This window comes from Aythya fuligula, chromosome 11 (assembly GCF_009819795.1).
Source record: "Aythya fuligula isolate bAytFul2 chromosome 11, bAytFul2.pri, whole genome shotgun sequence".
Classification (NCBI taxonomy): domain Eukaryota; kingdom Metazoa; phylum Chordata; class Aves; order Anseriformes; family Anatidae; genus Aythya; species Aythya fuligula.
In genome coordinates this window covers 3,948,627-4,084,793 of record NC_045569.1, presented here as the reverse complement: position 1 = coordinate 4,084,793, position 136,167 = coordinate 3,948,627, and the positions used below count along the sequence as shown (strand labels likewise).

Below are 136,167 nucleotides of genomic sequence, written 5' to 3'. Positions count from 1 at the left end.
AAGATTAGGCAAACAAAAGTCAATCCATATTTAAAATATATAACTAGGCATAAGCGGAAAAGCAGTTAGAAGACATTAAGAAATAGTTTGAACTTTTCCAAAAAGTTGAGTATCGCTGAACTCTCATCAAGGCTTAATGTCCAAATACATGTCTTTTCCTGTTCATTCCCATTTCACTCACGTTCTGAATCTGTCTCATAGTTCAGTGCACCAAGTAACTTTTTCTTGTCATGCCTGTCTCAGTCCAGCTGACTCTGTTTAAATTCTGTTCTTGTGGCAGCACAACCCACTCTCACAGCAAAGAAAGGCGGTAAGCTACCAGACTTCTTAATGACCAGGCCAATGTTGTTTCTGGTCCTTTTAGACATCACTTGCTCATGGCACAAAGGACTTTAATACCAGCCTTTTGCAATGAAATCAAAGTTCTTTCCAAACAACGCAAATAACCTCACAAACTTCATAATCTTTTGCCCTTTATGTGTACACACAAATATGAACAAATTCCAAACCAGAATACATCACTGTATGTACAAGTAGACATGAGAATACACACAACAGATGCTAGCTGTTTTTCACTACTGGAAGCTTCTCAAACTGTACATGGTCTGAAACAGTCTGTAGGGAGACTTTCACACCACCAGCAAAGCACGGCGGCTGCAGGATTTTGTAGCGTCACACAAAGCAGACAACCAGCACCCGCAGTGCTATGACAGGCCATGCTTGGGGCAACTTGCACTGGACAGGACAGAAATTCTGCTGCTACTATAAACAATAAGTCTTCTTGTACAGTGTAACATGTCCTACTTAAATTTCCATCACAATGCGTATTTTGCCCATTTCATTCCATAGAATCTGTAGGAATTACCAATCAAAGGTCAAAGCCTCTAACAGGTGATATCTATTGTCCCAAAGATGTGTTCCCTTAAAAGTAAGGACATATTAAAGAAAACATGTGACATTGGTAAATAAATAAAAAAACAAGAGGAGGGGAGAAGGTGGGAGAAAAGACAAGAAATGATATGAATTCAATTTTTTTGAGCAGGGCAGAACAAATGTTTGACTGAAAAGCTTCAGGTCTAGCTGGGAGAAGGCCAAGACTAATTTAACCTTTGGTCAAATGGTTGGGAGTTAGCTAGTTTCCTTTTTCCTCTTACATCACTCCCAGAGATTTCGACAAAAATAATATGGTCCCGATTACATGACATTACAGGCTCTCAAAATGCACTTGGGAGGATAGTGTTGAAACCCCATGGAGACAAATTAATCCCAGCAAAGCAACAGCTGTAAAATTGCTATAAACAGGGAAAACAACTACAGTGTTTGCATCATGTACTTATATGATTTTAATAACTTATTAAGGGGATTAGACTATCAGACTTAACAGGTCTGACACCCCCGTATCATCATTAAAATATCAGCTGTCAGGCTGTGTGTAGTTGCTATGAAGAAGCTTAACCGCTCAGTGCATGCTTAAAAAAAATAATAAAGCAGCCCCAGGTATGATTTATCTTGCTTTTTCTGCTGAGCCCCCGCTCTGGCTGTAGCCCCCTCAGAAGGACGAGCTGCCCCGCTGCCCGCCCCGCTGCCCGCCCCACACAACCCTCCGGGGTTTCGGGGCTCCCGCCGGGGCTGAGGCTCCCCTGAGGCCGTGCCCACCCTGCCGGCCCCCCGAAGGGCAGCGCAGCGGCCTGCCAGCTGCCCACCCCACCGCCACGGTGCCCACCTGCACGTCCTGTGCCGCAGAGCCCCATGCCAGGTCCCCCCCACTCCCAGGCTGGCCAGGTGCTCCCCTCAGGAGCCCCGCCGCTTCTGGAACCTTCGGGGCCCTTCTGGAACCTTCGCCCCTGGCTCCGCGCCTCAGCGCTCACCTTGTGGGGGGAAAGCAGCAAAAACCAACCCCGCACACACAAAAAAACAAAACCCACACTCGTACGGAGGAGTATTTTTGGGTGCTGTGTGCTGCTGCCTTGAGAACAGGAGCTGCCTGGGTTTTAGTTTGCCTTCCTTGGTTTGCGTTTCATTTCTGCTTTCCAGCTTGGAAAAATAAAGATAGATGCTCGTGGTAACTGCAATATGGTGACGATACATTCATTTTTAAGAACTTTTTATATATAGTAAACTTAATTTTACCAGATTAAATTCAACTTGCAATGCTTTGTTTAACAGATTGTAGCTAATAACATAACCACAATTATATAACAAATAGTCTATATACACAAATATTGCTGTTAAATTGAACGTTTATAGTAACATAACTTTCAAATAAACACTTTTTCACTTAAATTCAGGTGAGACAAGATTTGACTGGATATGCTGTTACGTTCCTGTATGTTTATACCCATTTTCTGTGTATACCTAATGAAAATGCAGGGATTTCAGGTTTTAGGAGTACCTTACAGGGACCATACCTTCCTAGACTCCCTATCACTACATTGTATTTAGAAATCCTTAGTTTTGTTTTTGTTTTTGTTTTTGTTTTTGTTTTTGTTTTCTTACCGAAATTTTTACATAATGTGCAAACATGGGAACGAGGAATTCATACAACCAAGGAAAGCGTGCACATTACATTGAAAACTCAACACTACCCACAGCCTCAAAAACTGCCAGCACACGTGCCCCTGGCTGTGCAGCCCATCGGAGGCCTGCCACGGTGTGCCAGAGCCTGGTGTTTTCCCCCGACGGCTCAGGCAGGGTTCCTGTAACCCTGATTTTTCACTAGGCTCGGCTTGCTGTGCTAGCTGGGAGCTGCGGGCTGGCCGGCAGGGCCTTACCGCGTTTCACAGGGTTGGAGAGAGCCGGCTGGAGCGGGCACAGAGTTTGCAGGAGGTCAGATAAGCAATTACGTGTGTTCTGGTGGAGAGCGTAGCTGTCACTTCTTGGGAGATGCAAAGTATGTCTCAAAGACAAGGGGCTCTACTGCTATGCAAGGTATGCTTTGATGTTATTCCTCTGAATGATCTTTCAAGATCTACTGAAATGGAAAGGCATCTCTACATATGGTGGAAGAAACAATAAGACCTGTCAAGTAACAGGGCCATACTAGAGCACTTTCCTTGAAATTCAATTGTTCTGCATGTACGCAAAAGATATACAAGTCTGCTGGAAAGTAAACAGGGTTTTGCAAGGATCATGCCAAACCTAGGAAGGAAGAATGCTCTTTCTTCATGGATGCAAGAGCATCCTTATTAACTCTATAATTTCATGCATTTTCTAAAAAAAGTTTACATTCTATTTAAAGTATGTGGCCTGTGCTGGGGGGGAGGGGAGGATAAAATAATAATTAAAAAAAAAAAAGAAAAGACCTAAATGTTATAGTATTACATTCTTCTTATTGTGCTGTGAGAAATACTATGGAATATGCATCACAGACTCTATGTATGCCTTGCAGAGTTACGCCATCTTTTCAGTGCTGCATTATGAGAACTGTAATCTCAAGCAGGCACAAGGTAAATGAGACAAGCTCATTTACACATGGCTCATTGTGCAGTAATTGCAGCTCTTTGGCCTGAAATTGACCTAGTAGCCTGTTACTGTGAAGGGGAAGATCTCGGCTATCCATCAGCATCTGAGCAAAGAAGTACCGTTTGATCAGCTTTGCTCTCAGATGGCGAGTAAGAGATTGACCTGTTTTGGCACAAGGTAAGGCATGCAGGTTGGCAGCAAGGAGACTGCTAAATTAACCTGCAGCATAACAGACAATCTACATGGATATCAACCCACACTGACACTGCTCTGAAAAGTCAATATTTTCAAAAGAGACACTAGAATATGCACACTGTCCTGCCAATTAGCATGAAAAAAAAAACAAAAAAACAAAAAAACAACAAACTTGCATATTTTGGTTATTAATAACCAAAAGCCTTTGTCAAAATGTCAGCACATGGATGAATACTGAATACCGTATAGAAAGGCCAGGGTGTGGCTGAGAGCTCAAGTCACAAAAAATGAAGTAAGGTTTCCATGGAAAGTAGCAGCTTCCAGCTGCCATGTATTCATCTCCACGTGGAGTTGCCGTGCCATCCATCAGCTGGCGCATCTGGAAATCAGCAGGAGCTGGAAGCACTGCCTCAATAAAAGAAAGGTGTAGCAGTGAGCTCTGATCTACTTGCATGCTTCACCTCTAACTTTGGAAGGGAATACCCAGTTTGTCACTTGACACCAAAATGGAGTACTGGCCACTCATAATATGCTTCTGATCCCGACAGTGTAACACATTGCTAAGCCAGATCCTCAGCCTGACAGAGTAATTTTGGTTAAGTTGCTTGTTAAAATATTGGGACCAGGCTTTTTGAGTAATTGCTTGAAGAAACTTGTAGGGCTCTTTACAGGATAGCCTGGTAAGGGGAAACAAACCAACACAATCAATGTAGATGAGCATTGAGATTGAGTTTGTGGCACTGTTCTATGTTTGCCTTACTAATGGTTACAATAAGGAAAGAAGTTTCTTCCTAGAACTAACGAGGCAGGGTCTGCTGGGTGGAGGAATGAGGAGATAGGACAGGTTGCTCTCCTGAATGTCTGCAGTAAGAGCCCCAAGTTATGATGCTGTTTTTAATAGAAAATTCTAAAAATTGAAATCAACAGTTTATTAAAGTCCAGATGCAGCCTCACTGCATAGAAATGCACACGATGCATGCGTACATGCACATTATTGAAAGATAGATTTTTATTTAACCTATGAATATATAGAGCTATGCTGGCAGGCAGATTTCTCAAATGTATTCCATTTCATGGTACACTTTTATGGTGGGAAGTTATTGACATCAGAAAGGAAGAATAATGGAACTGAGGTCACAGAGTTATTTACACTGGCGGGTGGATCCCAGAGCATTCCTGCATGATTCGCTTGTTTTGATGACCCTCTTTTTGGGATTCTGTCACACATTACATCTGATATTTGGATCTTGGGAAGTTGAAAGGGACAGTGAGAGATTTGTTTAATTACTGTTACCAGTGTGTTAACACAAGGTTAAAAAGCCTGTCCCTGTTTAAGCCAATGGCACAATTCCCAGTGACTTCAGGAAGTTTCCAGACTCCCTGCCCCAAAGCACTAACAAGCCACAAAGAAGAAGGAGCCCTGTAGACACCAAGCTGAGCTGGGGACCAAGGACACCCAGAAAAATCTGATGAAATTACTGAGTTGGTGGAAGAGAAGAAATAGTAGTATGCCAATTGCTTTAAAGTACAAGTGTTTTTTCTGTTTGTTTGTTTGTTTGTTTGTTTTTGTTGTTCTGTTGCTGTTGTTTTGCATTTTGCTGTTGAAAGGGAAATTTGGGAATGATTGTCTTAGAGGCTTTTGCTTAGAGCTGGGAACTGACAATGCACTGCTACATAAGGCAATAAAAGAACACAAAATGCCTCATTTAGATCATAAGCAGAAATCTCATAAACTCCTCAGCCCTGAGCTGAGCCTTTCCTCCGTTTTTAGACCATTACCGTAAAGCTGCTAACCTTTACAGATACTGTATCACAATCTGGTCAGCAGGAATTAAAAACACAATCAACTGCAATTGGAAAAAACAGACTAGTGACACATTAGCAACAGGGACGTCTAAGTATGGCTGTGAATAACATGGCTCTGATCCTAGTGCAGAAGCTAAGGGCTTCATTACATTTAATTACTTCCGGCTTTAAATCAAGGCCTGTTTCAAAATGAGGGTGGCTTCTATTAAACTAAATTACTTTCCCCTCAAGCTTGTATGGAAAAGTACAGTACCAAGGGAAGACAGCTGCTATTAAAAGCAGTATGGTAAAGGTGCTGCTGCCAATCTAGAGATGGTGTGCAACTGGGAGCAGCTCATAAATGAAGTTTTATACGGTATCTGTCTTTAAGTCTGTGCGGGAGAAACTTTTCAATTTGGCTCAGTTCCTTTCTGCCTGCTTCATTCTGCTGCTCGTTGTGCCGCTCTGAGCTGTTGTATAACAACTTTTCCTAACGCAGGATCACACACAGGAGCACACCGATCCCTTCTGCTTTGGGCTTCCCCCCTCGCAGGGTGGCTACAGGGAGTGACTGTGAGATACTCAGCAACACGGCTCTTCCCAGAAACAGAGTGTACTCTGAGATGCGGGCAGGTTCAGATGACTGTGTGTTTGAGCATAGATTTCAAACATAAACACATTAAGTGATAGAAGAAACCCTCTCCCACAGAGGTCACAACACTTACATCCTGGACCTACCCGGATGACAGGCCCAATTAGTACTGGTTAAAAAAGCAGTAAGGAGCAAAACACCAGCAACAGCCCTTGATAAAATAATCTGCTGTGGGATAAACCAGATTCCTAGAGGACAAGCTGAAATGAAAATGAGGGATGGGTTACTCAAATCAAACCAAATACGAACTGAACAAGAATTTTACCCAAATCTTCTGACAGTTTTTTTTTTAATCCCTGCTGTGTTTCTGGCTCTCACTCATACTCAGCATCTGCTCTCTATCCTTGATCACTACCCGAATATTTGTTCCATGCACTTAATTTCATTTTACAGTCTGCATGGTTCATTTGTTCATTCTTTGATTTTCCTTCACATTTTCTCAGCTTTTCATCTCTTTCTGTTTTTTTTCCTTGTCTCCTGACTTTATTGTTTCTCTCTCTCCCTTTTTTTGCCCTAGCCTCTACAGCCCTGAATTTCCCTTCCCTATTTCCCTGTTGCCTTCCTGTCACCATTTGTTTTCTATCACCCTGCTTTTTTGCTGGCTGATGTTGGAAATATTTCAGGAATTTCTAATTCACAGTGCCATGAGAACTGTTATCTTTGCATTTTCACTAGTGAAAGTGCTCTCGCACGGTGAGGACGATGACGGAGCAAGCCTGGGACACAGCAGCTTTGGATGGACTCTTCCCTGAGCCCACTTTGCCTCCAGAGTGGTACGCTCCAGTGTGGAATGTGTGAGAGGAAGCTGGGTCCGTGGGGAGCGTGCGGGCTGGGGGCAGGGAATGCGCATTGAGAAACCTCAAATTCCACAGAAACAGTACAGGAGGAACTGCAGTACAAGAGAGAAGCAGGATGAGGGACCAGCTGGATGAGGGTGGGGGGGAGAACTGGAAAAAAAAATACACCCACCAACACCACACCCTAGCTTTCAAGTTTTTCTTCCATGCAGGTGCAGATGAGCAGCAGTACCAGCCCCTGCTAATATTCACTTGCTCTGAGTTGTAATAATAAGAAAGCCTCAGATCTCAATCTATCCATTATTTCATTCCCTGAGCAGGGTTAGGGGTCACCTTTAAAATAACAACTGCAAATGAAAGGCAATTACATGGAATAAAAAATGATCAGTGACGGAAAGAGCCAGTCAATGCATGGACTGCTGGTGACACGTCATTGTAGTGTGACAATATGCCAAGCCAAAGTCACCACAGAGATAAATAAATGGATGAGTGACTGTATTCCAGTATCTAGAGATGTCTCAGGAAAGGAACATCAAAGGTTAAACCACCTACTTTGTTATTGCTTCTGCTGCTCCTGCTATTGTTATTTGTATTCTGGTATCACCAAGAGGCCTCAACCAAGATTAAGGCCGTTGTGTTAGGCACAAGATAAATATGCACAGGAAGAGAAAGTTCCTGTTTTAAAAACTTACAGCCTAATGGATAAGATGAGCAAGAAGTTAAGGAAAAACAGAGATAAAGAGACGTGAAATGGCTCAAACTGAGTCACAGAGCAGGTCAGTAAGAGAGCTCCCATCCTATAGTAGCAGCAAGCAGTTGAACAGGCAGAAACTGGGATTACGGTGTATACTATTAAGTTTATTGTTTCAAAATGTAAGAATTCCATAGGCTCTCCCATCCACAGTGACAGAACCCTTTTCTGTAGACACAGATACAATTTAGTCCGTGCTCACTGTTTGTTAGGCTGATCCTTAATGTTTCCACCACACTGTCTCACCAGGGTAGATACCCATGATATGTGTTACCATTTACAGATCATGAGTAGATGGCTATGATATTGGCGTTATGTTCTGCTAATACAGAATATCTTTCTCTTGTCTAAATCTTTTCCTTACATTCAGTTTCTGCACTGGCTTTAATTCAGCTCACATGGTCTCAAGAGCTGCCAGAACCGTTAGGTTCTTACAGAGAAGGTGGCTCCAATTGCCAGACAGGACCCAAGAGCTCCCTAAGCTCTGAGGTGATCACTGCTTCAAATTCACATTCTCCAAATATTACTACAATTAGCTAAAATGCTACCTTCAAGTATGTATAATATCTCGTCAACTCATCACAGGTCTTCCAGCCAAACCCATGCATGAAAACCTGACTTATGTCTGGAGGCCCATTTTGTTAACTACTTTCCAGTACTGATGGAGGAAAGTTACAGTGCAGCTGAAATACAAACATTAGAGTAAGTCAGTAGCTAGTAAAGGGAAGCCATGTATCTACACAATGCAATGGCCATTGTTCCAAACAACAGCAGCATAACATAACATTCAAAAACATTATTTTAATTTTTTTGCAAACATTTTACTAAAGTGCTACAACCTGTAATGGAAGATACAACAGAGATGTCCCTAAATGCTAATTGCAGACTACAGACATACCAGGATGAGGCTCATGGAGAAGTACTACCTATCACCATCTATGTTTTTCAGAACTTCAAGAACTTCAAGACCATAAAAATCTGCAGAATCACCCCAGTGCTAGTCCAGTAACCACAGCCACTCCCAGGATTTCAGGGTGGATGTATCGTGGCTGGAAATATTGCAAGAGATTCATAATGTAAGTAACCATAAGATTTGTTCATATTGGGTCAATAGGACACAGTGGACATATTGGGTCAATAGGACACACATTTGAGATGGTTATCCATAAAAGTGACTCATGTTGAAAAGTCTTTCAGTCTGACTTATTATTCTCAAAAAAAATTTTTCCCCAAAACAGTGCAGAAGACTAAAAGAATGGCTCTAATGATTATCTCTTCTTACTAAAAAGACTTCTTTCCCCAGACCACAGAGAAGTATCCCTGAGCTGACCAGCTACCAGTGCCAGTCACACATTCCTCCAAGCACCATGCAAGTTCCAGGCAAGTTTCAGATTAGGCATTAGGAAAATCTTTCTAATGTTAAAACATGATATTGGACTAGATCACCTGAAAAATTGTTGCATCTTTTTCACTGGACATCTTTAAGAACAGTTTAGGAACACCTGCTAGAAATGACTGAGGTAGAATGGATCACTCCTTTGGGCAAGGAGATAGGCAGGATGATTACTCAGCATCATGATATTTCACATTTTTCATTGTACTTGTTTGGTCACCTGGTATGTCTTATATGGAATTCCCTGCTCTGAATGGGGAAACAAGAGTAGACTTACAGTAATGGACATATTCAAATCCCACAGTTGCCAGAGGTTCAAATTAGAGAATGGGTTTGGAAGGAAAAAAAAAAAAAAGAGAGAGAGAAATTTATTAACACATCTTGAACAGTAATCTAGAGTCTTAAGAACAGAAAATCAATTCAACAGCAAAGGACAGATTGCATTTGGGGGTGTCCTCAAATCACTTCCCACACTGAGAAGTCACATCATTAATCTTCTATGCAACTGACACAGTTTTGAAATAGTAAGGCCACCTTCTTGTTAGCTCGGGTATTATTACCTTTTTCCATTTTGCCTGGTATTTTGGCTGATGACTTTTTCTGTGAAGAAGAGAGAGAAAGGGCTCTCTTCTCCCCACAAGGCTTATGGGCAAAAACAACAAAAAGAGGTTGATGGGATTTTTAAACTAATGCTCTTGATTATCTCTCATGTTAGATTCAAAACATTATCCTCCTTGTTCAACATGTCAATCTGCTTGACATCTGTAACAAAAATACAGTCAGACCAATGCATATTGCATTTCAGAAAAGTCATTTTTTGAAACATCTGTTTGGAAGTGTTAAGGTCCTGCTGAAAAACCTCACACAGATGTGGGCAGCATGCCATATTCTGAACAACAATAGAATCTCCAAACATCCTCCCAGGACATCCTTAAATAAAATTCCCAAAGAAGAACAAAATCAAAGGCTTTTAAGCAAAATTTTATTCATGGTACCATATCTGTGCTAAGTTCCTGAATCTAGCTGCATGGAAGACCAAGTCAGCTGCCCCTTCATGGCAGTGCCATGTCCTGCACAACTGCATTTAGTTCCAGAAACATGGTCCCACACTATGTTTCCTACTGCCCTGTGTCAATTAACCCCTATCACATTAGATAAATGAGAAGAAAAGGAATAAGACACCAGAAAAGTCAGAGTGATATGTTTTTCTTATTTCTTCCCCTTTTGCTGTTACTGTACCCTGCATGTGCTGAATATTTGCCAGGATTCTCCACCCAAGCTTATTGCTCTCAATTCTCTCATATTTTTAAACACTCCTCTTGGGATTCTTATCCCATTGTTTCTTTCAAATTTCATTTTCTTCTCTTTTTCACTCTCTCGCTTTCTTTACTTTCCCCCCTCTTTTCCACAGTCCCTCTTGTCCCTGCTTAAAAGAAAAAAAAAAAAAAAAAAAAAAAAAAGGAATGAAATGAACTGCATTTTAACAATCAGAATAACAGGGAAACAATGCTCTTGAGATCCCATCTGTTGCCAACACATCTCCCAAGACAGCAAATGATGGGCATTCCTGGCTAAATAAAGAGAATTTCCCACACCCATTAAAGATCTACACAGCAAAGACTGTTGCTTAAGTATTTACTTTTTATGGCATACAAGAAAACTACCTGGAATTGTAAATACCAATGACATATTGTTCACATCTCTACCAAACATGTGGTCAGTGGCCATATGGATAACTTCTGGGTGTGAAATGTCCTTTCTCTTTTTTACAGTGCTGCAATATCCTTGTGCCAGAAGCTTTTCTAAAAGTTTAATTGCATAATTCTACCTCCGGTGGGTGAAATTAAATTCTATTTACAAACAAAATCCACATCCCTTCCTACCCCAAAAATCTGTGAAAGCAAGTTGTGACTCAGTTTGTACACCTAACCCTATTAAGAACTATCTTTTGTTTTTTATTTTTAATTCGTTCAAATTTTCTCTCATTAGGATTTCACAGTTCTTGATCTGAAACAACATTTATGCACAAATTCAGAAGGAATAGCAATGATTTAGAATGTGATTGCTTCAGATTTCTAAGGTGGACTTTTCAAAAGCATCACCACTGGCATAATACTTCTCTTAAAGTCATATAGTCTACTAAGGTCTTAAGTGGGAATACTGTGAAGCTATAGCAGAGCAACTTTAAAGTGTCATTTCTCATTAACCTGATTATCAACTTCACCATTTAAAAAAAAAAAAAAAAAAAAAAAAAAAAAAAAAAAGATTTTATAAGAGATTCTGTGAGAGTTCTTAGGAATGTTTCTGCGGAATGTCTTGACATCCCTACTGTTTCAGCTTTAGGTCTGCACTCTGGAGAAATGCAATTTCCATATGGTTAAGCAAATGTTTCTCACCAGCATATCTCCAAAAACAAGTTATTTTGTATCTCCTTTTTCATTAGAGTCATATCCCAGATGGTGCTTCATAACAATAGGTGTTACTGTGAAAATACTGAGGCTTCAGAAATGTAAATCCACAAGAGAAAATCTGAGACAAAGATGGAAAGAAAATGGTGTAAATAAGTATGGCTTTATTTGCATCGGTGCTGAAAGACCTTTTAAAAGTGGATGGAAATCTTTGATTCGGGGAAATGAAATGAGGAAAATACAAATATAGAAGAGTGTAAGAGTAGATAATAGGCCTGTATCAGTAGAACAGGGGAAAAAAGGAAGAAAAAGATGTCCATGCAAATGGCTGGAATGATCCCAGCCAAAAGACAATTTTAAAATCAAGCAATGCTTTTTTTTGAAGCAACTTGTGAGTTCAGTGGGGAACCATCTGAGTTGTTTAAGGACGTGGGCGATGTGGTTATGCTCTCTTGCATGAGACAGAATCTAGACAGTGCTGCTCTGCACTGGTTAGAATTTAAAGAAGTGAAAGCGTGGAAAGCCACATAGAAACTGCATTAGGAAAGGTGAGAAGACAAAACCAACCACAGATAGCATTTTGGTTAAAGAAAATCTGAACACTGGCATATGTGTGGTGTGGTAGAGATATGATACATGATGAGAGGAGGAATTCATTCAGAGGTCAACGAGAAGGCCAAATATGTAGGTGGTAGGAGAAATCAAAACATCTGAGCAGAGATGGAAGACAGATTGATATGGAATCACACTGAGGAAGTTGCTCTGTTTTTGAGAGTTATTTAGCTGAATAAATTAACCAAAATATATTTATTGAAGGCGCTGAATAAGATTTACAGTTGAACTTGATTAGGATAAAAACAGTGTAACTAAAGCCATGACAACCTAAGGCACAATTCATAGGCAAGGGTAGTATCTTTTGTCCTAATTTATAAAATTCAAAATTAAACAGTCTTTTAAATAGAGAAGTCCTTCTTTGCATCCTATACAAATACAATATAGTCCATGATTTGGATTAAGAATAAAGATAAGATGTCTGAGAGACAGAAAACAGTGGAAAAGGCAGAGGTTCAGGCAGTATCTTAGCAGAGACCATTATCATTAGATACAGAAAAGGAAGGGAGACAGATGTCTGGATGACATACATAAAACCTTGGAAGAAGGAGGAGGAGGAGGAGGACAGCTGAAATAGTTCAGAAGGGTTCTGAAAGCAGAATATACGCATTATCATTATCTTACATATAGTAAGAATTAATATAATTGAAAATTACTGAGGATGAAAACAAAATTGGTGCTAAACTATAATGTGTCTCTCCAGCCTGAGAACAGATGTCTCTGGAAGCTCTGAATTTGATCCCTCCAACCAGAAAATGTTATTTCCAAAGAAGGTTCTCTCCCTACAGTGACACAATATCACAGATAGGTTACCGCTGATTTAATCATCTGATGGTGTGATAAACCACTTTGGAAACAGAGTCTTTCAAGAAGTAATATAAAACCTAGCTACTGAGTACATATTAATATACTGTTTTTACTAATCCATTATTCAGCAAATCCACAGTTATGTTGCACAAACTGCTTGTGTCTCTTCTATGTATTTTAGTAACTATAGCCAGAAGTAAAGGTCTGAATTTCCTCCTCTAAGTAGGAAACAGAGAAAACATGTCAGGAGGAAATGGTCACACCTGTTCAGCAATGCCTGACTGATAAAATGGTGCGAACACATTTGTAAATGAGCTAAAATGCCTGAAGGATTTCACATTGTGGTTACGTTTATGCTTCCTTGTCCGTTCTGGCAAAATAACAGTCTCTCAAGTTTCTAAAATACCACCATAAAGAGGCAGGAAGCATATGCAGCACGTACAGCTTCATACTCCTTCCCAGTTGGAATTTGTTAAATCACTCCTTTTTCCACTCGCCATTCCCTGTCACCTTCCACACAGTCATCTGTTCCTAGGTTTGCTCCTTTATCTGGCCATAGTTGTGGAATGGATTTAGATCTCTCTGTACATGCAAATACTCAGACTAATATGCAAATGAAGGAGGGTGGACATTTTTCTGTTTGTTAGATGGGGTGAGAAGGAATAGATACTATAAACAATTTTGAAGGATTATAAAGAGTGTTTGCTTCTGTTCTGCATGACAGAACTCAAGTCAGCAAGTATCAATTAGCCTTATGACTTCCACCTCTCCTCTCTCTGTGAGATAAAGAAATCCACAAGCAATTTGCTACTTGAAAAAAGAGAAGGCCACAATGTTCTCCCAGATGAGGGTTCATAGCATTACTCTTTAGCAACAGTGATTATTAATACTACCTCAATTATGCCTGATGATGATGATGTAATTAACATAAAGATCCATTATGTTTTACTGATGTTAAATGTATGTTGATTATAAATTGAACAGGATGTATTTACTTGAGCTTCGCTCTTTAGGAAGGTTGTGAAATCAGAGTCCAATCCTGCACTGAGAATAAAACCTGCACCTTTTATAATTGTAATAGTATCCAGATGTTCCTCTGTAACATGGATGCAGGTGGTGAAAGCAGTAAACTGGTATGGAGCAGATGTGCTCTTCGCACAGGTGGGACGTGCTCCCAGTGCTACAGTGAATTTTGTACTCACTGACGTAACAAAAGAAGAGTCCAGAAGATATAAAAGTGTTGTAAAAAACTGATGTAAAAAAAAAAAAAAAATCTATTTTGATGGCATGCTTTGATTGCTGGGATTTTGGAAAACCTAGCAAACAAAACAATGCAGTTCTTTTCAAAACTGAACCTATGAAAGTCAAAAGAGGCCAGGTAACTCAAAGCACGGATAAAAAGCTTAGAGCAACTGAGCATGCTCAGGCAGAGAAAGCCTGGAGGCTGTAGTTCTCCATCCTTTGTGGGATGTGTGTAATGTGCATCAGCTGCAGAGATTGTTTCTGCCTCATGCCACCACATAAATAATCACTACTACTCCATTTTGACTGTGTATTAATTACCTAACTGACACTTGAGAATTATGCTCTTCTTTACTGTCCTGTTGTGGTGGATTAGGAAAAGTGATTTGACTCACACAGCAAGCTGGGCCAACCAGCCTGATTCTTATTAAATTTTCAGACTGCTTATTAAGTAAAGTCTGTTAAGCAAGTCTTTGCTGGTGTGTAGGACCTGAAATTTTACCAAAAAAAAAAAAAGCTGAATGCTACTTGCACTTTGCTGTCATTATGTAACACTTCCAGAACACTTGTGACAGGTCAGGCCCTATCTGTGCTAGGAGTCAAACCAATGCAGTGTGATCTGTGCCCCAAAAGAACCCACTGAAGAACAGTCAGTTGGATACGGAGAGACAAGACGCACATGGAAACCAAGAGTACAATAATCACCTTGACAGCCTGTGGGTTACTCACTGGAATGCTTTCTGTAGACATATAAGCAAGGGAGAGTATTATGGTGTCAAAGGAAAGGAATGAGACAGCATTGTGGATGTTAGTAGCGTACCTGCCAAGTGTAGGAGGCAATATCAGAGTATATTCAACAGATGATGTTTTAGGGATCTAGATACTAGATGCAGAATGTGAGCTCAGGATAATGAAAGGTGAGGCTGTGAGAGACTGTGAAAGTGAAGTTTGAGATAGACAGTAGGAACTACTTGAGGGATGTCCTGGTTTGCCTGAGGATAAGAAAGGAGCTCTACAACAGCACTGCAACTGGATCTGATGCATGCAAGACTATGGTTGTTAGAAATAGGGAAGAATATACAATTCTCTTAAAATGTCATACAGTAAATTAGCATGGCATGCTAGTGCAGTGACCTTAGCTTGCAAAATTCTCCCAGTAAACTGCAACAGTGTGGTCAACAATGTGCAGATTTATGTTGGGTTAGTTTTCATTATCTCCAAGTCAGATGCTCAGGAACACCACCCAAAGTAGGTGCTTTATGGACAAATAATAAAAAGCCCAGTTCCTATGCTGGAGAGCTTGCAGTCTAGACAAAAACATCTCTGCTATTCCTAATCATATCAAGCTGAATCTAGCTGTTCACATTTGGAGCCCAGATGAGAATAAGACTTCTGAGGCGTGCCCTATGACTACTTCCCCTCTGTGAGTTGAGTAATCAAGTTATAAACCATACCATGATGGGTTTGGCAATTAAACATTCTCTAACTCATCTAAAGGGATTGCCATGGTAACAATTTCTATACCAGATCTATTGTTGGTCACATTGCTTCCACCCTTCTTTATTTAGTTGCAGTCATTATTTATCTTCTCTTTAACCATACAAGGTGATTATCCTGATAGCAGCAGCAGTAGATGTACATAGTTTGAAACTACTTCTATATATGGAAAATGTTATGGCTATGATATGTTTGGATCAAAGAGATAAAGATGACGCATACCTAAATTGTGATGTGAATTCCCTGTATCAATGAGAAGTTTTATGATAGTGTGCTGAAAATATTAACATTGAGACAACACAGTATCTGGCTGAGTGACATCCAAACAAGTACTTTGGGGGAAAATCACAGGACAGCAGTGTTCTTCCAGGCTCCAGTTGCACAATTGTTTTGACAGTGGTAGGTCATAGAATCATTAAGGTTGGGTCCTACTGCCTTGATGGCTGCAAAGGTATATATATCTACAGTGGCTGCGGTGCACTGTGGCCATATCTGAGTTAGCCTTTAATTAGTAAATATGAATAGCAATAAATGGTCTAAAGGTAGCCGCTTTAAAGCTTCTAGACTTGGGCCATACATTAAGATTCATCCCACTCATAGATGAAGGAAATTATCTGGGTCATAAGCACAGCTATAATTGACTGCTGCACATCAACCTTTCACAATAAGACCAGAAGAGATAACGATGAATACTGAGTGTGTTTGAAATAGCTGGTTGCATGAACTAGGCTAATTATAAGTTTGCATACAAAGAGCTCCACTAACAGTTTGGACCAAGGGCAAAGCATTTTCACAAAGGGAGCAAAATCCTTGCTCTATACCTCATCCAAACAACCAGTGTAAAAAAGTCTTTTTATACCTCCAAGTTTGAAAGACCACCATTTTTACCTTTTTTCAATGTACTCGCTCACCTTTGCCATAAGCACAAAGCACACTTCATGAAATCAAAGTTCTTGTGCATTGCCATAAGAAGCCAATTTATCATATTGAGAGGCCTAAACATCATAGTCTAAAGGTACTAGTCATAAAATATCTATATAGTTTCAAACTTTTCCTTCCATCAGAAGAAGTTGGTTTCACAAAAGAAAAGCCCATGCAGATGTGAACAGTTTGGGTCTTGTTGCTGGTTTTTATATATATATACATAGATATATATATTTTTTTAAAAGCCTGTTATGTACTGAGAAGGACAAATAAGGAAAACAGTTTGTAGTCCTAGAAAAGGGAGGCAATCCCAGAAGGAAAAAATAAATGGGCAAACCAGTAACTTCTCTGCTTTGAGATCTGTGGATGATGGGCAGAGCAGTGTACAGCTAAATTAATTATTATTAAGGAAGGGAGAAGAGGAAATGACTCATAGAAGGCTCCCACCTGTGCTAAGCATCAAAAAAAATCACCCTTCCAAAACAATCGGTAACTGAAGAAGGCAATGACATTTTCTGCATATATCTTTGTAGGTAGTATAGTTGATATAGTCTAGATATATGTCACACGTCACTGAAGAAAATGGATACTGAAGATTCACTTTACTGATATTTAATAGCATGCAAATTTGTGATAGGAATGAGGCAACAATGGCAACGCACTGAGTAGCAAGAATACAAGCACAGTTACTGCATCAGAAAATAAAGGATGGCCGAATCTCAATTCCATTAATCAGAGCTAACTACAACACCTGAAAAGTCACTGAAATTCAAGCCCAGAAAATCAGCTTCCAGTAGCATAAGTACCTGGGGCCTCATTTCATGAAAGGCTACAGCCAACAACCTTAGTCACATTTTGGTATTTTCACCTATAAGGCAGCCCGTGAGTGCAGAAGCACATGAAAATCGTAGGATGAAAGTTATCTGTGACTTAATAAAGATACAAAGAGTTCCAATACATGTTTGGTTTAACTGGAACAATGAAGTGCTACATTACAAAACAGGAGGCAGCTTGGTTCAAGAACACTGAGAGTCGGAGTTGGCATTAGTGAAGTAAGACAGACATTTTTCATACGACAACCATACATATGGCACAGCATATTGACTGGGTTACTATTTCCCTCATGGCTCAGTTGCAATGCAAGTTATTTACTTAAAATATTTAATGCAAATACCCTCCAAATCCTTTTTTTTTTTTTTTTTTTTTTTTTTTTTTTTAAACTAAAGCTGTATCTGAGCAGCACAGATCCATTTTTTCATTCTAAATAGGATCTCAGCAGTAAGAGCAATTCATTTCTTATTCCACTGATTTTTTGAGGCCAAGTTTCAGTTCAGTGTGAATGTGAACTTTTATAATATGAGGGAAACTGATAAACAATGATAGCGCATCTTTACCTGTGTGCTGATGCCAAAGGAAAATTACAGCATTTCTTACCCTTGCTACTGTGTTGACATTGACTGTGAGCCTAAAATAAGACATAAAAGTAGAGCACATACACACTGAGCCTGTTCTGCCTATGGAGATAGAGAAAAATCACATAAAGGATATGAATGCTGCAGGAATTTCATGAGCTTGAGTATTGCCTCATTTCACATCTGTATTCCAGAATGATTTTAGTTATGATTTTATTTTATAGCCAAAGCTTCAGGTACTGCATTCTATGGACGATGATGCCTTTGTGTCATTGCACCCATTGTAAATTTTGTTTTTATTGTTTGGGGTAAGGGACTGTTTTTAACACTTAGTTGGCTCTATGTCAACAATACCCAATGAAATCTTGGGGAAATGTAAGAAAGACACTAAGAAAAAGACTGTGGTGAAAGTGGAGAATACCTAAAGGGATGCTGTTTGGATATACACACTTCCTCCAATTGTTCCACCTCTGGCTCTTTACTGTCGCCACCTATCCCTCTTCTTATCATTTATCTTTCACATGGGCGTTTTTCACTTACAGCTGCTGTTCTTCCCATAAAAGATACATTAATAAAATGGAAATACCAAATCCCTGCTCTCTTCTGACTGATATGCATTTTGTAGAGCATAAAACTCCAGCTGTTTATGTTCTATCTTATGGGTTAGATGTGGCTGGGAGACAAGGGAGTGAGGGAGAAGCCATACTAGTTTAACATTTAGTTTTTTGTACATAGAAAAATCTAGGAAAACAATTAAAATGTTGTGTAGGGGCTAATACCCATTGTGCCATATACAGTTATTAACGAGTAAAGGTCACAGTGTCAGATAACACCCCATTACCACATTCCTCAATATTGTAAGAATGGCTAACATAAATGGCAATATTTTTCAGTATATCTTTATTTAAGCAATTTACACCAGGGATATGTTTGGTCAAAAGTGAATAATCATAAATTTTGAGGAGTCTTTAGAGCAACTTTTGAAATAAAAACCCTTTCACACAGGTAATTACTTTATACAAAACTGAAATGTAATTGAGATTTAAGCTTCTCTCAGGAGAACCCAGATACTAACATAGTCAAATCATTAATAATTAAATGCTTTCCTTATTGCAATATAGGTGGGGTTTTAAATTAAGGAAGAATTGAATAATATGGACCCTATTATGCTATTGATGTTGGTACCATTTGACACATCTATGATTTTCATAGAAGGGATTGTGATGTTACAAAGAATCTCAATGCTATTTAAACCTTACAGAGAAATGTCACTGGGCATCCAAGACAGGGCAGGGTTTTTCTTCTGTCAGGAATGCCTCTTCTGGTAGCCAATCTCACCTCACTGAAAGGCTGGACCTTTCCCTGTGGCTTTTTTCCCATAGTTCTCCCAGAGATGACCGATCTTCCCTCCAGTGGAGCACAATCTCTTTAATGCAATCTCTAATGCATGTTTTATTAAAACACCAAGCCTAGCATAGCCAACCCAACTTCTGCTTCAGAGCATTACTTCTGAACAAGTCCCAAGCTGTGTTTTTTTTTTTTTTTTTTTTTCCTTTCTAGTTTATACTTGTGAGGAAAAAGTACCAATGTCTTTGTAGTTTTAATGAGAAGTTTCTGAATTCATCCTTTTCGTATAAATTTGAAGTAAATAAAAGCCAAAGTTGGCATACCTTTTTAATGGTATTATACTTCAAAATACCATCTATTTTTCACCCATCTCATATTTTGCAACACTAAGCACCAAAAGTGGCCTTTTTTGTTCATTTGTTTGTTTTGTAGCCAAACACAGAATTTCATAAAAGATCCATTTTATTGATCTTTTCAGCTAAACAGTGCATTTACAAATCTATTTTGAAGGTAAGCCGCATTTCCAAAGCACTTTAACCTCACGTAAAATACAGCTTACAGACATGCTAAGGTGCTTCTATTAAACAACAGGCTGCTTTCTTGGAAGGGAGCTAAAAATCATTAGGCATAACTGAACTATAGCTCTAATGCACTATTGTTATCCATAGGCCTAATTCATTACTATTATGTACAAAAACAGTGTTAGAACTTTTATATGAAGAGTTTGGGAATAGTTATTAGAAACAGAAACAGTGCATCCTAGAGATTTCTGTAGAGAGTAGATTTGCTGTAGGCACAAGTGATAAAGCTATTACCAACAGCCAAGTTTCTTTCCAACTTTTCATTTCTGAGTAATTTCTGCAATGAAGACAGAAGTGTAATAGACATGAAGGAATGTGGCAATCCATTTGTTTTATTCCTATGAAATTATTGCTGATTGCAGGTTTGGAGGATGTGTGGGTGAAGTTTGCTGATTTATTTCAGTTTGGTCAGGAATGCTTTTTTAAAACACCTTTAACCTTTTTCTTCCAAACAGTTAATTTGGGTCACTACTTTTGCACTGAAGCTTTGATTGTTAGAGGAAATACTTCTGCATACTTTAGCTCTGCTGTAAGAGAGGCAATATGTTGTGGGCTGTATGCCAACAGATTTTAACCACAAACTTAGGGAAAGGAGACAGATTAGATTGTGGTGGTCTTATAATCAGAGTTTCTTAGTGTTCTTTTCTTGCTAAGAGCAAATATTCCCCACTAAAATGGTTCTATGGCATACAGATGGTGTATCCATAGTAATAGGGCAAACTAAACCCCCTTAAGCTGCATTCCTCTATTCTCTGATAAGTGTTCTATAATAATTTTATCACAAAAGAAGAACGACTTTAAAGCATCCAGCCAAATAATATACTTTAAAATTTTGAGTGGGTTCTGAACTTTTTTCATCTTTCTGCATGCAAGAATCTTGTTCAACAGAGGAAGAAGGTATTAAACAAAGGCTTAGAGGTATACAAGGATGAGGAAAAGCCTAGCTTCTATTCAAACTTTTACAAACACTGTTCCTTTTAAAAGCTGGTGGTCAAGGAAAAAAGAACAAGATCAGTTTGGTCACAGCATCTATCTGCCTGCCACAGCAGGTTTGTCTCCAGTAGCAAACTTCCTAGTTGTTTAGGCAATCTAGCTTTAACCACCTAAGATAAATAGATCAAACAGACCTAAAGCTATTCAGCAGTTTAATAAATCTCAGCGATACTTCCCTGTTACACTGGTTAAAGTCTTCCCTTTCTTAAAGTATTCCCTTTCTGTGAAAAAGTCAATGGTTGTGTGTTCTTATGCTAGGCATTCTTTTACTCCAATTCTATCCCTTACTCCTTAGCAGCTGCTGGTCCTACAGCCGGAGCAGTTGATGTGGTGACTCACCCAGTCAGCATTTGGGCTTGTCCAGATCTGAGTGTGTGTGAATGCCCTGGTCAACAAAATGTATTAGCACAGTGGGTGTTCCAGGGAACGGTGCAGGCAGGGTGAGCCATGCACCCTATAGGTGGGAACTCAGGAGTTATAAAAATACGTAGCAGACTAGCCAGATGCAAAGTTTTTGTGATACAACAGCTGGGGAGGGACATTCCTCTCCTGTGTTGTGACACTGAGACACAAATGTACTGCAAAATTTGGCTGTTTCCATATTCCGTCTTTATTTGAAACATGAACATGTAAATGAAAATGCAGTCTAGCTATATCTGACTGCTGCAGTCAAGAGCAAAAAAGTAAGTTATTTCTTAGGAAGTGCAAGAACAGACAACAAGTAGATCATGAACCCAAAAATCTGCTGATACCTCTTTAGAGACAGGGAGTGCTAGTAATTGCTGACTTCCATTTTACATACTGATGGCTAAAATTTCTAATAAGGACACTTACTGTTTCTGTGCCTTTTTTTTTTTTTTTAATGCTTTAGATTTATGGGACTTGATTTTGTAATTTTTAATTGCTTGGAGCATCTTAAATAAATGCAAGGAAGCAGCAGTAGAACAATGTAGGCTTTAATATTTAAATAATTTGTTATATGAATGAAACTTTTAATGTTTACATCCATATGTCCCAAAGCCATGTTAGTGGTGATCTGAGCCTATGCTAAAAAGCTCCTGATTAAGTCTGAAACTGGTTTGCAGTACAGCAATCCATATAGAGTGTTTCTTTCTCAGATCTCATCATCTGTTTGCTGCCTCTGCTGTGGAGAAAACTGGAATTTGTTCCTAAAGACTGAATCTCAGGAACTTGCAGAAGGAACCTCTTTCTTCAGAGGAAGAATGAGTGAAGAATGAGTAAAGAATGGGCACCCACACGAGACCGTAACTTCAGCTTCTGCTTCACATGCCCATAAGAAATGCATGTAGGACTAACTGAGAAGGCAGCTTGCTGCCAGCAGGGAGGCAGGGAGGGAAATGCAGAGCTATCAAGACAAATAACTTAAATCAGCTTCCCACCTTTAAAAAACCATCAGGTCACAATTTAAGTTTCTATGTGAAAAGTAGCCCTATAATGCTGGGACATAAAAAACGTTGGTTGGAGAGCTTTGTCCTGCAAATTAAGTCATTTTCTACCCACTTCATGAATTCAAAGATTACTTCAGGATCACTGAAGCTAAGAGCAATGGCAATTTCTTGCCCCACTTAAAGGATGTGTAGTATGAACTTCTGACAATTACCGAGCTTCTCGTTCTCCAGTAACTTCCATTCAGACACCCTCATTTGACAATACAAATACAAAGAATGCAGGTGGCGCACATGTGTATATGCAAATATATATAATGCAAATGTAATTAATTTAATAAAAAGCTGTCTCAAAACTAATGAATATAGCTGCTAATTGTTACTGTCTCCTGAAGAGGTAATGCATCATTAAGACATTTAGATCAGTTTTAAGCTGACGACACTCAGCCAAACACACTGGATCCACCAACTAAAGAGGTCCCCAGAGATCAGCTTTCTATTTGATCAGACACATTGCTTCACATCTCCATCCTGCTCTTGTTTACCTTTGTTGAAAATCACCTTTGCATAGATTCTCTTCAGGAAAGGAGTTACGATGGACAGCCATCACAGCCAGGATTCCAGTGGTATTGCTGGCCAGCTTTTGAAAAAGATAAGGAATAAATCTGAACAGCTACAGAATAGAAAGACACATTTCCATACTGACCAAATTATTTGAAACTGCAAGAGAGAACAGAGTGGTATGAGTGGACAAAAATGACAGGAGGAAGACCAAGCTGACTGTTGTAAACAGAAATCAAACCAAAAACTTTGCACAAGACACTAGAAAAGACTCTTCGTGACTCTCAGTTGTCATGAAGAAAAAAGAAAAGAAAAAAAAAAAAAAGAGAGAGAGAGAAAATCCTTTCCTCTAAGACAGAGAAAAGAGAAAGAAGACATGAAACGGTCCTTTTGTAAGAGAATGGTAAAAAGACACAGACAGCACAGAATTTAGGAAAAACAAGATTAAAAATAACTATGAAGAGCTGAAGAAGTGTTCAGGACATGACACTGAATGATTAAGCAACCAAAATAACAGGAGAAATTCAGTGATGATAAGTGCAAGGAAATGCAGAAAAGTTAAAACTAACCTTAACAACACATCGTAGTCAATAGGATCTGGATTAGCTACCACCTCTCACTAGAGAGATCTCTGTCACTGTTTCTCAAGGCCTGTTCATATCAACTCAATGTTCAGTAAGAATTAAAGCAAATGGGTTAGTAGTAGTCATCAAGAACAGAACTGAGGACAAAACAAACTATCATTATACCTCAGAAAGTAGTCATTGTGCAGCCTAAATGGACGATGTTGAGAATGTGACATCTATCTGTTAAGTAGTTACACATGTTATGGTAGAAGTGTGCATTAATTTACTGTTAGGAAGATACCAGTTTATGACGGAAAAAAAATTGATCTGAACTGATGGAAATTACTAATGTTGGCAAAAAATACATCTTTGACTGTTCTACCACTTTGTTCATTTAGGCACAAAGCCATAACCTGTGGGAAGCAGAATCCTGGCAAAGTGTTCTTTACCACTTTTACCCCAAACAAGAGCTACTGCATAAATGTAAATCTGTTAAGTCACTCAGAGTACAAAGTGACAATAGAAGACAAATAAATAAATGAATCAGCAGAATCAGCTGTATTGAGGACTAGTAGATTCTTTTTGTTGTGTTCCAAAGTAGGACAATTTCAATCTCCATTTCAGTGCAAAAATGAAGAACGTTTGTACTGGGCCATTGTTGTCTGCTCATTTTTATTGAAGACTAAACTGAACTCAAGTAGAGGTGCTTGAAAGTGTCGGTAGGGACGTACTTTTCTGCAGTCATCATGATTTTGTATCCCTTATCCCTAGACCAAACATATAACTGTATTTTCAGCTTCTTACTCTTTCCATCCCTTCTGCAGATAATTTATCTCCTAGCAAAGCTTTACTGCGGACAATTGCTGTGGACAAATGGTGCCTCCCAGACCTCCTCAGAACATCAGCCTGAGTGTATTTTGCTATCAGTGTTTAGCATATTGATTAACTTGTTTTTAGAGAAAAGCTGTGAAGGAGAAGATGCTTCTCTCTTCTGTTCCTCAGCAGGGATCTCAGCAGTTTCTCATCACCTCCAGACTACATGCTGAATAGAGGTGTGGGGCCAAGTTGTCTGCAAACAGCAACAGCTGTGCTTCTTGTAGCCAGCAACTCAAGCACATGTCATCTCAGCATTGCCCTCCAAGTACATTATTTACTTTTAGTGGGATAAACATCAGAAAGAATAACCTTATGGGAGAAGTTCTGTACAGCACAGTAGGATATCTTACGCTTTCTATTAGTTTATTGCTATTCAGCTATCCTGTAGAGTTAACACTAATAATATTCCACCTGTAAACTGTTTACCAAAAAAAAAAAAAAAAAAAAAACCACCACAAAACCTACAAGAAGAAATTATGTTCAGCTTGTCATTGTCTAGTACTTGTGTAGGTTTTCAAGAGTCCTTTTTAGAGAAATGTATAATTTTTACTCCCACCCTGTCCTAAAGGCTCTTCAGAAAGGAATGGGAAGTCCAGGATTCAGAAGATCATGCATGGACAACAATTTCAAGTTTTGTGGCCCCGCTTCCTAGTCTTCATCACATATACAGTTCTGCTCACCTGCTCTCCAAGAGATTTTGAAGGATTACACAACTGAACAGCCTAATGAAAAGGGACTTGCAGGATTTCACGTTCCTCAGCATCAAACACTTTCAGCATTTTTTAACATAAAACCTGCTAAATTATTTTTCTCTCTCTGGAAAAAAAAAAAAAAACTCTAGCCAGTCAGTCACATGAATTTTTGGAAGTTTTCTAAGCGTCATTTATTAGACATGTACTGTTTGAGGTCAAAGAGCATGTAGGTATTCACTGCTGGACTTTAAGGTTGCTCTGGAACACTTTCCATACCAACAGAACCATAATGTGTCTGCCCTGTAACAGCAAAGCATGACTGCCGTCCATGGTAACTTGCCAAGACTGTCTTTCATCAAGCTAGTCTGGCACAAAAGCAGTGAAACTATGAGAAAACAGACCATCAGTTTGATACTAGGTGAGGGCCCAAAGCATTACGCTGGTTTTCTCAGACTTAGCAGAAATTTTCCTTAAGCTTCAGTTCATGCTATCGGCTATGACAGATTGCATCTTGTTGGGGAGGACTGTTATGACAGGGGAGGACAGACCAGAAAACGGATTGCGGTAGCTGCTGCAGATCACGACACTGTGAAAGCTCTCCTGCTGGCAGGAGTATTCCTCGCAGTTTGTAGCAAAGCAGACGGTGTTTCAGAACCCAAGTCTTCAGTCCTTCCCTGACACTCTTCCCTAGATATGGCGGTGCATTTTCTAATTGGATTAAAAGAAGCAACAAAGCAAACACAAGTTGTCTCCCCTGATTCAAAGCTTGGTGTTTGTTTCATAGGAGGATGTAAAAGTAGAAGCACAATGTGTTCTCTTTAAACGCTAGAATGCAGCTGAGCAGCACTTTCTCTTAAATTCAGGTACCACGTGGACAAGGCCATGAAGTACATTATGCATATCCATATGGTCTAACACTTTCAGTTCTTCTCATGAAAGAAGTGATTTATTTTTTTTAATGTCATGGGAATGATGAAGAATAGTTGTAATCTCAGGGTTGACAACTTCTCTTCAGTGTCATGCTGCTTTTAAGTTAACATCATTAGAAGAAATGCAGGCATAGTCATGTCCTCAGCAAGCACATGAAAGAATATCACCAGAGAACCAGAAGTTCACTAACTAAACACATGGTTCAGAAGCTGACCATTTGCTTGCAAGCATATGCAACATTTGTTTAAATTCTCATGCTATTGAGATGATTAACAATTAGCTTATTTGCCCTGTTTTTCCATGTACTAATAGCTCAACCAATAAATAATCCTTTACAGATGTTAAAAAAGAAAAAATAATCCCCAAACTCATAGAAGTCTGTTGAATCCCAATAATCAGAGACTTCTTATTTGAGAGGCATCCTAATGAAACAGGACATGTTGTTTTGCATATAGCTGCTTAAAAGGCATATGCCCAGGAAGAGCCATTTCGGAAAATAGCCCACATTTTTCTTTAGCTTATTACATCTGGTGTCATAACAAAAATTCAGAAAATGGGCTCCATACCTACTGTCCAAAATGTGCTCAAGAAACATATGAAGAAACACACAAAATGTCATACAAAATCATCACATCAAACATTTAAAAAGTTAAAACCAAAGGTACCAGGCCTTTTTCTGGCAGTCTAATACTCTTTTAATCCAAGTTAACCACTGAAATGTAATTTCCTAATTTACATTCATACAAAATTATGTATTTTTGTAGTATAGAGATGAAGAATAATATGCTAGAGATTTTTCCTCATTTGCCCATAAAGCTACTATCTCTGTAATGTAGCAGAAGTTGTCTGCTACTATCCCCCTTTTAAAAGAAAAAATAAACCCATGTAAACTGCAGCTGGCACACTCAATCCAACCTGCTAGAGGCAAAATTGCAGTGTTTACCTATCCTGTCTGAATTTTGCTTGTGTATCTGCACCTGCACAAATTCTATCCATATATATACTAAATGCTCTTTATGAAACTTTTGTTTTTCTTTTGAATTCTCTGTATGATCCAACTCAGATCTATCTGTCTGCAAAGAATTCTCATGTTATTAATCAGAGGCTGTGCTATGAGAGGGTTTCACATGCGTCAGTTTGCAGAAAGCACGCTGCCTTTGGATCTGCCAGTATTCTGTGAAACTACAATAACCTCTAATCAAGAATGTCATGACAGGAAACGGCTTTCAAATCAAATTGTTGTTTTCCTTTGCAATGTACACGGCTTCTAAGTGGAATGTATGGTTTATCTTCAAGCATTTCAAATATACTGAGAAGTAACATCAGTGAAAGTCCTCCAGTACTGGAGATGTTCTGATCAAATTTTTGCTAATTATACATTTTTTGAAAAGTTGGTACCATTAAAGACATTTTGGAATAGTCGCTCAAGAACCAAAGCATAGAAAGCCCTAACAGCTTCTGGAAGACCTGATCATGAGTTATCTCAACTGATGTGAAATGGTAAGAGAACACAGAATTACTTGACACTCATTCTAGTCACTTGGAGCTTGGAAAAGTTTTAAAGTACATACATAAAGATGAGATTCAGAGCTGACTGAAAACATAAAAAATATTTGGAAAACTTCAAAATCCACTCAAAACAATTTTGATGTCAAAGCAAATCATTTTTCATGTACTTATAATCATTCATTTAAAATGGATATTAAAATTATTCTACATCTGGTTTTCATACTCTTTCTTTATTTTCTCTTGAGAAAAAAAGAGAAGAGTATGGACTATAAAATGTGGAAAATGCTTTCGTCTGTTGGTATTATTTTACTGAAGAGAAAATGTGTGCGCATAATTTATATGAGAGGGGGGGAGAGGGATGTGCACACCTGTCCCAACAGTTACATTTTATATGTACAGTTGTTTGAGGATGGAAAATTTCTTATAAAAACACTTGTACTCCATTCAACCTTTAAGATCTAGATAAACTATGAAGATAACTATTCCACATGACGAATTTACCTATTTGTCTGTAGACTGAACCTTAATCTGGTACCTACCAGCTAAAAATAAAAGTTCTACTTGGGTCTATTTGCTCCCATTGGCAGTGTATTTAGGGTTTGGTGCTTTGTGAAGGTAACAGCTTACTGTTTAATTAGCATCACATCCAGCTGCAGTCCATGTAAACAGGTACCCATATTTATCCGGTTCAGGAGGGTCAGCTTTGACAACAGACTAATTAGAGATCTACAAAATCAGATCCTTTCCACCATCTTATGCAATTTACCTTCCAAAACATGCATAGGATTTAACTGTAACTCTTGCTTTCTAAATAAAGACAAGCATAGATAACCATGAGATGTGACACCTGAGCATTGCTATGTCATTGCAAAGAGAAATTATATGTTGAATAATGCTTAGACGTAGCAAAGCCTTCATAGAAAAGCTCCTCAGAAGACTTCAAGCACTTGAACTGTCCCAGCAGCACTGCTTTGTCTGGCATAAGCTTTTTTGTTTAGGAACGACTCTGCAATACCTTTTCTCAAGTGCCACCAGCAAATAATTTTCTTAAGTTTATTTCTCCCATCAGTAAATTAGACCTGATGTTCCAAAATCTTTCTCAGACATACACAAAATAGAATGGATTCTCTCTGGCTAGATACTTGTCAGTTGAGATAATTGTGAGTAGAGAATCTCAGATCCTTCATTAAGGTCATCTGATTCAATACTAGAGGTTATAAACACAATGCATCTAAATTTTCTCTATGCTTTCTACAGAAAAAAAAAAAAAAAAAAAAAAAAAAAAGATCTGAAGGTCTGCTTTTCTTTCAAAGCAGTGACAGATTCTATCATTGGACAGGTCTGGTTGTGTTGGGAAGAAACTGCAGAACCTGGCTCATGTATTACTGTCTAAGCCATTTGTTTTGTTAACTATCTGTCAATGTTGCAAAGTGATAACCTGGCTAAGGTACATAGATTCACAGCCTTCTTGAATAAACACTATGCTTCCCCACCCTGAACTTCTAAAGACGCAGTTCAAAAGAAACAGCCAAGTTCATTTTCATATGCTGAAATGGGCAGTAATTAACAACCCTTAGTTAAACAGAAGGAGGTTTGTTCCTGACTTACCAGTTTACTTATCAATATATTTGAGCAACTAAATCATTGAACTGATGAATTCGTCCATAATGCTTAAACTGAAATTCTACACTAATGTAGAAGTTATGTCTTCAAGTGCAATGTAGTAGAAAATACATTTCACCAACCCCATCAGTATTTTCCAAAATGTTGTTCAAAAAAAAAAAAAAAAAAAGAAGAGGCTTATCTACATGCCAAATTAGATCACTATCACAGTTCTTAGTGTAGAACACAATTGATATACACAGGGATCATTTTATACAGTACTGCAGCTCAGTCACTAAATCAAAGAGCAAAGATTTCCCCTCATTACCAGGTGTTGCAAAAGGAACAGCATAATATTCTTGCATCTTCAAATTGGGGCACAAAGGTAATAAAGGTCTCCCATCATCCTACGAGTAGACCACGGGCAACTACGACAATTTCTAAATGCTTTGTTTTGTAAGCAGTCACATGTTCTCTGATGTGCTTGCCCAAGACACAACACAAATTACTCCCACAGTACATTTTTTGAGGTTTAATATCTTGGAATATTCCAGCTAGCATTGGAGATCTCACAATCCTGTCAAAGCAGATAAATTTCATGCTGCAGCAGTAACATTCCTGTTAACTATGGTGAGCAAGGCAGCACATCTGGAATGAAGTGATACCCTTTTTCATATTACATGGTAGATTTGGGAAAGATGGACAAGATTTCAAGCATCTAGATCAGGCTGTCGAGGTGATATCTGACTGCCTCACTAATCTCACTCATCTCAGGAGAGTGGCAGTGGAACTAGGTATCCCTTAGCTACAGAAAAGATAAGTCAAGAAATTTGCTGTTTTAACCAAATAAGTGTCTAATACCAATCTCCGAAGTAAGAAAGTTTTCATTTCTCAATAGAGACTATGTATTATTTAGACTCCCTATCTGTTATCTGTTGTGCTGCAGTTCTAGTATCCCATGATGTTTTACATTTGACTAACCCATCTTTGTCTCACTTCTCCATTCATTTTTTCCCATTTATTTTAAGTGCCTTGTGTGTTCTAAAGAGGCTATTTTTGCATTTCCTTGGTGTGAACAGCACTCCTTATTCAGCCCATCAAGAAGCAGAGCTCTAGACATAACATTGCTTGCTACTTTCAGAGAGGCAATGCAACTGGTAATGCAGTTTGAAGTTTCAGATTGAGAATGCTAGTTCTTCACTCAAATAGCCTTGAAAGGCCTTTTATGTCTGATCACACAGACATGGTGAACAGGATGAGAGTTCAAGGGTGCAAAAAGTCAACTTGAGCATTGCTACTCCAGTGCCAAGAGACACAGAAGTCAGCAGTCTTGTTCTGGCTGCAGCTGATCCAACTGAAGAGGTTACTGGTCCAAACTGCTTCCCAGCATATCAAAGATCATCTGCTGACATCACAGCTCCAGTAATTGCTTCCTAGTCTAGTTCAATCAAAATGCCTAGTTTAGTTTACACACTTTAAAAATGTAACTTTTGCTTTTCTCAGATAATCTAGAGAACATTTGTACATGAAATTATCATGGCAGACCTGTAGGGAGTAGAGTGGGAAAAGAAACAGAAGAGAGCCCCTGGGCAGTAACCTGTTCACCCTGCAAGGCTGCAATCAGAACAGAATGTGTGACTTTATTGTATCTTCACATTATGGTTCCCTTGACAGTACTGAGCACTGTTTCCTTTGTCCATAGAAACAATGGCATGTGTAACTCCACACACACAAAAAAGTTTTTTGCAGAAGTTACTTGACAGTATTGTATTCATTTGACAGAGTTGGGGGTGGCAATTAAATTGTGGGATCAACAGAAAAGTACAAAGAGAGTGTGCAGTGTATGTCACGAAGAACATAGATATGACAAGCCAGCAAATGGATGGTCAAGCTGTAAAAGGCACCAAAGGGCACTAGAGGGATTGTAGTGGGAATTCTCCAGAGATAATTAAATTGGCATGGAATTGACCACAGCTGCCAGTAAGAGTCTTGTGCAAGTCTGCAAAGCTGGTACGTCCCCTTGTTCTAATCAGAGCACTCACCACAAGAATGCTTTGGTCAATGCCACCAATGTCTGAGTGCCCGTACTAGAGGGGAGGTGGGGAAAGAAGGAAGAATACTTGCCATAAGTGCAGTCTCTTGTTTTTAAAGAAATGTGGGAATAAAGAAACTGCAAAGCCTGAACATGTAAGGAAAGCTGAGGAAGCATTCAGTGAGCAATTTTAATTTCTTTTCAATGTAACAGTTCAACAAGCATTGAAGATCCTGTATCATTAGTACTGCGTAAGAGATGCCATCCACCCGTCTGGACGAGAGAAAGGGGCAGTGCTGTCATTCTGCCATAGCGTTTGTTTCTGCAGCTATAGCTCGAAGATTGAGTTGACCCTAGATTAAGCCCCTGTTTGGAGTCAACTCTGTGAAGTAAAACCTTAAAGCCCAGAAGACTGCTGGCTGGGCAGTGCAAGAAAGGCCTGAAGGAGGAGTGCAGGAGAGGGGTCCTATAGCAGGATCGTCCTGGCCAGCAAAACCCCCAGCAGCTCAGAATACACGGTGCTCTGAAGGAAAGCTGATAGTCAGCCAGGCAGCCTCCAGCTGATTACAGAATCCATAAGACGACTGTTTGGAGCTCTCTCCCTCTTTTTCCTTTTTTTATTTTTTTTTTTCCTTTTTTCTTTTTCTCACAAGTCATTAGCTTTGAAAAGTAACAAAAAATTGTTGGTTTTTGTTTTGTTTTTCCTTTTAAATTAAGAACAAAACAGAACAGCATAATCAAGTCAGAAATAAATTCTGGCTTCTTCTCTGACTCTAGCCATGCAAACCCTCTGCAGGATACTGAGTTACACAATAGCCTCAACCCACAAAAAAATGACTTGCAGGCATTACATCATCCAGTCAGACCCAAAGGCAACAGCATTGTTACCCAACAACTTCAGACAGCTGATTAACCACTTTTTGTAGGGTGTCAATTACACCACACCCTGCTTGTTCATAACTGTGTTGTTGACAGCAGAACACAGCAAGAGAAAAGCATGCTACCCCCCACATACACACCACATGTATACACAGCAATGCTACTGCCAGAATGATGTGCTTAATTTGTCATGAACTCAGCTAGGAGTACTTAGAAACCTTCAATAAATAAATAAGCAAGCACAGCAACATAATGGCACATCTGGGCTTGTTGTGAGACTGTACAGTGAAATTTTAAATTTCTTCAAGTTATGTCACTTGTTTGGGGAAGCTGAGGGTTTTAGGAGGAGCAACAAAGACCTTTATGGAGGGAGCCATTCACCCTTGGCAATGCCACTCCGAGAGTCAAGACTCTTACTACAGAAGAGGGCTTTTTCTGAAAAACCTTAGGGGTTTTAGTCACTTTCCTTCATGTTCTTTTTGCACATCTTTAAGGTATTTAATGTACATTGTTACGTATATTACTGGTTCTGAGGAACTTAAAGTGATGTTTTCAGTTTGACACACAACTGATAAAGCATACTTTCCTTATAACCTCTCCTTCCTATGTGCCTTCTGGAAATTGTTTTTCATTGTTCATAAATCCAAGGCTTGTTTACACTGGAATACAGGAAAAGCTAAAGGAGAATGCTAGTGTGTAAGCCATAGTGGCTTTTTTTGGCTTTTGCTGTGAAGTGATAAATGATTCTTGGTCCCCCATGGGTTAGAGGGCACCAAACTTCAAATAACTACAACATCCGATAACAAAGTTTTTCTCCATCATTTGCAATCAAAACACCAAGAACACAGCCCTCTGGACCTCTCATCCTTCATGTTCAATTGTAAATCCTGATTAAATAGCTTGCAGGTGTCAGGATTAGAGTATATTCATTGGGAGCCTAAACATAGCACCAGCTGGGTTCCTCATTTGCCAGTTGTAGTTGCTTCTTTGTTTTGAAACTGTTGACAGTACAACTAAAAATATTCCTTTGGGTAGAGACAGAGTTAAATAACAAGCAGGATGAGTAAGAGAACAGCTGTAGATATTTTTCTGTGTTTAACATACCTGCCTTGTTGATTTATAGTAAGCCCTCCATATAATGTACATTCTGTGTAATCCAAAACATTTAACCTTTCGAGCCAGGGCTGTGATAAAGCTATCAAACACAGGAAAGGGTCTTGACAAGCCCTGTATTACCAGCCTTTTTCTCAAAGGAAAAGTGAAATATAGTTTCACCTCACTTTTAGTATACAACAACAAGCAGTATTATGCCTTATCAGTTGCTACCAACTAAACTACATGCCAGACATCAACACAAACAGCAGCGTGGAGATGGAAAAGAAAACACATAGTTTTGGCAAGTTCTCAAAATCCTACTCTAGTGAGTGGCTGCTTGGTTCAAGTGTGGCTTCCTCGTGGGGATGAGAATTTCTACTCTTCTTTTAACAACAGAACCAGAGTAAGTGCTTGAAGAACAGAGCCCATCTTCATGATTAATCCTTCACACAAAAGCAAACAGCATCTGCCAGCATGCAGGACCATCAGTCTGAATTCAAATCCCTTTTATTATGGTTTTATCAGTAAAACAGCATACTACAAGTACAAGGGTACTCCATTGCCAGTACTGTTGTCTTAAGATGTAATACCAGGGTTGCAACACATTTCTATCATTAAATCATTTCTATTGTTTTTGGTATTTTGTCCAAATCCATGCTCTCTTTGGAATTAAGTTCTGGCTACTTAAAAATCCCTAAAGTTTTCAAATAGTTATTCATTTTGACTTCCTGTCCCAAACTCTTGAGTAAAGCATTACTATGTTGTAATCCCAAAGGACACTTCATTTCTGTGGGCAGTGAACCAAGTCATACAGAATAGATGTAAGGAGAGAGACATGTACAAAAGACATTACTACTTTTTGCTATAAAAGAGTAGAGGGGGAAAATCTGAAAAATTTAATAGTCTTTTTATTACATGGCACTGAAGCAAAAAAAAAGAAAAAGAAAAAAAATCTGAGTGTTTCAGATAATACATCCAAGATAAGCTTAAACAAAATATTGACTACTTTACACATCTGTATTTATGAGGGGGGAGGATCGTGAGTAGACATGGGCCAAATGGTCCCAAAGCAATTTGCACAGTAGTGAGGCACTCACCTCACTCATGACTAATTGAACTCACTTTTCCCATCATCAGTTCTCAGGAGAAATTCAAAGCAGACTACAGGGTCTATCTGCAATACTGAGGTTTTAACAAGTTTTCTTGCAACGCTGCTAGAATCTTAAAGACAAGTTCTTCCCAGTAAATAATATAATGAGAAAACATCAGCACTTAAGAGGATTCCACAGGGTTAATGCCAGGTTTTAAAAGACTTCAAAATGGATTTTACCCAGTTCACATGTCAGGAGGCACAGCACGGAATCAATTTACAGCAGGAGCCAAAGATCACAAATTTTAGGGGAGCCTGGGGACTGATTCCCCCAATCGGTGCCGTGGGGTGCACAGATGAAAGAGCAAACTTGTTTTTTTTCTTTAATGGTGACAGCATATTCTGAAATTACGCACAGCAGGCAGGAGGAACCTGCATAGATTTCAAAAGATACTGCAGGTTTGTGTGCTGAAGCATACATTTAAGGTCCTAGTTAATGTGCTAGCCTTTCACCTCTGGAGGCCTGGGCTCAGATTTATCTAAGGTAAAAGTGAAGGAGAATTTGGGAGTTCTATCTTCTTAACCCTTATTGGCCATCAGTCCACATCACAGAAGCATAAACCAGTCATCAAATTACTTACTTTTACTATTCTGACGTAAACCTGAAGAAATTCATCTAAACACTGATATAGTTCTGCGTTTCTACTTATTTAAACTGGACTTAATGACTGAAAAGCCAAATTCTACTGTTCATATCAATAGAAACCTAGACCTTTACAGTATTCAGAGCAGCCATGCAGAGAAAGTAAATATAAAATATGAGAGAAAGTCAGACACCCACTCAGACTAGAAAACAGACTTTTTTTTCAGGTCCAGAATATTTGCTTAGAGTCTGCTTGGAAGATGCAATGTTCTTCTTTTTCCTTCTCACTCACAAACATTGTGTAAGTATATCTTCTAATAATCTGCATAAATTTGGCTTTCACTAATGCTGTTCTAGATTGAGTTCAAGATATGCCAGGCTATTTCAAACACACCAAAATAATCCTTTTCAAACACACCAAAATAATCTGTAGAGCAGTACAAATAACAACAACAAACCACTTTCAAAACAATTAAGCTAAGAGTGATAGTCTATCATCCATCCATTGAAAAGTCATTGAAACAGGAAGAGAGAGCTCAAAAGACCTATTGGATTATCCAAATCTGTCATTTACATGGCTTCTATAGGATTGTTCCTACATAATCCCATTTCCTAGTGCTTTTCTTAATCTCATTTCAGAATTTCCAGGCAACAAAGTACTCACCACTTCTACAGCACAGTTGCTCTCACTTTTAAGAATTTTCTTACCCATGCGTTCATTTCAAATTTGCTCTTTCCTAATTTTCATTCCAAACATGTTAATCAAATGCATTATGTGAAATATTTCTAGACCTAGCAACTACAAATCCAAGATTGCACTCTGTGCATTTTTATGCTAATTTTTATTATGGGTAAAATTTATGTTTCAAAGATTTACACTGCATAGGGCGTATCATGAGGGGGTGTACTTTTATCTAACGAGCCACTCCTCTTGCAGCATGCTCTGAGGATAATGATGGTATCTCTAGCCTGATGTGTAAATAGAAAGCTAGTATGCATTGCACAGAATTTTCTCTCTCACATCCTCTGGTTGTGCTTCCAATCTGTCAAATGAAGCAACCACACCTAGCCTTTAGTCTGCTGAATCTCCACTCTATGTAAAGGCCTAATGAATCTTTACTTGGGTACTTACTAGACAAAGGTACAGATCTGAGTTTAATTCCATGCTGATGCAGGTGAGGTTATGTACAAAACACACTGGTCCTTAACAAAGTCATCTCAAATCTTCACCATGTACTCTGGCAACAGTATGCTCATGATTTCCTGCTAGTAGAGACAGTATTGTGTTGTTGTAGGATAGCAATTTTTCTGTTAGTGAGCTTCCTAAGGACAGAAGTAATTTGTTGTAGGATATGACAAAAAATACATGACCTTTGTTTGTTTTTATAAAACACAAGGTCATCTTAGGCAGAAGTTTATCCTTCCATTTACCTTATTTATTTTTAGGACAAGCACAACCACCACGGTAACTCTACTTCACTGCTACATTTGTACATGAAACTGCACTTTTTTCCCCAATACATTTGGTTGTAGTTTCATTCCAAAACAAATTTAACCATCAAATTCTGTCTATTAAAAAAATACCTTATTACTTTACAGCTTTAAAATATCCATTGTCTCTAGAGTGGTAGAAAGAACTATGAATTATCATTACTTGTTAATCACTCAAAGAGCTTTGCTTAAGCTGTTTTAACAGAAGAAAAAGAAAAAAGAAAAAGTGGATTTCCTCCACATACACTACTTTTTAAGTCCCTCTGAATATTAACTTTAAACAATGAGTGCAACATAAGCTTAAAAATGCCTCAGCAACATTCTTTCCACCTTGGTAGTATAAATATTTTGTAGGAAAGCACAATAAGCACTACTTCAATTTACTCATCAGGAGTGTTCCTCTTTTCCATAATGGAGCTTTGAGTAAATTCTTTTTGCAAAGAATGTATGAAGCCCTCAGCGGGTCGAGAGAACGTCATTAGAATCACTTTTATAACCACCAACCTTGCCGTATATATTCACTAGGCTTTCCCTTCCCCCTGCTGACTCTTTCTAATTTCATTCGGTAATCATGGGTATCAAGAAGCATTGCATATACAGCTGCTTCAATATTGCTGGCCAAGAATTCTGACTTGACCATACACGTTTGAAGTTTGGCAGTTACTTGTGTCGCACGTGTTGAACAATGTTTTGTCAGTACTTCAAGTGGCATGCTGGTTTCAGAAACGGGTTTAACATGACAATATGAATAGTGATGAAAAGGGCCACTTCTGTAAGGTAAATGTCACACTTCTCACGTTATCAGAGATCATGAACACAATAATATGTCAAAGCAGAATAATTAGACAACAGAAAGGAATCAAAATTTCCCAATCACTTATGCTAACACAAGATACATTAAACGATCCCATGCAAGGAAAAAAACCTGCAAAACATATTACAATCTGACACAGTAGACAAGTCTGGTATGCACAGAAACACATGGAAAAAATACACTAGACTGCAGGACTGAACACAAAATGACAAGCTACACCTTTGCACTGGAAGAGGCAGTCATGAAAGATACATTTTGCTAAAAATCTTTCTTCCCTTGGCTCATTTCTTTTGTTTCAGAAAACTGTTAAGAAAGGAAAGAAAAAAATAACTCCCTTAAGATCATCATTTTTTTTTTCTAAAAAGGACAGGTGAGTAAAGCTGAAATGAGTCTGAGAGGTTATTCTGTAACCACAGCAAAATAGCCTGAAGCTTTTCTTCAACAAAGTTCTATGCCTCTATATGAAGAATCATATTTCCCCAAACAGCAATGTCTCCATTTTGTTCTAGTTCAATATTAGGATAGAAACTATATGAAAAAGAATTAGTACATTTTATTTTAATTGGTGTTTAAACTTTCTTTTCTTATTAACATTAATTAAGTGTATTACATATTCTTTCAGGGAAAGACAACCTGATGTGTTCATATTGAACTGTATACATACAGTATATGCAAGTATGTGGGTAAATACAGAGAAATACAAGACTGCATAAGCAGTTTGTTAAACAAATCATTTGCTGTTTTAATGTTTAGATTTCTTCATTACAATATTGTCAATGCCATGGAAAATAATTTAATGCAACTAAATATGATAGACAGTCTTATGTCCAGAATTGTCTGGACTTTGTAAATGACTTGGAACAAATCCTGATCCATCCACAGAGGCTAGAACAATGGTGTTGCAAAACACCACAAACAACCTTCAACTCAACAAATTCTTATTTTAAAGGGGACTTGCTTAGTTTCTAACAAGCATATAGATTGGCCTATTCATAGCCACCACAAGCAAAGCATAAAGATATCAACTTTAAACACCCGAGTAGGGATTTTGAGATTGCTAAACAACTTCTTGCTCCTGTTTTATCATTCATTTAAAAGATAAATTTGTGTTTTTTTGTTTTGTTTGGTTTTGTTTTTCATGGATGATACTTGACACCTCCAGCAACAGTCTTTTAGTTCTACTGCATGTGGACACTAAAGCTGCACAGACACCTAGCAATGTGTGCCCTGAATTCCATGCCTCACAACTTGCACCTCACTTTTTCATTCCCATTCTAGTATCCAAACCACAACAGAGATGTTTGTTGAAACTGAAGTATGCTGGCAGGAAAGAGCACCAATCAAAGGCTACATCAACAAAAAAATAATAATTAAAAAAAAATCAAAAGGTGGCCTGTACGCGATACTGGCTGTAACAGTTACACGATCACCGATATCTTACCCCGGCTAAAGCAAGACAACTAGGACTCAGTTGTTCATGGCAAATAGCACTCAAAAGAGGCCAAAATGATTGTTCAACAGGAATCTAAAAAGCTACCAGAAATGCCAATTTACACATTTTAAAAAGTATTTGGCATGGAGCGAATCTATAGTTTAACACTAACAAAAATGCCAACTTAAATTAAAAAGGATGATTTTTCAGCATACTGCTTTACTGAGCACATGAATTCCACAAACTTTTATTCACCAAGTAAAGCAAATTTAAGATCAAGACATACAAACTGAAACTAATTGTTGGCATGTCAGTTTCCACAGCGTTTTACCTTAAATGGGCAAATTATTCCTAACCAGTACAGGTAATTATTCTCAGAATAATTATTTTCTGAATGAGTTGCTACCATATGTTCTACAAACTCTGATTCAGTCCTCCTAAATGTTTTCTAGAACATGCTGGGACTCCTGCAAATTCTTCATAACCTTGAAAGAAAACCTCCAATACAATTTTAGATATTTAAATCAGCAAGAGCTAACTAAGAAACAATGCTTCACAGAGCTTTATGCCTGATCTACCATTAAGTATTTTCATCAAATACGATGGCTAGTTTTACTCTAAGTAATAAAAAGCACTTTCATACAGTGTAATTTAAAATGATCACATTTTTCATCAAATGTAACAACATGTTGTCAATGACATTTAAGCAACCTCATGAGTACCACAGAGGTTTAACTAAATAATGATCAGATGAAAAATTAATTGGTTAAGTCTTACCATGGATGTCCACACATTAGAGTTAAGTCTGTATTGAAATGTTGCATAAAAAACATACTTCTTTGGAGATTTGTTTTCTTCTTTTTTATTTTATTTTATTTTTTTTTAAGTGAATGTTTTTCATTTAGAGATTATATCATGAACAGATGTAGGATAACGTTAATAGTCCCTTCTGGAAACATTAATCACAAGGCTTTACTTATTATTTGGTGTCAGCATTTAAAAGTTAAAGCATTTCCAGAACTGTCACCATTGAAATATTCATTTAGTTTAAAGCTAAATTACAAAACAGTGTGTTATTGTTGTTGTTGTTTGTTTTTGCAGTCCTAGCACCTTTTTAAGGTATATGTAAGAAGGAGAATGGCAGGCAACGCACTGTTCTCATGGTGACAATGTAGACTGACCGTAGTAAGACTGTTTCTACTGTAAAAAGAGGACTGAAAACCCAACTCTACCAAGCTTTTTAAATGTTTGAGCAAATTTAGGTCTCCACAAAAGAGATTTTGGTTGCCAGCATGGTAATAACATGATGCTTTCAAAGGTGCATTCCCTGTTCCCAGCTCACTCTGCAAACATTAACCAGAACAAAAATAAGGAAAAGTTAGGGTCTTGGTACCAAAGAGACCTCAACCTGTCTTCCACATACATTCCCACATGCAGAGCATGGTGCAGGTGAAAGCAACTGTTACTACTTCGAAATTCTTGTTAACCTATGTCCAATAGCTATATTGAAAACACCTAGGAAAGTAACCAAAACAAGTCCATATACTTCTACTTGCAGGTAATAACTTTGCTGATTACTTCAGTGTCCTGGAACTCTGAAACCCTATATTGTTCTTCCAGCTAAAGATTTGCTATGTATTACCCTGGACAGGTTTAACAAAAAGCTTACACACATATTTGGATCTGCATTATTAAAAAAAAAAAAAAAAAAAAAAAAAAAAAAAGCCTGTCCTGAAGGTGTCAATGAAACATAATCAAACATAGCAGCACAATCTCAAAACCTCCAGTCACAATTGACCACGATGAAAATTATTAACTGCTTCACATGAGACTTATTTAAGGTTTTAAAGCAGGCAGATACAAGAAAGACTATTCGCTTGTTTAAACAGTGCTATATTTGTCGGTATTTAGACACTAAGAACTTTTGCTACAACATCCTCCATCACCTCTTCCCTTTTAGAATATACAGGATGAACATCAAATAAACTCTTCCTGGAGATACCTGTCTCCCTCAATTGGCTCTATAATTGAACCTGCTTCAACTAAGCACCATGTTTTTAAAGTGCTCAAGGGATGTGAAATGAATCTTAAAGACTGTTTAGCTATTTACACATCTTTAGTTCTGAAATTCCAGCCTTAATCCTCCCTTCCCTAACTCCAGTAACTGGCCCCCATGATCCTGCTCAGCACCTTTGGAGAACAACAGCAGTATGTTAAAGATGGATGTGCTTTTGTTGCTCTGTTCGGTAAAAGAGACCACATCTTCCAGGCTGTACAGAAAAATAACTTAGTCTGCTCCCTGGCAAACTGGTTCTTTATTTAGTTTCCACAGTGTAATTTTCAAAAATGTCCACGTGAAAATGCAAGCACGTGCACTAAGGATTATTTTGACACATGGTATCCATCATTTGGATTTACTAATTTTCCAAAATAAACTGTTTTGGCAGTTTCCCTGTGCATGTGAATTTTTGAGTAAAGGCAATGTGTAATGTTACAAGACACGTTCATGTGCTGACCTTTCACAAAACCAAAATTGTTAATAAAGCTGAGGTGGTGGGAAGTGCTCCATTTTCGTTTTGGCCACCAGACTAAAACACCCACATTAGAAGAGATACCAACCGTCATTAGCTCGTGGCCTAGATCTGCCACCTCACATGAGTGATTGGCCTGAGGACCCAGTGTTAATGAAAGTTACTTGAACAACAAAATGTTTATATAACCGGATCCTTTCAGAAAATTTATCTTCGTAAGACATGCACAAAGCAAGCCCATGCAAATAACGGCAACTAACTACAGTTTATTTCCAGATCTAATTCCAGAGGCTCTATGTTCCTTTAGTTTGGCACAGGTATTTTTACACAGCATACACCCAGCCAAGTTTCGTGTATTCCTTCCTATTCCCATAATCAGAGCTTAACCCCCTACTTCTATACAATATCCCCTGCTACTTCCCATTCACAGGATATTTATACATTTGGTTTATTGACACACTGAATTCTTCCTTACTTGATATCTTTTTGAATGCTTTTTATTTCCAGTTAAATAAAAAACACACCGGATATGAACATATCCAGATAACAAAACTCTAACCTTTATATATATATAATATCCGTCCAGTGACTGGTGGACTTCATGAAATTTAACCTTGGTAAAGAGACGTTTGGACTGCAAATCATGTGAAGCCTCAGCATGCTCCCCCCTACCAGTCCACAGAACAAACATAACTACAATTCCCCACTGCACTTGAGTCTCCCTTCTGGAAAGGGCTCATTCCACTGCACTCTTTTTCAAGGAAATTTGCCTAAGATCAGTTTGTGTGCATTCTACTTTGACCAAGTCATGGCTCACATTTTTACACAAAAGCTTTTACAACACTTATGTATGCTGTCTCATAAAACTGACCTCTATTTGAAAGAGAGCTCATAATAAGGTCTTTAAACAATACAATCTAACTTTTAAACACATTGCGATAAAACTAACTTTTCTTCATTTATGCTGGTTTCCTAAGGGGAGGCAGTTTGCACAATCACATGCTCTATCCTTCTTTCTGTCATTAAATTTTGAACCCACCCACTCATTTCAACTAAATGCAATGGAGACGAAACAGCTATAACACCAAGACATGCTTTGTTACAGCAAACCCTTAAGAATCCTGCCTTGTTCCTTCTTCTTCCTCCAAAGGCAGGAAGAAGCTGCAAAGAAGCAACAGCAGTTACCACCTCCAAAGCACCAGAGCACAGCAAACCTGTCTCATCAGGTCTCTGCTCCCCAGCCCAACCTTAATTTCCCATTCCCTTCTTGGATATGGCCCAAGGTCTGTCCTCCTATACCTCGAGGTAGTGAAATGCAATTTCCACTGCTGAAAAACCTTTAACTGGTAGTGGGCAATCCTGGTACCTCTCCATGAATTACGTTAGCGAGGTAGAACTTCCTGCTTTGTGTACTTTTCATTTCCACTTTTCAACAGCAGTGTTGTTCAGAACAGGCAAAACACTCAAGGGGCTGAAAACACATCTTTTTTGACCCAGTTTCTGGGCACACAGCTCTGGACAAAAAACATTGGAACTGTCAGGGATCTTCATCAATTTAAGTCCATGTTTAGAAAACACCTCTGAAAACATAAAATACTAACACTGAGCAACTTTTAACTAGGAATTGCTCCCAGAACTAACCAGAACCCTTCCACAGTACTTGCAGCATAGCCTGGATCTGCACTCTTCATCCTCTCTTATTGGCTGCTGGGGCTGCACAATGCCAACTAAAAGCACTTCTCTACGAGGGAAAAATTAATTTATCTTATTAAAAGCATGTTTTATACAAAAATAAAGAAACACTCCTTAAACAGTATACTCAGCCTTCACAGCAGAATGAAGTCCATTCTGGAAGAACAGAGAATTTCCCACCCACACAGCCCCAGAGCGTGCCTGCCAAGGACATCTGACTTTGTACCTATTGTATTACTTGACACAGTAATAGGGTTTAGTGATTTCGGTTTGCAGTTTCTGGCAGGACCCCCAAAGTAATTTTCAATTAAAAGATTAAATGCTGGTACTTGTCAAATGTGAAGACATATGATGCCGTAACAATATGAAACAGCTTCCTCACAATTAAATTAATTTCATCAGGTATTTAAGTAGGGCTTGCAAATATTATGCCTTTGGGTAACTTGACTAAATGCCTAAATGAAGTGCAATCATTTTTCTGTCATGACTGTGTCTCAAGTGGAATACAAGCTTGGCCTTCAAGTTCTTTCAACTAAATGATTCAAATACATGTAGGTTGAACAAATGTTTGAATATTTGTTTCCATTAATAGCCCTTTTTTTGTTAAATTAGCAAAAAATAACATTTTTTCCCAACAAAACCATGTCCCCCCACCCTCTGAAACATGGATATTTTTAGCTATGAATAAAAAATAGTGATGTTTTCAGATAATCACACAAAGAATCAACAGAAGCAGCAAGTTTGTTGATTTATTCAGGCAGTGCTGAATAAATTAACCTCTTCCCCCCTTCCAGGTTAACTTTCCTCTTGTCAAAATGTAAGTTAGAATTATTTCTCTTTTATAGGTCCATATAAAATTCTGGGGAAATAGATCACACCTGAGGAAAACACAATACATAATAGATAACTTCTGGGCATTGAAGGCTCCAGTCTTATACCCAGTAAACTCACGAACAACACCTCTGTAGTCTTCAAGACATATATGACTGGGCCTCCAATTATTATATCTAATTTGATAGAGGAGTGGGAATTATGACAATATATGAAAGCATATTTAGCAGGAATTTTGAAGCAGTCTGGGCCTGTGGCTAAGGCACTGGGCTGGATTCAGAAGACGAACTAAAAAGACATTTGTAAGTTTCACTGGATCTAACATTTTTGCAAGCAATTAACTTCTATATTTTTCAGTTTCCTCAGGTGTAAAGGGACAATAACAATGTTTACCCAAATTTGAAATGTATCTGGGCATCTGTCAATAGAAGGCATTTCATTTTTAATTTAATTCATTTTCAAATCTATTAAGTTATAAATATTCTCAAGTGCCACACCTATTGTTTTAAGAGGTCAATGCAAAGATGCTATGCCTGGGTCATTGTATGAATTGTTGCAGGATTAAAAAAAGCTTTGACTCAGCAAAGTCTTACAAAAGCATTCAGTGTAAGTGATGGGGTTATACTTGTATTTAAAATGAAGCATATATATGACTTGTGTGTTTAAATGCAGAAGTTCAGCTTGGCTGCAGTAAACATACTGCACACAGAAACAAAGCAAGAGTAAATCTTTATTTTCCTGTGCAGATGTAGGTGACAGCCATCCCCCACCATAGCCCTGTAACTTGTCCTCCATTCATCAGATGGTATGTTTATTTTTGCTGTATGTGATGTGACTAGCAGAACTTAGGCAATGAAAACTTTTTAATCAAGTGAAGATCTTTTGAAGAAAAAAAAAAAAGAGAGGACCTGCTCCACTTTCTAGAATGCAAGGTCAAGAGTTATATACACACATTTAGAGACTAGTTTCATTTAGTTAAGTTTATAATTAAGAAGAAGAATCATTCCTTCTTACAACCTGTGAAACCCACTGCCACACAGAGTCACCGAAATAACGTTCTGGCAGTAACAGAAACAAAACCAGGTAAGTATATAATCACTAATAACCTGACTTAAGCAGATTGTATCAGATCACACAGCCCACATGAGTAAATCAGAAAGCAGCTCATTTTATCTGATGCACAGAACTAATCTTACCTCCAGATAAACCACTGCAGAATTGTATTCTTATGCACTCCCCTACCAGCAGGGTAACAAGGTTTTCAACCAGTAGATACACGAGCAGTCCTGTCTTACAGTACCTAGCAGAAAGAGAGATTCAGAAGTCAGTCTGCTGCTATTAGGAGTTGTCACTCCTGCATCACATTATATGACCAGAGTGCAATAAAAACTAACAGTAAGTTGGAGCGAAACACACACATTACTACAGAGTAAGAGTGGTGGAAAGGTAGCGGAGATTTTTGAAGGATTAACTCAGTTCACCTTAGTTTTATCAACTTCAGCGGGGGATACTATCTTACACTTATTGCAGAACAAAGACACAAGACTGGAAACAGCCCTACCTCTGCAAAACATTCCTCTAGGGACACAACCTTCTCCAAGCCCCTTAACTCCTTCTTTCACTCCTGGGAAATGCCCTGGTGAACCATGGGACATGTGATCCTGCCTTTAAAGTACTAGCAGCATTTATTAGTGGTGGAAATGAGTTATTCCTACACTCCAAGGAATAGGAAACTGGGGAGGAAAGATACACTATATATTTGTTCCTGATTTGTTATTTATTTTCCTTGTTTTTCCTGCTTTATTTCCTTCCATTCTTTCTCCATACAAGAAGAGACAGAATATGCTGATTTCTTTCCTGCTGTCCAGGCTCAGTTAAAGAAATGCACTAAAGTTTACAGGAGGATTAAAACCAAATATGTCATGGGAGAAGGAATGGATGAAGCACAGATTAGAAGAGAAGATGATACCTGAAATTTAAAGGAGACAGGGCAGTGAAGCTGCCCAGATACCTTCACCAGTGCAAGGCACAGCTGTAGGCCAAGCACTGAACTATTTTAAATGATGAGAAGAAATGGCAGTCAGAACTTCTGACAGTCTTTTCTATTCTGCCTCTCTTAATTCCTATGTACATGCAAAACTGCTTTTTTTGTTTGTTTGTTTGTTTTGTTTTGTCTCCTTTCTTGTTTTTTAAGCAAAAGCAAAAAATCAGAACTAGTTTTCTTTCTCCTTCAGAGCCAACAGTAAGTTTGCTTTGTCCATTGGCCCCAGCCACACTGCCACAGTAGTGTGCAATATCTTTTGGGATAGTAAAGATCTTCTGGGCCTAGTAAAGTGATTTTACTCACAAAAATCCTTCAATTTTCAGGCTATTAGGAAGCAGTGATTGAACAAGTAACACAAACCTGATGAAGTACTTTACACAGTGGGCAGCATGCTTCCAGACCTCACTGCTACAGGAGGTGGCAAGGAGTGTATCAACAGGCTCAGAAAGAGCTCAGGCTAGTTCATGGACAACAGGTCCATAAATGGATATACAATGAATATTGGTGGGCTGTACACTCTAATACTCCTACTACAACTGCAGATGCTGGGAAATCTGAGAATGGATCACCAAGTGGCTAGGCTCATAGGACTCTATCTAGAGTGTCTCTTACTGCAACTGCACAGAGTTCGTCTGATCCAGTAAGACATTTTTCTTGTTATTTAGATGATCTTATGAAAACAGACACTTTTTAAACTATTCAGTAAGGAAATGTTACCTGACACATATACCAAAAGCTTCAATTCACTTGAAACAGGTCAGACTATTTGTGAATCATGTAGACAAAGAGGGATGCTAGACAAGAGGTATGTAGAAATGTCAGAATGCATTAACTTGCGTTGTATATAGATAAGGAAGGCATAAAAAAACAAACAAACAAACAAAAAACAACAATATTTCTGTGTATAATTTGGCAGATCTGATCATGTTTACCTGGAGTAATGTGCACTGGTATAAATACAACAAGTTTTTCACAATTCAGAAGTTGTCCCAACTGCCTAAGTCATACAAAGCAAAAGCTTCACACGCAAAACAATTACCATGTCAAACCAGCATGCAAAGTTTGAGACTGTGGGTTCTACAAGTCTTTAAGAGACATAACATTGAGAAAAACATCACCATCCTTCCTGTGAGTAATTAGCATAGCAAGTTCCCTGAACAAAAGCCCTTCTTTCAAGAGAAGTTCTCCCCAAGCCACAAGGAGCATAGAAATATACCATCTTAAGTTTTTCAGGATATATTACAAACACAGCTGTACAAACATTAGCATATGAAGAAAAAAGAATTTTAGCCAATTAGCACGTGAAACACCATTTAAAAGCCCCTTTGGTATCATTTTTTGTTTCAATCAGGAAAATCTAAATTTCAATTGTAACTATTCCGAGATATTTATTTTATGGTAAGCCACTTTTCAAAAGTTTGAATCTACTTTGCTTTCATTGAAAAAGATGTTTCTAAAATAAAACATCTGGCTAAAAGAAGAAGAGGAGCTTTGGCACTGCTGAGCTTTAAAAATCCTACATATAGGAAGCTATGGTAACACACACATCAAAAGGAGAAAAAGATAAGGATAAAAGCCATCATGGGCTTAATCCTGCCAGCAGGGCAATTGTTTTTCATCTGAAATATAAGTATTACAGCAGCTTTTAGAGGATTTCAAAGGTACAACTCATCTTAACCAGCAAATATAAAATGCTGATGGACATCTATATAAATTTCCACACGGCATATTTATTTTCATACACTGCCGCATTCTGTTCTTATGAACGGGCAGTATTATGAGACTCTTCTTTGAATGCTGTGTCATTCCGATTAGACCGCGAATATGTTGACAATTTTATCAACCAGATTTTGGCTGCATTTAAGTTAAGAGAGTCCTTTTAAAATGACAACAAGATTATTCTGATTCCAAGATGCCTTCCTTCCCTGGCTGCTCAGAGAGAGACGCATGTCAGGAAGGACTGTAGCAAAGGTATTTTTGAGAAGGTTGTAAATACAAATTAAACTGAGAACATGAAATATTTTCTTTGCTGAGAAGTAGAAATGCCTGGTCCATCTAAAATGCATTAAGTGGAATAAACACATTATTTGTACTGTTAACCAGTTAAAAATGAATGTTATAAAAATAAATGGTGCCAGAGTATGTGAAAATCTGGAATAAAAGTTGGCACCGCTTTCTCCTCTGTACACTTCTTTTAGCTAGTCTTCCAGAGCGGTAATGATAGATGACCCTTAATGCAGCTTTAATGCCTTCACTTTCAAAACCATAAGGATTTGTTAAACTTTGTGGCCTTCTAGAAAATGCTCTTTTCCCTACAGCATCAAGAATTGATCTACTGCCCTGAAAATATCTTACTGTATTACTGATTCTCAAGTTTAACCACCAAATCAAAACCAAAATCTCATGCAGTTCCTACGTGCTATTTTAAACACTACTACATAAATGAGAACCAAAGCAGAGTATCTTAGGATCATGCAAGAAAATATAAAGCTTCTCCACAGGACTTTACCATCAGCTTTGTCCACAGAAAAGCACACTGTACTATTCTTCTAATAAGCTGATCCAGCTCTGTGATAGAACTAGTTAGTCCTCCTTAGTCCATCCCACTATGCTTATTCCAGGACCAAGTTCTTCAGCTAGTTAGAAATCTAAACTGCAGATCAAATTTCCTCATGACCAGTCTGCACCCATTTGTTTGTGTTTAATTGCTGTCTTTTGAGCAGCACTGCTTTTCTGACATTTTCTCCCATGGATGTATTTATAAATCACATCATCTCAAATTTCATTTTGCTAGGCTAAATAAACCATTGCTGATTTAGTTTCTTGCAGATAATCTTATCATTCCCATGATCCTGATTACTCTTCTGTGGATTTGTTGCAGCTTGAGTTCCTTTTTTTCCAACAAGGACAATTGGAGTTGAATGTGGTATTCAGATGCAGCTTTATTGTGCCTTATCAGGCACAAGTGTGTCTTTGACCAAGTATTTCCAGTTGAAATAATTTCAAATCCTTACTTCCCTTTTGTTCCTGGATCATATTGCCGGCTACCAGTTGTGCTGTGATCACCCAGTATACTCAGGTTTGTCCCTTTCGCTGTTGTTTTCAAACAACAAGCTCCCAGTTTAAATGAGAAATTGTCAGTGATCACAAAGTGCCTGACCCTGCACTTCATTCCATTAACTTTCAGCCTGTTCCTATTACTCCCATCCTAGAGGTCATTTATCTCTTACGTAAGATATTCTTGCCCTTTCTGCATCAGCAATGGGTCCCAACTGTATATCCTCATCAAATTTCCTCAACATTCACTGGCTTTGTATGCCAAAGTCATTAATAACAGCATAAAACATCTCCAGTCCCCAGACTGATCATCAAGGAGCTTCATTTGTAACCCTCCTTCCTGCCCAACTTCCCTCAGCAGAACCCGCTCCCATCTCTCCGTCAGAGCCCCACGTTACTCACAGTGCCTGTACAAATCCCCTCCTCCTACAGCCCAACTAGGAATCGCTGCTGCTCTCTAGCAAATGCTTTGCTGCAGAACATCTAGAATTCACTTACCTTTTCTAGACGAGCTGTTATTATAACAAAAAATACCTGCTTAATAGGCTACAATCTAACTTTGGCAAACCCATCTCACGTGGTGTCACCTTTTTTTCCCTCCATCTTTAATTATATTTTGTCTTTAATATTTGATCTCAAGCCTTGTGAGCACATTGTATCCCCTATGGAGGAAGTACAGAGTGGCACATAGATTCAGACACTTTCTGTGAGCCTATTTCTTTTTTTCCCCTCAAGAAGCTCAGTAAATATTGGGAGAGCACAGAACAGTTTCTAATCTATCTAATCTCAGCTTTTCTGACACTGGATTGGAGGACTGAGTTTATGCCACAGAGATTCCTCCACACTTTCTAATTCTAGAGCATTTAGTTGTGATCTTCACTAGAAAGAGCTGACAGAGATATGAGAAAGCTTCTACACAATGTGAAATTAAATGATATTTTAATTTGGAAATATGGCTGAACAGGGCTTGACTAGTCATTACTTTTTCACAATAAAAGAATAAAGTATGAATATCAGGTAAAATCATGTAAAAAAAAATGTTGCTATAGGATATGAGGAAGTCAAAAGTAAAAATGTCTAATGAAAGGGACTTGATCAGTTCGTGAAAGATAAAATGTCTATCTCTTAAACACAATAATTCAGCACAAGATAGTCTTGAATTGCAAGCTTCCAAAATTTGAGGCCTTGCAAGAAACAGCCTCTGCTGCATTAAATGGATATTTGCTCTGACATTGTGGTTCTTTCTGTACAAAATGTTTGAGTGGAAAACCAAATACAATTAATTCATTTCATGATCTCCAATTATATCATTCATGTTGCTGAAGAGAACCCAGGCTCTTTCATCAATTCATAGGAAATATCCCTTAGAAATTAGTGGAACGCATTTCCTTACTCTAACCATCCACCCACACAAAATTCCAGCAGACTGTACAATCCCGTCCCATTCTGCTTCCCAGTACTTCACTCTGCTCTCTACCGAAGTGAGCTTGGTCCCTCATCCCTCTCACACAGCACAGAAAGCATTTCATCCCCTAAACTGTAACATTAATTGTGTGATAACAAAACGTGAATAACTAGGCATATGTTGAGAAAGAAGTTGATCGGTTTTACAGGACACCTTAGCACTTAGACATACGCAAGTGAAGTGTCTTATGTCCAACACAAACTTTATTTTGACAGTATACCTGTAAGAACTCTCCAGGGTGTGTTGGATCTAACTCAGCCAAAAATATGTTTCCTGCTGAAGCATAAGACAAAGTCACAGCCCCCAGAAGGAGCTTGTGGGTGGAAGAGAGATGGGGGCTGTATCATTTTTCTCCCCAAATCAAGGAACTGTTTTGGCTTCTCCTTTGCTGAGGTCATTTTGTGTCTGTGTAGATAATAATAAATAAATACACTGTAATCATTGTGGATTTATGAGGCAACTGAAGCTATTTGGACTCTTGCAGAAAGCACGGCTGGGAAAATAAGCTGGCAATTTTGTGTGAGTATCACATGCCCAACTAAAACAAGCTTAAATATGATTTCCCTTATTTATCTATACTTTCAAGTCATAAGAAAAAAAGAAAAAGAAAAGAAAGAAAGAAGACCACAACCACAGCTGGCATTAAACCCTTACTGTGTGGGCAGCTGTATAATGTGCCCACTTTGCAGGCTCCAGAAGGAGCACTCACAGGCTGGTTGCAACACTGACAAAGCAAATCCTACTGATTCTCATACACCCTTGGCAAGCAGTTCTCCTCCTGCTTATTTTTCTGTCATAAATTAATGTTCTAAATCTACACCACAAGCTACACCCTGCTGATTTTGTGTTGTGCTTATGAACACAATACAATAATTAGAGGGCTTCTCCAGACGAACCACCACAGAAATAAACCTCACATTTTGTTTTATTTTGTTTTTCCTGAAAGGAAAAGTTCTTAATGTGGCATCTTAATTTGGAGATCTATTAACTGGTGTAGCAAGCTGTCTCTACCTCTAAGATCCTAGCTATTTCCTCTAAAGAAGTTAAACTTCCTGGAGCTTTGAAGATCTTCAATAGAGAAAGGCCAAGGTTCAAAATATTAGAAATAACACCAGGATATTTCCTGGACTGCGCCTTAAAGGTCAGTTCACCCAGGCACATCACCTTGTGTGTACCATGATCTGCTGAAGGGATTTTCAAACTCTTATTAAAATAATTGTTATTTTATCTTTGGTAATGCCCTTCCTACCATAACAACAGATTACTGGAAGCTACTAATGGTGCTGTTTCAGTATTAACCTCCCACTTGGAGCTTTGGCATTTAGAAGGACATAAGGACCTGCTTTGGGGTGACTATCAATGTGCTACACAAGAAATATGTACCTCAGACCTTCTCACACCATTTTATAGCCAGTGTCTTACCAATTGGACTGCACATTCATGTCAACTGACTTACTTATATGAAAACGGTACAGTATGTTGCTTTTTCATTTAGAAGTTCTCCAGAAGACTCCAGATATCGTCCTGGCACCTAAGCCTGGCAGAGCCAAGAGCCAAGGGAACAGCAGCCATTTCAATTGTGCACGCACAGCTTCTAAGTCATCAGTGAATTTAATTTGCCCTGCTCTCAAACATACACCAGTGAAAACTTCTAGATCTTTCACAAACAGTGAAAATAAAGTTTTGACTGGGTTAGCAGAAAGAACTTAACAGATGGAATGAAAAGGATAAAAACTTTTGTAATGGTATTGGCAGCCTTATAGGACTGCATATTCAAAACTGACAAAAAGATATTCTCAAGAAAATACCATTCTTGAGGCTTCCTCAGGGAGGGTGACATGTCTCTAAGGGTATGCATAAACAAGGCCCAGAAATTCGCTTGCTTAACATGGCATTTCTCTGTTGCTAATGTTACAATCTGAGGTGTCAGTTCAGTTAGCTAGAAAGCACTTAAAATTGTCTTAGTAACAGTACTGAATATTAACCATCACAACTGCCACTGTAGGCCCCCCTGCTGAACGTGAGTGAGGATGTGGGCCGTAGTGCCTGCAGGCCAAACAAGACCAGGACCCCTTCCTCTAAGGACTGCCAAAGCCTGAGTGCACTGAGGTGGTTTAAGACAGCAGCACATGCAAAGGGAGGGAACAGCATATACAAACAAGCAGAACGAGCAACGTGAGACCACTTAAAGTCATGTTAGTTCTCCATGTACGCATTTCATTTTCATGGGTGAGATAGGATGTCATTACCAGGAGCCTAGCTAGCTGTAGGGCTAGCCTTGAATTCCCCATTCTTGCTGAAGAGACGACCCACAGCACTACAGATGCATATATGCCCACCTATGAGATGTTGCAAGGTTTAATACTCAGGACCAGTACATTGCACGTGGGTTATGCTGTGAAGTTCCAGCTTCCCTGAAGTCCACAGCAAAATTCCCATTGACTCAAGCAGAGCCAGGACTTCCTATTGGTTCCCAAGAGGGCAGCTGTGCTGAGAACTGCGAGCTGTATGCATTGCAAAGAGCGAGTATCACCAACCCTTCAGCTTGCACTCACACTTCTTGTGATCGTTTTTACATGTGGTAGTTTTAGCTTTGCATGCTATACAGATCAAGAAGCCACCACAGCACTCTGGTTTTGTTTTATTTATTTCATGCAATAACAAGGCACACTTAGTTTCTGTTTTCCAACCAAAAGTACTGCAGGGATGGAAATTAGATAAAACCTCATAATTCATCTAGTTTCCCACCACAGCACCTAGCTGTCTTTGCAATTACCCATTTGTTGCAGCTCCAATACCAAAACTTCTCCCTTCTCCAAATAAGCTTCAAACCTTATTTCTTCAGCTCCAGTTACACTTTATCAACAGAGATTAAATTGCTCTTGCCTTACTGATGGATGTATAGAATCTGAAAACAAATTTAAATTTGGACAAATTGCTGTCCCCATAAGGACAATAGTTGACCATGAAAAGACATCACAGTTATTTTGCAGTAGTGCTTCTGACAGCTACCACCATCAGACCCCTCTCTAGGCTCCCCAGTCACATAGCAAGAAGGAGGAGACAAAGATGATCTGTATAAATGCATAGAGCATGAGCTGTAGGAGATTTAGCACGTTTGGTTTGCACAGGTTCTCGTTACCCTTTCCTTTGATTTTTCCACATACGTGTTTTTGCACCCCTTGAATTTAACTTTGAGTTTCAGGTTTGAACAACAATATTAAAAGCTCCAACTGAAACTCACTTGAAACCATCAGGTTTCATTTGCAAAACCATAAGTACTACAAGTCGCTTCAAAGGTGCAAATTAAGGAATTTCAGTGAAACTTACAACAGTTTTATAACTAAATTTAGAGCAAAATCTGAAACCAGGAATGTTTTGTGTGGTTCTATAAGAAACATTTTATTCAGCAGTTCTCCTGGGCTTACTCTTGGTGTATGTAGATAAATGTGCTCTTTGCAATTGTGTAAGATGTTGCAATACTCTAATATGCCAGATTATTTTTTTTCTTTAAACCTCTGTTTAATATCTCTCCTCCTTACTGGAGCAGAACCAGCACCAAGACCTTTGGGCAATCAATTTTTATAATAACTCCCCAGAAATCTCCCCTCCTATTTTAGGAGATAAGCTGTCCCTTGCTCATGGTTATGCACCATCTGTCATTATCTACAAAGACTAAAATGCCAAGGGTGACCTTCAGTTGTCAGTTCTACCCCTCTGCACAGGGTGTTACAGGATGTCTCATTCAGCATTTGCAGTCACAGGAGAGGGAAGATTCTTTCGTTCAGAGCAGGGAATAGCCTCCGCAGCTGCAGAACACAGGAGGCCCAGGGAACTTCCTAAGGCCAGCAGCTGTGGAAGCAAATTTTGGCTAGATTGGTCCATTATTGTTGATGTACATAAGGCCTGAAAATCTGATTCAGGAAATACTGCACATGCAGAAAGACTCATGGTCTTAATTTTCATATTTAGTTATGCAACTTTGTAATAGCTAAACCTTGCTTTGAAGTTACTCTCAGTTGTTAGTATTAATAAATTGTTAGTATTAATAAAACCTTATGCCGGCCCTTCCAGTGAAATCACATTTAAAGGAAAACTCAGACCTGCCACCACCTCTCTTTCCAACTAAACCAATCTATGAGCACAGTAATCATGACTTGAAAAGGTTGCCACAAGCACAATGCTAAACTAAGTTAAACATCTCCTCTTTCGTGCTGTGTTATGCATGAACTTGGAAACACTCAGCTTTTACATTGAAGACAACAAAACCTAATGTTGTGTGTTCAGCAACACACTGTTCCAGTACTTCTGGTTCTGTCACGATGCACAGCCATGAAGACAGAATATTTCTTGTCACTCTGATGCTGAATTGCTTGAGTCTTCTTTTAAACTCTGAGCTAACTCATATTATTGGTTTGCACATTTATTTCAACGCCTGTTACATACAGGCTACTCTAATTTTCATGCACAAGTATGTTTAGCTGTGACCCTCTGATATCTCAGATATAATTTCAGAACTTTAGTAGCAATGCATGTAACCCCAGAGAGAGCTTGGATGACATTTTCCCCAACACTTTCATGCAGACAGGAGATAACGATCTTTCCATTTCCTTTCAGCTTCAGTCTGAGGTGAAGTGGCAAAGACTACACCTCCAAATCTGAAATTCTGCAAAGCACAGCAGATTCAGTATTCCCTATTCCGTACCCTGCAGAGCGAGTCAACAACTAACAAACAGACTTGCTCGACTGCTGAAAAACTGTGGCAGAAACAGATCTATTCAGCAAGAGCCAAAGGAGGAATCAGAGAGAGCGCCAAAGCCACCAGCTTTCTCCTGCTGGCTATGCAAGTAAGAAAAGAGCACAGAACAATGGAGGAGGCAGCACAACAGGATTACACTGGGGCCGTTTAGTTTAGTTCCCAAATGGATGCTAACAGATGCCTCTAAGCAAAATTCGCTCCATGCTGCTGCTGCCTCATCACCCTGGAGCCACACACCCCACGCTCAGTTTGGCACACTGCTACGCCTCGTCTTCTTCACCTACCCCGGCTGACACCCAGACATCGATGGGGCCATGGTGGGGAGCTAAGCTCCACTGGCTCCCCTATATTTTGGGCCAATCCCTAAAATTGGTAATTATTCCTTTGGCAGCACGTGCTTGTCAGAGAGCATCTCTGAACCCACTCCTGTAGGGTTATGAGGAAACTGCAGCTGAGAAAAGGATTGATATTGATTGGGTGAATCAATAAGCAGGAAAGGATCAAAATCCATTTGATAAGCATAGGAACAAAGGACAGAAAGACAGGAGAAGACACTGTGAAGGAGAGGACACCAAAAGGGACAGATAATGGGAAAAGACAGAGAATTTGGGGGGAAAAAACATGCAAAGGGAATACTGTGACACAGTGGCTCCCAACCTATGGCTTGAAGGTAACACAATGCGATGTTGCTTGTGACACAGGAAAGGGAAGTGTTCTGAGAAAGACATGGAAAGCCAAATGAGATGTTGCCAGGAGCATGATACTTGCTAAGCGCTGCTGTCCACAGGCCAGCACAGGCTGGGGAGCACAGCTCTTTGTCTCCCCTAGCTAGAAGTTATAACTACTCCACTTGATTACCCTCCAAAATGTTTGTTGTGGCTATATCTCTGATTAGAGAATTTGGCTCTGGAGTTGCCCAGCTCTTGCTCGTTACTGGATGCAGGCACACTGCAACTGAGACAGAACAGTCACAACCCATTTACCTACAGACAAGTGAATACAACACAAAATCTCTCCGGTGCTGCCTGTGGCTGACCAGGCCTCTGATCCGTAGTGCTGCTCGTTCTGGTGCTCTCACCAACGAGATGGTGACAGACAAATGAAGAGGTGCTCACTGCTGCTTTCTGTTTCTGAGTATATGATCTTAACTTCCACAAGTGAAAATCTGCTACATTTCACAAGTACCTAATCTACCACAAAAAAATTGAAGATTCCTGCTGGAGATCAGATGAAGGAAAAGACCCTTCTGTGAGAATCAGAAGATAATGAAATTTCTTCATGTTTAACCAAATAAACACTGGAATGTTTACTCTCTGGTCCTCATTTCATGCACACGATGATTTTGAAATATTTATGCTTATATTATAATGTGAAGCAAAATGATTGCTCCTTACCCACAGAAATAAACAACCATTTTTCTCCCTGACACACACACACACACACACAATTCTGTTAAGAAACTTCCTTCCACATCCTTCCTTTGTGGTTGGGAACTCCTCTGGGACTGACACAATTCCCAGTGGAGCCAACAGAACACTTGTCATTGCAGTCACAATATGACTGTGCTCCTTTCTTGTAGCAGGCAGAGAGTTAGTTAACTGAACAGAGTTGAAGATGTATTGTAGGAGACAGGAGTAAATCAAATTATATGAAAACATTCCCACGGTTTTGATTTACTTCACAGAAAGAAGCAAAATATTAGACATCTTATATTACTTTACATTCACCTGCAGGGCAAATGTGAGGTAAATGTTCAGAAAATTCTAAAAATGTAGCAATAAGCCCTTTCTACTAAGTTCTGTATGAGTTCTGCATCACTGAGATATAATATTATTCTAAGATGCTGAATAGCAGTCTCTAATCCAGTTTCAGAGGCCAATAGATTCCACCGGTTTGGATAAGCTATTCCTTTGTAAAACTGAAATAGGAAAACTAATTAAAATTGTAAACAGAAAGACTCTTAAACTGGGCAAGTTTGTAGTGTTGCTGACATCTACTGAGAGAAAGCAAAACTGCACACTTGAGCAAAGGGATGAAGGGAGATTTGGCCCTTATTTTTTATTTGCCATTCTGTTTTTCAGCTGTTTTTTATGCATGCTTGCAAATTTACTTCTAATCTTGTATCAATACTTAGTTGCTTCATTTAAGGTGAGTCAACTGAGATGCTACACGTAATGTTTAAGAGGAAATATCAGGGATATTCAGGAAATAGATGTATCCCTTACATAAATGCTGCAGACTTGTTCCAAAAGTCAGAATGTCTAGACTGATATCAGGTTCATCAGGACACATCTAGTTCATTCTCACTGCACATAAAGCCCTCAAACTGTGGCAGCTGAAGACAAAAATCTACTCGGGGCAAAATACTGGACTGGGGAAACCATACTGGACAAGTGATATCGAACATTTACATATCATTTGTTTCCTATAGGAAACTGGTAATTTAGCTAGGCTATGGCAGGAATAAAAATAGCACCACTAAGAGAATGATAATCAAAATATTGAGATAATCAAAATTCTGAGATGCATTCCAATCTGTGTATCTGGTATCATGACATCATAAAGCAGTCACATTTTTCAGGCAGTTCAGGAAAACATTTTGCAGGTATTTCATGCATTATAAAGCATATTCTTTCACCATGCTGAACAAAGAAGAATCCATAGCCATCCTTATAACCACAGAACAATAACCATTACTACAGATCTCATGTAGAGATTTCATTCTAACAAAGTTAACAGGATAGGTCTGTGTATCTCAGTTTTGGTTATAGAAAAAAATGAATTATGAAAGTGAAATTAAAAAAAAAAAAAGTAATGAAATTTAAAATTCTAATAGAGTGGGAATGAGTCAGGGTGATAATGATTATGAGTGGATTTGTGTTTTTCCACTTCTGGGCAAATTCCTCATCACTGAAGTTACACTGAATATGGAGAATTATAAATAAAAACTAGTTTGGCCAATAAATATTTGTAACATAGGGCAACATTATCAATAAACGAGCTGAATTAATTTGCTTTTTGCAATAATACAAATATTCACAGTCAAAATTAAGTATCATATTACAAGTTTTGGTTTATGATGAAGTCTTTATGAAATTTCCCTCTTACCTTGACAAGGATGGGATTTCAGTGTCTGCATGGGTTTTTCACATTTGTTTCTGCAGTTTCTGAAATGGATATAACCGTAAAGTAAGATTTATGATTTTAGAGACATGAGTCACCTAAATTCTGACAACGTAACCTATGAACCTTTTCTCCTGTCAGAAACCAGACTGAAAATCCAGAGTACTTGGATGTGCTTCCATACTGACTCCCTTTTTGTTTTCTGGTGAAATCTGGACTTTGCACGCTCTTTCAGATGGGACTTCTCACACATTATATGAGAAGCCCTGGTGCTTAGCTTAAGGCTGTGCCTTTCACTCTGTGGTCAGACATCTAAAAACAGCACAGCACATGCTCAACACTGTAACATATAGGTCTCTGAAAATCTCTTAATTAAATGCCATTTATAGACTCATATCAATACACATTAAATGGGCATTTAGGAGGGTCAAGTATCTAGCAAATCAAAATCCCCCAGCCTGGCACTTGGACAGAGTTCTAACACAGTGTTATATTTAAAAATACATGGATCAGAAATAGAGAGGAAGGAGCAGATATATTTTAACAACTGTTCCCGAACAGAAATCATTTCCTTATTCTATTATAAACCTATTTCTGATTACCTAAAAAGAATGTTGAAACATTTGGCTTTCTAGAAATAACTTGGTTCCAAAGATGAGTCTCTGAAAAGGCTCATTCTGGCTTGCACTCTTTGAAAACCAAGGCACTCAGATTAATATCAACATTTTGGCAATTCTAATAACAGAGACTGCCAAAAGTATGTTGTCTATCAAATGTACACGGAAGAAAGATGTTAGAATATTAAGAACAGATGTCACAGATATCTATGAAAATACTCACACTCCCCAAGTACTCTGCAAGGCAAGATGTACAAAAGCTCATGAAAGATGAAATTAATGCATTTTGCTCAAATGTTTCCAAATGCCTAAAATGTATGTAAACTTACTTACAAAATACATATATTTGAAGATGTTAAAAAGGAGAATTGTGACATAATTTGATAATGGCCTTGTATATTAAAATTTAGAGCATTAACAGTTCAACAATATATTAAAGACTACTTTTTATAGTTTCTTATTTAAACTGCCATGTTCTGTTCCAAAGAAAATGTGCACAGTTTTCCAGTTATTGAGTTTACATTTATTTACATTTTATTTCTTATTCTACTGACAAAAAAAGTTTATAAAAAAAGGTTCCTACTAGAAAAAACATAGTCACAACTTAACCATGACATAAAAAGCACTTATTGTCTAAAATCATAAGACCACTTAGAAAACCTAAATAGCTTGAGAGTTTATTTGAGCAGGAACAGAACATGTTTTCATCTTCTGCTCTAGCTGTTTTCATTACGGACAATTCCAAACAGTAAATTCATGGATCAGCTTCCAAACAGAAAATCATGGGGACTGGCAGATTTTTTTTCTCCATATGAAGCATTGGATTATTTTTAATTGACAGATAAGAAAAGATTTTACCTCTAGAACAGATGGTTTTGGATTTCAGGCACAAAAACATTACCTTACACAAACAAAACCAAAATTTTCACATATAACAGCTTCAGAGGATAGACTATTAAAAAGAAAACACACCCAAAAAAAAATTAAAAAAAGAATATTGTAAAGCTCACAATATAATAATGGTCAATTACAACATTGTGTTTCTCATGGGATGATATTATTTAAAGACAACAAATAAGAAACTTGAACATTGCAATTTTGAGCTAATGATTTTGATATTTATTTCCTTACTGAAATCAGCATTTCAGTAAAAAGAAGATGATGGCTCTCTAAAACTTGTTATGAACTCTCATTTACTTGAGTAAGCTGAGCCAAACAAGACTTGTCTTGATTTTAAGCTTAAACTTGTGTTCATACTAAACTAAAATAAATATTTTAAGAAAGAAAAGACCAGCTATTTGATGTTAAAATAACTGCATTGAACTTAGATGTGTGATGTTATGGATGATATACATAATTGCGATGTGATAACATAGTAACACAATCCAATCACACTGTCATAATAGGAACAATAGTAGTATTTTCTGTTCTTTAAAGATTTTAAAGCACTGCTCGTTTCCTCTTACCATTTAATGCCACTAGGATAACACCACCACAATACCAACTACAACAGTCATAATTTCTTGGCTGAGGCCGGGCCACGGTGCCTCACAGCTCGACGCAGCACGCCAAGCATCAGCCCTGCTGCTGCAGCCCCGCCAGAGGCCAGCTCTGTGCTGAGCTAGGCCCTATACCATGACTGCTCTTGTTTTAAAATCACCCCCTTACAATTAACAGATGTGAAGGCAAACTTGGCATATATGGATGGCTGAATTTTTTCCCTTTGAATAACCTGGTTATATCCAGTTTCCGCAGCAATTGTAAGAGTGTTTACATTGTTTTTTTTCATTTCCCTTTTCTAATAATACGAAGCAGACGTGGTGTGTCTGATTTACCTCAGGAGGCAGCGGGAGAGGAAGGGTGCTCCTGGCTCCTCCGTGGAATGTGCTGAGGGGAGTGGAAGGGGGTGCTGCGGTCGGGGTTATTTATTTTGTTAATATCTTCGGACCCCAAGGGCCCCATTCTCATCCTCCCTGGCTGATCTCCAGAATAAGGCTGTCAGCCAGGGAGAGTATAATATCTTCAGGCTATGGCCCATTTAAAGTTTTTCCTCAGCTCTCACTGAGCTTTTCTCTGGGCTCATGGGGGGCCATGGTGTCCTGCCCTGCCATGCAGCCACCACGGCCACAGGGCCCCACCGGGCGCCTGACGGGCCCGTGCTCCTCACGCCTCATGGCGCCAGGCCCCACAGGGCCCATCTCCTCAGCGTGCCTCACAGGGCCATGAGTCTCCCACCTGGCAGCTCCCATCTGCCTGAGCTCCCCACGGCCTGCATCACGCTGCGGCCACCGGCCTGACTTCTGTCACCCCAAGTTTTTCTGTCCCCTCACGAACCCTGTGAGAAATCCCTGGGCTGGAAATCGGGGCCTGGATTTTCCCCGTCAGGGGTGACTCGCGGGCAGTTACTCCCCTTCTGCATTTTCCTTCTTCTTAAACTCCCTAAAGAGGCCTGATATTTAACTAAGTATCTTGAAAGAATTTATATTTAATTACATGATTATGCCAGATAGCCTAGCTTAACAGGCATTATAAATCTTCAAAAACGTTTTTATGTTGGTTTTAAGCTGCTACCCAGAAATTGTGAACAGGCCAGTTGTATTCTTTGAGCAATGGAAACAGAAGCAGTATCAGGGGCCACATACACCTCTATCTTTCCAGTAAAAATACTAAACAACATTTTAAAACCCTTTTAAACAATATTCAAAATTCAAAATCTTAGGTGCTTATTCTACTGACATGAGAGTACAGCTACCTAGAACAATGTAATTCATTAGCATGGCCTCATTAACCCACCAGCTAATGAAACTATATTGCCTCCAGCGCCCTGACACACCAGCCAGCTTGCTGTGGTGCTGCCTGGTGCCATGCCGATGTCTCTAATGGCACTACACCAGGAGCACACCAGCTAATTATGAAAACAAACAGTTACAATTTTCAAGCCCTACAGCAAGTACAGCAATTTTGAGGGAATAAAAAATATAATTATATATACATATATAATATATGCATACACACACACACACACACATATATATAAAGTGTTTTCTCTCTACCTTAGGGTTTAAAATTATTATGGCAGCCTTGAACCAATGAACTATGACAAAGCCACAAAAAAAATCGTGCATGACTTAGCTCCGCAGTGGATAATCCCAGGGAGTCATCAACTCTCCAGACAGAAGCACAAATTGGGATTTTACTAAGGTCACAGCTCAATCTGACAGACAAGCCTGATTTTAAGCAGCTAGTCTGTACCACAAAGACACACTACTGGGTATGTGAAAAAAACTGCTACACTGGTTCAAACTGACCCCATAAGGTTCATATTTGTTCCAGATGCTCTGAAAAACTACCTCTGTCCTGGAGGGCTCTGTGCCATATCGAGTATAGCCTGTCCTTACGCAGCTGGCATAAAAACATAGAGGCAACATAACCAACAGTCCTCTCCGGATAAATAGGAATAAACTGTGCATCCATGTGCTATCCTGGTTGAGTTAGTACTAGCTGGTGATCCAGTATTACACGGTATTACTGATGGTGAAACCATAACTCAAGAAAACGTTTCTTGCAGTGACAGGCTGTAAAGTGGAGAGTGTCTTTCAGAAAGTGTCCTGGTTCTCTACTGGCCAGACATGGCCAGGTGGTCCTTGATCAAAGCCCATGTGTAATGTATTTAAATGTCATATGATCCAGGGCAGCCCCGTGACATATACCACTCCTACAAACATCATCTTATATTACTACCACAAACATCCATCTCACTGTCCAAGCAACAAAGTATGGATTTCATATCAAATTCCATGATAAAGTGTAATCTGACTCTCACATCTCCTCTAGTCCCAGTGGCAAAGCTATTTATTTAGACATCAATTTAGCAGGGAACGTAAGATTAATTGTAACCTAGGTTTAAGGATGAGTGTCATGCTCCCCTTCCTAACATGGCTGGAAAAGGTGTTCTAGGCTTTCATACTGATCCCTGCATCATTGCATCATAGAGCCCCCAAATACATTGGCGCTATTCTTTCTTACACACTGACATTCAAAAGAGGAAGCACACTACATTCTCTGGAGCTCTGGCCTCCTAAGCTGTTGCACAAAATTACAGATCACATAGACAGGTTTGACAGATGTGACACAGGCTGAAACACAAACTGCTGCTCCCTCCAGGCCTATGAAACTTTATCTCTCATCTCCCTGTTTTTAAAAGGTAGGAAATGTGCAGTTCGGGTGACAGTCTCCCACAGATCTTCAAATCACCAGTAAAAGAACAGTCTGATCTCTCTCCAGGACAAAACAAAATGCAGAGCCCCTTTTCTGTGGAACATGAGTGTGATAAATCATAAAACAGTCATAATGGGTGAAATCTGAAAAGCTTTGCCAATTCCCTTTATGCCAAAAGCCAAACACAATTGATAACCCTGAGCAGCTACTGGTAAGATAGAGAACAGAGCTCCTCTGAAAGTCTGGCTAATATACCTGACCTGTGTTCTGTTTTGCAGGAGGATTCTGATATCCTAATAACAATATATGCTGTTTGTGCTCTAGCTTTGGTTTGTTGGTTGTTGTTTTGTTGTGTTGTTTTTTTGTTTTTCTTTTACAAAGTGCTATTAACAAAATGCCAAATTGTAGCATTATGGTGTAATGAAATACACACTTGATTAAACTATTTTTTCATCTTTTTAAAATTATTTTCTCAGTATATAGTGTAGGCGCATGCCACAGAAGTACAAAAGTTGGCTTATAAAGCATATACTTAAAGCTTTGTTGTCTTTGGTTCTCTACAACTTTATATACCATTTAGAAAATAAAAATACCCAAGTAGAGAAATGACATAACACCAACGTAAGTGATTCTATGATTCCACATATGTTAAGTGTCTCAGCAGCCACTAAGAACAAACCCATAAACTTCACTTCCTCTCTATTGCATGGTAGTTTGAGTCAAGGGAGGGGTCAAGACACGTAGTCTGAATGCTTTTGTCTTTACACAAACAAAGCACAAAAAGAATGCATAAACACAACTTACATCTGCTACAAATAATTTGCAGTGGATTTTATTACTGTTTTCTATAAGCATTTTTCATTCTTGGGAAAAAGCAATTAATGTTGGAACACGGCACAGCTGATGAGTAAGGAGATTACCCAGACTGCCCCATCCTTTCAGCAGGATCAGAAAACAAAACTGGAGGAGGTAACCAGAACTGTCAATGTATTTCAGATTCAGCATCTGATGAGCAATTTCTATTAAATTCCATGAGAGTTAAGGCTGCCAAACCAGGCTGTCAGGTTTTAATTAGCAATAGAATAATAGATTTGAAAACAGTGGCTGCCTTGTAAGAGAAGAATATGCTGCAATTATGGCATGAAGCAGCACAGAAAACAACAGCACAACCTGATTACTCCTCTACTTGGTCCACACAGAACTGTACTCTACTATCAGTAGAACTTTGTCCAGTACATTTTAAAGTCCCACAGATGAGAGCCAGTCACCTTTCCATAGAAGATTATTGAACAGATAACTCCTCTTTTACAATAATTTTGTCTTTATAGTCACAATCCATATTTTCCTCTTAGCGACATCCATTCAGCTTTATTCCACATCTTCCTCAAATGCACCTGAGTAATAAACCTCTGAAAAATTTGTCTTCCTGGTCTGTGTTCCTGTAACAACGAGTAGATTACACTGTCTGAACTATAACACCACAAATTTCTGGCACATAGTTTCAGCAATAAGAAATGAGGTATTCTAATAAATACAAGGTTATAACTAGGGGAAATGAATTACCAAGCTACACGTAAGTGAGCAAAAGGTGAAACTGCTGAAGAGATGCTCTTATTAGGTTATCCGACTCAAAGCTGATTTATAGCTTTCACTGTGCTTCCCTATCCATCATTTTTATGGTATGTAGAAAGGGCTACAAAGCCCAAATTGCCTTTTTTTAATTAACATGGACATTTTAGATAGGCTCAGGATATCGGGATAACCAGCCTAGGTTACTTTTTTTTTTTTACAAAATATGAAAGCAGAAAATGTATTTTATTGATCTGGGAGAGCTGTAACAGCATTGAATAAATTCCCCATCAGAGTCTGTGCAATACACTTGTCAGCCTGCAGCTTCCTAATAGCTTGGCTATGATTTGCCAAGAAATGACAACAAGGTGGGAAGCAGTTCTGCTGAAAAGGCCCTGAGGGTCTTGGTAGAGAGCAAGCTGCACCAGCCAGCAGTGTGCCTGTTCAGCCTGGAGCAGGAGAAACTCTGAGGGGATCTAACAGCAGCCCTCCAGTACCTATCAAGAGGTTCTCAAATAGACAGAGATAGGCATAATCTGAAACAGGAGATGTTCATTCAAAGTGGTTATAATGAAAACTTTTCTTCCCAGAGGCCAGTCACACATGGGAACAGGTTGCTCATAAAGGTTGTGCAGTCTCCATCCTTGGAGGTTTTCAATACCAGACTGGATTAAAGCTCTCAGAAACCTCATCTGGCCTTACAGCTGACCCTGCTTGGCACAAGAGACTGGATGACAGCACCCCTGAGGTCCCTTCTAACCAGAAGCACCCTATGAACCCTAGGCCAGACTCAGGACACACTGATCTTAAGAGTAAGCATCAAAGAGACTTTCTAAATTGTACTCGCACACAATTCCACCAATTCCACCTCTGAAGAGGCTGGTGGTGTGTAGGTCAGGGTAACATAGCTGTTCCTTAAAACCTTCTTAACCTGTTGGTATAGCATAACTCAACCAGTGGCTTAACAACACTGGCAGCCACGGTACGCTAGTGCTGCTTCGAGTGACAGCCGAAGCAGGAAACTGCGGCAATGTGCTGATGTTGACAGCCTGGGCTGTGGGGAAGCATAAATTAAGCTGAAGGTGGCAATGAAGATTATTCCTAAATCACCTTCTGAAGAATCCCTCAGCTTGTCCAGGGCTGCTGGCAACAAAGATAGAGGTAATCTCAAAATTCTTATTTTTGAAAAAAATTACACGAATGTAGTCATTTTAACATAATGAGTAAATACATCTGCAACCTCAGAGGCATGATTCATTCCTTCCAAAATAAGTGATTTTGCAAGTATAGCCCACCCTAGAAGCTTTGCTGAAGAATATAGAAATTGCACAAGAACTGAGCATGCATTTACTAACTATTCCCTCACCACAGTTGTAAGGATCAGATCTGGACTGCAACCAGTGTTTCACTCAGTCCTGTAGTTTTATTGCTATCTCTTTTAAATACTTTAGTACATATAAACATTTCTTCAGTGTCTGTATGGGATACCATATTCTTAGCACTGCTGTATTATCAAAAATAAATAAAAATTAAAAAAATATATATTTAAAAGTATTTAGAATAACTTTTAAAAATTATTATTTATAATTTTCTTTTCAGCACAATTTAAGTGGTTTCCATAGCTGGAATGAATTACAGTGCACTGTCAGGATTTCCAGAAAAGGCCCTTCCACCCCAGGAAAAGTTCAGTTGCATTCTGCTTTAATGGCTTTTGGCAAGCTTGCACTATTGTTTTTGTACAAACAGAAGTAAATTTGGTATAAATAAAAAATGGAACTTTATGTGAATGAAGCAAACATCAAATTCCTTAATCTTCAAAAGAAATTCAATCCCTGAATAATTAACTATGATATATTTATAAAACTAGAATAATTGAAAACAGAATTCTAAGTTGATTCATGTAGACTGCGCTGAAATATTTATTATTGCAAGTCCAGAAGATCTGTCTGGGTTTTGTCACTGGAAATGTCTAAACTCAGTGTCCAGATGTTTATTTAAGTTGCTCCCACATAGTTCTAATGTCAATTACCAGGGGTTATCAGAGAGCATCACTGTGTATCTTCCTTGACTAATATTCTCATTTCTTCTGCATCTTTGATGTTTTCTTTCATTAAAATTCCTGGCTCACAGCCACAAAAATCTGCTGTGCAGGCAAAAAAAAAAGGTCTGCAGACATGACATATGATGATGTCCTATGTCTGTGCAAGGGTAATATTTATCATCGGCTATCATTTAAGCAGTACTATAATCAGTACAATGCCAATTTAAAGCAGCTCAGACAAATGCATGTGAAACCAAGGAATGAGAACTTTTAACTGATATGAAATAATTTGGGGTCAGTAAAGAAAAGATTATTACGTAAAATGAAGATTTTGTGAACCTGTGTTGCTTTTTTTCTTCCCCCTCCCTCTTCAGGAAAAAGCAGGGAAAAAGCCAATGACAAAGTAATTTCACACATAATTACAACTGGAATTGATGGATCTGTAGCTCTGGAAACCACAATTGCATTGAGACTTTTATAGCAACCAGGAGACAACACAGGACACGCATAACAGTGACTTAAACAGAAAGAGCCTATCACACAGTCTCTGAAGATTTCCTACATTCAAATGTAAATAGTTGACTAACAGCTCATTTATACACACACACATGTATACATATATACCTGTTGCCCAAACTGAGTTGGTTCATTTGGTTTGTAGGCAAGTTCTGGAAAATTTGTTTTAAATATTTGTAAGAAAACAAGAAAATCAATGCCAATTCAATATAAATGGAAGTAGAAACATGAAGCGCCTGGGGAAAATACTGCCTACGCCATTTGATGTTTTCATATTAGTGCCCATATATAACAGGTCCCTCTCCTGAGGTAGGAATGATATCCATTTTAAATCTAATTGATCAGTAAAAGCAGACACCTCACATTAGTGGGTAATGGTCTAAATGACTCGGAAAATAAAATCTCATTGATTATGTAATTTACTTCTCACTTGCTATGGTCAGTTTGGGAAGGATGTTTGCATCTACCAGATATTGTCCTAGCAGCTACAAGTATTCAGCCTCGCTAGGCGTCATTCTCTCTCACTGAGATCTTCTACAAGTGGTGTCATTGCTGCTATAGTTTCAGTTGCAATTCCTTGTGCATAATAATAATAAAAAAAAAAAATCCCATAGTTTCTTGCAGAATGGGATTGCATGCAAACGGCATTCCTTGGGAGGGCAGTACATACAGATCATAGCCCCAGTTCAGAGATGGATGCAGGAAATCACACACTGTTCTAATCAGAGCTGGGTATTCCCACTACTGTCTGACTAACCCCTGAATAAATTAAACATATGCATTACTGGCATTGTGTAACGACTGAACAAATATTTTGAAAACAAAAACCAAAAACCAAACAAACAGAAGAAAAACATGGACAGAATTTTTGCAACTGAAATTTCTATTCAGCAGAAGTATGCAAAAATATCTCCTATCAAGTGCTCAGCTTCAGACTCAGCAAAAGCTCAGACTGCCACTGCTTGCCACATTATATCATTGCCTTGATCTAATAAGCAACTACATTAATACCAGCTGTGTGGATAGGGGGAAGAAATATGTATATGTTCATTAGGCATTACAGCCTCACTCATCTCCCCCATGACTGCAGTGGAGATGTGGCGATTTGTGTGTGAAGCAATTATGGCCCCCAATACCAAACCTGAAACAAAAGTGGTGAGGGTGTCACCTAGTACTCTAAATTCTAAATTCCTCTAAATTTCCCTGACTAGAGATCATTCTTATACTTAATGCTAGAGGACATGTTCACTCACATTTGGATGATTAACAGTAAAATACTTAGTTCAGTGATTCTAGCAAGTTAAAAATCAATTTGCTTCCCATGTACATTTAACTGTGCTTGTTTGTGTCATCTCACATGCAGTAATTGCTTCCCAACTGTTCCTCATGTATTCCCTTGCACACAGAGATTAAACAGAACACAGAGCCAATATCCCAGTTCAACAGAGCACTTGCATAGAAATGGTCCTAGAGGAATCGAGCCTTGACTTCGGTACATGCTTTCATGCTTCACCAAACCAAGGGCCCATTTAGTAAAATCTTAATAACCAAACGATCAAAACTTTTTTTTTTTTTTAAATAAAAGATCACTTAATGCCTCCAAAGCTTTGCATACATATGGAATAACAATTACAGTATTTACAAAGGAGTCAAATGGACTTAGACACTCATATCCCATGGAAAGTCAACATGAGTGGAAGATGTTTGGACTAGAGTCAGCTAACATTTGCCCGCAACAATGTCAGCAGTGACACAGCACTGCAGAAGTGTGAGAATAAAACACAATCATTAGCTTACTGGAAAAAAACACACAGCAAAATAAATGTTGTTTTCACACAGCTGTCCGTTCTACTTCCCCTTCCCTCCCAGAACGTGGGAGTTCACAACCCGAAAACAAACACTAGGAAATGAGGAAATCTCAGTGGTGATCTCCACACATACCACCCTAAGAGCTGTGGATTTACAACAAAACATGAACCACAAACTCAGGAAAAATACAGTCCAGTTACCACCTCCCCGGAACAAGACCACACCATGCAAGACCCACTCCCTGAAAACGTTGTCCTTACAAGACACTTGGAAGAATTACACCTCCTACACTGCTCTGAAAAAGAAGCAAAGATGGCAAAGCAGAAAATGCTACCTTTTGCTACAGCTAAGTCCATAGGATGGGGAATAGCTTCTTCCAAAATAGGACTCTCATTCCCCATCCCTTATATGCCACTCATTTAGGAAAAAAAAAAAAAAAAAGAGGTCAAGAATTCATTGCAATTCGCCTGGCCCAAGGATATTCCTTACAGGCACTAACTTGCTAGGGGCAGATGATAAACCAGATGTTACTCAAATTAGGCCAAAAATGTTCCAAAGAGGGCTCCACTACAGTTCATTCTCACTGGCAAAACCCAGCATAGTACACAACTGAGATTACAATCAGCCTTCTGGATCCAGCTCTGCAATGGAGCTGCACAAAGTGAGCAGCCAGCTAGATCTCTACTTGCAGCTCAGGCTAGTCAGGTCCTCTGCGAGGCTGCTAAAGGCTGCCAGCTTGTGGTGTGTCTGCGATATAGGATTGTCTGTGAGCTTAAGTAAACACAAAAACTATTGCCCAGAGGTTGCACACCGAGTATGACCAGATTTGCCATGTCTTTCCACACAAGTTTTAATTCCTAAGTCTGTGCTGTCTGAATGTTTTTTTCCCTGACTCTTGATACAGTGTCCCTATGACAGATCGAGAAACTCTGTAACACAGAGCTCTACTTTTTGAATTCCCTCACTTTGCAGGCTCCATTTCTTCCACACAGGAATTTGCAGCTCTTTACTTTTATTTTTGGATTGTAAGACTCCTAGAAACAAAAACTACTAACAGAGAAATGCTGATCTGTCACTTATGTCTAAGTCTTAATACACAATGAAAACCTCGGCATCTTTTCTAGCCTTTAAATTAAAAAAAAATAAATAAAAAGTTAAAGTACAGCAGCATTTAGAGTTTTAATTCTTTCAAATGTTATTTCCCAAATACTTAACATAAATTTTTAGGCTGCTAAATCCTCTCGCTCACGCTATCCCTACAGCTGACAAACCAGACCCCACGTTCAGGAAACCTCAGGAAATGTCACAGCTGTGAACAGAAATTTGCCGAGAGGTACTTTCCTTCTGTGCAGTTTGGGGATCAGGTCCTCCTACCATGTTTTAGACAATGCAAAAATCAAGGGACTGCAGATGCCGCCACACTGATTGCTACCTGCCTCACACGCTATAGCTCTCAGACTTGCAACACATCATTTAAGCTCTGTCTGCCATCTTTCAGACCTGCATGACTGCCCAGCTTCAGGTCTTGCAGATCATTTCTTATGCATTTACATTCCCAAAAGTTTTCTTTCCTTGCACTGCAAATGTTTTCTAATTTCATCTCCAGTGTTTTCCTTGTTAAGCAACTGAAGCAAGAGTTCCTGACTTTCCCCAAAATTTGACTGCAAGCTTTACATGGTCAAAACAAAACATTATCCACACAAGAATTTCAAAAACACAATTTCAATTCTTTATTTTCTGCCAGATTAACAGTCCACTCCGACAAAACAGTTCACTCCAATAAAACAGAGCAAGATCCTCGATTCCCAGTGTATGCTTTGAAATGTTCTGTAACCTGAGAACAGTGAAATACACAGTAACAATACTACATGTGAGAAGAAACTTAATTCAGGATGGCTAAACCATTCAGGATTCACCCTCTTATTCTCTAACCTGTAACAAGCTCCTGGACTGCACATCCTCCTTATCATGGGACTCTTTATACCTAACTTCGCTTTTCTGCCACTCACAAAATCTTAGCACAGAGTACACATCTGCATTCAGAATCTGGGAACAACAACCTCCCATGACAGCTTCCATCATAAAGTTTAGAAAGCAAAAGCCTAGAAAACACACTGAAGAGAATGTAATTTTCATTATTATGAAACCCACATTAAGCTAGACTTCAGTAATCTAGAAAACAAATTCTTAACTGCGCAGCTTTGTGAAAATTCCTTTAGCACTGAAAAGCCAGTATGGAAAAACCACACACAACTTGAAAAGGGTGCAACAGCACAGGCAATACGACAAGGGTGATGATCTTAACAGGGACAGATACACACAGGCCTGGAAATGGTAACAACCTGTGCTTTGTGCAGCAGCAAAGGGAAAGGCAATACACCTCTGATGCCCCTTGTCCTCAGGAAGTTCAACAGACTGAAATAAAGGGAAGACCAATGACGAGACTCAACCAGACTAGTAGTAGGGAGCAGGGATGGCAACGGTGATCTGAGAGGTGACCTGCATCCACGAGAGAAGAATGCTCCACTGGCCTCCTGTGCAGCCAGAGCCACACACTGAAGAAAGAGGCTGGGGAGAGAAACACATGCAGTGGAGGGATCACATGGGTTATCAATATGGGAACTGAGGTCTGAAAGACTGAAAACGTGCCAAAAATCAGTGCTGATGAAGACAAGTGACAGTAAGAAGCCATGAGGATGAAGCAGGAGCACAAAAACAAACAAACCAACCACTCAACAGGAGAGGTACGTGGTAAGGACAAGGTCACAAGGCCTGGAAGTGGCAAACACCAGCACAGTCTGAAACCAAGATAGGAAATGAGAAAGCATGAGAAGCCTCAGTGAAAGAGCAGCTGTGGCAGAAAACACAGACATTCAGGTCTCCACAAGGTACTCAAGTGACTGAGGTATGCAGAAGGTGTCTGGTTATTTAGATGGACCCGCAGAAAGCAAGAGGAGATAACAATGGCAGGAAGATGCACGACACATGGCGTAAGTTTAATATGTTCGCATTTAGCTGGAAGTGATATGTGATACAAAAGGGAATAGGTGGTGCAGATGTAGAATATGAACTTGCTCTTAGGAATGGATGGGTCTTATGAGGAGAAGGGAAAAGCAGAGTCCAGAAGCCAAGAAACAATTAGAAAAAGAAAACAGTGAGAGGAAAGGGTATAGGAAGAGGCATCACAGATGACATAGCAGAAAAAAAAGCCACGTATTAGCTTAGCAGCAGTTCTGCCTGTCAAACTGCAGTGCCAGGGCATGGACTGTACCACAGGGACTACTTACGAGCTTATGGAGTGTTTGGAAAAGAGTAAGTGCTGCTTGTAAAGCGCTGTTGATAGCATTAACTTCTTTATGCACTCAAGAAGTAGGGATTTTCAGCCTCCTTTTCTAAATGATATTATGCAGCTTTTTGAATGCCTCCTATCTTGGTTTCCAGGGACACCACTCCTGCAGGAGTATGTTCACATCCAGGGGAAGCCTTTCACATAGAGCTGCCCCTTATGCATTGCTGCTGGAGTACCTCAGAAAACAGGTTTTGCCAGGCCAGACATGGAATCTGAGAATGTGTGTTGGTTTGTTTTTTTTTTTTTTTAAACTAAAATGAACTCATAACAGGGTTTGAATATGCTAGTCAGCAGCGTAACATCATTGCACAATACCTCTCATTTGTGTTCCTAACCTTGCAAAATTCATAATGAAAGGCAGAAAATGTTACAATAAGGAAGACTTTTGTTTTAATCTTCAAAGAACAGATAAATCTGCAAAATACACAGAACTTATTTTCTCTAAGAAAACCAGAGGGTGGATCTGTTAATTTACAGTATCAAACTATGAAAAAATAGTATTCCAAAGTTTGAAAGCACTGTACAAAAATATGGAAAAACACTGAGGCCTTTAATAAAAACATTAAAGTCTTCAGATTAACTTGATCTCTTGATGTGCTTTGCAGTAATCTCCAAAAATGAAATAGCAGAATCCCTTAAAGCCCAAACAGAATTTGAACTAGAAAAGAAAGAAATTTTGTACCTATTTACAGTACAATGGCAAAAAGTGTTATCTTAAGCTATGGGCACAGAAACAAGTTCTCATGTGATAAGAAGACAAGTGTGTGATAGTTAGGCTGCAAATTACTTAGTTAACCAGGCATGTATTGTCACCATATGGTAAAAGCAAGATCATCTTAAATAGTTTATGCCTCAATAGAGGAAGTATCTTACATTTATACAAGACATACATGCATACATTTCATACATGCAGTTTCCATCCAGCAGTTCACAGGCACCTTAGCTAACTTTATGGATATGAGTTATGATGCCCTTTGCACTCACATTTCTTCACAGAAGAAATCTTCTCTTGTAGATGATTTCATCATAGCCTGCAAAAGTGTGTTAAGGAGCTTGTTTTACTATAGTTGAAAACTATTAGGCTTTCCACAAGGCTTAACTGCCCCAAGTGCTCCTAAAAAGGTCTCCAAATAACACTTGGGGTTGCCACTTAACACTTATAAATATAAGGTTTATAAAGAACCCTTCCCACAGCTGTAATGTTAAAATTTTCAGAAATAACTGACTAGATCAATGACTCTCCATATTCACGTCTGGGTTTTAAGAAGTACTGCAGAATGATCAGCTACATGGTTCATCCTCAGACATCCCTTCTTGAATTCAGTCCTCTGCTGAAAAATAATCTTCATCTCTCACTTCTCTGTATTGCATTGCGGCCTCCCCCTCTGGTTCAAAGCTCATCATTTTTATATTCAATCTCTCTGCAAGCTTCTGTGCTGCAAGCTTGGCTTGCATTTCCTATTAAAAAAAATAAAAAAATAAAAGAATTAAGTTAGAAGTGTTTTTGTCATTTTTATCAAACAAATATACTAGAGGAGAAACTCAATGTAACAATATCAGTAACGTCACAGTAGACGTTAAAATTTCTAGTAACTGGTGAAAAATTTTTTTACATTAGTATATAATTGTGCCATTGACATCTGAAGATTGACTTTTTTTTTTTTTTTTTTTTTTTTGAGTTAAAAAGCCGAAAATCCCCTTTTGGCAGTCCTCATCTGTGATATACTTATGACAGCTTTAACAGAACAAAATCAGTCTATATAGCAGACTTGTACAGTATCCATGTAGCAATAGCTCTTCATTCAGCAACCCCAGAAAAAAAAATCCATTTTACAAATAAATTATCTCCCTTCAAGTATCAAGAAGACTATATTAGCAAGTGCTTGTAATACAATAAGTAGCAATAAACACTTTTACTGTACTGTCTAGTTTGAAACATTAGCTCAGCATCACCCAGAAAGTTAAAATCAAAATCCATTAGAAGAGAATGTAGCAAGAAATTCCCTTAACATTGAAGAACTTCAGAACTTGGATTCTTCAGGCACAGCATGAACTAAGGCAAATACAGCTATTTGCTTATTTTAAGAATACCAAACACTACTAGTCTTTCATTTCTGGAAGGACTGAAAGCAAATTAAAGGCTAGTAGGCAAGGTTTATACTTTCTAGTTAGAGGTAAAGAGACTGTAATGAAGTTAACGTAACTGCACATGAACTGTGACAATAAATTTTCATTAATGCAGGAATAGCAGTTTCAGAAGGGATAAATACATTTTTTAATCACAGCTTTAAGAAATTCAAATACAAGAAAAAGTGCTTTTCTTCAGTCTGGCAATCTCAATTTCATCACCAAATTCAACAGTATCAAAGATGTTATATATATATTTTTGTGTGCGTGTGTAGTAATTAAGTAATTACTTTTCAGACTAAATCACAAATACTTACCTCATAAGCTTCTTTTTGTTGTATCTGAATTGCTATGGATTCCTCTATGGATAATAGCTTAGCAGGGGCATGGTGAAGTGGTGGTAGCCGAGCTGCTGTGATGTCATTCAAATGTTTCTTATCTCGAAGTCGTCTTTCTTCAGCAGTGATTGGCGAGCCAACTCCCCCAGGTGACTGACTGGATGAGGAACCATGCGATGATCCACTTTGCTCTCCTGATAATCTACAAGCAATAAAACACAAAAGCTGTGACCCGTATTTGAAATACAAAGTTGAACTGCTTCAGTTCTAAAATTTATTTTCATCATGCAAGAGTAGAAAAGTTGAAAGAAAACATGGACTGTTGTGACGCCATCCACAAATAAATAACAAGATCAATCTTCTCCTTAGTAATACATGTATACACCGCCTCTACAGATAAACAATATCGCAAGTTACTCCTGAGGGTGAACAAAAAAGGTAGGCCACTGATTTGGCAAGCACCAAACAGCAATGCTTTGGGAGTCCAAGGAAATAGAAATTGTTTCTATTGCCAATACAATGTAAACTGCAGTTTCTGTAGAGATGCAAGAAAAGCAAAAGGCCCCCTGCTGTTAAAGTTTTATAAATACTAGAATCAATTCAGAACAAATTTTTGCCAATTGTTTAAGAGCTTTGTAGCTTAAGAAGATTTATGACTTTTGTTTTTACCAAATTGGTTGAATTAAATCACCGTTCAGTATTGAGGCTGTGCAGTACTTAACGCTAAAGAACCAGTATGTTAACATATAATGATGTCTCATGGCTTTAAATCCCTTGGATCACTACAAGAAAATAAACTCACCATGCTTTTTCTGCAACATTTCCAATTTTACACAAGTCAATTATTTCTTTTTTTTTTTCTTTTTCCTAATAATACTTACACATTTGTTCTGAATTTGCTTTTTTTTATGACTGGGTTCTTGGCTCTGGACTCTAGAACTTCAATATAATGCGGTGTCTTGGGGTGCAGACTTCCAAAGATATTGCCTTTATGCTTAGCCACGTTCTGCTCTTTTTCCAATACTTTTTCACTATTATCACCATCTGCAATAGTAACTTTTTGGAAGGCATCAACCAACGTATCTCTGTTGTCTGTAGCACCTGCACTCCCTGCACCATCGTCAGCATTGCTCTGAGATATCTGCCCAGCATTTCTCACGTGACTGCTTGTAGCTGGCTGGGAGACAACTTCACAAAGAAGACCTTGATCTTTTGGAACAGTCTCTATTTTATCATCATCTCCCAGAGTCCTTTGATTTCCTACAGCTGTTTTTGTGGCACCTTGCCCAACACATTCAGCCTCCTGCTCTTGGGAAGGCACCTCGGGAGCTTCTTTAACAGCAGAGTTCCTGCTCGGGGCTGAGGAACGCTCTCGGCTCTGCGTGTCCTCCTCCTGCTTTGCCTGCAGCTCCAGCCTGACAGCAGACAGCAGCTCCGCCGTCCTCGCCGCCTCCTCCTCCTGCAGGATGGCGAGCTGGAGCTTTTCGGCGAGATCGGCGATCTTCTGACCCTTATCGGGCAGCCTCTCGATGAATTTCCTACAAGAAAACGAGACGCTTATTTACGCGGAGGCGGCGGGGAGGCCCGCCCGCCCGTCCCGTCCCGTCCCGTCCCGTCCCGTCCCGGCGCCGCGCTCACCGGTCCGCCAGCAGCCGCCGCTGCCGCCTCAGCATCTCCCGCAGCTCGGCCAGGCTCCGGCCCCGCAGGCCGCCCGCCGCCGCCGCCATGCCCGCCGCTTCCGCGCCCCTCTGGGCGCCGCCATCTTGGCGGAAGCCACGGCGGGGCGGCAGGGCCAAGCTTGGGAGGAAGGCGACGGCGGGGCGAAGCGTTCCGCCCTGCCCTGCTCGGCCTGCTGGCCGAGTAACGCCTCGCGCTGCCCGCCCGCTGGGTGCCCCTCAGCAGGGTGCAGGGTGCACTCGAGGTGCAGCCTTCAGGGTTTTGTTACAATTTCTCTTTCTACGTGGTGTTTAAACGCGCTTACATATAACGCAGAGAGCGAATAGAGAAACTCAAATTATCACACAACCTTCACCTCCCCGCATCCCACCGCCTCAGCGCCACAAACACCAGGTGCCCTCCATCCACCTGCCTTAGCACCACAAACACCATGTCCCTTCCATCCCGCTGCCTTAGCACCACAAACACCATGTCCCTTCCATCCAGCTGCCTTAACACCACAAAGGCCATGTCCCCTCCATCCAGCAGCGCTGAGGTCCTTACGAACAGCAGCGCCCAGGAGGCAGAGCTGGGCCTGCTGAAGTTGGTCCCAGCTGAGGCTCCGTGGTGCGTGCCACAGCGCAGAGACGTTTCTCCAAGATGGCTAAAGCAGCTGTTTCACAAACAGGATGAGCAGAGGCCTGTCCCGCAGGGATGGAGGAGGAAGCATTTTAAAATGGCTGCCTGGCCCTTTGTTTGCTCAGCTGGAAGGTGAAGGGGAAGGCTGAGGACCAGGGGAAATGAGATTAATCAAGTAGGCAGCTACCCATGGAAAAATACCACGACTGGGGGGAGAAAAGCCAAGTTAAGTGCCTAGTTGAAGGGAACATTTTGCTGCCTGCTATGTACAACCTGAATCATTTCCCAAGAAAATCACTCAGGGAATTTTCCTTAAGAGTTCAGGGAAGAGAAAAAAAATATATATTTTTTTTTCTTTCCCCTTACCAGGAGATCACTCACAGTTGTAGAACACAAGTTCTCCGAGTTGCTGTCTCTGTAATGCCATCCTAAGTTATGCTGTCTACGTAGCATTTCTGCAGCTTGCAAGAAGGGATGCTTAATCTTTCCTTTTAGCCTCTTTCTCCTGCGCACACTGGACAAAATGGGAAGGTTGGGCATGGAAACTGCTTCTGCCCATGTGGGAGTCTAAATGGAAAAATCTTATTTGACATCTGCTCTACACTCACATGATGATGGCTCATCTCAGTTCAACTGCTGTTACTACATATGCAGAAAAGTGATGCTGGTGAGTTAGTTTATCTGCTAACCTGCATAAACACAGAAAAAGGAAACAGAAGATGAAGAGGGTAAAGTGTCCTAGTAGCATGACTGCTGGGATCATGATCGATCATTCTGTATCCTCACTTGGAACATCATTCACCAAGTCATTATTTGTCCCAGAAATTTATTTGTCCCAGTCATTGGGAAGTCATATTGCTCATCTTTAAAGTTCAAGTGTTAAGTTTTGGAATACCATAATCTCCTTCATGGATAACGCACGGTTCTAGTGGCCCAAGAGTATTCATTGTTGTGTATAATATAGATGGAAAGAAAGATATTCAAATAATAAGTAACTTGCTCTAGCATAGATTTTTTTTTTTAAGTTTAAGTTTACACCAGTTGCAAGGAACACTGCACAGCCATTTGTCTGTGCCTTTTGTATTTCTGTTTTACCAATGACAAGTACCACTCAGCTGATGTATTCTAGTCATGTGGCATTTTGAGTGAGATAGATGTGAAGTTTACCTGCCTAAATTTTTCACGTGGAAAAGTTTTTCCATCAGAAATGTCCAGGTCTGTGCAAAACTGGTATTAAAAATAAAGCTAACACTCTTGATTCTTTTCTGTTACAGGTATAATTTCCATTGTCCTCCTTTCCTTTCTTCTATTTTAATAAATGCATAAATATTACTCCTAATTCTCTTTACTAAGAAAAGGAGGAAAGACGACTTTAGAAATTAGGCTTTGAGACAGGTAACATACTTATAGTTTCTCTGGTGCTAGGTGGAAATAGTGCGGGGCAGGGGAGGTAGAATCAAACTACACAGAGTAAACCACTCCCCAGATAATGGAAATGATTCATCTTCAGTCCAAATATTGGTACTATTTTTTCTATTTCACTTTTTTTTTTTTTTTAAATGAATTTTTAAAATCAGCATGATTTATCTTTGTAATAGTTTATTTTCTTTAATTTAAAGGAAAAAAACTCCTTCCTTAACCTTACTTCTTTAAAAACAAAACAAAAACATTGTAAAGGCTATCTTATGTTCTCTCATACCTTTCAGTGTAGTGGTTTACATTTGGGAAGCAATTCAAATTATTGTAGTGTGTCTACAGACCATACACACCTTTATAGAATACTATAAACTCACAGGTGCACATTTTTACATATTTTTTTTCTTTAATCCACCAGGTTCTTTCTATTTTTGGAAGTTTTCACATACCTGAAGTTATAGATGACTTCTACCACTTTTGTCTTGTTTTCCCGTGCTTCTTCCATGTTCTAGTGGTGAAACTAGAGTTGGAAGGGCCTTAACTCTTCAGGACTCTTAAGCACATTTCTTCTTCTACATACAAAAATCTCCAAATGCTGAATAGGAATGAAATAAAATGCAAGTGGAATGAAATAGTTCAGCATGTACACCTCCATTCTTGAAGCAGGTGTTTCCTGTACAGAATTACAGACTTAATGTAGAAAGTACTAACTTGTTACCTATCTGCTTACCCATCCATGAGTAAAAGCCTTTGGATGTCAAAATGAGGATTTGAAGCCTCTCCCAAAAGCTGTAGACTGCAACTTGCAGAATCCTATTTTCTAGTTTCAGCACTGAACATTGTCGATCTCAAGATTTTACAAGGCGCTTTTGGCAATTTCTTCTGAGTACACACACAGGGAAGTATTAGTCAAGTAAAAACCTTCACATTCTACAGCTGAGCACCGCAAACCAGCAACACTGTAATTGTCATTTTTGTCAAACCTCTTCTTAAGTAGTTGATGTGGCTTGCTTAACTGTGATTGCCTCAAAGATAAATTGCTATCATCAATGAATGGATATAAACTTAAAAAAAAAAAAAAAAAAAAAAAAAAAAAGAAAAAAGAAAGTGGGCCACATTCATCCCAATCGTATTCCTCTTAAAGTTGGAGAGCATCACCCCAGATGTGTTCAGATGTTATCTGTGGGATCTGAAGATTTTTGTTGTTTTTGTGAGTGCTACATTGCCCAGTTCTTGTTTATCCTGTGCACGTCAATAGTTCTTTAGTTCATAAAAGAGTTTGTCTACTTTTTTTTTACTTGGCTTTGAGAAGAGTCTTTAGTCTTTAGCAAGGGAGTGTCTTCCTGTTCTCAGGAGCACATCTGCCAAAGGAAACACTGACAAGAACGTCAAGGCTGCAGAGTAACCACTTTTGCATTCATACATGTTTTGAACAAACACAATTATGTAGAGTAAGAGTTTTAAAGGTTTAAAGGTAAGTTTATTTCTGAGTGTTTATATAACAGAACAAAAAGTTTAAATACAATATTTATTGCAATTTAACCTTTTCAGGTCTTACATACAGGATGTTTTAAAAGCATACAATTCAATTGCATTATTTATACAGCATATATGAAAACTGTATCCCAAAATACTTTCCAGAAGAACTGGAATCACAGTAGAACACTTACCATGGTACAAATGAAGTCATACAATTGACTTACATTTAATGCACTTTCTGGTACTTAACTATATGGCTTTTATTGATGTTTACAGAGATTTTACTAGTTTCTAGTCTTATAGTACTAAGTTATCCAATCACAAACTGAAAAAGAATTATACTGAAGCATTACAGTCTTTTCAGTCAGATTTGTTATTATTTCTGCTAATTTACATGGCTGCTGATTTGACTGGAAAGCCCTATATTTTCATGTAACACAATTATATAAATACCGTTCCTCTCCTTTTCTTCACAGTTACCAAATTTAGACTAATAGTCCAATCAAATAATGCTCATACATCTCACTAAATATCAAAATGCTCTAAAATACAGTATAAACTTCAATCCTTGTTATATTTTGAAAAAATGACATTTGTCATCAAATAACAAAGACAGTTTACACAGAACACTTTTGCAGGAAAGATTGCTGCAGTCTTGGCAAAATTTTGAGCAGATGATTATAACTTTGCAAATCTCAAATATCTTGCAATATTTTCAGAGAGATACTCAGAAATCTATTAAAAACAGAGACAACTTCCTTTTGAAGACTGCATTAGAACAGCATCTTGATTCATCCTTGTCTCTACTACCGTTCTCTGAGCTCTTCAGTTACCAGGTTCTGTTTTCTGAATTCTGGCCAAAACCAGACAGAGAAATAACACTTAAAAATTCCAGTCTATGTATTCCTTTTACAACAACCTGCATTTTCATTAATCTATAAATAAAGCCTTCATCTATTCATTTTGTTTTGATGGTAACTCACCAACCATGGTTCAGAATTAAAATTCTGAAATACAATCTAACTTTTTGGGCACATAAAATGGTAACAGGCATTATGCAATGACCTGAGATTGCATCCCTTATGGATATTAATATGAACAGACAGGATTAGTCTCTAGTATTTCTCTCCAAAATTGATTTTGTCCAAATATCAGCAAATCTTTTTGCTGTTATCAGCCACTAGAGGGAGATACGATACACATGTACAAAGCTTGTGCCTGAAATTTGGGCTGGGTGATTACCCATCATCTTTTAGGTTCATCAACATAGACTTCCAATTTAAATATATTCTCATTTAGAGTTTCAGTTCAAGATCTTGGCTGTTCATAACCTAACTCAGTTATTGATCAAATTAACTGTTACTTGGGAACTTTGTTCAAACCCACTCAAGCACCAAAACTTCTTTCAATCAAAAATGCAGGTTAAGACTACAGCTGTTTTCTTGTCATTGGTATTGTGGTGCAAGACTATAGGACTATTCCTCTGCTTTGCATAATGAGGGTGCTTCCTCTGAAGGACTTTTGATAGGGAGCAGCTGACTTAATTCTCAGGGACCTTCTCTTCAAGCCCTTTCTAGCTCAAAAAAAAAAAAAAAAAAAAAAAAAAAAAAAGTTTTACACCTAAAAGAGGTAAGCAATTTAAGCAAATGTGTGGTATTATTTCTGTTCACTAATGCAACAGCTGGGATTTTCTTTGGCCTTTTGATACCTATGAGATCATTCTCACTCATTTATCACATGCAAAGTAAATGAGTTTCCTTGATAGCTATTAACTTGTTGTAATTATGCATTGTTCTCTTTAAAAGAAATGCTATTCCATCCCAATAAAGATTACAGGCTTACTTCACACAGTAGATATTTTACCTTTTTGTCAATGACTTTGATTGCAGTTTCTCTTGAATTCTATGCATAATACAACCCACAGTACTGTGTTTGACTTTCTAAAAAGTAAGAACCATTCAAAGTCCTCAAGAGTTGAACATGTCATAAGAGAAAAAAATAACTTACATGCAAATAGAGGATGATCTAAGCATAAAAGCTGGAGCTTTAATTACATCACACAATTCTCGTTCCTGTGATGTACTACATCAAAACATTCTCCAATCCAGGCTTCTTTATTTACTAGTTAAACAGCACAGTTACAGAATAAACAAAACTAACAAATTCAGAAAACCATGAAATAATGCAGGAATAAAATTGGGATTATGAGGGGAGTTTTATTATTTTAAGTACAACTTTGAGTATATTTAATTTTAACAGACTGCTGAATTTAAGAACTTGTATTTAATTGGAGACAAAAGCAATCACTCTGAAGCCTTGTGGCAGTGAATACCTCTGGGGTTGACATTCAATGCAAGAACAGTATTAGTCATACAGAACATAAGTTGTTTTCTATTGCAGTTACTGTAATAAAAAAATAGTCTGCCCTGCATTCATGTTAATAGCACTACAAGAAAATACTAATAAATTCGTTTTAGTTCAGTAAAGGCAGGAGATTTAAACAAAATGTAAAAAATACACTATATATATTTAAATAAGTTCAGTAGTAGATGCAGTAACTCCTGCTGGTATTTTGAAGACAGGGATAAGATTTTAAGTGTTTTGGAAAACAAACTACTTAAGATCAAAATCCCGATTCAAAATTGCTATTGCTATAGGAATTGCAGAAACTGCTACAAGTTGCTGTAGGCAAAATGCTGTTTAGTGAGAATTCCTTCATCTAATGCAAAAGTAATTAAAAAAAAAACCCTACACAATTCCTATTGAATGTAAAACCAATAGTCACTCTACCCCATGACTGGCAAGTACAAACCAGTGCCTCATCTAACAAAGCAAAGCCCATCATAAAGCTGCTCTATCGCTTACTGTTTTGAGCAACAAACATGACATTCATCTGCATGTGTTGAGGGCATTCTTTGAGAACAGTCCAGTTCCATCTCCCCTTCCATCAAACGAGTGCTGGTTACTAGTGAATCTATTCCAGGGGAATGGAGCCCTCAATCTCCGCAGGTCTCTATGATAGAAATGAACAGCCCTCACACTTCGTACACAAAGGGAGAGCTTTCAGATTAATGCCCTCTGTCAGGGTAGTTTCAGATTCTTCCCCTGGCAGTATTGAAAATAAAATATATTAGAGATTCATTATACAAATAGAACACATTTGAAGAAAATCTGTACAGCTATACAACTCCTTCCTTACAGTTATTTGAAATGACATTGCACTAGACAGCTTCTAAAGAAGCAATAACGACTGCCGTTTCATTTATACCTCTTCTTGCATATCTCCCTCACAGTTAATGTCCGCAGTAACTTCAGATATGAAGCTACTAAAAAGCTGCTTTCAGGATAAATGTAGCAAGACTCCATGCTGCTGTTCTTCTCTATGACTTGATAAAAATGTATCTAATCAAGCTGCAAAGGCGCAAAATATTTGCCTGTATTTAGAAAGCACATTGACCTGAATGCTCAAGACGTACTGTTCTTTGTGCTAAATTCCAACACTCTCTTGAATGGGGTGTATGTCCTCACTGGCCTTGCACTTTCAGGAGATCTTCTGTTCTCAATACTTGTACTGTTAAGGAGACAAAACAAAAATTACAGAATTAATGTCAGATGGCTCGAAGTGCCACTACAATGAGCTTGTGCCTTGTTATTGACATTGTTGGGCTAAAATTAAACTATTCAATGCAATGGTATGTTCCATATTTCTTTTCTATAATGCCACAACGTATATTTGATAAAAAACATGACTGATACTGACAAATTTACATGCTGGCTACAAATATACACGGCTAAAAAGTCTTTAAAGATATCTATTTAAATTTCTGTAGCTAAGAAATTAACTATCATTTCCAGCTTTGACAAACAAATTGACAGTTTGAGCTCTGCTGGAGCTCATATTGGAATGTTCAGCAATAGAGCTGCTTTGCTGAAGGATCCTGTAACAGTGAAGATAGTAGCATTAAATTTAAGAACGCAACTAATTGTGAAGTGTAATTCCATAAAAGCAAAACTGCATAGAAGTCAAAGATAAATCTCAAAAACTGAAAGAATATCAGATAAGTAGGATTTGTGGTAATATACAAAGGGGACCCAGAGAGGACAACAAAGATATTTACATCCTGACGCAAAAATATGTTGGTGTCCTAAGTGAAAAGCACTGTTTCTGATGTTTCAAAGTTCATACCATTAAAATCTGCTCTAGGCTGAATGCTCTCATGCGTGTATTTTTAAATAGGGAAGGGAAATTTTAGTTTGCATTTCATATGCTAGCGTGGATTTCAAATGCTAATTTACATTCCTCAAACTAAATGATTCAATTTGCAGTGCAGTTAAAATGAACTAGTTTACCTGTTGGTAGTAAAAGTGCTATGCAATGATCCTCATTACTGTACTGTTTTGCCCCTCCTTGCAAAGGTTTGCTCGGGGAGAGATTCAAGAGCAAGTCCATAGCATTGTTTCCAGGGCTCAGTACAACCCTAGTGCAGCGTTTGGAACAGAGGATGGGGAGGAGGAGGAGGAGAAGGGAAGGCACTATGGCTGAATCTTTACTAAACCTGGCTACAGAGCCACCCTCCACCACAGAACAGAGACAGGCGAAGAAGTGGTAATCTGACTGTGCTGTTTACTTGGCAATTGTCCACTTAGGCCTAGCATAGCTCCAAAAATTTCTGCAGCCCTGAAACGTTTCTGTTGGTATTACCTGCCGTTTAAAATGGTTCTTGATGCATCTGGTGGAACACAGAATAAAGCATGCATGAAACCAGCATTAAACTGGCTCAGGGCAGTGGTGTCTATTGTCTTCTGCTGTGGTGCTAGCAGACGTTTCATTAGTATTTTCTGCATTTCACAAAGTCAGATCTCTTGACTTCTAGCTTTACTCCCTGCTTAAAACATGTTACTGTAACTAAGTATTCCCGGAAGGTCTGCAATACGTTTGCATCTAAAACCGCTTAAGTCATTAAAGCATATTACACCTAGTGCCTACTAGTTCCTCTTTGAAAATTAGGAAAATTTTGCAAAACTTCACAGTTCATGCTAATAGTGTACCAACACAGTGACAATAAAGGACATTATGAAGAAGTTTGCTATAAACAAGCAGAAAATTGAAATACCTGGATGGAAGATCACATTCTACACCAGCATCTCTGGTTTCTACATTGGTCTTTGGTTGATTTTCCATTAAATAGTCCAATTTATCTTGTAATTCTTTATTCTGTAAAACAGTAATTTTCAACACAAGTTTATTTTATTTCAGTTATGTTAATTAAATTACATTAATTAAACAAGAAAAAAAAAGTTCTAGAGTGGCTTTTCCCCATAAGAAATAATGTAAGAGTATTTACTGAGAAAATAGAGTCCTTATTTCTCAGAAAACAAACAAACAAAAAACACTTAACTGTATTCGTTAAGAAGCTTCTAAGCACTTATAATACCATTATAAAATTCTATGTCAAGAAAGCTAGCATTGAAATTGTACATCTATCCCAGTTAATTGAGTAGATAAAGCCATCACATGGAGCACAGATTTGGAAAAATTGACCTTCATGACCACTCAAATCCCAGGCTACTTAATACCTACACCTCTTATTACTCCCTGCTACTTTTTAGAATCTACAGTCCCAGGAAGGTGAGAAACAACAGCAGAAACTTTATTTGTCTCTATAGTAGAGGTATCAAGACTTTGTATTACATACGTTCTTCATTTGACTGCTATTATGTGTTTAATTTGCTGAAGTACAGCAAATATATACAATAAAAATGCATTTAGGTAACATCAGATCATACCTGTTCAAATTTTATTGGCTTTCATAAAATAATTACAATAATATAATGCCTTACCTCACATTCTAGGAAAGAAATTTTTTCTAAAAGCTGTATGATAAATACTTCCTTCTCTTTGACTTTCTTCCTTAGCATTTCAATCTGTGAAGAAAAAATAAAATAAACATATTTGGTTTAATGTGGATGAGAAGCGCAGGAAAAAGACCTAGATACTGCAGGAAGAAAAGACGTTTAATTTTATTATTCAGCAACTATTGAAAAGCTATACATATTCACAAACTACTTTTAAGCTACTTAACCATGGCTATCATCCATACAGTTAAGACAGTTTGTATATAGATGATATAGAATCATAGAATCATTAAAGTTGGAAAAGACCTTCAAGATCATCTCGTCCAAACACCCCCCTACCACCAATGTCACCCACTAAACCATGTCCCTAAGCACCACATCCAACCTTTCCTTGAACACTCCCAGGGACGGTGACACCACCACCTCCCTGGGCAACCTGTCCCAATGCCTGTCTGCTCTTTCTGAGAAGAAATTTCTCCTGACTTACAATCTGAACCTTACCTGGCACAACTTGAGGCCATTCCCTCTAGTCCTATCACTAGTTATCTGCGAGAAGAGGCTGACCCCCAGCTCCCCACAACCTCCTTTCAGGGAGTTGTAGAGAGCAATAAGGTCTCCCCTGAGCCTCCTCTTCTCCAGACGAAACAACCCCAGTGCCCTCAGCCGCTCCCCTATGGGCACTAGGGTTGTTTTGTCTGGAGAAGAGGAGGCTGTATACTAACATGTATACTACATGTATACTAACATGGATTTTAAGAATCTATAAACCTAGATACAAAATGGAAACTCAAACACTGTCATGTAACAAAGGAAACTCAGGAAAACTCCATCTCTGGTTCAAAGGCTCTAGTGAATTTTACCTACATCCAAAAATAGGTTGCACACTGCTAGTTTCTTGAAGGTCATATTTGTTCAGTTCTTTCCTGGCATACTAAACTCAAAACAAAACAAAACAAAACAAAAAAAAATTAATTTTATACAAAGGTAAAGGCAGTAAATTATTTACAAGTGTTCATGAAAATAAAAGTTAGCTGCACCAAAAGTACTGCATCTTAATATTGTTCTATATAGAACGATTATGACCTCTGTACACTCTGGAATTTCTGCTGATCACAGACTCATACAACAAGAACTTTTGCATTAAATCTGTCCCTGCTACCAGCACAAGCAGGTATGGCCAGAGAAACTGGGTGCACCCTGGATTTCATAACCGTCTCTTGTTGCTGGCCCAAAGCTGGTCTCATTGCATGGAAACGGCTTTCTAAAGCTCCTAAAGCCACGAGCATTTCTCTTTTTCTGTTCTTCTGAACTTCTTGCTTAAAGCTGATTTGCTGTATAAGGTGCATGCTGTTATCAGCAACAGTCTAAGAAATCAGTTGACTTAATTTAGGAGACAATAGAATCTTGTGCCAACACATCACATTTTCTCCTTGGACCAAAGCAAAAATCCCTGGTTATTCTCTCTCAACTCCTTCTGACTGCACCTACTAAAACGGTGACTAATAAAAAGAGCAAACAAAAGCAATAGCTAAATAGCAACTTCAAATGTTACTGCTTCCCCAGGAGGAGGTTCAGGTTCTTACTCACACAGCGGTACACACACACCACTTAACAGGCACAACAGGCAAGGTGCTTCCTGTACCTGCAGTTACGGTGTGCTTCAGGTGCAGAAAGCACTGATAAAACTACTTCTATGGCGGGTCAGCAGAAGTGCACTGGAAGATCAGTTTGTGGGAGACAATGGATTCTGCATCGTGCTTGTATGCAGGTAGGGACTGGGAGAAGATGAATTTCCCACTTTGTCCTGTGTTCATGCAATTTTTGTCTTACAACAGCAAAGAAAGCTGATAGCAATGGACAGTATTTATGCGCTCAACGTTAAATGGTGTCAAGTCTAATTCTTCTAATTAAATTTAAATTGACCTTTCTTGAACATGCTATTTCATGTCAGATGACGTGAAATAAGCATAAATTTCCCCTTCAAAGTCCTTGGAAATGCATTTCTTACAACTGCAGTGCTGGAACATCATTAATTAACCCCCTGTCCCTGTTCCATGCCAGCTCTCTTTAAACAGGCAGAGCCCAACCAACAACTTCTGCTGTACTCAGCAGTGCATTATCTGAGTCAAGTGTCTCCCTGCTTCCTCAGAATTAGAGTAAATTAAAGTTTCAAAAAGCTTTTGATCTTACACCTGGAAGCTGAAAAACAGATGTAAACCAAGGCAGTAAATGGATGGTCTGCATCACAAACAGAATGCCAGTTTACCATGCACTGCTTTTAGCAAAGTCTTTATTATTGTATGTACAAAAAGCTAAAGCTGTGTTAGATGAGGAAAGATATAAAACGCCTTTACAGCACTGGAAAAGCGTGTGTTCTGCACATTCCTTGCTATTATGGGGCAATCTGCCAACAGTCAAAAAAGTAGATCTATGCTTATAGCTTTCTTCATCATAAGAGAAGTATAAAAATATCCATACATAATAAAGCATAGGCATTTTCTATAAAACTTCAAATAAAATGAGGTAGCCTTTTTTGTCAGGTTATTGGTTGGCTATGGGTTTCACAATTTTAAGGAAAAAAGGAAAATATATTACTAAAAACTTAGTGGATTTTACTAAAATGAATTATTTTACAGAATTTTATAGAACCAAACAAACCTCAGAATACATTTCTTTTTCTGGCAGTCACAAAGACAAACCATTTCCAATTGCTTGGTCAGAGTTTTTCATGTGCTCTCACCAGTCACTTTTTAATTCTGTATTTTAAAACCAATTTTGTGAAAGCACATTAACAAAACCCTCCAAGACCACCAGTTAAAAACTTTTCAATACAGGTAGAAATAATGATTAATAAAAATATTCACATCATGTTAAAAGAGAATGATAAAATACTCAAAAGTATAATAATCAAAGCTCCAATAGTATTATCACCCTCCCCAAAACCTACAGTGCACTCAAAACTCACAGAAGCATTAAAAAATGAAGAAGAGATAAATTCAACCAAAGTATTATTTTTTTAATATTTTTTATAAAATTTAAAAAGTTTTTTTTTTCTAAAATCACCGAATTGACTTTAATTCAGTCTTCCCAATTTTCAATTAACATTAACACAATCGTCAGTTATTATTAGAAAAAAAGCAAAATGTAAATTTCATAATTTTTAGCTGAACAGTTACAGAATATGAGTGCTGACATCATTCATCTTTCTCAAAATCAGTTTTTTTTGTTTGTTTGTTTTGTTTTTTACTTTGAGATGCATGCAAAAGTTATCAGTCATCTGAAGCTATTATCATTTCAGTTTTCTGATCACAGAAATCCAAAGCTTGTAGCATTTTCAGAACTGTGTAACTTCAGAATTTTCAGAATGGTGTAGTATTTTTTTTTTTTTTTAATTACTACTTTGTTTACTAGTATGACTAAATTAAGTCACTGGTTCAACAGCTTCAGCCCTGCCAGTAAATTCCACTTGAGAAAAGTTAAACTGTTCTTTTAGGATTTTTAAGTGGGTCTTCTCTGTCAATATTCTGTTCTCCTACTGTGCATACAAGTAAATAATTTTAACACCTGTAATCAGAACAATGCAGAGAAGACTGAAGCCAAGTAGAGCTATGGGATCAGAGGAGGGTTTTACCCTGATAGATACACATTCTTGTTTTTGAACAAGAGCTCATCAGCTGCCTATTTTATTTTATTTTATTTTATTTTATTTTATTTTTTCCTGGGGGTCAGGGGAGACTGACAAACTGCTTTCTCCTCTTCCCAAACACAAACCTCAACTCCAAACACAAGATTTTGTAATTTGGCAGGAATGTTACCGCTTTAACTTTTTTTTTTTTTTTTTTTTTTTTTCTTTTAATAAGGATCCTGTAAGAACTGGCAGACTGGACAACATACAACAGCACTCCCTGCCTCCTTTTAACACATTTACATAGCATCAATCAGAGCCCACTTAATCAATCTACTTTGTCCTTCTAAAGAATTATGCTAGAACTTTAATATACGCCTTCTCTTGCTAACCTATAGAGAAGAGACAATGTTGTAGTGTATCATCACATGCAGTCTCAGTCTAACAGTAAAACAGACCTGAGTGATTAGACCATGCAGATTACAGATATGATAAGGCTGCAAATTATGGAACTTATATAAAACCTTTTGGTAGATCTTTACAACATTATGAACTCAACTATAGACAACTAAACTCAACTCAAGACAGCTCTACAGGCCAAATACATTTCATGACAAATTTAGCAGCTGTTATAACGGCAGAGGCCGTTCCAGGGCCAGGAAAACAGTCCGGCAGTCTCTGCTCCCCAGGTGCAGCAGAGCTACCCTTTGAGGCCACTGTAGAAGGAGAACAAGGCAGAGCACAGCAGGGCACCCATGCGACATCCACACCTGCTGTACTCCCCAACACATGGACAATTAATTGTCTCAGCACTACTGCTGTCCAAGGGCTGAAATGGCTTCCACCAAAGTTTTGAAACACCTTTAAGCCTACCACAAGGCTTGACATGGATGACACATCCCACCAGAGTAGTTTACTACAAAAAAAGTTTATTTAGAGAACAAGAATTTGGGTACACATCATTTTATGCCATTAGCTTAGGGAAGACCAGGAATGAGCTAACCTGATTTAATTACTCTTCAAGGGGACATGCACTTGGAGGAAACCGGGTGGAGGGGGAGAAAAACAAACAAACAGGAATAAGTTTGGAGGATTATATTAATATATTACTAATATTACTATATTAAATAAAATGAAACCTTAATTCAGTGCATTTATATAAGACACATCACATACCGTAAAAGTGTGATGGTGTCCTTTGAGAGAGGAATGTAACAAGACAGTGGCTCATAATGCTGGTGTTGGGTAAAAGCTCTTCAGCAATAAAAATAATGCCTGTTCCTTAACATTATATTGGCTTTTTTCCCAAAAAAATCTTACTTATGGCAAACTAAGATAATAATGCTTAGACGTGTATTGCACAAAACATAATCTCAAGAGGGTCTTTGATCCAAGGAGTTGTATGAAGTAAGAGAACAACAGATGACAGAGCAATAGATTTTGACTTTTGGTTGAATATGAGGTAAGGAGAAGGAAAGGTGAAGGAGGATAGGTCAAACACAATACTGAACTAAAGGCCTACGTGGTGGCCAGGCCACTCTTGGGTAAAAAACAAATTAGTGCAAGCCAAAGACTGAATTTCCTTGGACTGAGTCACTTCTGGACTGACTCCAGGACAAAAATATCACCAAGATCTTCCTATATTTTGGAGGAGCAATGACCAAGGCCTATAATCCACCTCACCCTTGCTGTATCTGCAGGCTCTGGCATTTCAGCTCATAGCCAACTCAGCAACTTGCTCCCAAATCTGGCTTTTGCACAACTACCCTTTACAGATTTCTCCATCATTTTCCTCAAGTACTACTGAGATGTAGCCTTCAGACTCTCTTCTTCCAACCTTGTCTACAAATGCCCAGGCAGGCTTTTCCCTAGTGCTCCCCTCTTCCATGCCTTGCATTGTTAGACTCACTAGCCATTTTTTTTCCTCCAATTTTCCACCAATATTTACTCACACCCACATTAAGCAATCAAAAAAAATCTGCATAAGAACGTCATTTGTGCTAAATGACCCACCCACTCCTTCCTTTGAAGACAGTTCTGCTAACAGTAGAAATGCGAATTTAGCAGTCCTGAGCCACAACATCACCCTCTTTTCCTATCACTTCGTTCTCTCTTTGCTCCCCCACTCCACTGCATTCATTGTTCCTGCCTTTCCTCCTCCTGTTGGGTAATAGATGACTATGCCAGAAATTAGTAAGGGAAGAGAAACAAGGCCCAAGCTACAGTATTGTAACTTACCTGGTCTGCCAGGAACTGAGAGGCATCCTGTGCTCTTCGGCCACCCCAAGGCTGGGGAGCACCCAACAGGTCAACACAGGGCATACAAACTCAGCCCTTTGTCTACCCCACTTCAATCCCTGACACTTGGCTGCTGAGCACAGGAAGGGGCACCTGATCTCTCTCAGTCATGGCCAGACCCATAAAGATCCCTACAGGTCGTGTTGGGTGTACAGCTTGCACTGCACATACCTACTGCAGTTGACAGCCTGAATCAGCCTGTCAGGCCCCCACGTACAATGTGAATCTTGTTGAATTTATTCACTGGCTGAGGATTACTAATGCCACTTTTTTTTTTTTTTTTTCCCCCTCAGGCTCTCTCCTCCTTGTGCTATTGCTGTTACCACCTCTATACCTTTGCCTCCTTCTAAAACCTCAAGGTTATCTCTCTCAAAATCCCTCAACTTCCAGACTGTCACCTTATCTTGTAGCATCTCCCAGAAAATTAAATTCTTGCCTGTCACATCAATGAAGATACATTTATTTCTCCCTACTGCACCTTATGGGGTCTCCAGTAAGTGACCTCAAGTACCAGATGAAATTCTCATGCTACTTGAATGGACAGTGTAAATATTTTCTGGGAAGAGCTGCACTCCTGAATTTCTTTTGCTCTGTCAACCAACTACTTCAGTAAAGATAGAAAGATAGATGTATAAGTCAACAGCATTTCATTGATTTCATGGGTAGAGCATCTAAGAACAGTCAAGAGGAGTATCAAGAGACCCGAAAGAAAGAGTCCTCTAAATAACTGCTGGGGAGTAGTGATATTAGAAGGGAAATCAACAGAACTATGAATCAATTAAAGGAGAAAGAAAAAGCATCATAAGAGACAATTAAAGTTATGTCGAACTGTAGAGCCTTTATAAAGAAAGTCTGACGTAGCAAACTTGATTTTATTCTGTATACTTAGTCACAGTTCTGGAGGCTTTAAATATAGTTATCTATTGAATTGGAACAGATCCAGCTGTTAGGTAAATTCAGTCAATATTTACCACCTGATAATATCTTCCATTAATTTAAAATATTTAACACAATATGACAGTACTAATATAGTTAAATATTATATATTATTCAAGTATCGTGCATTTTCCTTATTCATCTGCCATAAATCAATTTGGCATCTGTAACACTGATACAGAGACATGAACAAACTGGTTGTAAATATGACTAAACACAGGACAAACACATATTACACCATACAAAACGAGACAGACAAGACTTTGCAACATCAGCCTGAACTCTCAGACAGTTGCTGTACAAGGAAAACAACATTTTACTCAAGATTCCAGTATTTCACTGGACCTTAAGTAGTACTTATCAGAGGCTAGTGTTGAAATTTTTTTCAGGGAACATAATAAAGCAAATAGAAATGAGCACCTTTCCCTTTAGTCCTCCTTAAATCAGTACTTCTTAGTATTTTAAAACTCCCATTTTATGTAAAGAAAAAGTAACAACTCATTGATTTAAGTTATTGCACCAACTTGGCAACCTTTCTAAAGTAGTGACCTGTATGAATGTATTAGAGCAGTCTTTGATGTCCATCTATTCCTACAGCAGGCCCACAGGGCCCAGATGTCCTAATGGATTATAAATATCAGCACCTTGTCTAACAGTTCTACACACCTTATTAAGAACTACCTTAGCAATGTTTAAGTCTTCTAATTAATGACTTGGCCAGGCAATTCCCAGCTGAAAGAGCTGATGCTATGAATGTATAAACAATCTCACTGAACTCCAGCAGTGATTCTACTTTTGCCAATAGATAAAAAACGTATTGCATTGCTCAAGTCCACTGAGGCATGACGAACACTTGGACTGCGGGGATATTATTTATGTTCTGCCATATATTTTCTTCCTCCAAGCTCCCAGGGTGGGTTTCTTTCTACATTTGTTGTTGTGTTTTTGCAGTTGCTGTTACTATGGGTACTATACAATGCAGATTTTGGTTAGCAATAATTTGGCTTCTGTCTGTTGCTGATAATTTAATCTTCTCATCCTCTATGCTTCTGTATGTCTTCTTTAACTTGACCTAAAATTGAAACTGTATATCCATATTAAAACCGGGCTATTTCTCAATGTGTCTCAAGTTGGAGTATTTTGATAGAGAAGTTTTCAGCTGTTTATTAAGTCTTTGGTGGGAAAACTTCTTCTGTATTCTTCATTTGTGCAGTACAAAACATCACTTGCTCGTCAGCACTTTGTCCTTTCATGCAAGTATCTTCCACAACAGAGCAGGATACAGCTTCTCTCTGGTGTTTGGTCACCATTTATTATCCAGCGAATCTGAGACTAAAGCTGGAGAACAGCTCATGGGCCATGACCTAGAGACAGTTCAATTCAGTAGTTAGGGAATTCCATGTGAAATCTGAGTTCTGTTGATAATTCTGTGCCACAGAATCAAATATCCTTTCCTCTTTTCAGTCCCCTTCAGAACAGCTCTTTATATCTGCATCAACCCACTTGCCTTGCTTACAAATGTAAATACTTTTCTCCTCTCTCTTGCTTCTTAATACTAAATAACATGTACAACATGAGCTTTTTGTGCCATGAAAGTGCATTCCATTTCAATTTCAACTGCACAGATTTCAAATCTAAATCTCTCTTAATCTCTCCAGGACTGAAATGGAGATAATGTCAAGAAATGCTTTTGTTGCTCATATAAATTTTTGGATTTGAAGATTTTTAGCTTTATCTAACACTAAACCATTTCCATTATCCTACACAGACATAAGTGGTTTAAACTGACCGACCATACAGAATAGATAACCTAAAAGAGCAAGCTTTCATCCCTCTCACAGAAGCATTTCCACCCTTAAAGAAGCAATGTGGTTGCAGCTTCCCCTACCCTCCCCTAGCACCCCTGTGGCTCCATCTGCCTATCACTTCAGTCTCTGAACTGGAAACTCCTTAGTGGAAGGGTCTGAAGTTTGCATCCTTCCACCTTTCATGCTGGGATTCTCCCTGTGAATTTTCTGTTTCTGATCAAGCTGGCTATTTGGGGGCCTGCCTTTGAAAGCCTGTCTCTGCCCAGTCAACATTTTAAAATGACTACAAAGGAGAGGGATTAAAATAAAAGGAAGTGAAGCTAATCAGTCTTATCATTACTAATGTTCACTGATTTCACCACTGAGCTCTTAGGTCACCCATTCCATCTCTTTCTCTCTCTCTTTTTTTTTTTTTTGAAAGCCAGCTACATACAAATAGGAGATAGGGGCTGGACTTCTGCACACTTGCCAAATGTAAGTCCTGCACTTTCAGCTGCAATGGCAGGGAAAAATCTGTAAGCCTTAAGACATCTGCAGTCTCTCTCCAATGGTAACATCAGGCTTGAAGACTATGCTGGATAACTTTCAGGTCAGCTGTTGCTCTGAAGGTTCTTTCTGATCTTGGTTTTCACAGAAGAGAAACCCTAAGAGGCTGAATAATGGTTGTGTGAGGGACGTAACACAGATGTTGAAGGTCACAGATTCAAGAAAACTTCCAGAATTTTTCCTCGTTTTCTGTCTTTTTCTTTTTTTTAAATATCTTTAATTTTAACTCTTATTTTATCTTTTATTTTCTTCTGAAAACTGTTTTCCATGCTCCTGTTTATGACTGGTCTGTCTAGGTCAAATTGAAGAAGGTTTTATTAATGCCTGAAATGTCACATAACCACACTGAACTGTGATTTTCCTCTGCTTGGGTTCAGTTCCACCAAAGGCAATTTGCATATTTACTGCATTCAATATCAGCAAGATGGGTCCTTTGGAAATGAAAACTTTAATACTCTTTTCCCCTATGCCTTCTACAATGGGTGCTTCTTTGTCAGCATCCCCTTTCCTGCATGCCTAGATTAGGACTGACAACAGCCTCCTAACACATTTTAAATGCTATTAAAACAGCACTAAAGGTGTTAGAGCTGCCTATTGCATCTCAAAACTCCAAACTAACGCTCTTCCTTTCACTTGCCTCTTGACTGCTTGCTGTCAAGAATGCCTCCCATTTATCACTTGCATGTGATCCACCATCTTTCCCTAAAAAAGTACTGAACAGCAATCTATTTTGTGATTTTTCAGCCATCAGATTTGTCTGAGTACTTTTTCAATTTTGACAGTTTTCCATATGAATTCGAAGCAGCATATTTTGGTTGTTAAGCACCACTTTGAAATGATGTTCATTTCTGTAGCTGCACTTTGTCTAAATTGGCGATGCTAACAGCACAAATCTGTCATGGTTTACACTGAAAGAATAAATGTCCATTTATACTTCAGAGCTATATCTGAATATACCAAGCTGAATACTAAACACTAAGCTTATCCTGTAGTCAAGCAAGTGTTTAGACATTTGTTCACCTGGTTCATAGAGTATCTTTTTTTGTTTGTTTGTTTTGCAATTTCTAACAAAAATACTGCTGATAATTTTGACTGTTATGCTACTTCTGTTCTGGGTTTCCCAGGTTAGCCTGTTAGCAGTCTATTCCCATGCATCAGAGAAGCTAAGAGTTTCAGAGAGCATGCTTTCTAGCTCCTAAGGTCATTCTTTCTCAATTATATTATTTAAATACAAGTTATTGATCATTATAATACCCTCATAAACCCTAAGATGTAACGTTATTTTACAGATACCAGCCATAAAAGTATTTCAATGACAAGTAACATGGCAGGTTCACATGGGATTTTACTTGATCTTCCTAGCCACTACATTCTGCATTAGGTTAAATTTAATGCAGAGAGATACGTATTTTTCAAGTATACTCTGATGAGCACATTTCCTGGGACTCAGACAGCAGTAAAATTACAAAATCTTCCCTATCTACTCTAGTGTGTTTTAGTGCTACTGCTCACTAGTTTTTAACATCTCCACATCATCTCTTCAGATAGTATTCTCTTTCAATGTCCTACCTTTTAAGAAGTATTTTTGTTGTCAGTTTCTCAACTACTATGGCATAGTTAATAAGTGTTGCTGAAAGTGAACCTTAAAACACTTTTCTAATGTTTACGTACAGAAGAGACACAAAACAATGCCATGCATATGCGTAGTTCTGATTTTTAAAGGGCATACACATCTGCAATGCTTTCTTCCCCACAGTGGGCAACTACAACTCTCTGTACCCAATTAAAGCTACTATTTTTAAGCCTTTAATTAAAAAAGGTTTAAATGGAGCATGCCAGCAATATGGTAGTTATTTTCTGAAACATACACCACAGACACCTGAAACATACACCACAGACACCATGAAATTAAAAAGAAATTAAGTACCTAATTTATTTGGCACCATTCGACCTGATCAAATTTCTGCTACTGAAATCTTAGTTAGTTCACTAATCAGAATATAATGCAGTTACAAGTGTTCATGCAGCTTTCAAGTTAACTGTATTAAAAGAAAAATAAAACAGACAAGGAATAAAAGGAAAAATAAGCTATATTCTCTATACACAGCAAAAAATGATTTGCAGAGTGTTAATTGATTTTGAAAAGCAGGTAGCCAGACAGCAAATAAATTAGTTATATTTGACAGTTAAGCAGTGAGTTAGTAGTGAGTTAGACATCTAACATTCTACTTTTTAAAGAGGATGACCAGAAGATCTGGAAGGTGTCCTGGTTTCAGTTAGAACAGAGTTAATTTTCTTCCTAGTAGCTGGTGGAATGCTGTGTTTTGGCTTAGGATGAGAAGAGTGCTGATAACACCCCGATGTCTTAATTGTTGCAGAGCAGTGCTTATACCAAGCCAAGGACATCTCAGCCTTTTGCTCTGTCCTGCCAACAGGCAGGCTGGGGGTGCAGCAAAAGCTGGGAGGGGACAGACCCAGGACAGGTGACCCAAACTAGCCAAAGGGGTATTCCATACCATCTGGGGTCATGCTAAACAATATATAGGGGTGGCTAGTCAGGGGAGGGGGCCGGACTGCTCGGGGTCAGGCTGGGCATCGGTCAGCGGGTGGTGAGCAATTGCATTGTGCATCACTTGTTTGTACACATTATTAGTAGTAGTACTATTATCATCATTGTATCATTATTATTATTATTGTTATTATTATTTTGTTATTATTATTTTCCTGTCTTATTAAACTGTCTTTATCTCAACTCACGGGCTTCACTTTCCATTTCTCTCCCTCGTCCCAGAGAGGGAGGGGGGAGGGTGAGCAAATGGCTGTGTGGTGTTTAGCTGCCGGCCGGGTTAAACCACAACAGAAGGGCTTTCTGTGTAGATGAATACACCAGTAGATACATACTACAAGGAATAAGAAAGCTAAACTCTCCAATTAAAACTATTATTTTTGATATAATAATCACTGGCCCAAGCTTTATACCTGTTTTTGCCAAAACACTCCATGGAATTTAATGTTTCTCATACCAACACAGTCCACTAGAGGTCGTTACATTAAGCGCTTTAGAATACACGTAATGTAGTATGTATTACTAGAATCATCTGGGTTGCCACAAATATCAAAGTGACAAGTCCTGTAGTACTTTTGAGTAGGGAAAAAAAAAATCTCACAATATTCTGGTTGACTTACTGAAATATAAAATAGACTCCAGATTAAATAACTGTTCCAGATTAATTAGATTGGAGATGTTTTCCTTAATAGAGTACTGTGGCATAAAGACTGCTAGCCCAGTTTTAGACAACCTTCTGTGATGCTTGAAAGTAGTGAGAAGAAAAAAAAAAAAAAAGGCAAGCTGAACTAGAAAACCTCAAGACTTTATAACAGTACGCTATTGAATATATGTGATGGAAGAACTTGAATGCAAAGAGAATGCATCCCCTTTTTTTCTACTCAGTTTTGCATCTCTCTGCATGTAAGACAGGATAACTTAGTATCAAACACCTGATCATATATCAGGACTGCATCAGAATCTTGTAACCAAAATATAAAGCAAGATAGATATAGGCAAATAGCATATAGACAGAGGTGTAATAATACTTCGATAAATAAGAAAAAATGCAAGTCTAATCAGAAATCCTCTAATAGCATATTATGAATGCAGAAAGAATGCCTTAGAATAAAATAGTTTGCAAACATTTGATTTTGTGGATGTGTGATGTCGAAATACAAGTAAGAGATATTTCACGAATGCCCATCCTCTGTGCAGGAACAAGGCTCAGCATAATAGTGCTGTCAGTTTGTTTTGTATAGCTCCAATTTAAACAATTTACATATATCCCATGTCACTCTATCATTCACCTGGAGAAACAGAAATGTCTGCAATCACAGCTTTCTGACTGCTGAATGGTTTCTTGGCATGTAGGTAGCCTGTAACTTAAAGCAGCTTTCCAGCAAAATGATGCTTATAATTTTGCAGAAAATTAGATCAGCTATGATGATATCCCAAGAACAAGTTGTTGGGTTTTTTTGTTTGTTTGTTTTGAAGTTGAAATCTGTATTTGTCCTGCTATTTCTGTGAGGAACTGAATCATAAAATATAAAGGGCAGCTTCTACCTTACCCTTGTGTATAGAAAGAAGACCCTTAATAACTAATCTGCCCTGTTTCTGCACTCCGAATGCTTCAAGTTAAGTTGTATTTCCTGGACTGACATAAAGAGCTCAAAGACTTGAGTCAGCCCAAAGATCACAGTATATAAGCCAAAAACCACTGGATTAAACTGCTTTTAGCTTCTCTTTCTGCTTTACTAGCTTCAGATGCTTAACTCATCTTCTATTGTATTTGTAACTCAAGTGGCATAAGGAAATTGCACACAGAACATAGCTCTCTGGATTATGTACTAAAAGAATCATCATTCCCAGAAGAGTCAAAAATACATTGTTTTACTGGATCTCACCTCCTCAACCATGTGCTTGACTTTCTTCTGTTGGCAGTGGACCATATCATCCAGATGTTTGATTCGCTCCCTTAGGCTTGCTGCTACCTCCTCCAAATGCTGTGACCTAGCAAAAGATGGAAGAATTAAGCATATAAATGTGGAGGTATGCAGTATGAGCAAAACAAGAACAAATTGCCATAATCCCATCACAAATCAGGAAGATTAAGTCCACAGGTAGACAAGCCAAATTCCACTGGCAGACGTGGATTTTATTTGTATAAAGTACGTTCTAATGGTACTCTTGTAGTCAAAGGTGCTGTCTCCACCCATGTTAACTCACCTTTGTCGCACATACTCGTGTGCTTACTCAGAGCCCAAAGTGCTGACAATTAAATGATATAATAAAGCTTGTCTCCTTGAGATGTCTGTTTTTTCTTGGCATTTAGACAACTAGATGTTTATCACCAGAAAGGCACAATTATATGGACTTAGTAGCACCTGCAAACTTCTTGGTAATGCATACTAAATAGAAGCCAGGAGGCACATCTGAAGGTGTCCTTTTAAATGCTCTCCTACTATAGGGCTGCCATGAATCAAGGATTTGGCATAGTTGCCAACAGTACTAGAATGCTAACTGGAGTAGTTTTAAGTCAGCAACAGTCAGCAGGAACTGGCATGGATGTTTAAAGTTTCTATGTATGACTTTGCAGACAGATACTGTATTTCTTCAAAGCAGTTTTACACAGAAATAGAACACCCTCAGAACTCCTATCACAAGTTGACTTGACAGCTTGCCAGGAAAGTAGTTTTAGAATATGTGAAGAAACAGGAGGGAAGCATGGGAACATCTGTTTGTTGTTGTTGTTTGTTTGTTTGTTTATCTGAATGAACAATTCTTGAAATGCTTAAAGAAATCAATCATTTGCCTGCAAAATAAACTTCTGTACTCCTATGGTTAGGACTGGACAGGATTTGAGAAGTGGAGGAGGAGATTCAAAAACAAAAAGGATTTTTTTCATCCTGCTCTGTGTACAGCAGAAGAAACTGCTGAAGCTGCAAACAGAACGACCATTTTAAGGCAAAGCAGCAGATGGCAAACTGTATGACATGATTCCAATGAATGACTGAATTGTATGCTGTTTCTCTCCCATAAAGAGTTTCTATTAACAGTAAAGTAGTCTACAAAACTGTAACTGCAGCACTTTGACAAGGACTCAAAAAATCAAGGCACTGCTGCAGGTTTTTCAATCCTGCATATTAAGATCTCACAAAATAAGTTTCCATTTTGATTGCAATTGTAACACAGAGCTGGTCTCTCATTGAAAGATTCCAAATTTTATGTACTGATAGTAATAGAGAAACAGCAGATGTCATTGCTCATGTGGAGGTAAGTGTCTGACTAGGAACACACAGGTGAAGAGAAGTTAAGAACAGACCTCAGCATCTGAATAGAGATTCATTGCTTGAATTACATAGATTACAACCACATGCTTGTTCGCATTGCACCGCACAAATTTCTGTCTTTCCTTTACCCTTATTAATGCAGCATAACTTTTCATGCTGAGTGGACAGGGCAATATTCACTGAAGTGAGAAGAGTATCTGCTATCTGGTCGTAAAGAAAGAAGGCAATTATCTTACATCTCCAAATTCTATGTTGCATGCAACATCTGTACACTCTAAATTGTTATTTTAACAGGCTGACGTAAAAAGATGTTTTTTTCCTGCAACCAGATAAGCAGGTCACTTCAATACAACTAGTAAGATGCTCTGGGCAGGGACTCCTTTTTATGATTATACTTCATAAAGAATAGTGGGATGTCAAAACTTTAAAACTGAGCGTCTAGGTGCCCCAGAAATATTAGTAGTAATCAAGTGTGATTATTCAGTGGCTGCTTAAAATTCATCTTTATCCATTCAAGTAGTATCACATAAATTCATTTTGCCTAGTTGTGGTGCTTTGTCAGTCTCAAAGTAGCAATGGATGCACATGCCACCCATTGGCAGAAACAGCACATTCGGGTGCCAACATCACCAGCTCTTCCTTCTAAACCTCATGATTTGCAGAACCATTCACAGAGGTCTCACTGCCAATAACATGACCTTCAACTTTCCTCAAATAACTAACTCCACAGCTTATTTCTGCACTGTGATGTTACATGACAGATTTTTTTTTTTTTTTTTTTTTTTTACACACCTTCATTTGTTCAGGTGCGTATGTTAACGTCCCTCACATTTGTGGATACACTTCTCCAAGCCTCAAATATATTCCATTCTCCCTCTTTTATACATAAGAAATGTTGGCAGTCATATGCAGAACTTTTGCTGTCATCATGAGTTCATCTTTTCAAAGATGGACCTTTTTATCCTATAGCTTAATATTTATACAGAATGTATTTTCTTTTAAAACTGTATTGAACAGTCTAGAAGGAGACGATCAAAGTACTCATAGGCAAGATCATACTATGCAGAATTTGGGAATGCACATTTAAGAAAAATCAATCTACAAATATGTCACTGTGTGTTCCATCTAAAATGTACTTTGCATGTTTACAAAAACTTTTCAGGAAAAATGCATGGAAATGATATTTTGTATCTAAATAAAGGAACTCATCAGATGGATTATCTCTCCTAAACAGTGTTAAAGTTAGGAAAAATAAAATTCAGATGTCTTCAAAAACAAACAAAGCAACTGACCCCCTGAAGTTACCTAACAACACTAACAAATATTTAGTTCCACAAACAAGACATATCTTACCTCTCACTGTCGGAGTTTTCAGATTTTGCTCCAGATATTTGTATTTCATTTAGTTCCAGTTGTTTTTGCAGCTGGTGACGTTCCTAAACAACAATAAATGCTATCCTTCAGTTCTCCATATGTCAATATATAAAGGCTTTACTATGCATATTTCATTGCAATTTAAAAGATCATTTTTGAAATTAAAATAGAAACTAATTAAACAAAATTTACATTTTTTACAGAGAATTCATGTATATCCTATAGCCAAGGACCACAGAATGCAAATAATAAAATCAAATTCAAAAATAAAAAAATACACAAAAATAAGATCAGATTTTTCAATTTCCCTTTTGAAGATGTGCAGCTGTACTTGAAACTGAAATTTTTGAATAGAGATGAGTCCTCACAATCTTTAACTACATAAGTCTCATATTTTCCATTTTATCCCTCCAAAAAGAAATCTTAGCCCAAGGCAGAGATAAAAGCTATTGCTCTATTCCTTCCCTCTACCTCTACCCCATATTCCACCCAAATCAAAAAATGTTCCTGTTTATCTTCTGGGCATCCACAAACATAGTGCTTGTGAAGATCGATCAGGAATTGGGAACTGTTAACACAAATTAACAGAAGCTATCCACTTTAATGGGAATTTAACAGAGTCGTTCAGTTTTACTCTGCAAATATCCGGCAGATATCAGCAAATTAAATAACCTGAAACTTATCTGTACTGTAAGAACTATATTACAATCCTTTTTTCACTGCATGATACTTACAAGTGGTATGCCAAAACCCAGATCAAGTTGATAAGGGGCATATTAAGCTAACATTTCTCAGTGTAATCACTAATTCTACTTGCAAGCATCAGACAAAAGTGGCTCAATATAAATGCACATCAGACTAACCAGTGAAGACAACAAGACTGTCTTATAAAAAAATTTCAGTAGTAGCAAATATTTAATAAAGCTGGTGAAAAAATGCTTCACTTGTAAGACCAGAAGACTACTCTATCCACTTACTAGAATTTCCCAGTATGTTCTCTATTCTATATTCTAGATAGCAAGGCCCAGATCTTTAAAGATAATGAGAAGCCTGCTATTGAGTTAAAGGAGAAACACACAAGTACATCCAAAAGTATTGGAGTCTTACAGAAGGGCTGCTCTTATGCCTTTGAGAGTGACACTCTTCAGTCTAAGGACTAAACAATAACATTCATTCTCAGTTAGGTGAATGATACCAGAAAACAAAGTCATAATCTAAATAAATTAGAAATCTTTGAAAAGTAAGTAGCTGCTAGATATCTGCAAAAAATCCCCCAAAAACTTTTAGTTTGAAGCCCGCAGTTTAGCATTTCATTGAAACATGGATAAATTTGGAGATGCAATTCCAGTCCGAATAGACAACTTAATAATAATAGGGTCTTAATCTACCTAACTAAAATATATTTTAGTGGACCTACCAACAGCATTTTTAAGAGAATTCAGGTCATATATGACTACATCGTTAGACTAGGGAGACCTTGGACACTGAAGGAAATGATGGTTTAGTAAATAAATGTTGACACCTTAAGCAGCTCTAACTGTTGACACAACTAGAAAAATAGAAGACCCACTTAATCACAGTGTCTCTTCAGTAGTCCAGGTGCATTTACTTACATGGATGCAATAACTCATAAGATACAAACAGCAATGGTATGTCACTGAGCAGGGTACTAAGCAGCAGGCAATTTCAAAAAAAAAAAAAAAAATCAAATTCCCTTCATATAATTATGCACTTTCTTTAAAAAATGCAAGCAATGAACTCTCATACCTCTTCCATGCGTTCAATCAGTCGATCCAGCTCACCAATTCTCTGATCTTTCTCTTGTATACTTGTTTCTGTAATTTGCATCTTTTTGTTTGCCTCTTCAATAGCTTTCAGAAGCCGATTTGTTTCCTCCTTTAAACGAGAACATTTACAATCACATTAACATATAATATGAAAAATCTGATAACATGTAATATGTTAATAAGGAATAAACATTTTTTAGCCCAAAGAACCAGGCTAATAGTTTTTAAGCAAAGCTCAAGGCTTTTCACTATACTTGCCCAGAAGTCTGGAAAAGCTGTGACCCTAAACTTTAATTTTATGTAACAGAAGATCTGGGGCACTCTGAAGTGCATACATATTTGTAAAGCATCATTATGAAAATATGAGAAAAACATTTCCCCATTTCTTAGATATTTGTTCTCCCTTCTGAGTATTTCGTGAAGTAACAGCACAAGAAAATATGCTATTCCAGTTGACAGCATTTTAAACACTACCATTTACCCTGTTCAGCTATGTACTTTCTTCACATATAAAACTATAGGAATAGGAAGAAGCTAGAGAATCTACCTTCAGTCTCAGTCATTATCTATCTTTACCAGGTAGAAGAACACAATGACAAACTGATCAAAGTTAGGTTTTACTTGGGGGTGGACCAAAACCAGTGGGCAGAAAGATTTATTGCTCCCCTAGTGTCCAGTGAAATTGTCCCTCCATCCCTTTTAAAAATATCAATAAAATTGGACATCCCGTTTTCCTCTTTTTAGAGGAATGGAAGTAAAAAAAGCCAACTTACTCCATTTCAGATTTTGAAATCAACATTATCATTACTGTTACTGTGTTTGAACGTTCTTTATTCAGCCCTACAACCCCAATAGCTTGGAAAACTTCGTAACAGTGGCATGACTAGTCACAGAGAAAGGAGTGAAGTAGCATATGTACACTCTGGAGTAAAAAACTCTCCATTACTAGGTGACTGAGAAATGACACCCAAACGAAGTGCCACAGACCAGCTATACGTACTAGGAGGATTTCTTTCTCAGCTTTATGTTTCTGTTCCTCTTCTCTCATTTTTTCTTCATATTGACTATACAGTTTTCTTGTCATCTCTCTCATGACTTCAGCATTGGCTTCTTGTGATGATTCCACCTATAAGAGAGAATAGGATGAAAGTCATGGATGACCCATCTGTCAGCAGAGCACTGCTGTCAGCAGGAGAAATGAAACTCACATGATGCAAGAATAACACCTTGAATTTCAGTTCCACCTTGTTATAAATTTGACATTATTGAAGCAGATTGTCATTTACATCAAAACCATTGCAATGCTTTGCCAATGTAGAACTTATTCAAATTTGTAGAAGTTACCACTTCATCTAGTTTCACGTTGGTTGTATTTAACTAGCCAGCACTTGTAGAGCACCAGGCCACACCTCTTTACTGAGCCCTTCCATAACAGCCTCCAAGTCACTGTTTGTTTCCCCATGGAAAAAGTTTTGTTTCCTGCCATTTTATTGAAATGTAGATTAGAAATGGTGTAGGAGATGGTGTAGACTCCCGTTTCTAGATAGCCACCAACTCTCTAAGCAACGATTACTTTAAGCTGAACATAAGTATGTGCTGCTAACCAGAAGACACAGCTGCACCCTCCCTCCTCTCTCTTGCTTTTTCACATACTGCTCTGACAGCCAGCACAGGAACTGGGGTGACCATGGAGCAAAGTTGATCAGTGAACAACTCAGACTGAAAACACCCAGGAGTAAGGGAGGGTTAATTTTTAACCACAGGACCAGAAACTCTACAACTGTTACAGGGAAGAGGGCAAGAATGGTAATTCAGAGACAGGATTTCCCCCTTATGTGCGTTCAAAACACTCACTGAACCACACCCTCATTGATTAAACACAAGATAATACACTTACAGCATAAACCCATCTACTCTGTAAACTGCAATAAAAAGCAAAGTAAAATAGTTCATCTAGGACTTAGTTCTCTTAATGCACATTCTATAAATCAGAAATGGTTATACTGGAATGCTGTGGCTGCTAAAGCCACATCAGGGAGATGCGAATACACTGTCATCTGAGAAAAGAATAAAGTGTTCCTTGCTCATCACTAAAGCTTACAAAACCACTAAATACCTTGTTCTGATTGCAAGGTCTTCGTTGTGCATTTATTTTGTTTGTTTTCTTCACTTCAAGGACCGAATGATTTATTAAAATCTTGTGTTTATCTTACATGGTGGGAACAACTGTCCTAGTGCCCTGTAGGATAACAACAGTGTATTTCATCCTTTGACAAGGGACTAAGCTCTGAACGACTCCACTTGTTCTACAATTGCCCTCTTTGGAACTCACAGACTGATACTGGCACAGAGGTAGTAACTTGCACTTTGTGGGTGGGACTGAAGATAAATTAAGTTTCACTGTAACACAAAACCTTTCATGCTATAGAAAGCCTGAAAGAATCATGTAATTCAGAAAAAGCCAACAATCAAAACCCAAATTCCTTGAGATATATTGAACTGGAGTATGATCCCTGGCACTGAGTCTCCATCATTTGTTTGCTTATAACTTGAGCAATGAGGATAGTGAAAACAAGCATTAAAATATTGATGCACTATGGCATCTGTCATGGTATTCTTAAGCAAGTTCTCCAACCTCAGCTATTGTAATGAGAAAATGGTCAAGCTTTCTGCCATGTAAAACCATATAGTTTGCATTTTATTCCCTTGCATTTCTCTGAAAGAAATAGCTTAATTCTCTTTCCAAAACACTTGCTGCTACAGCACTTATCTGCTGACCGTATGTTCATAAAACTTGATTACCTACTAAAAACTAAGCAGTACCATATAAGCAGGCTCAACATCAAGACATTCTTACAGCACTGTGTAAAGTTATAAAGTCCCTTTACTTACACAAATGGACACTAATTACCTTTTAATAGTTTGAACTTCCACCTGCCAACATCTCTGGAGAGTAATCCCATGTCATGGAAAGACTGACTGCTGCCAGCTGGGATTCTTTGTTATTAATACAGAACCATTTCACAGGAATATGACAGCTCTAGAGAACGAGCAAGGTGTGATGGATGAAGAATCCTTCACAAATAAGGCCAAGGAATTCATTTAATATATTCCTAAATGCCCTTACTGTGCAATATCTTCAGGGGAGTTTATATACTGTACCTTTAATTTCAGTAACTGATTTTCAATTTGTGCTGTTTCCAGTTGTTTTTGCTTCTCTCTCAGCTTTTCCATAGATTGCTCATGTGTGTGTTTTAAATTCCTTATTTGTTCCCTTATATCAGTGTTCTCCAAAGTAACATCCACTAGAGTTTTCTGGAAGAAAGAGGCAAACCACATATTAAAAATCGCAAATAATCTAGTTTGCTAATGTGGTCAAGAGATTATGGAATAGAAAAAAACATTTAAGAGATTCATGATTAGTCAACACAACATGAACAGTTTTGAAAGTTTTAACATATAAAATTCTGACTTTTTTTGTATTTGGTTTCCTAGAAGGAATTTCTATGAGGAACATATTCATTGAAATCAAGTCCTGGAGCACTATTAAAAAAGAAAAGAAAAAAAGGAATATGGATACATTTTAGTACAAATGTTATTCCCAACAGTCTTCCTTTCTCCTCTCCAAGATCCATGCTATACATTTTAAACACATTAAAGTGAGAAAAACTGTGACATACAAGAAAACAGGATCATTAATTGTTGAGCTCAGATACATGGGAATTTGAAAGTCTTTAAAACAGAAAATATGTTCCCGCATTCTCCCTCCCCCTAGATTTCACAGGTATATACAACATCACCAGTACTTATTAGCATCCACACATGCCACTTCCATTTCTATTACCTGGTGAAGGTAGGTATAAGACAGAAGATGTTCTATTTTGCTTAATACAGAACAAATTACATCGTCACCTTACAATATTCTGTAAAGACATGACTAGTGACATTAGTCTGCTGCAGATCAGTATCTCTTGAGTGTACACTTTTTAAATTGTTGTTACAAAATAGTTGCAGATTTTTTTCCTTAGTTTCTTAAATTAGATGCCTCAGATACCCAAGACAAGACTTTATGGACTAGCTTAGTGTTAGAATCTGTATTTGTTATCCATGTTTAATGTACACTTTTAAATGCATGTCAGAAAATGAAGTTGTCAGCTGTGAAACAGCTATTAAAATGTACCTGCAAGTCTATTGATGCTGATGTCAAGGAGCTGTTCATTTCACTAAAGCTATCTAAGGCTGCAGCCTGCACTCGCACATGATTCTCTAAGGATTCCTGATGAGCATTTGTCACCTGAGCAGGAAAAAAAAAGAAGTTTTATATAGAATAATGATCAAGTTTACCTATTGCTTCAAAGGGACCTACAGAATAGACAGACCCCATGGTTAATTTCCACAGTACTAGGATGCTTAAAGTATACAAACCACGTCCCTGCACCTCAAAAACATACAAACAAAATTTATAATTCAAATATGCTAACAGAAACAAGGCACAAGTAGCTATGTTTGTTGCTGATCTGTAATCAGTGTAAAACCTGTCTGTTTTCTGAAAGGACAAGAGAACACTTGGCACACTTGGAACACTTGGCAGAAAGCTTATATAGACAGAGTGGGTGGACTATAAAAAGTCACAGGGTGAAAACCAGAAGAATGCAAGAAAAGAAGAGATCTAGAAAGGTTTGGGTGAACTGTAGAATAGCCTTAATTAAGAAGGAAATGACTAACTGGATACATAAAGAAGCAACACCAAGACGACTCAAGGATGAAACAATATGAAGCAGGCAGGAGAAGTCAGCAGAGAGCTATGTTATACAAAAATTTGTCATCTGTTATACAAACACACACATGCTTAAAACTGGAGGGAATAAAAGCACAAAATGACATCATTTAAGAGGAGACAGAAACTCAAAACAATGTAAATTATTATGAAACATTCAGTAATAAAAGAGGAAAAAAAATGTTACTAATGGAGGCCAGCCCAACTTGGATTCTTTGATAAATGAGATTTGTTTCTCGATAAAAGCATAAGAACACCAGGGACCGATATGGAGAACAATTAGTGTTTAGTAACCAAGTCATACATGGATTAGATCAACACAGGGAGCAGAAGCCAAGTAGTTACTGTTAACCCTATACAAATGTGTGCTCAGGTAAAACAAACAAACAAACAAAAGCAGAAATGCTTTGCATGGATTAAGAAAGTTGCAAGATAAGAACTTGTGTGAAGAAACATACTGCCCAGGGCTGAGTATTTGAAGTACAAACTTCAAACAAACTCCATGAACAAAAAGTAGCCCTGGAAATTAATGGAGAAAAAAAGTGTAGTGATTTAAAGCTGAAGCAAAGAGTATAGAAAGGATTTTAAATAGGATCCTCAAATAGCATGTAGGATGGCATTGATGTAAAAAAAAAAAAAAACAATCAAATCAAAAAGCGTATGTTATTAGGTAGAAGAACACCTGGACTTTATTTCAGGAACTCTAAAATACTAAGAAACAGGGTGGGGAATGTCTCAGTGTGCTGTTTATGTCAGAAGGAATCCTTCGTAAACTGTACATTTGCTTCAGAACTAGAGATTCTGAAAGAGCTGGTCATTATCCCCAGTGATTTTCAGACTCAGGCACGATTTTTACTGGTCAAGTGTAAGATCCAGAAATACAGAATATCATCACTCGTCCTCAGTAAGGACCAGCCACAAAGAAGACAACACCACATCTTAGTCAGCATTTGCCTACATGGTACTCAATCGGGGGTGCACCTCACTGGCATCAAGACTAATTAATTCAGTTTTCTCTCCTTCCTCTCAAGTTGGGGTGATTTTTTTATTATTATTATTTTATTTAAGTATACTACTTGCCACAGATTTCTGTTCTGTGTTGTGATCTCTATGCATAAATACAGCATGCAGGGAACAAACAGTCTCCAAATAAGACTGTCTGAAGGGCACAAGACAGGGTCCCAGACCCTTAAGAGTCAGGCTATGTTTAATTGTCAAAGCTTCTTCTGAACCAGGGCTGTGAATAACAGTATTGAATATAAATTCCACAGCAGGTTTTCAGGGGAACTTTTTGGAACTAAGAACCCAGCTTAAATAGATGAATAGCATTTCTACACACTGCAGCAGCATTTATTGCTAAAGCACACATCAGAAGAAAGGTCATCAAATGACCATCACAAGGTTCCATTAAGAACCAAAAGGTAAGTCATTTTAGGAATGCCATGCACTTTAATACTCAGTAATATTACTACTTCTTTTACTATCATGTTTAAACAATAGAGTCAGTAAAACAGAACAAAGTCTGTTGATATTACACCAACTTGAAGTTGCACGTCACTCATAATTATAGAATTGATATTTTTCAAATCACCTGGCAGATGACTGCTCCAAACACCTCCAATAATTCCTAAATTGTCTAGAATGAGCATGCACTCAGATGATGCTATCAAGATTGTTCTTCTATTTCCAAGAAACAGGCAATTAATTCCATATGCAAAAGCATCCCTGTCCTACTTTACCTTGCTGGAGGGAAAAGGTAGATAAATAAAAGAAGGTAAATATGTCACGTTACAGAACAAACCAGAACGGTTTGAGATATTATTTCTGTTTTTCTAAAGCAAAATAAATAAATAAGTAATTAAAAAAAAAAAAAAAGAGAGAGAAAAATGTCTCTAGATAGTACAGGGACAGTTATTCTTTCCCTACAATTGAATGCATACTTACTTTCAGTTCATTCGTAAGCTGTTGTATTTTTCGTTTCATTTCATCATATTCCCCATACATTTTCTTTCTTACTTTTTCCAGAGTTGCTCTCACCTGGTGTTAGAAAAATCACATGCCTTATCAATCAAACTTACTGATGATACTGTTTATACTGGGACACAATATTTTGCTCCTATATCTTTTACTGTTACTTTTAGTGATGGCCATTATTAATCTAACTTTTTTTCAATAGTCCTTTATACTTAAGACAAGAAGTTAAGTCTTAAGAGCTGTCTACATAGGAATGATCTATATAAAAGTCTCTGAGTAATTCTAAACTTCTCTGTACACACTTAAACACTAGTAAATTAATAATTTAAATGAATTTCAATTATCCATAAGTCATTCTAACCTAATTTGATGGCTAACAGAACTAAAACTAATTTGAACATACAACGTTTTCTTTCTCAAAAAAGCATCCACACATGGATTTAATACACATTCATTCTATTTAAAGTGTTTAATTAAGTTTTCACTGAGTGTCCTTTGAAGATAAACCCTTTAGTTTCACTGCATTTGGACTTTTATAATTCATTTGGACTTTTTCATAATTAACTAAACAATATATTAGCATAAATTTACCAACATAATTTCAAACCTGAAGAGTATTTGATTTTATTTAAGAACTACGGATGTAAATTATGTCTTGCCTTTCTAAACAAAAAGTAAAAGAAAAAAAAACAAACAACAAAACATGTTAGAAGCCAGCTTGGGTTTGCATGCCATTACAAACATGCAAAGAACCAATTTTCTTAAGAGCACACATTGTAAACACTATTTAGACGTTCACCTACAGTCTACCTTCCAGCTATATAATTCAGATCTCAGATTTTTATTTTTTTTCCTCCCTGCCCTCAATTGAACACAAACTGGCTGCAGATAATCTAGGGCAGTGAGCTTACCTTACCTCTGCATAGCTGAAGTGAGACTTGGGGAAGGAAGGAGGGGAAAATATCAAGAGGAGATATTTCTGGAAGCTCTGTGGTATACACACGCCCTCCCAGAAAGAAGGGTACTGGCCACCAAACCTATGCAAGGAGTGGGCACAAGCCTACTCCCAACTACTTGCTCCCTTTAGGATGAGAAACACAGAAGGAAGCTGACTCCTGCACTTCTGAAGGAAACCCTCCTTGTCCTGTTCCTACACACGTGCATGCCCCCCGCAAGGTCCAAGTTCGACAAAAGAAATGATCAGCAGTTCTGATGTGGCCCACCATTTTTGGTCTATTTAAGTCAGCACATATGTGGCACAAGCTGAGAACTTTTATTTAAGACTCTACTTTTAAAGATTGAACTTATCTGGCAGGCCAAAGTTCACAAACTAGCATAACTGAACGTAGCCTCTAAAAGACAGCAGTGCAAGGGTCAGTACACCTCTTCAAAGGGCTTTCCCACATTTTCTGAAAGCATCAGTACCCTGAACACAATGCAAGACATGCTATTGAAATGCCCTGACATTTCCCACCACGCCACAAGCTGTGGCATTTGCAATGAACAGCGAAGGAGAGGGAGATGGTCCCAGTCCAAGCAACCTGCATCAGGTATCAGAAGCAGTGCAACCTAGGAAGCTGCATCATGCTGTATGCCAAGCCACCCATCCCCTGGCAGCACTTCAGCAAGGTAGATAAACTACGTAGGCAGGAAAAGAGCAGCCAAAGCAGCTCACATGCCTTGCCTGCGCAGCAGTAGCGACGTATCCTAATTGGCAAGTGCAGGAACTGGAGAGTGTAAATGCTGGGAGCTGGTAAACTGTGAGTAATAAAGGAGAAAAACAAGTCCTGATAGCTGAAGACTAGGCAGATGCTAGGAGTACACATAATTACAGTCTCTTACACTGCTGGCTTAACTCGGTGCTCCTCCCTTTTATAGCAATGCAGTTCTCTTGCACTTGAATCAGTGTAAGATGATAGCCACTGACCAAGAGTAGATGGAAAGAGGTCAAATTATTTGCTCTGGGCTAATTAAGGAGTTATTGCCAAAGTCTGACACACAAAGAGATGGTGAGTTTCAGGCACAGAAATGAGCAGCGTCAGAAATGCATTTTTTTTTTCTTTCAGGAGAACTCCTGCCAATTACGATAAATGAGCATGCACAAAGAAAATAGTACAAAGTCATCCTTATTAGGCTGACTATTTTAAGACTGCCCCAAGACATACCCAAGTGATTTTAGTGTATCACCTAATTTAGGAGCCTTTCCAAAACTGGGATGGGGGAGGAGAAAGCAGAAGAGAAGAGAGTTTATCCTTCCAGGTGTCTGCTTACATAGATTCTCCTGTATCACACTGAAAATTTTGAAGACTTCAGGTCAGGGACCCCAAGATCTGTTTGGCAAGTTACTTGTCCAGGTTCCAGGTGCATCCCTCACCTCAGTCATCGAGCATTAAGGACTTGAGTTTGAAACATGTAGCTCCCAAGTACCTAACGGGTGTTTTTGTTTTGTTTTGTTTTTTAAACTTGAGTACCAACAAGGCAAGCATTTAACTTCAAAGTGGGTTCCTGATTCCAATTTGGATGTTGGCCTAGATGTCGGTTGTCCCATGGTCACTCACAGCTCTACATGAATAAATGGAAGGGATATATGACAAATTTTGAAGCTGAAAGAATAACTCACTTCTTTAATGTAATTCATCTCTTCTTTCAGCTGATCAGCTGACCAGCCATAAACCACCATTTCTCTCTTATGGTTGTTGTCAGTCCGGTGCACGACGCCATACACCATTCCATGAGAAAGCGTCCCTGGAGACATGCCATTTGGTACATGGTAGAGCTCCTTAAAAACAAATAATAAATTATTTTAAAATCAGTTCTAGAATAATTTAAAAACAAAACAAAAAATACAGTAACATGGGACCAGGAGAGACAGTCAACTAGAGTGAAAGCACAGCAGCACCTAAGAATACTAGTTCCCAAATGTTTTGGGGCCAAATTGTCAACCTTCATACTTTTGGGATGATCAATAATCAGTTCATAATTGACACAGATGATACAGGTGTCTAATTGCCATTGACTTTAATAGAAGTGGTATATGTACAGTCAGGAGCAACAGATTGGATTAGTGCAAGAAGAGATGGGGGCACAGGAGAGAGAAAGCTACCCTGGCTTATATGCTACTTTTCTGCATTCTTCTAGAGTGTTATTAGCTTTCACAGTTTCCCTTTAAATTCTTGAAAAGACAGAGTTCCCTCCTGCCCTCTGCGAAGTCCCTGCTGTGCAATGTATCAAAATTCACAAGTTTAATAAAACTATTTAGAGAGTTCTCAGATGAAACTGATATTGCAACTTCTGAGCTCTTACACAGAGCACAGAAAATATCATTTTATCTTGTAGATAAACAATCTAGGATTTTAGTTTACATTCTAGGCTAAGGACCTCCAAAGCAATCAAACATCCATTTCAGTGTTGCATTTCTCTTCCAGAAATTGTAGAACTGACACCGTAAGAGCCAAAACAATGTTATGAAACACAGCATCCACATGAGCATTTCCGTGTTATGAACTATTATAGGAGGACAGAACTTCAAGCACAGATCTTGGTTGTTACTTGACTGGCAGCTTTAAAGTGCCTACATTTGTTATTTTGGCAATCTGCAGAAGTTTATAAAAAAAACACTTGTGATAAATGTCTTATTTTAAGGTGCTCTTTGCAACAGACTCCTCTTATTCATCTCATCAATATAGGTAAGAAAAATACTCATACAAACAGTAGGAATCATTTCCCTCAGCATGTAAATAAATATCTGCAAGATGAGATGTAACCACCCATCCTAACTACTCACCTAGCCTCCCTTCTAATCAACACAGAGAAATATACTTCTGTAGCAATCACCCGAAATAAGTTGGACTCCATAAGTACTAATTTATCTTCTTGTTTATGAAGAATTTAAACAACTAGCTCAGATGAAAACATCCACGTTATGGCTTTTTAAACTAGGGGGGGAAATAATATCACCTAACTTTGGATGTTTGCACATTGGGAATCTAAATGAATGATTCTTTGTGAATATAAAGTTAGAAAGATACAATCTTGAAAAACAAAAACAAAAACAGCTGTTACTACTTAATTTTGCACGTTGTCTTTTAAAGGCCAGTGATAGAGATAAATTACTTACAGGTAATTTCACTAAACTTCCTTTCTCACAAAAGATTTTTCCCAGGATGCGGATAAATCTGACAATATTTGCAACATTGGCATTTGAATATATTTGTTTTTGTTTTGTTGTTCAGTAATGACACAGCATGAAAACCTACAGACTTTGAGAGTCTATTAAATCTAAGGAGCATCTAAATGCTGTATGTGATACCAAACAGAAGCAGGAAGAGATGAAACTCATCATCTTGTATCCACATGCAACCGCACCCCAGCTAGTCTCCAGTTCGTACTATGACAGAGGCCAATGGTGATATCTGCACTCTAAAGCAGTAGCTCCTTCAATTTTTAGCAGCCAAACCAACACAACTGAAGTGGCGATGTAAGGATAAATATTTCTTTGTGTAGGTTAAAAAGGAACAGGAATATCTATTTGGATTAAAAGAAATGGCTAAAGATGGACATCTGTTATACATGATAAAAAGAAAGGTGCGTTCCTTCTGCATGGCACTGACTGATTTTCTCAACATTGGAAAACCTTTACTGTATCACTGATGGCTTAACCGTTTTGCTGAAACCCTGTATGTGTGCATGCAGAGCTGGGAGGGGAACAATCATGGAGCAGACACCTGATAAAGACAGTTTCAGGCAAAGAACAACAAGGCTACAAGTAATCATTTAAAATGAATCAATTAGAAACACCTAACGGAAAAATATTGAGCCACCAGTCCTACCAATAACAGATACAATTCTGCAGTTTGAAAACACTATATGCAAAGCTTCATATCCTGATAACCAAAAGTTACATAAGTACCTCTTTTTTTTTTTTTTTTTTTCCTACTTAGGACGCATAATACAAACAAAAAAACTAGACCTGATTTTTTGAGAGTAAATAACACAGGAACTAGATGGGGACATGACTCAAAACTTTAGTGTGTTTACTTCCAGGGTTGTACAGTTCCTTTGGTAGTTTCATCTCAGCTCCTCCCCTGCATCTGGATAAAGGGATTACATACAATTTTCCATCTTCCAGATAACCACATGAATAATCACTTTGATTGTTTAGAAGTTGCTAAGGCCCCAGACATTGAATTTATAAATCCATACCCTTTACCAGCTCTCATTCATTTTTTATGAGGTGAACAGCTGAGTACCAGCAACTACTAAGATCCTTTGTGCCTCTGAAACATTAGCAGAATTGTTTAAAGTAATATTGGCAGAGTTCTGCATGAAGGTTATGATCAAGTCCCTTATTTCTTGAACATTGTAAACACATTCCTAAGGAATGCTTTAAAGGATTTTGCCCCTCTAGCAAAGACCAGCAGATTCAGACACTAGGTTTGCAGCCAGAGAATCACCCATGACACTTAAATATTTCACAGATGAACAGACTTAAATTTACATCATAATGGGCACACAATGAGCATCATAAGTATGCACAAAGCCAGACTGGTTTCACTTCTCCAGCAATAATAATACACTTGTCTCCAGTCTATATCTGCACAAGCCTCCCAAAATGTCTTTGTCACTTCTTTCAGATTAAAACGAATCTCCATCATCTGTTGAGTGTTCCAGTTCTACTACGTGCTATTTACAACACAGGATATTGCTTTAACTTCTCATTGTTTTCCTCTGTCTCCCATACATATCCACTCCCACTACTCATATTTTTCTGACAAGGTCCTCGCCTCTCTCTAGTTTGATCTGCAGTGAGGCATCTCAGTGATGATAACAGAATAAGTAAATACATGCAAGTATTTAGAAGCAAGTAGATACTGTAAAGTTAACCAGAAAAGTACATAAAGCTGGAAGGTTTCTTTAGTTAACCATTGCTTTTTAAGGTCAGAGTATCAGCCAACTCCAGAGTACAGGGAAGCTCTTCCTCCCTCCCTGCCTATGCACTTGATAGCACTGGAACAAAACCTTTTCTAAGTGCAATGTGTTGCCCCAAAATGTGCTGAAAACCCCTTCCAATATGACATGCTTATCTGAAAAGGCAGACGAAACTCAAGAAACTCATGAATATTTCTTTGTGGCTACAGTCAATTGTTTGACAATCCAAGTTAACAGCAACAACACATCGTGTTGCTGTACATGAATAATATAGCAGCTTCCAGGAACATGCTTTGGCTAAGTTGTAGCAATAGTCATGTTGCAGTTGGCAGCATCACACAGCATGTCCTAAAGAAAAGTGGACTGTGTTTACTTAATTAATAATTATTCAATACAGAAGCCGACACCCCTAGGTTGCAAAAGTCTTGATAATTGCCATGCATCCTGTTTATGTCTACGTTCAAGGAAGTAGCACAAGCAGCACATAACGTAATATGAAGCAAAGACACTATAAAACAGACTCATATTTAAATATGATTTGTGAGCTGCTTTTTGTACCGCCCATAGTTTTATTAGCATTATGTAAATGACACTGAGGGGTGACTTCTTCCAAATCTGTCTCCATCAACTTTTTAAATGCAAGTCAGGTACCCCCATGCTTCATACTTTCTCACCGCCCAGAAGCTGGAAGCAGAAGCCTAGATGAGGTGTCTTATTTTGAGGAAAAAGGACACTTCGTATAATAATTTGCACAATTTCAGAGGTAGTACACACATGGTCTCGAAATTTTACTGTGATCTTCTGTTTATCAGCACCATCTAAAAACTTTTCTTTTAACCTACAACTTAAATATTTAGGTAATGTTTTATCTGTTCCTCGTCTGCTGCATTCCAGGGGGGTTCTGAAATATCCAGTTATCTTTTGTGTGCTCACTGTGTATACAAAGAACAAGAGCATTCACATCGTTACTTAGGTTACATATTTTCTGTCCAGTAAAGTGACACATTTACAATACTGAGTTCACCAAGCAAAGTTACTGTGCTCTTACAAAATGCAGCAATGTTTTCATATTTCTTCATATTCCCCTACAGCTTATGGAACTCATGTTACTTTCTGGGATGTTTCATATATAAATAGTATTAAAATATGGAAAATATGCCAAGACATAGACACGAGCATTCTTAAACTCATTGATGCTAAATCAGTAGCTTCATTGAACACATTCAAATTTTTAAACTCCTTGATTTTTATTTTTTTTTTTTAGAATTTAGGTGCCTGCCTCATAAAACAGAAGTAGCAGGCATTACACAAAGTCACATCTAATCAAAGAAATCTGTACCCAGAACACCAACATTTATATGCTAAGAAAATAAGATACAAGAGAGTAGTAATCACAGAGGTCAGTGGAACTCTTTCTGTGGTCTTCCTGTAGTGCTATTTTGAATGAAGGAGTTGCTTAAACAGCATTTCCAAAAACAATGAATTTGTGCTGGAGAGGCTGAGAAGCAGCCACCTGTAACAGGTGAACCACATTTGTTATGTCACAACTCCTGATCTGCTGCTGGGAGTGGGCTGGCAGCCACAGATCAGCAGAGAAAATAGGCACTGTCCTAGATTCAAAGTGCACAACAGCCTCGTGTTCATTGCACTCATGTTCTTTGATCCAGCCCTGACACAAGTTTCTGCTTGGTGTTCAGCATAATACACTGGAGCAAATTCTCCTTCTGGCTTCCTTACAGTCTACATTTTTGCTGGGAGAAAAATGTTTACTCTGTTTTTGTATTCCTACGCAAGAAGCAAAAAGGGTCTCACCTCTAGGATGTGACCATTTAAAAACGTAATTAAAGAGTTTGAAAATATATACAGCCAAAGTACCAATTACAGTTAAGATTAAATGCTGTTCAAACTCTGTTGAAAGCCACAGAAACAGGGAAGTGAGACAAATTTTTATTTTTTATTATCTTGTCAAAGTGTCCAAACAAACAAACAGATCTCTCTATACATATCTCAATATTCTGCCCTTGACCATCTAACTGCAGCTTCCAATGACACTTCCAAATTTAGGCATGAGAGCCAAGAAAGGGATAGATGGATAAAAATAAGCCCAGGCCCAAACAGAGACAATACAATTGTCTAGTAGCTCTTTATTATGCAAGACAGAACAGGCCTCAGGACACACAGATTTTGCATACAATCTGACCAGCACAATATTCCATTGTACTTCACGGTGAACTAAGCAGCCTCACACCACTTTCATCCATTGTCTAATGTTAACAGTAGAAATATAACAAAATTATGATAGTTTCAGATACTCTATCTGAAGTGCAACAATTCAGAGATATTTAGCAGTAAGCTTTTCACCACTAAAAAGCAAACCAACCAACAAACCTGTACTGGTGTCTTCAACTCTCACATATTTCCTTCAAGGTATCATAGCCTAAATAGGAACACAGAAATCTGGCCTGGCACAAACTCTCTCTTCCTCCGTTTTTTAAGATCATCCCCTAACCGTGTACTATCTGCCAGCCTTTCACAGAAGACAGGGAGAGGCCATCCTGCTGCATTCAATGCCGGCAGTAATTTTCTTGCAACAGAACTGCCCGGCTCTGTCACTTCCTTTTCATCTCTTGCAGTGGTTCATTTTTATTTACTAGTAGTATAGCAATAAATAAGTCAACCTAGAAACATAATGTGCTGATATAGATTTAAGGAAATACTGCATATATCTTGGACTAAACTTTCACTACAATGAAAAAGGCCAAGGTAACATCTACTAACATAACCAATGAAGAACGAGTTCTGAACTGACAGTGAGCTCCAAAACAAAGTACTGGCAGAATCACTGCTAGCAAGCCCTTCTGTACAGTTCACTAGCTGATTCTGTACCTGACACATCTCCTCATGGTACCTAGTCCCAGAAAGTATAGAAGATTAACACATGTGCGCCAGTGCGCCATCGCAATGTCACATCGGGGCACCTCAAAATCACCTCCTTCCAATGAAAGATTAGAAAGAGAAGATTACAACCAAATGTCACGCCATGGTATATTTATAGTTTTCTGGCATTCCCTGTGACACAGCAAGGTCTCTGCTCTCCTTCCTCATCAGCGGCAGGCTGAGTCAGGGAAGAGTCTCTCTCTCCAGCACTTGTCCTGCCAGAACAGGAGAGTGCCCAGCAGCCAAGCACAAAGTGCCTGATCTATCTGAGCACTCCAGCAAAGACTGGATGATCCCACAGGTTATGGAGTTTATTTGTGTAAGTCACACCAGTGCTTTGTAAATATCAAAAATAATTTCCAAAAGTTTTTCCTTTATATTTATTTTCTTAACACCCAACATTTAAAGACAGCACAGAACTCTAGCTTCCAACAAGTCCTGCTCTTCAGTTTGAATCTTGGTGAAGCTGTATTTTTTAACATTAAGTTGTAAAGCAGAAAGCAGAAAACTGAGCAGTTCTCTAATTTCTTTTTATTACCCTTATTTCCAAAAGAGGGACATAGTTCTTATAGCACTGTGTGAGTATTACCTAATATTTGTAAAATTCCTTATTCTCAAAGTGCTTTATGGAATTTCATTAACAGAGTCAGTTGAACATGGGTGGATCAGCAGAGATATCTGATCACTGCTTTCAGGAGATTTTGTGTTTTTTATTTTTTTATTTTTTTTTAATATATTTTTTTTAATCAAGTCTGAAGTAAGATAAAACTATCACAGTATGACTAGTCAGGAATCTTGTATGCACCGTAAGTTACTGTGTAACTAATGCAAATATATAAAGCAATACATTGCATAGACAATACAAATCTACAGGTAATAAATTACCTTCTTGTTTCAGAGGCATGAGAAAAAACAGTTCATGATCAGTGATTTATTGTGGCTGCTTCTACACCGTAAGATTATACAGTTTATAAAGTATGTAAAACACAAGTAGATGGCATAATTACTCTGTATTTTTTAATTGCTGTGACACTGAATAATTAGATCCCATCTGGTTCTGAAGACTTTATGCACACTTTTGTATACGTACTAAACTTCAGAAAATTACTCCGAACATGCAATAATTGAACAATACATAACATTTTTGTTCCCATCTAAAAGGACCCATCTCCTAAAAACCACTGTGCAGTATACTGGAATGTAGCATGAGCTGAATAATGTACTTATTACCTTTCATATCTTCTTAACATTCTTTGATATAAAACCCACTTGGATTTATGTGTATTAATACAATAATTACAATACAGTTATCATTAAACACAGAGTCTCACAGAGAAAAAAGAGTAAGTCACATAAGAAAGTGCCCAAGAATTGTCCAAGCCCTAATCATTTACACTTCTTTCTCATTACTACACTACTCAGCACAGTAAAGTGAGTAAGTCATGAGTCAATTTCTATCCTCCTCGAAAACAAACTTATATTGCTCTTAGGGCAACAGGCGCATATGTTTAAGCTAGACTAAAGGTTTCTGCAAACAGATACAAACTGACAGAGAACTCTAAGTGGTGGGCAAAGATACTCTAACTGCTGCAACTAAACACCTCTGTACAAAATTAATTATCACAATTTATTGGTGGCCTTAATGTAGTTTGCATGAAGGCCTTTTTACTGCATTCTGTAAATAACATCTACAGATCCTCAAGGACCTATTACTTTGCCAGAGCAGTGTATGAAGATCTGAGTGTGTACAGGATTTCAGCACAACAAATGTCTGATAATGACTCTTTATTTTGACCATATTACTTAGCATTTGTTTTTTTTTTTTTTTAAATGTTTGTATTTCTGTTTCATTTTACTGTTACTTTTGCTTCTGAGTACCGCTACAAAATTATTTCAAAGAAATCCTATTGTTGTATTACTTCTTATTGTCATATTGCTATTCAGACATTTTACTGGTTAAACAAGACAAATTAAACACCTATCGCTCTGAAATAGCTCTTAGAGAACAAATTCTGTACCAAAGCAGCTGTAAGATTTTTTTTTTTTGAGCATACTACTTGCTTCTATGAAGAATTGCCCTTCTAAACCCTTCTACATACATGACCTTCAAATCACTTTCACTTCAAAACAACCTTGAATTCTTTGTTTTTTATTTCTTATTAGTATACCACTGGTTACCAAAATCAGCTGACACAGCAAAGCATCCAAGCCCCAGGCCAGCCAGCTCCCCTACACGTTAAGGACCAAATCTTGTACACTGTTAAGCTTATGTGAAACAGAAGATCTTCTTCAGTCTAGGATCAAGATCCTGCTTAACACAAGACCCTGCTTGTTGACAGCAGTTTCCTACTCTTCCTGCTATACAAATATTAAATAATCAAGTCTTAAAAGTACCTTGGTCACACATCACCTTCAAAGTTTGCATTGTTAATCTACTATTGTCCTTCTATTTTATATGCAGTTTTCCTGTCCCCACCTCAAAGCTCACAGCTGATTTGCTCAGCTTTCGCATGTTCCTCAGTCTACCCAGACGATCTGGTTCCCAAAACAACTACGATCAGCTTTTGTGGATGTCTATATTTACTCCCTGTTTACACAGCGTTTAACTTTGATTGCTAAAACTTACGTTTTTCTTTCTTTCGGGTTCCTTTGCTCCCTGTTCAGGCTGTGAGCCTTCATCAGGTGGCACTGTTAGGCGTAATCTACAAACATTCATCTGAAAGAAAAACAGAAGTTTGCTTTTAGTTTAAAGAGTTACAAAAATTTTATTTTAACAACTTGTTTTGCAATATGAACTGTACCAACTTTTGGGTTTTCATTTACTATTTTCTACCTTCTGTCACATATCTGACAAAGAAAAAAATTATTTGTTAAAGGCTAGAGTTTTTTTTTTTTTTAGCTGGTGAGAAATAATTCAAGGGCGTCCCCATAATTACATACCTGAAATAGCAAAAATCCATTTTAATCAACAACATGTTCTTATGTACTCATAAATGACATTGAGAGCTGAGATATCAGAACACTGAACATAATTTCCTAGTTTCTCAGCTTTGTTTGCAGATTTGGCATACTTTTAATCTTCAAAAGTAATTATTTAGAGACAAAAAGTGCATTCTGGAGTGGATGCCCCTTTTTTAATCAGTACATATAAAAATATTTGGTTCTAGGGTACCTCATTACTGGAATTCCACTGAATTCAAACAGAAATATTATTGAAAGATGTTACATACAAAGCTGCTTATAAATACTAAACATAAAAATGCATCACAGAAAATTTAATAAGTCTTGTTTCCTATCTGACTTCAGAAAAGTCATCCTATTGCTGGGGAAACAAAAATGTCCATAAAAAGATCAATGTGAAATATAACCTACTCTTTAGCAGGTTACGTGTGGAGGCTACTTTGTTTGTGCAGAGGGTTCCTCACTGTCAATTCATCATTAAGCTGTATGCTATCAACTCTGTAACAAGAAGCCTCATAGAAAGCAACAGAAGAAACAAAGCTTAGCATAAAAGTGGGTTGGTCATGCTTTCGTATTTCCCAAAGAATTCTGAAACAAAGAAACACATTTAAAAATGATGAGTCCTTGCACACTGGCTTTAGACACTGACTGAGTGTGCTGAGAAGAGAATACCATTCTTCCCTTAACTGCAGAAGCAGGAAGTGCTTCCCGCTTACAACGAAATTATCAAGATTTATTAATAATAAACTCCTCAACATTGGAGCTCATTGACTCACATGGTAACTAATACCATGTTTTCTCACCTATTTGAATTTCTCCTTGCTCTTTCTTCCTATTAGCTTAGCAAGGCTTTTTCCTCTAAAACATGAGTGTTGATAACAAAAAGGGAGAGTCTGGCATTCTTCCATGTAGGCAAACAAAGAAAGACCAGACTCATAAATAGGAAATAGGACTGAATTTGTGCTGTGCTGTGCAGGAAGTGATAGATGAGGCCAAATTTTCCCTACAGTGATTTCAGTGAAAGAAAATTGGGTTAAAAGAAATGAAGGGATTGTTAGGATAAAACATGAGAAATACCCTCAAAGAAACAGAAAAAGATACTGACTGGCAACTCAATGTGAGGAGAAATGAAGTTGTATAAGATTCTCTGAAGCTGGCAAATGGATTGCCTGTTAGTCAGTATAGGACTAATTATAGCCAACACATTTATAGATTCACAGTGCAGTGATTGTAAATAAGCAATTATTCCTGTGCATGTACACCAGTTAGTGAATCATGACTGCCTGTCACATTACAGCGATTTGTGTGTTACAGGGTTACCATGAAGGAAATCAGAGAAGCCCAGTACAGAGAAAAAGTAAGTTGTAACAACTAGCTTGGAAACATAAGGCAGTAGCAAGAACTTGCTGCGACTAGGAGCACTCTACAAAGGATTATTATTTAAACTGTTTTTCTTGCCCTTTTCTTTTCAGACTGCCTTCTTATTAACTCCCTGAAGCGCACTTTTATTCCTTTTCCATTTTCTTTTTTTTTTTTTTCCAAGCTACCGCCAAATTATTAAAACACCTCGAACAAGTTCATATTTTCAGCAGTATTTCTGACACAAAATGAAGATTCAATGCTTCACTTTGCCTGCTGCACAAAAATGCCAAGCAGAGGGTGGCATTAGCAGACATCGGAGAATTCCAAGCTTGGAGTCACACCCAGCGGGGCTTGTGCAGCAGTGGCAAAGTACCTCCCAGTTTTGAATTCCTTGCTAGGACAACCTTATATAGGCTGTACTCTTGTCATTGTTTATAACAATAGCCCTACCACGGCATCCCTGGGGAAAGAGCAGCAAATGTATAAATTCACTCCTCCTACTCCTGGACCACAGGTGATGTACTCTACCTAAGGACGGAATTACAGACCAATCTGTTGAAATTCAACAACGCTATGGAGATCAGAAGGGAAAAACAACAGGTACCACTTTCCCTTCAACCTTCAGAAGCAATGGATATTGTGTCTATAGTGTTCTTGCTATGTAGTGTTTCCTAAAGAAACACTCTGTTGGCAACTTTACGAGACCAAATGAATGAGCAGGTTCACATGGAAATCACAGCTGGCCCTCCCCTAACAGTAAGACATGGCTGAAGCGATGACTTAAAATGGAAATGAAATCCTAACAGGAAGAGCCTCGACTCAGTGCCAAACAGTGGAAGAATAACGTGCAACTGAGGAAGAAGCAGTAATTTACAGAAACAATTGGGTTTTGTAGGGAGAAACCCAGGAGGAGAATGAAAGAGAACTCCACTAGCAGGGGAAAAGCTGTGATTCAATTTCCTTCAAATGGTAACTGACAGTAAGAACAAGCAATGAAAAACTGAGGGACAGATGTGGCTTTCACCCTACCTTTATGTCACCAACATTGCAACTTTGTGAGCACAACTTCTTTTTAAAAGAAATAGAACGCGTGCAAGCATCAAGTTTTCTAGACTATCAAATTTTAGTTTGGTTTACAGCATCAGTAACTTTGACAAGCCAACAAAATAATTTTCATCATGCTGGCATTTTATGCTCACTCCTGGATTTTGACACCAGCAACCCACAAGCAGTATTTCCAGAGCGCATCTGACATCATTTGCAAAATGAATATGCAGACAGGAAAACAAAGACTGTAAGGTTCACCCCACCACAACACCAGACAGCAAAAGTTTGCTGACAGCAATGGAAGTTAACAGGTGAAGACATAGTCTTTTATACAGCTTCTAAGAAGCTAGTGGGACAGCATAAGTGAGAGGTGCTGCAATATGGCAGTTAAGAAAAAGCCAATCTAGGTTAGTTAAAAATGTTAAGAATTCATGGCCCAGATCCACAATCCACATTCATGTTTACCATCCTACTCAAATCACTAGGGTGCAACTTAAGATAAATACAGATGACAGATTCAGTTTGAGCAATGTTCTTCAGACTCTTCTCCCCCTTTTCCAAAAACCAAAACACCCAGAAAGGGATTGACCATAGTTAACTATGTACTGAAATAATTGCAAAGCTAACGTTGAAATAACGAGCATTGGTTTGATAGAACAATTAAAGTTACTAGCACAGCAATAGAAAAATAGAAGCTGCTCTATTAACAACCACTCCCAATTTAAGATTTTTACAGTACCCCCAAAAAGGAAGATGTGGTTCAGTATCAATCTTAACTTCAACTTTGGAGTTAACAATACCAGAATCTATTTTCAATGACCAAAAATCACTTCCTTTGCCTAACACCAGATATCAGTTTTAGAGTTTTGAAGGTGAGAGCAAAAATAAAGTAGTTTTTTAATTTCAGTCGGTCTTAAAAAGCGAAGAAGAAAGTACTTTCTCTGGTCATTTATCTGCTGATTTTAAGTCTGCTTCATTTAGGAAAACTCCACTGTGAGACTGCCCACTCCACCACAATTAAAGGACACTTTTCCTGTGACCATAGGCATGCAGGAATGTGACACACATCTTTCATTTATTCTGCAGTTATTCTAACTGTCTTCCTCCTGTCTTTCAATAACTCATTGTATGGGATGCACATTTCCCTACAAAAGGAACAGCAGTTTCCCTATGGCTTTCATTTGCAAATTAGATTTTACCTGTTTATTAAATAAAGTTCATTTTACATTGTGCTTGGCAAGTACTTCCTGGGCATGAAAATAAGAAAATTAACACCTGAAGACAAATTATCTTACCTTCAATTTCTTTAAGAAATACTAAAACAGAAAACTCAATGGGAATGTGGTAGACGTACTGAACACAAGTATGATTTCCCAGTCATCCTAAGTTTTCCACACGCATGAACAATTTTATTTTATTATCAACCTGAAATTTTGTATTTCCTAAACCAAAATTAAGAGTTACCATATAGAGGTCAAAGATGTATTTTTTTTTCCTGTGGCAGAACCTACTTGCATGCTACCACATGAAACATACAGCAACGTGACATTCTTTGCTGTTTTTATCATCCCTGAGAAACTCAAATTTTTGGAGTGTCAAACCCATGCCTAAATATTTCAAGATGCATCATGATCACAAAATTGGAATTCTTTGGAAGAGCGAGCTTACCATTTGATTTTGTTAATTTATTTCTTTACCCATAGAACGTGCAGCCCCAGTGATAAGTGTGGCTACTGCTGCGCGAGGGGACTGTTTAGAGCAGGGTGGCTGCAGAGACACTGCTGGCATATCTGCCAGAGTTTTAACAACTTTTTAGACATGTTTCCCAGCAGATCAATTCATCAGTGTTATTTACCTTAGTTACAAAACTTACAAAAAGTTAGTAAATCATATTTCTGTACCTGAACTGATTTTAAAAGAAATGACCTTTACCACCTAAACCACTACGGCAAGCTTCCTCGTGATGGAAAGTCTCGGCGGGCAAGTTCTCAGCTGTAAATAGGAAGACGCATTTCACAGGAAAAGAGTCTCTAACACATACCCAGCTCCCTCACAGGTTTCCAGAACGGCCAGGGACCGCCCGGCGCTAACAAAAGCCCAGCAGGACGCCCCAAAGGCTCTGCCCTTCCCGGCACCTAGCAAAGCCGCGCAAAAAGACGTTTCCGCCAGCTCCGCGTGAAAACCCCGCCAGCGAGGAGGAGAAGAGCCAGCGAAGCGCTCCGCCGCCAGCCCCAAAGGGGACGGAGCCGGGGGGCCGAGCCCGCCGCCTCGCCCCGCAGGACCCCCCGGCCGTCCCCCCGCGCTGCCCCGCGCACCTTCCTCCGGGCGCGGCCGCTGTCCCCGCCCGGCCTCCTGGGGGTGGTGGCGGTGACGGTGAGCCCGGAGCTGTAGCGCAGCATCCCCGCGGGCCGCCGCTGACTGCGGCTGCCTCGGGCCGGCGGCGCCGCTCGGCTCCGCTCCGCCCCGCGCACCCCGCCGCGGGCGGCCGCAGGGGCCGGGCTGCGCAGCGGCTGCCCCGGGCGGGGCGGGCCCCGAGCGGCGGCCGCTCGGCTACCGAGAGAAACGGGCGAGCCCCCCGCCCGGGGGGAAGTCCCGGGAGGGGCCGGCAGCGGGGGTCAAGGCTCCGGTAGCCGGCGCCGAGCGCTCGGCCCGCAGGGAGGTGGGCGAGAGCTCAGCCCCCGGGAAGCGGGGGAGGCACAGCCCAAGGAGCCGCTGCTGTGGGGAGCAAATACACGGAACAGCAGTTCTGAGACGGGTTATCCTTCCTCTCCCTGTAATTACCTGGGAATAATTAAGACCACAAAAGAGCACGCTTATGGCTATGTGGTGTCCTTGCCCACTAAGATGCTAAGGAGCGTGCTGCTGCGGCTCCGTGCTGCTTCCCGAGCTGGAGAAGGACAAGGAAAGGGAAGCAATTTGCTGCCCGCTCTCGGTGCACAAAGTGTCCGTTCTCTTCCACCTCTCGGTTCCCTGTCCCTAGGGCAAGACGCTGAGCCATCAATGTGATACGATCTGAGGAAGAGAGGAAGAAAGTGTTGTGCAGGCCTGGAGGAGGGAACGAAGGGTCTGCACTTCGGATTCAGTCTTCTCTCTTTTCCCAGCTACTGTTCTCTTCTCCCCCTGAGGAAGGTAATACAGCACCAGGCAATGAGCTAGAACAACCACTGGTATTTGGATTTCTCGCAAGTTGGGCTCAATGTTACGTCTACTGTTTTGTGTGAAGATGTCCCATGCCCACAATCACGTTTCCACACAAGTCATCCATTGTCCTAACTCACACCTGCTTTCAGAGGGGGGTTGCAGGTGGAGGATCCCTTTCAATAACAGGGATGTACTTTTTCAGAAATGTGTCACTTTCTTGCTGGGCTGTCTCTCAGCAGCGGCCACTACTTGTTCCTGGCAAGCAGAAATGTCTCAGCTTAAATGCTGGTGTGCAGCCAGCTGATGGCCTTCGTGTGGTTTCAGCTGGGAAGACGTTCACATACCTGTGAAGTTGTCCTTATTAGTGAGAAGCCTTCAGAACTTCATTCCCCTCTGAGAAAATGTGTGTACACAGGGCTGTCTAGTCATTGCCAGGCACAGACAGAACTGCTTTTCCTGGCACAGAAACTAAACTTGCACCACACTAAGGGAAAGGACCTTTCTTCCCGTGCCCAACAGTATGATGAAGTGAGGTACACTAATCTGGTCTCCGGGAGAACTTGCATGATCTGCATCAGCTTTGAGAATTATGAGTAATTTGATGGAAATCTTTTTGGTGCAGATGGACAGAAAAGACTTGTCCATGGGTAATACAAAGACCAATAATACAACTCTAGTGCTTAGCTTTGTCTAATTTGCTAACTGCTTTTCCTATTTCTTAGAAAATAGCAGCAGGCCATGTCTGCCTCATATCCCAATATCTCTTTCAACTGGGGGATCTTCTGCTTTTGGGCATATCCCCAAATTAAAATCCTCTAAGAATAACCTGTATGCACAGTTAGTAATCTGCTTTTGTTTGGATGCTCTAAGAATCATCTCCTTCCCTTTCCCCAAATCAGCAAGCTGCACAAGGGTAGTGAAGAGTCTAACTCGCTTTCTACCTTGCTGATTTAATTGGCTGTGTATCCTGTGCACCCACCTATAGTTTCTTCAGCCATTCTGCAGGCTGCGTGGTCCTATGTGCATAGTAAACATTTGAAAATATCTCAATCTCTAAGCTCTGCCAAGACAGAAAAGAATCTGTAGAAGTGAGACTCAAAACCAAACAAATCCAAAACAAAACAAAAACCACCAAACCATACCAAACAAACATCTCTTTGCATGGAAGCAACATTTGGAATAGCAACTTTCTCTCCCTCCCCAAAGCTCAGATACACTACAGAGATTATGGATGGAGCTGCTGGTATTGAAGGAACATCTGGTACCCCAGGTATGAAATAAGAAGCTCAAGAGAAGATGTTGCAGAAATGTGAGACATACATAGAAGGGCTGCAAAAAAAGTTCTAAGTTGCAGGATACGCTGCTTACAAAAGGTATACATGTTCTCAAAAAGCAGTTGGATAAACTCACGGAAGACAAGCTACAAGGACTGTAAATCACAAATATATCTATACAACTACCGACTGACTCAGGAGGTCCTTGAATTTTAAGGTTTGTTTTCTCTCTCACCCCTCATAGAGACTTAAGTCAAGAAGTGACAGGCCATAGACAATCCATTCCCTCTTTCAATCACTGAGAGATGAGGGAGAAACATCTGCTTGGTTTCAGCTTGGACCTGTGACCCTACCTGGCTAGCTCTGATAAAGTCTGAAGTAGATTTGCCAGGATTTACAGCTCTTATTCCCTGCAAGGGTCATAGCACCCTTCTGCAGGCACTTCTTGCTGTCTGTGCTTTGGACATGGCACTAACTTACAGAAACAGGATGGGGGAATGGAAAGCAAATCACCACTTGATTAGTTTGACTAAACCAACACTATTCTTTGTATTTTTACACTTGTGCAGACTGCATAAAACATATACACAGCCATACAGACTGCTCAGACCCTATACAATTTGGTGGCAGAAAATAATCTGACCAGGATGGATGAGCTTTTAGTTCAAAACCTTCCAGTGCTTTGTGAACGCAATGATCCAAAGGAACAGCAGGTTAATTACAAGCTGACACTATAATGTGAATATCTAGGGCAATACTTGTTGTGAAACAGCTAATGTGATTATGCAGAAACTGTTTAAAATTTGAAGTGTAAGTACCTTTTTTCCACCAGCATCACTCGTCTAGGAGGTAAAAGGCCGTTATGCTGCAGGAGAAATGAAACAGTGTCACAGAAACAACAGGCCTTTATGTTAAAAGTCACAAAATGAGCAACAGGACATACAATACATGGAGTAGGGAATAGGTCTCCCCTCACAGAACAGCAAACTGTGTCAGCAATACTGTTGGACTAGGCAGCCTGGCCTTACCTTAACAAATTGCCTCAAAGTGGCCATGTTAAAAGGCTCATTTTTTTCATCAATATCTTCCCTCCATCTTCAGACTAACAGCTGACAGAGTCCAGATGAAAAGTCCCAGTAACACCTTATCAGCTGGAATATTAGTCCTGTGGGACTGGGGAATAATTGTGGAGTTACAAATTGTGCAAGAACTCACACAAATGGTCATTAAGGTTATAAATTCCCATTTGTATTGCTACAAAAATGAAGTGTTATAATTAACTTCTAATAGTCTTCACTTTCCAGAGGGATTAAAATCTGTTCTGCCTTCTTCATCCCGAAGGCATGAAACCCATTTATAGCAAAGACTGTCAAATGGACAGATGCATATAAAATATTTCAAAACCAGACTTGTTAAGACCCGTGGGCTTGATCACCTATTTTTCATCAGAGCTGTTCTTTTTTTTTTTTTTAAATTTTATTTTTTTATTTTTATTCCCCCATAAAAAACAATTCCATTGTTTTTTATTATTTTTATCCCCCGCCCCCGGCTAGCTTTCACCTTTGTATTCTATAGATAAGCACTTAGCTCAGTATCATGTAACTCTCAAACTTTCTTTTTAGGGCATTACAGCTAGCATGAAAATGTTGGCCTGTTAACAGACATAAAACAGCTTGTTTGGGGATGGTCATCTGAAACTGAGCCTCCAAATTCTGTAGTTGTAGGCCTCATTATATGCAGTATACAAACCAAAGTATAATATTGTACAGTTCTGGTCTTGAGCAATATTTGTATCTTGCACTGGCAAATATGCCTTTGCTACATTTTGGAGCTAGTCTGGTTTGCAGTTAGCCTTTTGAAGTGACATAGCACAGCTATCTGAATATCCAGCTTGGTTTAGCTACAAGCATCAAATCACTTCTCAAACCTTTTGACATAACTGTTTGCTGTCACATAACACTCTCAGTACATGGCAACTACAGGATTACTACAGAAGCTCAGAACCTCCCCTGCTGATCTCAGATACACACATCTATAATTAGGAATTCTTACACCAGGAGTTTGAAATGCAAAATATATATTTTATTTTGCAAAGCCTTCAGTACCCATTTTGTGTGATTATTTCAGTTACGGTTGAACTAAATCAAAAAAGAAATTCCTAAGTTACCTGCAATAGCAGCTCAATTCCACTTTTACTGGTCATCAATCAGTGACTATCATTTCAGTAACAGTTTTTCTTTTAATGCTTTCTGTTTGTAGTTGTTTTCTTACTTCCGAATTACAATTCATCTTCCTGCTGAGGTTCTCAAAGTACTTTTTCAACTATGTATCAATGAACTCACAGAATCCTAGATAGCTCAATAAATAAATAATACAAGGCAATGGTAACTACCATTTACTGTAGAAGAGAGAGAAAGGACAAAACAGAATGGGTTTGTCACTCAAATTCGTATCTGGACAAGAATGCAGAACTGGCCATCAAAGCTAATTAGGTAATGGTAACATTTTTCAGTCACTAACTCTTTGGTCTCTAGGTAGCACCACCTCCCATTTTGCTGAAGCATGTATGGCATCAGTTCAGTTCTTATTCAGCAGAAGTACCACCCCTTGATTCATCTTCACCATTTCCTCTTTCACACGAGCTTCCTGTTCAGTTAGCATATGGTCACAGCCCATTGCAATGTGCCCTGAGATGGATACGCAGTTCTAGAAGCCTGTCATTCTTCCTTCAGCAGTAGGCTTTGTTTTAGTCAGCCTATGCTATGCAAGCAGGACAGTTCAATATAAACATCACGTAAAAATAATGCAGCATAGGAGTAGCAGCATTGCTCATGCAGGGGTGTGACTCGGCCAGGTCATATAATTGAACTGGTTAAGGTAGGTAGGAGAGCAAAAAACAGGCACGCCCACCATTAGCACCACAGTTATATTGTTGGGTAGTTGCTTTTAAAACTATTCCACTCCCTAGAGATGATATCAAATGATAGATCTCTTCCAAAAGGTTATTATTTTTTTTTAGTACTGTTATTGTGGCAGGAAACAAGTAAATTTTAGAGGCAGAGGTAAACTATGAAGTACAAGTTCTACAGATGAGAGCAATGGACATGTTTCAGGGACCGAGAGTGTTAAAGACAGGAAATCAATACATATATTTTGTTTCCAACTTGCAAAGGGGAAGATTTTGCCTTAGTTCTTCATTTCTCCATAGGAAATGAAACAGAAGAGGAAGAAGGGGGAAAAACTACACTCTGTTCCATTTTACGATAGAAGACTGGAATAAAAAGTAGCAGACTTCAGCCCTACTTCAGGGCAGAGGATGATGGAATATTTTTCTAATCAATAAAAGCAAACAGGCATTTTCTTGAGCACCTGCACAGGTACTACAAAAGTTCTTCGTTGTCTGGCTGTGCCTGGTTTTAGACCTGGTTTAAGGCCTCCATTCCTCTTTCCCCATCTCAGAATGATGCTCATGGTGCTTTAGCAATTATTAGTGATTTTCGCAGCCCATTGCCTGTTCACACCCAGAGCTGGCACATGCATAAAAGTTGTGAAGTCGAAGATCTCATCCTCTTATTTTCTTTCTAAATTCTACTAAAATGTTTATTAGAAATCGTGTAAAAAGAAAATAAGGTGGAAGGGCAGGAGTTTTAACCATAAAATACCAGATCATACTGATTCTTGGTATCAGGCAACTATCATCAGGAAAACTTTGGTCCCTCCAGCCCTAAAAAATATTCTAGTGGACCTATCTGTATCTACAGCATAAGGACATTGTTTTTTTATCCCATCAAGAACTGTCTACTTTCCTCTGCGCACAAGCCATTATAGTAATCAAAAAAGAAGTAAAGTTATAATTAATACAGAAGATATCATTGGGCCTAACTGAGGTGAAGTTATTAGGAGGGAGTATATAGGGACGACTAAATAGTTAAAGGCACTTACTAATAGCTCAATCACAGTGACTAAATATTACTCAGGAAAATACCCCTCTAACAAGAGTCCCAGTCTTAGGAAGGAAATGGATTCACACACCTGGCCACTTATACATTTGGTCATACACTGTATCTGTGAGTCTGGATGGCCACTCCTCGGATTTCTTGCCTTTCTTCAGGCCTCTTCAGCTCAGGGGGAAGAGCACGTTTTTCCTTCACCTGTATATGGTTCATCATCTAGTTAGCAAGAATGCAGCTGACAGAAGCATAATTCTGGGTCTTGTTCACAGAGCAAGAGATGTGAATTATTCCAGGAAGTCACTTTCAAGAAATATTACAGCCTTTAAAATGGATGAAACTGGTATCAGTGACCTGAACCAGTACAGCAGGATTTCCTGACATTCTGCCTGTCTGATGACAATGTGAAATCCAAGTAAACCTGTGGCTTTTGGGTGACAAAGGCTGGTCTACAAAAGGAAATTAACCAGTTTGCAAGATTGCTCATAATTCAGAAATGAAGTTTCTATTCTTAAATTAAACTGTTTCCTCGGTGGATTTATTCCTATCAGGTTTCTCTCTGCAGAGAAAAAAAAACAAAAACAAAAACTTAGCGAGTACACTATCAAAAGACCTTGCAAATGACTCGAGCCATTAATTTCCATGGAGTTTTGACTTATTCTGTAAATTTATTTCAATAAGGAGATTTCGAAGGAGGAAATCTCCACAAAAATATTTCCCCACATTTCAAAATGGGCCTACATTTTACCTCTACTTGTATCGAAGAAAAATGCAAAAAATATGCAGAAAGGAGTGCTCAGTAAGTGACTCTATATTACGACAAACTCTTTGCAGGCTCTGAGGAAGGCTGCTCCTCCTTTGCATCACTCTACTCCATTTTATCTTACTCTTTCTATTCAAATGCCTGAGCCCTGTCTCTAGTGCTTCCACCATGCTTTTGTAAAAGGATTTCAAACCATGTCTGCTGATGAAGTCTTTAAGTTTGCCAACCTAATTTTAATAGTATACATGTATACTTAGTTTTGTAGATATACAGTATTTATAAAAGCATGATTAATGTTGACCGGAAATTTGAATTTCCATAATTAATTGTTATCCTTTCCCTTTCTCATAACTTCATCATGCTCAGCCATTTTGTTGCACTTCTGGCCTATCCAGATTATTTCAAGACGTTTATTATTATAGGTTAATAGAACAGCATCCCCACTTCTGGAAATCTTCCAAAGGTGTTACCTGAAAGCTTCACAAGCTATCAAACCATCTGGACTGCATAACTAACACAAGAGAATCTATTAGTCCTCCTTGAGTTGGTCTATAGCTTGCCCAGGCAGAATTTCATCTTCACCTGGCAGAGGGAAACAGAAAGGGCATATCTCTAGAAGTGTCTTTAAATTCCTCCCAGCTGCACACTTGCTTTTTACAGAAGTATTTCAGCATGGAAAACTATCACTAGAAGGTTTCTGTATTTATAACAAAATGCACCTTCAGCAAGGAGTGTTCTTTTCCCATTAAAATTGTCTAATTCAAAGGTTATTTTCTCTTAATACACACATACACAGTCATACGTGTAACAGTTGATTAACTGCATCTTTTAGTTAGTACAACTTAACCTTGCTGATTTTAGAATTGCAGTATAAGCAGAGAAAGTGGGTAAAAGAGGGGTATGGAGAGAAATGAATACCTAGAACAGCCCTGTCTGGAACACCTATTCTCCCTGATACAGAACAAGAATAGAAAGACACAAAATATCGCTAAAAGACAATTGCCCTACTTCTAACTCTTATTTTTACAGGCATCTGCCTGATAATAACCAGAAGTAAACGGAGGTGCTCTGGATATTAATGTGGGTTAATAGAATTAAAGTAGTACAAAAGAACTATCTTATTGCTTTTTATAATTAACCTGGAGGTCCATTGCCATTGCAGGTCACTGAACAAAGAAGTTGCTAGTATTGAAGGAAGGAGGTACATACGTATGTACAGGATCAGGTTTGGGTCAGACAAAACCAGTGAACTACCTAGCATGAATTCAGTCCGAGTTATCAGTAAGGTTTACCCACATGGCTAGCAATTAATAAAGAGACTGATACTAGTCTCCTGTGACACAACTGACTTCAGACTACGCAGCGGAAAGAGAGGAGGGGATTTGCCTTCCTGAGGGGCACTGGGAATTGTCCGCTATTGAAAACAGGATGTTAGACCATCACTCCGTCCCTGGAAATTTCTATATTTCTAACTTTTAACAAAGGACTAATAGTAACACCAGGCCCAATCCTCCTGCCTCTAAAGTCAATAGCAAAATTCCCAATAAGTTCTACAGATGTTGTACAGAGACTATAATCAAGTAATACATTAATTGCATATACTGGATACATAGAAAGAACCGTTGTCTGTTTATTTTCTAGCTTGGTTTATTTGAGCAAACCTTCTAGGGGAAGGTAACAAACACCAGAAATCATCTTCAATCAGCTATCCTATGACAAACACTTTACTTTTGCTAAAGTGTTAGAATGCAAAATACACCAAAATATTCTGACTGCAGACAAGCTAGCAGGCTCTTAAGAAAGAATTTTGATACATTTCCAACTTCACATATTACTGGAGTTATAGTATCTCTATGAATTTTGGGGTTCTCTTCTGTTAATATACGTTTGGTGTTCTGTTGAATATATTTAAACAAAAAGATCCTGTAGAATTAACCATTAGACAAAAGTGGTTGAAACAAACTCTAGAATTGTAGGCCCACTGAGCATTTCTGTCCCCGTCTTTAAGGTGACAATGTTGAAACAGGTTTCTCAATAAAATAGTGTTTTCTTTTCCTTGACTCATGATAGGGGACAGCAGCCAATGTGTTCATAAACCACAACTGAAGATGAATATATAAAGAACGCTTTTGGGGTACTACAATGGTTGTCAAAACCTTCCTGTATAATACAATAACTTCTCTATATAAATCTGTTGTAACTATAAACAGTATCTCACCCCGAGATTTAGAAT

The 136,167-nt window shown here is 38.5% G+C and overlaps 1 protein-coding gene across 4 annotated transcripts; it reads right to left on the bottom strand.

Annotated features, from left to right (window-relative positions):
- Positions 1-72,345: 72,345 nt before the first annotated feature.
- MYZAP (myocardial zonula adherens protein) lies at positions 72,346-127,642 on the bottom strand. Of its 4 annotated transcripts, XM_032194622.1 has the most exons (15): positions 127,122-127,241; positions 122,063-122,152; positions 113,192-113,350; positions 110,542-110,634; positions 108,001-108,114; positions 106,983-107,135; positions 104,821-104,946; positions 103,801-103,929; positions 102,013-102,095; positions 99,274-99,379; positions 85,594-85,677; positions 84,867-84,967; positions 75,444-76,100; positions 74,542-74,764; positions 72,346-73,555 (listed from the first exon to the last, which is right to left on the bottom strand). In XM_032194622.1, the coding sequence occupies exons 1-15, from the start codon at positions 127,203-127,205 to the stop codon at positions 73,418-73,420; spliced, it is 2,340 nt and encodes a 779-aa protein (XP_032050513.1). In that variant the 5' UTR covers positions 127,206-127,241; the 3' UTR covers positions 72,346-73,417. The 4 variants fall into 4 exon arrangements, with proteins under 4 accessions (XP_032050513.1, XP_032050511.1, XP_032050509.1 ...); XM_032194620.1 differs by lacking the exons at positions 72,346-73,555; positions 74,542-74,764; positions 75,444-76,100; positions 127,122-127,241 and adding exons at positions 81,378-83,323; positions 127,588-127,642; XM_032194618.1 differs by lacking the exons at positions 72,346-73,555; positions 74,542-74,764; positions 75,444-76,100 and adding an exon at positions 81,378-83,323 and having other exon boundaries at positions 127,122-127,235.
- Positions 127,643-136,167: the final 8,525 nt, after the last annotated feature.

Coding starts and splice junctions, on each gene's coding strand:
- MYZAP (XM_032194622.1), bottom strand. CDS start 127,205: ATGCTGCGCTACAGCTCCGGGCTCACCGTCACCGCCACCACCCCCAGG. Junction 113,351..122,062: donor AACCCGAAAGAAAGAAAAAC/GTAAGTTTTAGC, acceptor TTTGTTTTTAAG/GAGCTCTACCATGTACCAAA. Junction 84,968..85,593: donor TTTCTTTCCTAGAATGTGAG/GTAAGGCATTAT, acceptor ACTGTTTTACAG/AATAAAGAATTACAAGATAA.